Consider the following 126,394-nt stretch of genomic DNA (forward strand, 5'->3'; position numbering starts at 1 on the left):
CGGTGGGTGACGTGACAGTCGCTACATTGAGTACGGTGGGTGACGTGACAGTCGCTACCTTGAGTACGGTGTGTGACGTGACAGTCTCTACCTTGAGTACGGTGTGTGACGTGATAGTCGCTACCTTGTGTACGGTGGTTGACGTGACAGTCTCTACCTTGAGTACGGTGGGTGACGTGACAGTCGCTACATTGAGTACGGTGTGTGACGTGACAGACGCTACCTTGAGTACGGTGTGTGACGTGACAGTCGCTACCTTGAGTACGGTGTGTGACGTGACAGACGCTACCTTGTGTACGGTGGGTGACGTGACAGTCGCTACATTGAGTACGGTGGGTGACGTGACAGTCGCTACCTTGAGTACGGTGTGTGACGTGACAGTCGCTACCATGAGTACGGTGTGTGACGTGACAGTCTCTGCATTGAGTACGGTGGGTGACGTGACAGTCGCTACCTTGAGTACGGTGTGTGACGTGATAGTCGCTACATTGAGTACGGTGTGTGACGTGATAGTCGTTACCTTGAGTACGGTGGGTGACGTGACAGTCGCTACCTTGAGTACGGTGGGTGACGTGACAGTCGGTACCTTTTGTACAGTGGCTTACTTGACAGTCGCTACCTTGAGTACGTCGGGTGACGTGACAGTCGCTACCTTTAGTACGGTGGGTGACGTGACAGTCGCTACCTTGAATACGGTGGGTGACGTGACAGACGCTACATTGAGTACGGTGTGTGACGTGACAGTCGCTACCTTGAGTACGGTGTGCAGTGCTCCAGATAACATGCGTAAAGGCGTAAAAACGAATTAAATTTCTTAAATAACGATTTAGATTTAAAATCTTTGCGTTAAGTTACGCATTGAAAAAATAAAACACGAATTCGAAATTTTCGAACGTGCGTAAAACTCCCAGTAGCAAATTATATACGGTAAACAACATTGTGTACACACCGGTCTTACTGATGTAGTGACGTCACCATCTATGTATAGAATGCGGTAAACAAATCATCCCGGTTCTGACTCGCCTAGGCGCTCAATTAAAACTACAACTTTAAGTCAACGTCACTCAAGCGTTTGTTGTGAGGAAGAGCCACACCTAAGAAAGGTCGAAAGGCCAAACGGCCTCGATTCTGTTCTCCTAGTATTGCAGGCGAGTCATTACTGTGTATTGTACCTTTTTAATTACACTTATCGTAATTTTATACACAAGTACCGGTAATATAATGTATACCGATTCAAAATGTCATTAAATATAGTTTTTGATATGACTAACGGCGACCAAAAGGCCATTATGACCTAAGCCGAAGTGTCAGTGACCGTTTCACATAAAAAAAATCAAAATGGCGCACCAAAGCGGTGTATCGAAGCGTGGAAGGCAAAAACAGCCATTTCTGTGTCAAAAGTCCACGCTGCATGCATTCTTTCAATAAGATTCAAATACCCAAAGCGTGGTTTCGTCAATAATTGATGAACTTAACAGCTCTCGCGAAGCTGTCCGATTATGGGAAAGCAAGAAACGGAGAAGGAAAGCCAGGCTTTTCCAAGACTATAAACCAAAATGTTGAATTGCTGATGTGTCAAAAACAATGAATAAAAAAGTATTTGGTAATATATTGTTAAGAATTAATTTTATAAATAGGGGGTAAAATAAGAATTAATCTTTAAAATAGGGAGGAAATAAGAATTTGACCAAATTTTTATCTGGAGCTCTGGGTGTGTGACGTGACTGTCGCTACCTTTAGTACGGTGGGTGACGTGATAGTCGCTACCTTGAGTACGGTGTGTGACGTGACAGTCGCTACCTTGAGTACGGCGTGTGACGTGACAGACGCTACCTTTAGTACGGTGTGTGACGTGACAGTCGCTACCTTGAGTACGGTGGGTGACGTGACAGTCGCTACATTGAGTACGGTGGGTGACGTGACAGTCGCTACCTTGAGTACGGTGTATGACGTGACTGTCGCTACCTTGAGTACGGTGGGTGACGTGATAGTCGCTACCTTGAGTACGGTGTGTGACGTGACAGTCGCTACCTTGAGTACGGCGTGTGACGTGACAGACGCTACCTTAAGTACGGTGTGTGACGTGACAGTCGCTACCTTGAGTACGGTGGGTGACGTGACAGTCGCTACATTGAATACGGTGGGTGACGTGACAGTCGCTACATTGAGTACGGTGTGTGACGTGACAGACGCTACCTTTAGTACGGTGGGTGACGTGACAGTCGCTACCTTGAGTACGGTGTGTGACGTGACAGACGCTATCTTGAGTACGTTGGGTGACGTGACAGTCGCTACATTGAGTACGATGGGTGACGTGACAGTCGCTACCTTGAGTACGGTGTGTGACGTGACAGTCGCTTCCTTTAGTATGGTGGCTGACTTGACTGTCTCTACCTTGAGTACGGTGGGTGACGTGACAGTCGCTACCTTGAGTACGGTGTGTGACGTGATAGTCGCTACATTGAGTACGGTGTGTGACGTGATAGTCGTGACCTTGAGTTCGGTGGGTGACGTGACAGTCGCTACCTTGAGTACGGTGGGTGACGTGACAGTCGCTACATTGAGTACGGTGGGTGACGTGACAGTCGCTACCTTGAGTACGGTGTGTGACGTGACAGTCTCTACCTTGAGTACGGTGTGTGACGTGATAGTCGCTACCTTGTGTACGGTGGTTGACGTGACAGTCTCTACCTTGAGTACGGTGGGTGACGTGACTGTCGCTACCCTGAGTTCGGTATGTGACGTGATAGTCGCTACCATGAGTACGGTGTGTGACGTGACAGTCGCTACATTGAGTACGGTGGGTGACGTGACAGTCGCTACCTTGAGTACGGTGGTTGACGTGACAGTCGCTACCTTGAGTACGGTGTGTGACGTGCCAGTCGCTACCTTGAGTACGGTGGGTGACGAGACAGTCGCTACCTTGAGTACGGTGGGTGACGAGACAGTCGCTACCTTGAGTACGGTGGGTGACGTGACAGTCGCTACCTTGAGTACGGTTTGTGACGTGACAGTCGCTACCTTGAGTACGGTGGATGACGTGACAGTCGCTACATTGAGTACGGTGGGCGACGAGACAGTCGCTACCTTGAGTACGGTGGGTGACGTAACAGTCGCTGCCTTGAGTACGGTGTGTGACGTGACATACGCTACATTGAGTACGGTGAGTGACGTGACAGTCGCTACCTTAAGTACGGTGTGTGACGTGATAGTCGCTACCTTGAGTACGGTGTGTGACGTGACAGTCGCTACCTTGAGTACGGTGTGTGACGTGACAGTCGCTACCTTGAGTACGGTGGGTGACGAGACAGTCGCTACCTTGAGTACGGTGGGTGACGTGACAGTCGCTACCTTGAGTACGGTGGGTGACGTGACAGTCGCTACCTTGAGTACGGTGGGTGACGAGACAGTCGCTACCTTTAGTACGGTGGGTGACGTAACAGTCGCTACCTTGAGTACCGTGTGTGACGTGACATACGCTACATTGAGTACGGTGTGTGACGTGACAGTCGCTACCTAAAGTACGGTGTGTGACGTGATAGTCGCTACCTTGAGTACGGTGTGTGACGTGACAGTCGATACCTTGAGTACGGTGTGTGACATGACAGTCGCTACCTTGAGTACGGTGGTCGACGTGACAGTCGCTTCCTTGAGTACGGTGTGTGACGTGAAAGTCGCTACTTTGAGTACGGTGGGTGACGTGACAGTCTCTTTCTTGAGTACGGTGTTTGACGTGACAGTCGGTACCTTGAGTACGGTGTGTGACGTGATAGTCGGTACCTTGAGTACGGTGTGCGACGTGACAGTCGCTACCTTGAGTACGGTGTGTGACGTGACAGTCGCTACCTTGAGTATGGTGTGTGACGTGATAGTCGCTACCTTGAGTACGGTGTGTGACGTGACAGTCGCTACCTTGAGTACGGTGTGTGACGTGACAGTCGCTACCTTGAGTACGGTGTGTGACGTGACAGGCGCTACCTTGAGTACGGTGGGTGACGTGACAGTCGCTACCTTGAGTACGGTGTGTGACGTGATAGTCGCTACCTTGAGTACGGTGTGTGACTTGACAGTCGCTACATTGAGTACGGTGGGTGAAGTGACAGTCGCTACCTTGAGTACGGTGTGTGACGTGATAGTCGCTACCTTGAGTACGGTGGGTGACGTGACAGTCGCTACCTTGAGTACGGTGTGTGACGTGACAGTCTCTACCTTGAGTACGGTGTGTGACGTGACAGTCGATACCTTGAGTACGGTGTGTGACGTGACAGTCGCGACCTTGAGTGCGGTGGGTGACGTGATAGTCGCTACATTGAGTACGTTGGGTTACGTGACAGTCGCTACCTTGAGTACGGTGGGTGACGTGACAGTCGCTAACCAAAGTGACTTTTAAACAGTAGTTACGAATATACAAATTAATTTAATCCTAGTGTTTTGGTACTTTAAAAATATATATACTTACAGTGTAAAATTATCAAAGTGTTATATCAATGGTATTAAATAACATGTTTTGGTGGGTGACATAATTATCGCTGACCTACTTTGCATTTATTCCTCAATTATGGTAATTTGAAATTACTTTGACTTTAAATGATCAAAAAGGAAAATAAATCAAATATGCTGCCTAGCCCTTGTGAAATCTAAGTACAGTATGCAACATTGAGAAATCATTGCTGATGCCAGTGAAAATTATAATTGAGAAGGTAGCAACAGTTGGCTGTTATAATTCTTTACATTGTAGGTTCTAGTTGATTGTTTAGTGTTTTAAGGAGGTAATGCCAAGGACATACATACTAGATTAATATATTTATCATTGGTTTATACAAATCTTTGTTTGCTGCACAATTTGTTTATAGTTTCATGTGTTACGCAACTTTCACCTTCGATATATCTTCTCTTCAGGTATACGTTATTATCAAAGTATAGGTCACTTTATGATTTAGATAATTACTTATTAAATTATTAGAGTTATTTAGTTACAAGGACTGTTCTGTTGCTCTTATCCGCAGTTGGTATTCGAACCATATAAATTTTACCAGATTTGTGCAAAATAAGGTGATTTTATCTCAACTATACACAGTCGGCAAATGAATTAGCTACATTTTTAAAAACAGAAGCTTGTGTGGGCTTTTCAAACATTAACTCATGTGAGCTTTTGAACTGACAATATACTGTTCTAAATCATAACAGAATATCAATTAAATGTAATTCTTTGTAAAATTTTCCTAAGCAAGGTAACATGCTATTATACAGCAATGCAGTTTACCTATATATTTTTCAAAAGGTCAGATAGCTTAATTGGAAGAGCAACCCAGGCCAATATCATATGATCAATATCATCAGATGGCTCATGGGTGGATTCGGGTTCGAATCCCGATCTGACCGTCGTAGGTAAGCCTGTGGTTGCAAGGCTGGCAACTGATAGTGTGACAATTTGTTTTGGACGGGGTTTTGGGCTGAAAGTTCTGTTCATCAGGTCACATGAAACCCTTTAATATGGCCCGTTTGTTGTTTAATTGCTGATTAACATAATAATTAAAAGTTAATTTCCTTATTTTTTTATACCAGTGCCTATATTATTACCAGTCTTTACGAACTCCACGTTCTTCTGTTAGGAAGTGCCTATATATATATAATAATAATTTTATTTAAAGTGATATTATGGGCATCCAACAGTATAAAGGTGTCTATCGCAACCGTTGTTTTTTTTTGCTGTTTTCACTTCATATACACTTATATTTGTTAATGCAGCATCAACATAATAAAACAATATCCCGGAAAGAGAAAAATAATCCACTTGAATATCAACCATACTTTCGTTTTGACAACTGACGACAGAAATGATTCGATGTATGATGTGAGTCTAAATGTAGCTTTCTTGCAGTTTCGTTCATACGACACAATAACATAATTTTGTTTTACGGATTATTTCGGCTTAGAGGATTGGGTGAGTCATGTAAAATATCGAAATAATATATATTTTTTTATAAACAATTGGTAGCAAGATGAGTTGTAGATAATTGGTCAGTTACCACATTTTAACTTATTCTTTTGACCTGTTAATTCTTTTCAGCTCAAGTCAACAGTGAAAAATGCCCATAATATCACTTTAAATATCATGTTTATTCAAGTTTTTTTTGTTATTTTTTTTACATAAAACATTAATCGAGCTCGCTTTGAGGCTTTGCCTTATTTCATATTATTGTTGAAAATAAAAAAACATAGGAACATTATAGCTGAATTACGTTTGTCATCTCACAAATTATTTATTGAAACGGGTAGACACCAGAACATTGTTAGAGATCAACGTAAATGTGTTTTATGCAACCTTAAAGGGGCCTTTTCACAGATTTTGGCATTTTTTTAACTTATTCATTAAATGCTTTATATTGATAAATGTAAACATTGGATCGTAAAAGCTCCAGTAAAAAATCAAGAATTAAATTAAAAAAAGGAACAGAACATTGCCCGGAGCAGGTTTCGAACCAGTGACCCCTGGAGTCCTGCCAGAGTCCTGAAGTAAAAACGCTTTAACCTACTGAGCTATTCCGCCGGGTATACATGCTTTACGTATTTTATACCTTATATAAGCAATCTTCGAAGTTTCACAAAATTTAACGACAAAAACAGAACTCTCCAAATTATTCAATCGTTTCGCGTTGCAACGCTTTATAATTTTTAGGTTTCAAAATCGTCAAAAGATGCATATAATTGCTATATTAGAGCATGGTAAATGTTCAGTATTACTGTTTCCTCACAAATATCATAACCAAAACGAAAATGTGCGAATCTGAAACAACTTTTTTCAATTTTGTCAATTTACCAAAGCGTGAAAAGATCCCTTTAATGATATTAAGGATGAATATCACTTTGTTCTTACATGTCCTTACTATGCCGATATTAGAAAAACATTAATTCCAAAGTATTACAGATGTCGCCCAAATATGTTTAAGTTTATCGAATTTCTTAATAGTTCAAAGAAAAATGTGTTAAGAAAATTAGCCATGTTTTGTTTAAAATGCTTTGAAATGCGACAAAATGTCTTATTAGTCCAGTCGATTTGTGCAGATTTTCACCAGAATTGTTCAAGTTGTGATAAAAGCATGAAACATTGCAGAATACTAGCTAAGAGCATACTGATCAATATCAGATATGGACCCACTCTCAAAAATTTGCATAAAGGGGTATGGCGGCCATTTTAAAATGGCGGCCGACAAATTTCCAAAAAATACATTTAAAAATTCATCAACATTTTTTAAGTGTATCAAATGACCTGAAATTTTGTATTTACCATGCAAATGACCTTATCAATGTTATCAAAACACCAAATTATAAAAAAATATTATCAAATTAAAATGCGGCCATCTCGAAATATGAAATTCTAGCCACTTTTGTCAAAATCAATGAAAAATATTATATTAAACTGTCATGAACATTTTAACGATCCATTTGAAACATACACTGCAAACATAATAACAATAGCAAGCGATTGGTATAATTTGAATAGTTTTTTTAAACAAATTTAGGTTAATTAAGAGTTAACTATCCGTAAACAACACAGATCACATGTGCATGATCAAATAAACATTTATTGTCAAGTCCAAAGTACAAGTAAATGTATTCATTCCCTATCACATTGCCCTCCACATTTACATAGAGCTGTGTAGCTCAAAGCTGCTTTAACACACTTGCAACGTCCTCGGCAGCCATTTTCACTTTGCATCCACATCGGATGAGTTCAGCACAAGACTCAGAAGCTTGCTGTTAGGTTGTACAAAAAGGTTCCCACATTCCAACTTTGTTGCGCTTCCAATCCAATGAGATAGGTGGTTGGGGCTCTTGTTGTTAGCTAAGTGACTGTCCCCAGCAAAATCCTGCCTGGTTAGCCGCTCTCTTGATGTGTAGGTGTAACGCGGCAGAGCTTGGTGGGATATTATCGATTGCACGCCCTTTTCGAGTAAACATATCTTTTCTTGCCTCATCTACGGTTATGCACTCACTGCTCCTGCCATACAACAACACAACAAAACGTTCAATTTTTGAAGTACATTCGTTGATTCTATCGATATCTGGCTTATCACTCAATGTTTCGAAATCTTTAGTTACTTCATCAACTACATACCATGTTTCCCATGCAGTATTCTTTCCACGATTGGAAAAGGATTACACTTGGTCACAGCCGCTAAAGGCATGAAAGGAAAGAAGTGCACTGGACTTGGAAGGTCCCAAATTGGCAGCGATTTCAGGAACTGGTATGTATCTTAGATTTTCACCGACTCCAAATGCTATCCACAAGTTAAGTATGTTCAGTTTATGCACAATCGATATTGCAATGACAACAACATCAGTATCTACGGTTCTGATCATTATTTGACGCATACCAGTTTGTACTGCATCCTTTACGTGTAACATGATGCGCTTGTCTGCCTCTTCATGGTTACACGGTGATATTTGACTAGTATCCTTGCATGGGAAATTGCATACAACTTCCATTCTGAGTGTCGAGACCGCATATTGTCATCGGCCGCTTTAAATGTCGATAACTGTTCAGCTTGATAGGTAAATAACTCCGTCTTATTGTCATCAATGCGAAGAAAGGATTCCCCGTTTTCTGGAATGGCTGAATCTGCCTGAACACGTCTTCTTATTCCTTTTCCACGCTTGCCACGAGTTGAAGCTTTCAAACTGTCTTCGCGATATTCATCCCATACAACATCAACTCTGCTACACGTTTTCAATTGGTTGTCAATATAAGGTAGAAAAACGTTTTTGTCCTAATCTTCAAACGTCTTGCAGAATTTTGGCTTCAGCATATTGACAATTACAGCTCCGTCTAAGATCAAAGCTTCTATCTCAGGACATTCAGTTTGTGATGTGATGATCTTCTCTAGAGGCACTCAAAAATCTGACTTTGAACCGAGTCTCAACTGTCCGCATTGTGAAAGAGAAGATGGATACGCTTGATTCTCATGAGGAAAGAATTCGTCAAGATTACCGTCACGAACCTGACAAGAGACATACAACTGAGAAAATAACGAACAATTTTGTTTCAGTGAACTAATTTGCTGTTTATCCTTTGCGACAACCTTGGATTCTTGACGCCTGAATAGATGTAATTTGTTTTGTTTTATTGGATCAGAAAGTGGTTTAGTTCGATTGTTTAATCTGCCCCGTATATATTCCTGGTATTCCTCCCAATCTGTTCAATATTTCGTATTGTATTTGCAACCTTCGGATCAGCGATGTCACGCGTGTCTAGGACTAAAAGATCCTCTCATTCTTCCAAGAATGGATTACCCATTTCCTCAAGAGTATTTGTCATCGCTTGGACTTGTTTAACAAATGAATTCTGTTTACTTTCTACTTGCTCATGGTGTTTTATGCCCGGCTCTTTAGTTTGTTCTTGCTTGATACGTTCTTGTGAAATCTTATACTCATTGACCACACGAGCCATTTTAGGACCACATACCATTCATCGTAGAAGTGTAGATCCATTCTCTGTAAGCCCGATAACTTCACCTTCTCCCTTCACTAATTTGTTGTTTTGCTCATGATCATGGTCGATAGCTACTGCAGAAAATGCGTCGTGAGTTGTTTGTTCAACACAATTACACTTCTTAAATTCTGTCGCTACACTTGGTGCTACGCTGTCCAATGCTATCATATCTCTCACATGAATATGGAGCCAACGAGCGTAATTTGGATGGTCCAAAGCAAAGAACCAGGGTATTAACATGGTTAAATATTCTTTATACAGCTCAAAATTTCTTTTTCGTAGAGACCTGACAAAGATAAGAACTATCAGTTCAAACTTCAATGTAAGTGACCAGAATTTGAACAGTGGACTGTCCATTTCTCTTTTTTCTTTCCACTCCTCAAAACTGAGACTATTGACCCCTATATCATCGACACTGTCTAAGAATTGAGTATAGGCTTTATGCATCAAAATATGTAATGAGCAAGCAGTTATCTGTTGCACATGTCAGGTTCTAGTTACATGTGATGACTTAAGGAATGAGTCTGCTGTACCGGCAGATGCAACATTAGACTGACTTAACGCATTCACCCATCCACTATCCTGTAGCCAATCCCCAATCGTTCTCAAAGCAGCAATCTCTATGTGAAGACCACCAAACATCACTACAATAAGATTCTCTCCGTATCTCCCAAGCCAAAGCCATTGAATGTTTTTGGCAAGGGCATAAAGTGGCTGATCACATGCCATAACAGGAATTTGTCCTGGATTAAGAAAATTGACACACTCTTTGATAATTTTGTGCCGAATCATTGCAGCAGACTTTGCCTCTTCCTGAAACAAGGATAATACGGAACTTATGCCCAAACCTCTGACCTTAACCAAATCACTCTAAGATAAATTTGCATGGAAGGCAGACCATGTCATTGTATCCTTGTCTCTATCATCACCTTTTTTGATCTCATGGCGTACATGATTAAGCCACCTGTAAATTAGCAAGATTAAGCACAATTAAGCATACATATAAGCATAAATATGTTCGGATAGAAAATCTTAAGTTTGATGCTATATCCAGAATTGCATTATCAAAGCAATGGTAGGTGCTGCATAGATATAAAATGTATGTTTGCATTTATGTACGAAATGGCTATTAAGCAAATATGTGAAGTTATATGCGTTAGTGTTATTTTTATACTACATGCTTATATATAAATTATAAGCTCTACTCATAAAATATACCTATACTCTTAGTCTAGTGCATCACTGAAATGGTCTGAATGGATCATCAATCGTCCTTCCAAAGTGGTGCAGCAGCTGGCTCCTTCGGGAGAATGACAGGTGGTACTATTGAGTATCTTTCTGGTGATAGTTTTATATTTCTCTTTTCAGGTTTTCACTGATAAAAATCCCTTCTCTGTCAGTACCTAGGTTATCAACTTATGGTTGTTGAAATAGAGAAATCGCTGTTCCATGCAATGATCCTTTAGCTGTAGTGGAGCTTGGATTGTGGTCAATACTATCAACTGCTCCAGTTGTAAAAATATTGCCACGAAGTTGTGCTGGACACACACCATCATCATTTTGAAATCTGTCACAAATAGAATTTCCCATAGCTGTCGATATATTGGGAGTGTTGTAATTCTCTATGGACGTAGCTTACGTCATTTGGATAGACCAGTATTGCTCTGTTTTAAGTCTCCCAGTTATTTACACAAGCATGTGCTAGCATGACAGAGGTTGCGAAATCAATTGCTAAGCGCGTCGCGTGAATTACTACAGAACATTTTAGTCTTGCATCCAGAATAGATGTGTGCATGTATTGAGTTGAAAAATAATTGACATAGATAATGTGTTAGGATATACATTTAAAGTAATATGTAAGCGTGTGTAATTTTAATGAATAAAATATTACCTACTATTAATAAAAAAATAATTTAAAAAATGCATTTTTTTTTGGCAATTTCGAAACATGTAATTTTCAAAATGGCCGCATTTAAGATGGCCGTCTTATTTTTGCCAATTGAAGAAGTTTATTGATTGGGGATATTATTAGAGATTTGTATACTAAATATTATTGAAATAGATGAAAAAATATAATTGTTATGATTTTTTTAAGATTGTTTGTGAACAAATTATGGCCGCCATTTTAAAATGGCTGCCAAAATCCGCAATTTTGATTTTTTAAGATGGGTCCATATCCAAAATTAATTGTTATAACCTTAACTCCATTTCTGCAAAGTTTCATACTTTTATCATTTTGTGAACAATTTTCACACAAATCGACTGGACTATATATATGTGAAAACATGTTTGATTGTAGTATATTTTATTTACTTGATTGTATTTGTAATTCATTGATGCACTTTGACTATACTGTGTTTACTTGTTTGTCAGTGGTCCATGGCGTTTTGCCGATTTTTTCCAACAAAAAAAAACTTGAAACTTGCTATATATTATATATCTTTCATAAAGCCACTAAGCGTATAATAATGTTATTCGTGTTGCAAGCATTAAACAACGTTTTTACATTATGTGGTCACCCAGTATAAACCTCTTCCACGTGACATTCTCACTTAAACATGTTGTATTTCATTCTTTTTTTAAACGATCTTCCTTCGAGTGATGCATATTTTGTATTTAATTGTAACGCATGCTGTTATTGTATATGTATGTTAACGACGATGAGCTGTATATGCTTAATATAAGTCAAATAAACTATTCTGTTCTGTTCATTATGTTGTTGTTGTTGTTGGTAACTGTTAGATCTTCATTATTTTTTCGCAAATTATTATTTAATCGTCATTATTGAAAATCGCCGCGAATATTGTCGGCTGGTTTTGTTTTTCACGCTGTTTGATTTCTGCAATTAGATTACGTTGAACATTGCTTGATGAAATAATTATGTAATCGCTATCAACTAATTATCCCCGTAATTACAGCTATGTGTCGTCACAATTTACAAATACGTTTCGTTTCACCGATTTATATTCCGAATTCGCAAATTTTGTTAACGAAACGTTTAACCGTCGTCGCTTGTTTTAATCAATTACAAGCGTGAATCGATTTAAAATCAAAACCGGTGCATCCGATGTATTACTTCAAGCGCTGCCGATCAACCTCACTGTTACCCAAACAAAATATATGTACCTGTATACAATATATAATTTGAAAACACCACAATACACGGAGATGGTACTTTTTATCGCAACGATTCTGTCCATATATATAGCTATGACCGGGGACTTTAAATAGGGTGCCGTTTGTCCGGGTATACAAATAAATCGGGTGCCGATTGTCCAGGTCGACACATTTACAGTGTGCCGACTGTCCGCGTATGCAAAAAAACACCGGGTGCCGATTGTCCGGGTGCCGTTTGTCCTACAATCGCAAAAATATTTGAAGCACTCGTTCAAATTTGCACTATTCATCGTAAGAAGACGCCTACATTTCATTGTATTTTTGTAATCAAGGACCCACCAATGGTCATTGTTTTCTCAGATGTTCTCCTTATGCTCCACATTCGATTAGCAAAGTTTGATGCATATATTAATAAACCTAGCTCTGGGAAACTGGGCTCCATGCATGCGCGTATAACGAGGTCCCAGATTAGCCTGTGAAGTCTAAACGGGTTATTTAGGGACGACACTGTTCGCCATAACTGAATTTCCCTGATTAGCATGTGCGGACATCACAGACTTTTCTGTGACGAAGTTTTACGCACATACATTAAAGTCCCGTTTTCTCAGCGCGACCCATTTAAATTAAGATAATTAAGAATTTATAGAATAACGTACCAAAAGCGATGAATAAACTTGTCTCAAACGAGGCTAGTCATTAAATAATGTTATCAAGGACACTGTCCAATATTAATTTATCAGGTTCAATATTGTGAGAGATATCTCATTATTCGAGCTAGTGCCTGTCAATTAGTAAGGTTAAATATAATTATGAGGTTAAGTATAAATATTCGTGTGATCAGGAGATAAAACGAGCGACAACATAATGTTTACCATTTATTCGCGCCAATAAGTTGCTTTATTCTTACACTATGAATTGCATTTTTTTGTATACCGGATAAGCGTTACAATTATTGTATTGTCACGACCCCCCATGGCTCGCCAATGTTTGATGAGACTATCAGTCGATCATCTGTTTTAAGTTGTACTAAGGGATATGTATACAATAGCAGACTATTTTGCAAAAATCTATAGTGGGAATCCTAATTAAAAAATACTTATAATAGCAAATATTTAGAGGATAATACACGGCTGAGTCGGGCCGGGCAGTGAAAACGGCCTGCAGGGAGCATAACGGCCCGAGGGCCGTTTGCGACCTGGGGCCGATTATCACTGCCCGGCCCGGCTCAGCCGTGTATTAACGTCTCTACCTGGGGCCGATTATCACTGCCCGGCCCGGCTCAGTCGTGTATTAACGTCTCTAATATATATCTTACTTTTATACTAAATTATAGATGGGCACAGGTTTTAAGTCATAAAATCATTCTATTTTGGTCGTTCACTAAAATTTATGAAGAACCAGGTATGAAACGTACTATATGCATATTGCTGAAAGATTGTGGAACACTGGACGTGACCTGTTTCACCGAAAACACACATGTCCCCATGCAGTTGCCGACAAAATGCAACTGGATTCGTTAAAAGACAGTAAAAGCAACGTGATTACACAACTAACCGATCTCCTGCTCTGCTAATAACTTTAATATTCAATAAAATTTGACTTTCTCGCTATATGTCACTCGGTGTTTCATGTACACATATACACCATTTTAATTTTGTAACGCGTCATCTGGTTGGTTGTTCTTATTGGCCAATGATATAGCGTTTTAGAACCGAGCATTCAATCGACAAAAATATGACAGCAAAACACAGACATGTAGCGAGAAAGTCGAATTTATTATGATTATTATTTTGATTATGCGTATATACCGATTTTGTGCAATCGTTGTGGATTGTTATTTTCATAACTATTTCAAGCAATTTAAAGTGAAAGTTATGAGTCTGATCTAATTCAAAATTCCTGTGGGTATCTTCCGCAATCGACAATCATGTATCTTTTGTTTCCATCGAATAAACACAGTATATTAAGGTTCATGGGAGGAATAAAATTCATTAAAACTTTGCTTTGGTTTTTGTTCATTCAATGTGGTACAATATGGTCAAAATATATATCATTTTAAAGGTAAAGACGGATAGAATAACATAAACACATTTTTGAAATTCAATTTTTTATTTGCTTTATTCATATTTTTGTTTCAAACCAATACATTTTTACACTAATTTACAAAATCTCAATCTAAAGTTAGGAAGGATATGCACGACCGTAAGTTGAATAAATACAAAGCTATATACATATACAAGGTCAAGTTAGCAACATTTCACAGAAAATTATTGTCGGATAACAACAAATGGGTTATTATTCAACTGCATTTTTTGTATAATTTTCCTAAACAAAGTTCTTAAAATAGCTAAACTGAACTTCTTTTTAAAAATCCAGGTATGGTGGATAATAAGAGTCACCATTCTATTTCAAGGGCTTAATAATTTTGCTATAACCAAATGGAAAATTTCATGTCAAATTAAAAGTAATTGCAGACGACATCTAAATTATAAATAAATATATATAGAAATAGGTTTGGCTGGGTAGAAATCATTGTGATAAAAGGAGATATTGCTCATCAATAACAAGATTTTATGAGTCTTTGCAGACGACTCTAGAAAGCATAGTTTTACATAGAAATACACAGCTAGGTATCATGTTTTTTTTCTCTCTTCCTTCCTGAACAACTACTGTCCTTGTACCGTTTTGAATAATGTGTTCCTTTTGGCAAACCGACTTTTTTTTACATTTGTATATCGATTCCTTCTACCATTTTGAAAGCGTGGCACTCGCTGTGCTCCGTAGAAAAACGTGCATTACAAATCGGTCAAAATCACGAAAAACATACCTGAAAAAACACATCATTTTTTGACAGTTGGGACGCGACTAGAAAAACAACTGTTAACATTAATCAGGAAGAGATCGCGCTTAATAACAGAAATGATCAGACAGAGATATAATCACTTACCCCATTTCAAATATTTTCCAGGTGAAAATTTCCCCCCACACGTCTTTTTTTAGTGTATTTGTATTGTTCTTCTGGAGCCGAAGTGCATCTCACAGAATATCCATCCGACTTCCGTTGTTTTCACTTTCGGTATTAAAAACTCCGTTTAAAAGAATTATTTTTACATTTAGGTTGTTGAAGCGAATTATTATTATATATTATCAATAAAATAGTATACCGTGATGAATCGAACGGAGTTTCGTATCGATCTTTCTGTCAGTCTGTAAGCGTACTATTTTGTGCGCAATAATACAAGTGCATGTGATTCGACAACAATTGTAAACATTGGTGAAATGCATCTTAGAAAGTTATTTTTTGGAGTGTCAATGAGGTCTGATCATGCAGTTTGCACACATCAACGAAAAGAATACAATTCAATGCATTTGTCATCGTCAACCGTTTGGAATGTCAATTAGGCGATGAGTGAGTTTTTAGCATGTTTCTTTCGATTTTATTAATTTAAAAATGGCTGCCCCCATCGTCATGATATGACATGTGTTCGAGTTTTGATATTTCTAGATATGTTAACTTTTTTTACTATTTAAGCGTAACTTGCCCTCATCAATGTCGATATTATTAACTTGTTATATAATTTTCGGCCGAAATACGTTGAATAAAAATCATTCAGATTTTTTAAAATAATGTATATTTTTGTGTTAAAATCGCTTTGTATTTTGATTATGTCGATGGTATGAGACGTTGCTGCATAAAATTGGTAGCAGTTTGAAGGAAAACCATCCTTTTAAGCAAATATATATACACTTTCAATGTGGAACTCTTCGTTTAGTCAAATTTGAGTTCAATGCTAGGGGTCCCACATTTTTCAAAGTGAAGCCTCTACATGAACCTTAACGAAAGAAGTTAATAAGGAACGAACCCCACGATGTTGCTCAAGTATAATTGTATTGACTAATGTACAGTGGTGATATTTTATTTTAAAACGATGTAGATCTATACACAATATAAACAAGATGTGTTTGTGAAACACTATATAACCCCATTTATTTGACCTTGGAGGATGACCTTTACCTTTCACCACTCAAAATGTGCAGCTCCATGAGATACACATGCATGCAAATATTAAGTTGCTATCTTCAATATTGCAAAATTTATGGCTAATTTTAAAGTTTGACGCAAACCAACAAACAGACAGGGCACAAACACTATGCCCTTCAGTATAGACTGGGGGACATAAAAAACAACAAATTCTTTCTAGCACATTTGATTTCGTATGGGTAGAAAAAAAAAATAACTATGAAAACCTGCCACATGTAAAACTATAACTAAATGGCCGCACCTATAATTTAAGGAAGCGTGATTAGCAAGTTATAATATTTCACCATCCCAGTCAAATACATGTAAAGCAGCAAATTATAACATCTTGTTTAGCCATTATAATTTTGCCGAATGCAAGCATTGAAAGCAATGACATATATTATAAATAATAAACTTATAATTATATTTATTATATCTCAAGCAATTACATATATTACAAATAATAAAAATATAATAATATTAATTATATCGCAAGCAATTACATATATTACAAATAAATAAACAATAATTATAGTAAATATATACCAAGCAATTACATATATTACAAATAATTAAACTATAATTATATTAATTTTATCGGAAGCAATGACATGTATTACATATAATTTAACAATACATGTAATAATTTTCATGATATCGCCAGAAATTACATATATTACAAATGATTAATCAATACTCTGTATTGCACCTTCAGAGGGAGGAGCTTATTAAAACTTCATACAAAGGTTAAACAATAATTATTTTAGTTATACCCACAGCAATTACATATAATATATATTTTTCTACAGAAGACGAACAGTACACGTACATGTAAATGTATACAAGTATAAGTCGAATGCCCATATTGGTTATGTGTTCTTTTTTATGTTGTTGCTTTTATAAAAAGACTCATTCGAAACGACAAACAAGAAGTCATGTATAAACGAACTTTTCAACTAAACAAATGTTTCAATAAGAAAGCAGAACATGCTGCCTGCTGACGACGACATTAAATGTGTATACTATCAGGTGGCAACTGTTCGTTCCGTGAACACCCATTCATGTCATTGTCATGTGTCGTGCGGAAAGAAATTTCGAACACCTCAAGGCGCATGCGTTCTGTGTGCGCTTGTAAATACGGAAACACTTTTGCGGCCATCTTTAGAAGTTCCAGACGACATTCCCTGTACCAGAGAACATACACGCAGGTGTCCACAAGTCCGTTAAACAGCATCGCTATGTCCGTGCTCAGGCGTCTGTAAGAGTTATTGGTTAACAAAAATGCTGTTATAAAATACACCGCCGCTGTTAGGATGTAATTTATACAACAAAAGATCAAGGCTGCCGTTGATTTATTTTTCAAAACACTTTCCTTTGAAGTTTCCAATTTCTTTTTCTGTTTGATTAGTATAACCAAGACTGTGACAAAATACGCGATCATAATTACAATACAAACGGAATATGTCATTATGATATAGCTCTTTGTAAACCCAATTAAACAGGTTTTTGTTTCAACTAACAGAAATTCACCAAACCAAAAATATCGTACGTAACACGATGCATTCACAGCAGCCCACGATCCAATGTAAAGAGCCCATACCAGCAGACAGATGCTCACGGTGATTCTGTATGTAATATGCCTCAAATAGAAGTTGGGCCATTGAAACAAGATTAGACGTTCTATACACATGACGACCATTTGTATGAAGGAAAGAAAACTCCATCCCAATCCAAAAAATAAAACAAAAGCGTTAATTTCAGCATCGATGATCAGTTTCCGTATTGCAAACAGGAAGTTCGCCAAGAAGTCAAAGGCGAGAAGAGCCGTTGCTAGGAAACGCGCTGTCTTTGGCGTTCGACGAGTCCGATAAAAGGCAACTACAGAAACACCCGATACCAGTAACGTCAATGCAGCAATCACTATCCAGGTTATCTTTGTTTCTCTAGTCAATTTGTTGTCGGGGTTTTCTATCACAGACAGTTCGTAATCCGTATAATTTTCCATCGTCACCAAGTCTATATTTCACTTAATCACTGTGTATGCTTTGTTTCTGTTGTACATGACTGTTGTAAATGAAACTAAGCCTTAAAAGCTTATCGATGTGCCTCCTTGGTAACCAAAGTAGTCAATGTCTCTAATAAAACACGTAAGGTATAGATTGCGTGTGTCGTCAATAATACATCGGAAACCTTATATATCACGTCTGTTTATGTATTAACACGGAATGCGCGCATATAGCCATGATTCCGCGATAATAATTAGCAGGATGATTTGATTCATTTTTATCATGTAATTTGAGTTAACAAGCGCTGAAATCAACTGTCTTGTCCGTAAACAAGCGCTGAAATCATCTGTCTTGTCCTAAATAGAGACCTCATGTTATAATCGCATGCATATTATAATCATGTTTCTACACTGCTGGTGCAGCAGAATTTTTTGTATATATAATTTCACACTGTTGTCACTATTGCCTTTATACAAATATATAACATATTTTATAGCGCTTTATTTAATGCTTAACTAGTATTGAACTATAAACTTCAACGTGATCTTTATTACCGTATTTTAATGTTATAAAAGGTGAACGTTTCGTAATACCCTTTTACCGGGATTTTTTAATTATGCATTATATATATGCATTACTTGCTTTTGAAATACGATAGTCTATGTATAATTTCTATTACACTATTAACCCATTTATGCCTAGCGTCTAGAAAAAAGGTCTTGGCAAACAGCGTAGACCCAGAAGAGACGCCGCATGATGCGGCGTCTCATCAGGGTCTGCGCTGTTTGCTTTAAGGAATTTCTGTAAGAAATACTCTAAAAATAGAAATAAACATACTAGACATCCCTCATTTCGGAAAAAAATTGATCCAATTTAGAAGGATGGGAGAGTCCACTAGGCATGAATGGGTTAATCACGAATACCATGTGTATCGTGGCCATCAACGCTCGGAGCAATTGTTTTTTGACGTATATATTACGAATCTGACATATATCGACGTATTTTTTTTTGTTATTTGAACGATTCTCTCGGTTAAAAAATTCTGTGAATCTCATCGAAATGGTAATATATCCCCACTTTAATTTAACAAATTAGTTTAATTGTTCCTGTTACTATGTTTAGCACTTAGCAACAGAAACATCGGTTTAAAATTAACCCATTTATGCCAAGTGGACTATCCCATCCTTCTAAATTGGATCAATTTATTTCCAAAATTAGGGATGTCCAGTAAATTTATTTCTATATTTAGAATATTTCTTACAGAAATTCCTTTAAGCAAACAGCGAAGACCCAGCAAACAGCATAATGCGGCGTCTCATCTGGGTCTACGCTGTTTGCCAAGGCCTTTTTTTCTAGACGCTAGGCATACATGGGTAAAACAAAAGCATGTCTCAGATGTACCCGTAATATGATAGACAACTCAACAATTACACTAAAGTATTCGATTTATACGGAAAAAGACCACTTTATCAATGATAGAAAACTTCATACCGTTCAGAAACAAAGACACAATTTTGTTTATAACTGTACCATCGTTTAAAGACTTTTCATACAGCAAAGCAAACGCGTAGGTTTCAAGGAAATCGAAGTAAATTAAAAAAGTAATCTGATCCAATTATAATTTCCTGTCTTATCTGGTATGTGTTTTTTTAAGTTACTGCAGCATTTTCACGAGTAATTAAAATATATGGTTTCCTAGCCATTAACTTATATAAATGAAAATTAAATTTAACAAGTTTTTATGATTCACGGCTATATAAAATGTTCGAATTCCATGCATTTTGAAACAAGCAAGAAAAGGCAATTGATTCCATTAAATACCGGTAGTTAATTATATATAAATGACAACAATTTTTACTTGTTGTTCACTTGTTCTTAAAGTTAAGTTTGTAATAAATGTAATACTTAACATATAGCAAACAAACTTCTAAAATTCTGAATATCCTGAAGATAGATTAGATTTTTCAGTAAATTGATGATGTAGCTAGAAATTGCACTATGTTTAAAAGTGTTACTTCAGTGGATTTCAAGTCAAACGAGGGATCGATTTACATGTACAAATGTATGTCGTCACTGAATACATTTACATTTACTGACGCATACAGATCGTCTGATACGGACATTTCTGGTTTATATGCTTTCGGATTCTCGGTTTATGTTTGTTGTGTGGTTGTTTACATTTAATAATTCTTATAATTTATTTGAAACTATTTAACTTATTTGAAACCATTTGACTTGTACTATTGTATGTGGTCAAAATAGCCATACACCACACAGCTTTGTAATTTTGGCCATTCACAACCTTATTAAGGCTTTTCTTGCAAGGAGTCAATCGGAATGTTAAACTATACAAGATAAGTATTGATGCAAAGCATCAAAGGGCGTCGGGAATTTCAGTGTAAAAGGCACTCAATGAAGTTACATGGAACGATTTTTGTCTACTGTAAATATTAATATATTGGCCGATTATTTTAAACAAAATAGAAAAAGATACTGGTATAACCATTATTTATGATGTTGTGTTATAACCCCCAAATAACCATTATTTATGATGTTGTGTTATAACCCCCAAATAACCATTATCTATGATTTTGTGTTGTAACCTCCAAATATTTCATAGTTCATTTTATTTACATTGGTTTCCTTTTTTACTGGCATCCGTGTGCAGTTTTCACTAATGGAACAGAACTGTGTAGGTTTTAAAAAATCTGCTTCATCTTGTAAGCGTAATTTCATATTTTCTCAACTTCAAGGGGGGACGATTCTGAACTTATTCTTACGTTGCTCATTTACGATAGGGGTTGATTACTCATTGATATGAAAACACTGTAAAAGTTTGAAAAAAAATTGAATGAAAACTGTAAAATGCATAAAGAAGCTGCATTTCACAATACTTGGAAATTCAGTAAAAGATCATTATAGATTTATTGCTCCGATATTCATCATTTTCAATAGGTTCGAGTAATACTGATATAAAACCACTTAACAAGTTTGGAAAGATTCAGACGAAAGTTGTGAAATCTTTTAAACAAGTGGAAATTGTTTATTTTGTCAAATTTAATAGAAAAAAATTCTGGACTTATTGTCCCGATGTTTCTTATTTTCAATGAGGTAAAAATGCTCATTGATATGAAGACACTGTAAGTTTGGAAAGAATCTGATGAAAAATGTTGACATAATCACCTAACCAAGCAGTTTTTCACTTTAATTTTTAAATTCAAAGAGACATAATTCTGGACTTATGGTCCGATATTGCTCATATAGAGAGTTTGGGCTGGGTCCTCATTGATAAAAATAACCTGTGCAAGTTTGGGAACAATCGGATGAAAATTTTGGACTTCAAACAACGATTTCAAATTTCTCAAATTATTTAATATATATGTATATATTCGTATTGGCTATAAGTATGCATTGTGCTATTTTATGCCAGAATAAATATATGTTATTTTATGTTATTCAATAATTCTGGGCAAGGGTTAGGGTTGGAGCTCCTGAAAACCGGTTTGAACACCCAGTGCCTTTGCATTTACTGTTCCAAGTTTGGTTCATGTTTGTTTTCCTCCAACACAACATTTAACTTTTAGTACAAAATTAAATAGCTGGAAGTTGCAGCTAAAGCGTAAGGCTATAAGGTAGGAGTACTGTGAGACTCACTCCGGCTCCACACATAAAGCAGCCTCAGTGGTTCGTGTTTCCTAATCATTTGCAGTTGTCAATCTACGAGTATGAATTGCATTATTTCGGCAATTTAATCAATACAAATAGTTCACAATTTTGCGTTGTTAGGTTTATGTAAACCGTCGGGTAGTTTAACCTGTCCATAAATACGTTGTTTTTGGATAGGTTACATCTCTACATGCATTTGTTTTGTCATTGATACGTTATTGAAATTGCCTCCGCCTTGTTACTGTTATATCGTTCTTGTCTTGCCACTATCTTATACTTGTTTTCACGCCATACGTGTTGTCCTTGTCTGGTAATAACCTCTTTAGTAATCCGTGTCTGGGCACGCCACCTCATGGCCACATTTCTATGCATTGTCCTTGTCTAAGGACATTCTCAATTCAGTACATGTATTACGCTAAACAAAGTAATAATTATTATTGTATTTTATCCATAACCGCCATTACGTTTTTTTTCCCCAAGACTTCATTGACAATACTGTATATTTACAAGGTTAACATTGTCTGCTATACCGTGCATCAGGTTTATAACTGGGACAATCTTGGTATCTTTCAACGATGCATACTTTAAACCACGCTCGGTGAAAACGGGGTTTGGTGCATTCGCGTAAAGCGCCGTAAGCAGACTGCACAGGCTTATCAGGGACGACACTTACATGCATGAAGCCCCGTTTCAAGGGCCCGCATACAATTTAAATATAAAACGACACTACTTGTCACATTTAAAATGTTTATTCATTTTTATATTAAATTTTCTATGTACAAATTTTGGTACACCTATTGGTACAGTTCAGCTCACAATCGCATTATCTATGAACAAATGCGACCCATGAAGATCACAGAGTCAAATAAAGGACACATCAACACTGACCCACGACTGTGTCAAGTACATACAAGATGATTAGGCATTTTAATCATAAAAATAATGATTTTAAGCTTAATCCAACAAAAATTTAAAAAGAAAAAGTGTATGAAAGTTTTAGAGTGCTTTTACAATGAAACCAAATTTTTAATTATTTGAACTGTATATAGAATACAGGAGAACTCTTCAAAAAGAAGTAAAATATTTAATATTGCATTGAGGTAGAAAGCAATTATTAAAACATAAAAATAATGTCACTGAATTTTCAAAAACAATTAAATAATGTCTTAACAGTTTGTTCTGAGAGGAACACAAATGTAGTTTAATTTTAAGTCAGCAATGGTTGATCTAAAAGACAACAGCACAAAAATGTTCAAAATAATGAACACGCCATAGCTCTCAAAGATAAATAGTTAGAAATGTGTCTCAAACAATTTGAAACAGAACACAGCCGTTCATTTACACCAAAGATCAAAGATTTTCAGTGACTATCGCGTGTGGAACTTCTTGCTGGGGTCCTTTGCGTGGTCCAGCAGGAGCTGGCAGGGCTCGAAGGCTACACCGTACCAATCATGGTACTTCTTCATCCTGTCCACCAACTGCTTGGCCCCGTGCAGGTCAATGTAGCGGAAGGGGCCACCCAGGAATGGCGGGAAACCAAGACCAAACACCGCACCGATGTCACCCTCCATCTTAAGGTATAAATGTTATAGCTTTATTGGTAATGAGAAATTTCTATGGAAATTCTGCCCATGCATCTGATTCAAGTAAAGAAGATACCAGATACTCGCTCGCAATAGTATTCACACTTAGTACTGGTATTAAATGACAGCCTTGAAATGACAAAAATAACAATGGTATTTATGACGCAAAATCCAAGAAAGCAACAAATCTTGTTTCATTATCTGAACAGAGAAAATAACAGACCTGGAACAATATTTATATTAACTGTTTAAGTCATAACTGGATTTGAAACATTTTGAACATAAAATACATACAAATACCAATATTAAATATAACAAACTTGTGTTTCACCAGATTATAAGAGAATTGGAGATCTCTCTATACATCAACTTGGCATAATAAAAGTATAAAACTTTGCAATTCTATGTAATATTTTGCAAGAAATCCTCTGTGTGTGTGAGGCACGGAAAGATTGTAGTTGCTTTGGTAGTAAATATTACTTATGAGTTCATCACAGCTCTAACACAGATCGCATCGACAAAAATCTACGTTGAATCTTTATACATAGCACTTCTACATTAAGACTCAGGAATGAAACATGAATGAGATAAATAAAATGACCAATTACTGTTTTTTTATTATTCCCTTGAGCGTTTAAAAAGAGTCACCCCTTAAGAAAATCATACAAATGAAACATATTTTGCCTACAACTGATGTTACTCCATGGTATTATATTTCCTGGTATGAACATTTCCTCAAAAGTCCAAAATTCATGCTAGTATGCTCTTCCAAAATAGGTAAAACATTATCATTGTTAAGCCTCCCACCCATAGAAATATAAACAACCCCCATGTCTCGATTTACATATAAGCTGCTCACTGGAAAAACAGGGCTCAATACATGTGTGTGTGTGAGGTATCATCCCAGATCCTGTAAGGACTGCACAGGCCAATCTGGGATGACACTTTACGCACATGCATTAAGCCTTGTTTTCCCAGAGAGTGGCTCAAATGTTTAACTCACAGGGTTGGCTAGGATGCCCTCTTGCAGACACATCACTGCCTCATTGATAAATCTTGATGCCAGCCGGTATTGAACATCTTCATCTGTGTTGCTGTGAACACAAACCTTAAACTGTGTACAAGCCAAACAATAATCCGTAATACTGCATTTCACAAAAGTCCCATATCTGCTGTATTTAATAAAACAAGAGCACCGCATAACGGGTGCCACGCTCGGCTGCAAAAGCTTGTCAGATTTTTTTTTTTCCAAAGAGGTCACAGTGACCTTGACCTTTGACCCAAAATGGGTGTGGCGTGTAGAACTCATCAAGGTGCATCTACATATGAAGTTTCATAGTTGTAGGTGGAAGCACTTTGATTTTAGAACCAATGTTAAGGTTTTAGCACGACCCCGGCGGACGGGGGATGGCAGACGGCAGACGACGAGCAGGCCATGACAATAGCTCGGGTTTTCTCCGAAAACAGCCTCACTTATAAGGAAAGCAGCTCAGCTGTAAATAAAATTCCATGATATAAACAAATCCTTACTGCCAGACTGTGTTTCAATTAAATAAAAAAATTAATATTCTTTGTCATTAAGTCACAAAAAGGATGTTGAATATTGTATGTCTTTTCGACTTCAACCAAATGGTAAACTGTTTACCCACCCTGGTTTTGGATCTAGTTTGTATCTGTCTAGAATAGCTTTAGCCTCTGTGTTTTCTGGCCTCTTCTTTGACTTGGACTGGTAAAGGTAAACCCCTTTGCCAGACTTGCGACCTAACGAATATTGTTAAAAGAAGTATTTGCAGTAGAATGTAAGATTCTTCATTTTATATGAAAAAACATAATTTTTTGCATTCTTTCGAAGAAAAGATCAAAATGTCATTTGAACAATTTATGGCCCAAAAACTAACAGAGTTTTTTGCAATGACTTTATATTAAAGTAGGCATACAGGTACCTACATTTTATCACACATGTCTACTACTATGATATACTAATTTTGAAAACACTAGTATTTCCTCTATAGTACTGATACAGCCTTCAAAAGTATAAGTGCTGGCGCAAAACCCCTGAAAACATTTAACATTATTAAGCCTCACTGTGGGATAATGCAGGTGCTTAAAGTGTTGTCAAAGATTGTCCTCTGCAGTCTATACAGGCTAATGAGGGACAAAACTTTCCACCTATACTGGATTTTTCATTTATAAGAGACTTCATTAAAACATTAAACTCCATAAAGTAGAAAGTGTTGTCCTTTATTAGCCTGTGCGGACTGCACGGGAGTAGGCCATTCTAGGACAACACTTTACGCACATGCATACAGCCTAGTTTTCCCGCAGCGCGGCTAATATCAAAACTAACCATTTACCACAGTGCAACTGACATACCTAGGAAACCAGCTGTGACCATGTCCCTCAACACGTTGATATTTCCACCACCAAAGCGTTCCCCGAACGCCTTCCCAAGATCCTCTGCAACGTGTGCAGCCACGTCAATACCCACCTCATCAGCAAGCGTTGCAACCCCCACAGGCCAGCCAAAGCCACGGGTCAGAGAGTCCAGCTTGGATGGGGACACACCTTCCTGTGATCAGCGGTAGCAGCGTTGGATAATGCAATAATTTACTTCTGGAACTTGTCTCAGGGTAAAGATTACTTTCAGTTTTAAATTTTAAAGCCATTTTACAGACTCATACAAATTAATCCTCATAAAGGCACCAGGAGTCTTACATTTTCCTTCCAAAGAGGGGAAGGTGGGGGGATAGAGATAAAAAAACAACAACATAATAATTGTGCGTGTCAAAGTCTTTGACAACTTTTTTGTCAAAAACAAACTGTTCACAAAATAGGAGCAGATTCAGTTAAATTAATGCTGCTATTAAACTTGATTAATTTTTTTATTAGAAGAAAAATAAATCCTTCAAGCAACTTGACCATATTCACCATTTTCAAGCAGAATACCCCCCCCCCCCCCGAAAAAAAACACAACAACAACAACCCTTAAAACAGAATATTTCATCCAAAACTCTACGTGATGCTGTTGTACCTGGAGAGCCCTGACCGCCTCTGAGAGGGTGGGGGCCAGGATGCGGGTTGTGTAGAAGCCTGGTCCATCCTTGACAACGATCACAACCTTGCCCTGCTTCAGGCCCACAGACACTGCAGAGGCTGTAACACAGAGGGTAAGGCTGGTACTGGGTACTCACAAATAAGCTGCACTCTGGGAAAACAGGGCTTAATGCATGTGTTGTCCCAGATCAGCCAGTGTAGTCTGCACAGGCTCATAAGGAAAAAGACGGGAGTTTTGTTAAAAAGAGACTTCCTTAAATCATAATATAAAAAAATACAAGACGCAAGTGTTGTCGATTAAGCTGTGCGGACTACACAGGTTAATTAGGTATGACACTATGCATATGCATTAAGATTTTTTAATTATGCATTATATATATGCATTACTTGCTTTTGAAATACGATAGTCTATGTATAATTTCTATTACACTATTAACCCATTTATGCCTAGCGTCTAGAAAAAAGGTCTTGGCAAACAGCGTAGACCCAGAAGAGACGCCGCATGATGCGGCGTCTCATCAGGGTCTGCGCTGTTTGCTTTAAGGAATTTCTGTAAGAAATACTCTAAAAATAGAAATAAACATACTAGACATCCCTCATTTCGGAAAAAAATTGATCCAATTTAGAAGGATGGGAGAGTCCACTAGGCATGAATGGGTTAATCACGAATACCATGTGTATCGTGGCCATCAACGCTCGGAGCAATTGTTTTTTGACGTATATATTACGAATCTGACATATATCGACGTATTTTTTTTTGTTATTTGAACGATTCTCTCGGTTAAAAAATTCTGTGAATCTCATCGAAATGGTAATATATCCCCACTTTAATTTAACAAATTAGTTTAATTGTTCCTGTTACTATGTTTAGCACTTAGCAACAGAAACATCGGTTTAAAATTAACCCATTTATGCCAAGTGGACTATCCCATCCTTCTAAATTGGATCAATTTATTTCCAAAATTAGGGATGTCCAGTAAATTTATTTCTATATTTAGAATATTTCTTACAGAAATTCCTTTAAGCAAACAGCGAAGACCCAGCAAACAGCATAATGCGGCGTCTCATCTGGGTCTACGCTGTTTGCCAAGGCCTTTTTTTCTAGACGCTAGGCATACATGGGTAAAACAAAAGCATGTCTCAGATGTACCCGTAATATGATAGACAACTCAACAATTACACTAAAGTATTCGATTTATACGGAAAAAGACCACTTTATCAATGATAGAAAACTTCATACCGTTCAGAAACAAAGACACAATTTTGTTTATAACTGTACCATCGTTTAAAGACTTTTCATACAGCAAAGCAAACGCGTAGGTTTCAAGGAAATCGAAGTAAATTAAAAAAGTAATCTGATCCAATTATAATTTCCTGTCTTATCTGGTATGTGTTTTTTTAAGTTACTGCAGCATTTTCACGAGTAATTAAAATATATGGTTTCCTAGCCATTAACTTATATAAATGAAAATTAAATTTAACAAGTTTTTATGATTCACGGCTATATAAAATGTTCGAATTCCATGCATTTTGAAACAAGCAAGAAAAGGCAATTGATTCCATTAAATACCGGTAGTTAATTATATATAAATGACAACAATTTTTACTTGTTGTTCACTTGTTCTTAAAGTTAAGTTTGTAATAAATGTAATACTTAACATATAGCAAACAAACTTCTAAAATTCTGAATATCCTGAAGATAGATTAGATTTTTCAGTAAATTGATGATGTAGCTAGAAATTGCACTATGTTTAAAAGTGTTACTTCAGTGGATTTCAAGTCAAACGAGGGATCGATTTACATGTACAAATGTATGTCGTCACTGAATACATTTACATTTACTGACGCATACAGATCGTCTGATACGGACATTTCTGGTTTATATGCTTTCGGATTCTCGGTTTATGTTTGTTGTGTGGTTGTTTACATTTAATAATTCTTATAATTTATTTGAAACTATTTAACTTATTTGAAACCATTTGACTTGTACTATTGTATGTGGTCAAAATAGCCATACACCACACAGCTTTGTAATTTTGGCCATTCACAACCTTATTAAGGCTTTTCTTGCAAGGAGTCAATCGGAATGTTAAACTATACAAGATAAGTATTGATGCAAAGCATCAAAGGGCGTCGGGAATTTCAGTGTAAAAGGCACTCAATGAAGTTACATGGAACGATTTTTGTCTACTGTAAATATTAATATATTGGCCGATTATTTTAAACAAAATAGAAAAAGATACTGGTATAACCATTATTTATGATGTTGTGTTATAACCCCCAAATAACCATTATTTATGATGTTGTGTTATAACCCCCAAATAACCATTATCTATGATTTTGTGTTGTAACCTCCAAATATTTCATAGTTCATTTTATTTACATTGGTTTCCTTTTTTACTGGCATCCGCGTGCAGTTTTCACTAATGGAACAGAACTGTGTAGGTTTTAAAAAATCTGCTTCATCTTGTAAGCGTAATTTCATATTTTCTCAACTTCAAGGGGGGACGATTCTGAACTTATTCTTACGTTGCTCATTTACGATAGGGGTTGATTACTCATTGATATGAAAACACTGTAAAAGTTTGAAAAAAAATTGAATGAAAACTGTAAAATGCATAAAGAAGCTGCATTTCACAATACTTGGAAATTCAGTAAAAGATCATTATAGATTTATTGCTCCGATATTCATCATTTTCAATAGGTTCGAGTAATACTGATATAAAACCACTTAACAAGTTTGGAAAGATTCAGACGAAAGTTGTGAAATCTTTTAAACAAGTGGAAATTGTTTATTTTGTCAAATTTAATAGAAAAAAATTCTGGACTTATTGTCCCGATGTTTCTTATTTTCAATGAGGTAAAAATGCTCATTGATATGAAGACACTGTAAGTTTGGAAAGAATCTGATGAAAAATGTTGACATAATCACCTAACCAAGCAGTTTTTCACTTTAATTTTTAAATTCAAAGAGACATAATTCTGGACTTATGGTCCGATATTGCTCATATAGAGAGTTTGGGCTGGGTCCTCATTGATAAAAATAACCTGTGCAAGTTTGGGAACAATCGGATGAAAATTTTGGACTTCAAACAACGATTTCAAATTTCTCAAATTATTTAATATATATGTATATATTCGTATTGGCTATAAGTATGCATTGTGCTATTTTATGCCAGAATAAATATATGTTATTTTATGTTATTCAATAATTCTGGGCAAGGGTTAGGGTTGGAGCTCCTGAAAACCGGTTTGAACACCCAGTGCCTTTGCATTTACTGTTCCAAGTTTGGTTCATGTTTGTTTTCCTCCAACACAACATTTAACTTTTAGTACAAAATTAAATAGCTGGAAGTTGCAGCTAAAGCGTAAGGCTATAAGGTAGGAGTACTGTGAGACTCACTCCGGCTCCACACATAAAGCAGCCTCAGTGGTTCGTGTTTCCTAATCATTTGCAGTTGTCAATCTACGAGTATGAATTGCATTATTTCGGCAATTTAATCAATACAAATAGTTCACAATTTTGCGTTGTTACGTTTATGTAAACCGTCGGGTAGTTTAACCTGTCCATAAATACGTTGTTTTTGGATAGGTTACATCTCTACATGCATTTGTTTTGTCATTGATACGTTATTGAAATTGCCTCCGCCTTGTTACTGTTATATCGTTCTTGTCTTGCCACTATCTTATACTTGTTTTCACGCCATACGTGTTGTCCTTGTCTGGTAATAACCTCTTTAGTAATCCGTGTCTGGGCACGCCACCTCATGGCCACATTTCTATGCATTGTCCTTGTCTAAGGACATTCTCAATTCAGTACATGTATTACGCTAAACAAAGTAATAATTATTATTGTATTTTATCCATAACCGCCATTACGTTTTTTTTCCCCAAGACTTCATTGACAATACTGTATATTTACAAGGTTAACATTGTCTGCTATACCGTGCATCAGGTTTATAACTGGGACAATCTTGGTATCTTTCAACGATGCATACTTTAAACCACGCTCGGTGAAAACGGGGTTTGGTGCATTCGCGTAAAGCGCCGTAAGCAGACTGCACAGGCTTATCAGGGACGACACTTACATGCATGAAGCCCCGTTTCAAGGGCCCGCATACAATTTAAATATAAAACGACACTACTTGTCACATTTAAAATGTTTATTCATTTTTATATTAAATTTTCTATGTACAAATTTTGGTACACCTATTGGTACAGTTCAGCTCACAATCGCATTATCTATGAACAAATGCGACCCATGAAGATCACAGAGTCAAATAAAGGACACATCAACACTGACCCACGACTGTGTCAAGTACATACAAGATGATTAGGCATTTTAATCATAAAAATAATGATTTTAAGCTTAATCCAACAAAAATTTAAAAAGAAAAAGTGTATGAAAGTTTTAGAGTGCTTTTACAATGAAACCAAATTTTTAATTATTTGAACTGTATATAGAATACAGGAGAACTCTTCAAAAAGAAGTAAAATATTTAATATTGCATTGAGGTAGAAAGCAATTATTAAAACATAAAAATAATGTCACTGAATTTTCAAAAACAATTAAATAATGTCTTAACAGTTTGTTCTGAGAGGAACACAAATGTAGTTTAATTTTAAGTCAGCAATGGTTGATCTAAAAGACAACAGCACAAAAATGTTCAAAATAATGAACACGCCATAGCTCTCAAAGATAAATAGTTAGAAATGTGTCTCAAACAATTTGAAACAGAACACAGCCGTTCATTTACACCAAAGATCAAAGATTTTCAGTGACTATCGCGTGTGGAACTTCTTGCTGGGGTCCTTTGCGTGGTCCAGCAGGAGCTGGCAGGGCTCGAAGGCTACACCGTACCAATCATGGTACTTCTTCATCCTGTCCACCAACTGCTTGGCCCCGTGCAGGTCAATGTAGCGGAAGGGGCCACCCAGGAATGGCGGGAAACCAAGACCAAACACCGCACCGATGTCACCCTCCATCTTAAGGTATAAATGTTATAGCTTTATTGGTAATGAGAAATTTCTATGGAAATTCTGCCCATGCATCTGATTCAAGTAAAGAAGATACCAGATACTCGCTCGCAATAGTATTCACACTTAGTACTGGTATTAAATGACAGCCTTGAAATGACAAAAATAACAATGGTATTTATGACGCAAAATCCAAGAAAGCAACAAATCTTGTTTCATTATCTGAACAGAGAAAATAACAGACCTGGAACAATATTTATATTAACTGTTTAAGTCATAACTGGATTTGAAACATTTTGAACATAAAATACATACAAATACCAATATTAAATATAACAAACTTGTGTTTCACCAGATTATAAGAGAATTGGAGATCTCTCTATACATCAACTTGGCATAATAAAAGTATAAAACTTTGCAATTCTATGTAATATTTTGCAAGAAATCCTCTGTGTGTGTGAGGCACGGAAAGATTGTAGTTGCTTTGGTAGTAAATATTACTTATGAGTTCATCACAGCTCTAACACAGATCGCATCGACAAAAATCTACGTTGAATCTTTATACATAGCACTTCTACATTAAGACTCAGGAATGAAACATGAATGAGATAAATAAAATGACCAATTACTGTTTTTTTATTATTCCCTTGAGCGTTTAAAAAGAGTCACCCCTTAAGAAAATCATACAAATGAAACATATTTTGCCTACAACTGATGTTACTCCATGGTATTATATTTCCTGGTATGAACATTTCCTCAAAAGTCCAAAATTCATGCTAGTATGCTCTTCCAAAATAGGTAAAACATTATCATTGTTAAGCCTCCCACCCATAGAAATATAAACAACCCCCATGTCTCGATTTACATATAAGCTGCTCACTGGAAAAACAGGGCTCAATACATGTGTGTGTGTGAGGTATCATCCCAGATCCTGTAAGGACTGCACAGGCCAATCTGGGATGACACTTTACGCACATGCATTAAGCCTTGTTTTCCCAGAGAGTGGCTCAAATGTTTAACTCACAGGGTTGGCTAGGATGCCCTCTTGCAGACACATCACTGCCTCATTGATAAATCTTGATGCCAGCCGGTATTGAACATCTTCATCTGTGTTGCTGTGAACACAAACCTTAAACTGTGTACAAGCCAAACAATAATCCGTAATACTGCATTTCACAAAAGTCCCATATCTGCTGTATTTAATAAAACAAGAGCACCGCATAACGGGTGCCACGCTCGGCTGCAAAAGCTTGTCAGATTTTTTTTTTTCCAAAGAGGTCACAGTGACCTTGACCTTTGACCCAAAATGGGTGTGGCGTGTAGAACTCATCAAGGTGCATCTACATATGAAGTTTCATAGTTGTAGGTGGAAGCACTTTGATTTTAGAACCAATGTTAAGGTTTTAGCACGACCCCGGCGGACGGGGGATGGCAGACGGCAGACGACGAGCAGGCCATGACAATAGCTCGGGTTTTCTCCGAAAACAGCCTCACTTATAAGGAAAGCAGCTCAGCTGTAAATAAAATTCCATGATATAAACAAATCCTTACTGCCAGACTGTGTTTCAATTAAATAAAAAAATTAATATTCTTTGTCATTAAGTCACAAAAAGGATGTTGAATATTGTATGTCTTTTCGACTTCAACCAAATGGTAAACTGTTTACCCACCCTGGTTTTGGATCTAGTTTGTATCTGTCTAGAATAGCTTTAGCCTCTGTGTTTTCTGGCCTCTTCTTTGACTTGGACTGGTAAAGGTAAACCCCTTTGCCAGACTTGCGACCTAACGAATATTGTTAAAAGAAGTATTTGCAGTAGAATGTAAGATTCTTCATTTTATATGAAAAAACATAATTTTTTGCATTCTTTCGAAGAAAAGATCAAAATGTCATTTGAACAATTTATGGCCCAAAAACTAACAGAGTTTTTTGCAATGACTTTATATTAAAGTAGGCATACAGGTACCTACATTTTATCACACATGTCTACTACTATGATATACTAATTTTGAAAACACTAGTATTTCCTCTATAGTACTGATACAGCCTTCAAAAGTATAAGTGCTGGCGCAAAACCCCTGAAAACATTTAACATTATTAAGCCTCACTGTGGGATAATGCAGGTGCTTAAAGTGTTGTCAAAGATTGTCCTCTGCAGTCTATACAGGCTAATGAGGGACAAAACTTTCCACCTATACTGGATTTTTCATTTATAAGAGACTTCATTAAAACATTAAACTCCATAAAGTAGAAAGTGTTGTCCTTTATTAGCCTGTGCGGACTGCACGGGAGTAGGCCATTCTAGGACAACACTTTACGCACATGCATACAGCCTAGTTTTCCCGCAGCGCGGCTAATATCAAAACTAACCATTTACCACAGTGCAACTGACATACCTAGGAAACCAGCTGTGACCATGTCCCTCAACACGTTGATATTTCCACCACCAAAGCGTTCCCCGAACGCCTTCCCAAGATCCTCTGCAACGTGTGCAGCCACGTCAATACCCACCTCATCAGCAAGCGTTGCAACCCCCACAGGCCAGCCAAAGCCACGGGTCAGAGAGTCCAGCTTGGATGGGGACACACCTTCCTGTGATCAGCGGTAGCAGCGTTGGATAATGCAATAATTTACTTCTGGAACTTGTCTCAGGGTAAAGATTACTTTCAGTTTTAAATTTTAAAGCCATTTTACAGACTCATACAAATTAATCCTCATAAAGGCACCAGGAGTCTTACATTTTCCTTCCAAAGAGGGGAAGGTGGGGGGATAGAGATAAAAAAACAACAACATAATAATTGTGCGTGTCAAAGTCTTTGACAACTTTTTTGTCAAAAACAAACTGTTCACAAAATAGGAGCAGATTCAGTTAAATTAATGCTGCTATTAAACTTGATTAATTTTTTTATTAGAAGAAAAATAAATCCTTCAAGCAACTTGACCATATTCACCATTTTCAAGCAGAATACCCCCCCCCCCCCCCCGAAAAAAAACACAACAACAACAACCCTTAAAACAGAATATTTCATCCAAAACTCTACGTGATGCTGTTGTACCTGGAGAGCCCTGACCGCCTCTGAGAGGGTGGGGGCCAGGATGCGGGTTGTGTAGAAGCCTGGTCCATCCTTGACAACGATCACAACCTTGCCCTGCTTCAGGCCCACAGACACTGCAGAGGCTGTAACACAGAGGGTAAGGCTGGTACTGGGTACTCACAAATAAGCTGCACTCTGGGAAAACAGGGCTTAATGCATGTGTTGTCCCAGATCAGCCAGTGTAGTCTGCACAGGCTCATAAGGAAAAAGACGGGAGTTTTGTTAAAAAGAGACTTCCTTAAATCATAATATAAAAAAATACAAGACGCAAGTGTTGTCGATTAAGCTGTGCGGACTACACAGGTTAATTAGGTATGACACTATGCATATGCATTAAGCCCTATTTTCCCAGAGACAGGCTCTTGCATTATAACAGTTCTTAGGAACTTGATATAGTGTTTTATACAGGAAGGAAAAAGGGCGTGGTGCAAAATTTCAAAAAAGGGCACTTTAGCGCGCGACATCCATAAAAAGGGCACAAATATATCTGTATAGTGACTTAATAACAAGCTTTGTTACACACAAACATTGTATGTATAGTTTTGAGATTTATTGTTGAATAATTAAACCAACAAAATCCAGAATGTATATTTTATTATGTGTTTTATATTTTCATGTAGTAACAAAAAACAAGATTAAACACCATAGGATATATATCTTATACAAACTATAGCTTTTCAAAGAAGTCTTAGAATACTGTTAAATGAGTTACCCTCTTAAACAATTATTTATATTTAAAACGTTACACACATTGCACAAACAAGTCCTTTATGTGCATCTTAAATGGAGATTCACAAACACCAACACTTTCTTGAATAGTCAGAAAGTTCTGCGTAATGACATTGTTTTCATGACCACGTGTTGTATTGTGTACATTTTATTTCGCAAAAAGTGTAACTAGGAACGGTGCCGTACTGTCTTTTGTTCATTGTCAATTAATTCAATACACGTTAATTGGTCTCCGATATAAACTTGTTTTGCTTACAAACAATTTGCATCAATTTCTAATTAACGTTTCGTCGAAAGTGGAATGCCAAAATCGGAAAACGTACGTTGCGACACTCTAAACACGAATGATAAGTGGTACAAGTTCAATATTTTTGTAAAATTCATATCTGTGTTTGCCAATTAACATATTTTGACAAGTTACAAACGGGTCATAATGTTCTTAATTGAACCAATGGTGCAGGCCTACTACTGTTACAACAATTAACAACTTTTGGCCAAACAGGGTCCAAGACGGGGTATCTACTTCTTTGCCGACATTCACACGTTATTGTAATCAAAACATCGTGACAATAAACAAGCACGTGCTCCAATTAAGCGCGGTCTGCCTAACAGTGAACAGCAACTGTGTAAAGAGTGTCGTCTGCTACAATTCATCAACACACATCTACTGTGAGCCTGCGCCAATTGTATTGGATAGGAGGCGGAGCATTATTTTAATGGACAGCTTTAATATGAGCCTGCACCAATTGTATTGGATAGGAGGCGGAGCGTTATTTTAATTGACAGCTTTAATATGTCACGGGTTGCTATTTTCGGCGTATGGCCAATTTTCAGGAAGTACAGTGGACGTCATGGGGTTTTGTAATCGGCGTATGGAAACAATTATCGGGCGTAATATACGGCCGTACGCCGGTTAGTGCAAGCCCTGTAAATTAATTTTTATTAACTTAAAACTGTTTTGCATTAAATTGAAATCAAATCAATATTTTACAGATACAACTGGTGTTTTTTTTTAAATTTAATTACGCGTAAAAATAAATGTTTTGATATAACTGAATTATGCATGAAATGCACAATTTCCACGTGAATAACATCGAGGTTTTCATCAAGTCTCCTAAGTAACTGTGCACGATTGTATCCGGACCGATTAGTGTTACAAAGCCACTGAAATTATCGATTGATATTGACACATGGTTATTCACGCATGACGTATTCACAACCGCGCGAATCTTCGCTGATAATAGTCGGCTTAGAAGCTTGGTTAAGAGGCAATTAAGATGTTATCAATAAGGTCGCGCACGGCGGAAAACAGGGCGGCGGCCTTTGAAAAGGGCAGCGTGGCGCTGATTTGCTTTGAAAGGGGCAGCGAGGCGCTTCAAAAAAGCGGCGTGGCGCCGCGCCACGCTAAAACGGCCTGGATAAAACACTATTGATAGCAATAAGTATACAGTTTAGTTTGATAGGATTTTGTGCTGTTCAAAAAGTTAAATCACAATGGTCAGTTAACCTTCTCACACCATTCCAAGGTGAGCTGGTTTACCAGTATGAGCAATGAGTGTACAATGTCATGCAAAAAACTGATCCTTGGCATTATAGTTAAAGGCCTGTTTACACAAACCCATTCCTTGCCTTGAGGATAAAGAGTAGACATTGAACCAAAAATATAGACTCAACGCTTGCATATATATGGGAACTAAATTTTGCCTTTGTCATAGAAAGTGTTCTAAATGCTGAATTGTGAAGTAAGAGGCTTAGAATTACCTGTCATAGTGAGTTGTATTATAACATAAGAACAGAACAGTTTTAAGAATAATGTTTTTTTAGACTTCATTTCGCTTGTGAATAGGGGCCAAGGGCACTATCAAATTAGCTTGGCAGTCTGATAAGCTAACAGTTATACATCTGGGGACCGTTTAAATAAACATCGTAATACATATTTACGATACATTACATTTTTCGAAGATGCATAATTACTTAATTCCATATCATATGTTTATAAATTTTGAGTATACTTAATTACTTACATTGGCATCTCTAGCGCCGTATATATTTGACGAGTATAGCGAGCTAGTTCGTCTACTTATTAAGATTACAAAATTCTCTCGTAAGTTAACATCGTCGTATAATCGTTTATGAAACGGCCCCCTGGTAACATGTTTCTGGGGAAATTCGCTGAAATTTCCAGAAATGTACCCCAACAGACTTTGTATGTATCACCCCTTCAACACTGACACAGTCATCACAGGAGAGCTAGCGTGAATACCTGCAGTGTCCTGGGAGGTCTTGTCTGTGGTGATGATCTCCAGAAGTTGCATCTTGTCTACCGGGGAGAAGTAGTGCATGCCTATGAACTGAAGTAAGAATTAATAGAATTGTTTAACTCAGAATTGCATAACTGCTTCAGTGAAAACCATGACAAGTAATTTGTTTGTTTTGTTTAATTGTACACTGAAATTGGTTACACACTACTTAAAGGATAGTATTTGAGTACTTAATACTCATCAAGGAAAAACCAAATTTTTATATGTTTTTGTTCATATGGAAAACAAAAGCTTCAAATAACTTATAAATGACAAGTTATTCAGTATATTAACATCCCTGATAAATACTTAATTTCGTGGACATTTACCCTCTATAACAAACCCTATCTGGATCAGACTTATTTTCACAATAAAACTTATGTGTTAAAAGAACTAGACAAACATGTCATTTAAAGTCTCTTATTTATCATCAGGCATGTTTAATTTCCTGCTCAGAAGTAAAGTGACAAGAGCTGTCAGAAGACAGCGCGCTTGACTATTGGGTTGCTTGAAAGTATAACGTAAGCCATCATGAGGAAATTGTTTGTATTCAATAAGGTCAAGGTAATATAGTCATATTCTTAGTGGAAGAGAGGACCATAATTGAAACATATTGATCGCTTATGTTTTAAAGAAGTTGTACTTTATAGAAGATTCTGAGTTCAGGCATATTTTCCACAATCTATTGAACATTTGTGAAGACATAAAACAACATAATAAGATTTTATTTCAAGTTTGATAGCTTGGGTGGGATGGTTGGACGGTCCTTCAAAAAATAAAATAAATATATATATTTATTTTTTTTAACCATGTTTAAAAAAAAAATCTTTTTGGGTGGGGGAGGGGGGTTGCGGATGGAGAGAGGGTATAATGTGGGTGTGTGGTCATTTATTAGATGATCTTTTAATAAAAGCAATATGTCAAGGGACATGGAAAATATTTGAGGTGGTATGCAAACTTTAACATTCCAATGCTAACGCCAGGGTGAGTAGGATAGCTCCACTATATATATTTCATTTAAAACAGTTGAGCTTAAAATAAGAACACATTGGACATTGTTTGGGTGTAGTCCATTGTGGTATGTCAGGTAAGTTTTGTTTTGTCAAAGTATGAATAAAATCTGATCATAAATAAAGAAGTTATGCCAATTTAAGCAAAATGTATTAATTTGACCTTGAGTCAGGGTCATTCAAAGGTCAAGGTCAAATTCAACTTGCCAGGTACATTACCCTCATGATAGTAAGAAAGTATTTGAAGTTTGAAAGCAATAGCCTTGATACTTAAGAAGTAAAGTGGATCTAAACACAAAATTTAACAAAATATTTAAGGTTACTAAAACAAAAAGGGCCAGAATTCCGTCAAAATGCCAACCAGAGTTATGCAACTTGCCCTGTACAGTCCCCTTACGATAGTTAGTAAGTTTTCCAAGACTGAAAGCAATAGCTATGATACTTTAGGAGTAAAATTATCTAAGTATAAAAGGGCCATAATTCTGTCAAAATGCCAGTCAGAGTTACATAACTTTGCCTGCACAGTCCCCTTATGATAGTTAGTGAGTGTTGCAATTATGAAAGCAATAGCATTGATACTTTAAGAATAAAGTGAACCTAAACACAAAACTTAACCAAATTTTCAATTTTCTAAGTATAAGGGAACATAATTCTTACAAAATGCTTGATACAGTTGTCTGCTCTTGTTTATAGATTGGGGTCATGTTGGTAAAGAAGTATGCAAAATATGAAAGCAATAGGTCAAGGGACATAGAAAATATTTGAGGTGGTATGCAAACTTTAACATAGATATATCCATAAAATGCATATTCTAAGTGAAACAAGAATATCAGTGAAACTGATGGATGCTCCCTGATGATGCGCTTTGTCAATCTATGTGTTAATAACCACCTAAAAGAATCTATTATTAGCCTCGGTGACCTTGACCTTGACCCCAGTGACCTCAAACCTCATCAAAAGGTAGAGGTTTATGCAAGTTACCTACATGCCAAATATGTAAGAGATCGGTAAAGTATTGTAGGCCCTATGAGAAACTGTAACAAAAGTGTGACTGAAAAATTTATTATAAGCCTCGTTGACCTTGACCCCAGTGACCTCAAACCTCATCAAAAGGTAGAGGTCCATGCAAGGTAACTACATGCCAAATATGAAAGAGATCGGTAAAGTATTGAAGGTGCTATGAGAAACTGTAACAAAAGTGACGGAAAAATCTATTATTAGCCTTGGTGACCTTGACCCCAGTGACCTCAAACATCATCAAAAGGTAGAGGTCCATGCAAGGTATCTACATGCCAAATATGAAATAGATCGGTAAAGTATTGAAGGTGCTATGAGAAACTGTAACAAAAGTGTGACCGTACAGAAGTGCGGAAGGGCAAACTGGCAACTATCTATTATTAGCCTTGGTGACCTTGACCTCAGTGACCTCAAACCTCATCAAAAGGTAGAGGTCCATGCAAGGTACCTACATGCCAAATATGAAAGAGATCGGTAAAGTATTGAAGGTGCTACGAGAAACTGTCAACAAAGTGTGACGGAAAATTTTATTATTGGCCTGGGTGATCTTGACCTTGACCCCAGTGACCTCTAACCTCATCAAAAAGGTAGAGGTCCATGCAAGGTACCTACATGCCAAATATGAAAGAGATCAGTAAAGTATTGAAGGTGCTCTGAGAAACTGTCAAAAAAGTGACGGAAAAATCTATTATTAGCCTCGGTGACCTTGACCTTGACCCCAGTGACCTTAAACCTCATCAAAAGGTAGAGGTCCATGCAAGATACCTACATGCCAAATATGAAAGAGATCGGTATAGAATTGAAGGTGCTATGAGAAACTGTCAAAAAAGTGTGACGGAAGGAACTTCAAACTGGCAACTATATGCTTCACTGAAAATATTGCAGGGAGCATAAAAAGGGCCATAATTCTTACAAAATGCTTTATACAGTTGTCTGCTCTTGTTTATAGAATTATCCAGCTAGACCTAAACAAGTGTCTTGTCCCAATAAGGAAGTAGTCCAAGTCTGCATTGATTATCTTTGATAGTATTCAAATTACATGTATTGAACTAATTAAAAATACAAAAATTTAACCCGAAATTCTAAGTTACAAAGGGGCATAACTACAAAAATAATGCTGACAGAGTTATGCACCTTCACCTACACAATTGTCTTGTTGCCATAAAGTAATATTCTAAGTTTGAGTTAATTATCTTTGATAGTGTGAAAGTTATTTTTATCCCATTTTCACCGCGACATTGACGGTATAACACGTTGTGGAATATACTTGCTTGTATTCAACACTGTGGAATATACCTGTCGCGTGCACGGACTACTTTTTAAATGACGTCATGCGATATGCGCTAAAATTAGGTCGATATTGTTTGGTTCATTTATCGAATTTTAAGGACACCCATTAGAAGAAAATGTGCATATTTTGCAGAAAAAAAATATATATGACACATTCACCAAAAGAAATGTTGAAATAAAATAACAAATTACACGATTTTTGTTTTGTTATTTTTTTTATTTATATTTACTTTACCACTGAATGATTTTTCATAAGAAACAAAGTCGACAAAACCTAAGCTTTAAAATTATACGACCTTCAACCTTTAAATCTAGTCATATGTTATACTTTTTCGCCATCCGTTTAATGAATCAGTTGATTGATGGCGTCATAAAATGACATACTTATTGCGTCATTTTTCCCATTTTTTTGACGATTTATTATAAACGCGACTTATTTCACATGTTTTCTACATGTACTGTATGTCGACATATCTGAATTGTCAATTGATCACATTTGACTAATTTCGTGTAATGTGCATTGTTTATAACCAAAGCATATAGATCTACTTTTGACATTTAACTTCAATATTAAGAATGTACAACAAGCCATACACATATCGCACAGTTCATGAATAATCTGCTATGTTTGCTTTCCTATTTAATTCACGTTAGGCATAGAGCTGTGTTAAGTATAAGATGGTAAAAATAGCACCACACTGGAATTGGGAACGTCCCATTTTGTACACGGGTATTTTCTACTCATTTATCTGTTGTGTACTGGAATGTTTTCCATTCTTTGTGTATTTATATATTAAATTATTTTTTCGTACAATAAGGGCATTTACCATAGATAAATAAAACATTGTGCAAGTTTAAACATAATTATGTTTGTATGCAGAAATCTGCAAATGCAACCGAGTTTACCAACGGCTATTATTAGAAAAACTGCTCCGGTTCATTTGAACAGCAGTAATGTAGAGTACATGACGTAGCGTGTGACGAAGAAGAAAGTTTATCGCGTTCATAAACTCATTTGAATTTATAAAGTGATAGAATGGCATAAGGGTCTTTATAAAAGTATGCTAAAATAATTATTAAAGACCCTAGATGCAAAATCGTCAATTATTGAGTTAAATGGATAATAGATGGATTTTAAAGGATAATTAAAGGTAAGATACTAGTTCTTACGTGTTTTGATTTTTGTTTGTACTTGTGTCGTTCCCTGTTGTCGGGGAAATGATTTTAACATGGGCGCCATTGATGCATCGGATCACACACGGCATACCCATAACATTATATAAAAAACACGTTCTGCGCGTCCTTAAATTCGTCGTCCGAAGTCGGAAAACGTATTGCCCTGTATATTTTGTCAAATAAAGTGTCAGTCGCTGCAATGGTCTGTTTACTCGTCAAAATTGTCAAGGTCGTCGATAGCTAAAGAAACTTCAGCGTACAGTTTATTTAGTATTGACAGAGCTGTACAAAGTCGCGCCAGTCAAAAATCATAAAAAGCGACATTTAAAGTTATGGTAGCCAGAACTAGGTCGTCGATGGTGTACATGTATGTTGACATCGACAGCATTTTGTCAGGAGCAATCGCCGCCATATTGGATTTTGATCATTTTCTTTCGAAAATAAAATGAATTATAGTAAAGTAAAATCAATCATCTTTTCGCGGTCGTAATGTATTAAAATTCGCATACTGCGTAAAATTGAATGTAGGCATATGATGATATTTTTACTTGTTTTACAGTTTGTGTGTGAATTTTTTAAAGACTATTTTGCGTACCATAACAAATACATGTATATCACTACGCATGGTTACATTTGTTAGATTTTAAGCGCTTTTATGACTGAATTAAAATTATTGTTAAGGTTATTAGATCTATTTATGTTAAATGTCACGTTGAAAAATCAAATGGGATAAATAGAATACTAGGATTAGCGTTGAATACAGAGAAGTTTATGTTGCTCCGCTCGAACACCGAAAGCGCTCGCCAAGGCTCGCGCTTCCGGCGTTCTAAGCCTCGCAACATAAACTTCTCTGTATTCAACGCTAACCTAGTATTCTCTATGACTTTATAACAAGAGATGTGTTTGTCAGAAACACAATGCCCCCTATTACGCCGCTTTGAAGCCATAAATATGACATTTGACCTTGAAGGAGGACCTTGCCCTTTCACCACTCAAAATATGCGGCTCCATGAGATACACATGCATGCCAAATATCAAGTTGCTATCTTCAATATTAAAAAAGTTATGACAAAACTTTAATGAAGGTTAAAGTTTTAGGAAAAATACAATGATATTTGACCTTTGACCTTTAAGGATGACCTTGACCTTGACTTTTCACCACTCAAAATGTGCAGGTCTGTAAGATACACATGCATGCCAAATATGAAGTTGCTATCTTCAATCTTGCAAAAGTTATCAAACTTTAACCAATGTTTAAGTTATGGGACACACACAATGAATGAATGACAGACAGACAGGCCAAAAACAATATACCCCCGATCTTTCGATTGGGGGGCATAAAAAACTTTAACCAATGCAGACGCCCCCCGCGACGCCGGGGCAAGTAGTATAGCTCTCATTTTTCTTCGAAAAGTCAAGCTAAAATGGTTATATGCACCCAGCATAAAGCCAGAACAGCCTGCGAGTAACTCACAGTCTGTTCAGGTTGCATCCTGTTTGCTGCTTATATGTATATTGTGGCTGGAAATGGAACTTTTAAAACTTAAATCTTATAAGAAAAGTCATAAATTCAATATAATTTTCAAAGGGATTACAGATGTGTCCAAGTGCATATCCGAGTGGTAAAGGGTTACACGTACCTTGTCTGGTCTGATGGATGCCTCGGCTATGCTGGTGATTGGAAGAGCAGAAGTGTTCGATGCAAAGATGCAATGCTCTGGGATTTTCTAAAAACCAAAGTCTTACAATGAAAATGAGCCACACTTAGTGAAAATGGGGCTTAATGTATGTGCGTAGTGTCCTCCCAGATTAACCTGTGCCATCCCAAGGTTAATCAAGGAGAAGACTTTCTGCCTAAACCGGATTTGCCCTAAGAAGAGACTTCCCTTAAACAAAACATACCTTAAAAGCAGAAAGTGTCGTCCCCGATTAGCCTGTGGGGACAGCACAAGCTAATGGGGGATGACACTTGACTTTAAGTCCAGTTTTCAAAGACTGTGGCTCAAATGTAAGCATTTTAAGAGAGGATAATTAAAAAAAATACTACATGACGCATGTAAATGCTAAATTGTGCAAAAATACCTTTAACATTTTACGACAGAAGTTGTGTTCAATTTCAAAGCACATCGTGCAGATTTCAATGTTGTTAATATAAATAATTGAACACAGTTGTTTTGTTTACCAAAGTGCACAACATTACTTTCATCATTTACAACTGTTTTATATAATGTTTCAGGAAATATTGAGAGAAATTACCTGTTCCACTTCTCTTACAACTTTGTGTTTTAATTTGAGGTCCTCAAACACAGCCTCAACAATTATATCACATTTACTGAAGTGTTCATAGTTGATGGTTGGCTCCAGATGTGTCAATACCTGGTCTTTCTCAAAGCTGTTCAACAAATAATACATTTAGTGTCTAGTGTGAAACTCTTGAATCTGATATAAATAGAAATGTGTTACAGACACATAAAATGCATTACATATTCAATGGTGGACATAAAACAAACAGGGCCATAATTCAGCCCAAACTAGTCCAGGGTTTTTCCTGCTATTTAAAAAAGGCCGTAAAACGGCACGATCACAAAGAAAAGGACCCGGTGACCTTGACCTTGAACCCAGTGACCTCAAACCTCATCAAAAGGTAGAGGTCCATGCAAGGTACCTGCATGCCAAATATGAAAGAGATCGGTAAAGTATTGAAGGCGCTATGAGAAACTGTAACAAAAGTGTGACGGAAAATCTATTATTATTAGCCTTGGTGACCTTGACCTTGAACCCAGTGACCTCAAACCTCATCAAAAGGTAGAGGTCCATGCAAGGTACCTACATGCCAAATATGAAAGATATCGGTAAAGTATTGAAGGAGCTATGATAAACTGTTAAAAAAGTGTGACGGAAAATCTATTATTATTAGCCTTGGTGACCTTGACCTTGAACCCATTGACCTCAAACCTCATCAAAAGGTAGAGGTCCATGCAAGGTACCTACATGCCAAATATGAAAGAGAGTGGTGAAGTATTGAAGGTGCTATAAGAAACTGTAACAAAAGTGTGACGGAAGTAAGGAAGGAAAGACAAACTGGCAACTATATGCTCCGCCCAAATTTTATCTCGGGGAGCATACAAATTCCAACAAAAAACACTTTTTGCCTTAACTGGATTTTCGCTAAGAAGAGACTTTCTGTGAAAGAATAATACCACAAAAGCGGAAAGTGTCGTCCCTAATTAGCCTGTGCGGACTGCAAAGGCTTATCTGGGACGACACATAACGCAATTGCATTTAACCCCCTTCTCACAGAGCACGGCTAATTTGTGTTTTCATATCAGTGAGACTGGTATGCTTGTCATAGAAATAACGCCCACTTTTAAATCAGTTCAAATCTGTATTATTTCACAGCAATATAGTGTTTTTGATGCTACAGGGTGTCTGTTTTAATATAGGTCTGGACAGTCTTGGATTTGAGAGATAAATATATCAACAATAGAAGGATCTGGGTCTTGCCACAGAGTTGGATCTCATGTCCTGATATAGTCCAAGGATTTTTTTTAATATCATCTAAAATCATAAACATCATAAACACTAGTTTCGAAATCACAAACAAAACTTAACTGTCACACTTGTTTGCTTATTTTTTTAAATTCCTAAACAAGTGATGTCATCAAGAAATTAAAGACTTACAGTGTTCTGCCGTGAATCTTTACTGTTGGGGACAGGGACCCTTTAGGGTTAAAAAAGTGGGGACAAAATGGAAAATCTGGGGACACAGAAGTATATTTGTAGCAGAATTAAATTTTCAGAAACTAATTACCTTTTACTTGCACTTTTAAATTTGCTTGATTTCTGCCAGTCCTGCGCCCGCGGACCCATGTACGGAAATGGGTGGGGACAAATCTTTTATTTTTGCGCCAAAAACACAAGAGCGCATCCACAGCAGAACACTGGACTTATATTGGACGTTAATATAAATATGATTAGTGAGAAATGGTCACTACTATTGTAGAATTTTACCTTGTAATTTTTTTCCGCTGCACCTTTGTGTCAAGTCCTTTGATAATTTGATCTTCACCTCTAGACAAACCCTGCAATAAAAAACAAAACAAAATGTGAAGCTGTACCAAATAAGAGCAAAATCAATTAAAGACACAGAAGGTAATGATAAAATGTTTAATGAAAACCAGTGGGTATTACACTAGTTGAATGAATCTATGTACCTCCACAGTGTTAAAATAAGGGGGCTAGCTTTGAAAGCAACTGAGCCGAGTTCTGGGAGAACTGGGCTTAATGCATGTGCTTAAGTGTCTTCCCAGATTAGCCTGTGTAGTGAAAGTAAGCTTATCAGGGACGACACTTTTCTCTTTTAAGGTACATGTATTGTTCGTTTAAAGGAAGTCTCTTCTTAGAAAAAATCCAGTTAAGGTGGACAAAGTTGTCCCTGATTAGCCTGTGCAGACTGCTCAAGATAATCTGGGATGACACTATTAGCACATGCATTAAAGCCCGTTTCCCAAAATGTGACTCAAATGTTGACTGGAAGCCACTGGGTACTGAACTAGTTAAATAGTTCTTTAAGAAGGCAAGCTATGAAAGAAATGAATATATTATCAGATTACTCATCAGTTGATAAGAATGTCCCGTACCTGTGTTGTGACGTCCTTTAAGATGACATCTATGCCTTTGTCTATGGAGACCTGGGCAATACCAGCCCCCATCAGGCCAGCACCCAGCATACCGAGAGTCCTGAAGAAGCAAAAAAGGAGTCCCGAATGTGCCTAGTGCTAAACTATGCTATATAAAAATTGTATATGGCCCATACTTAGTGTAGTTTAGCACTAACCAATTGAAATAATGTACATATAGAACATTGTGTTTCTTTTGCAATAAATAAATTAAGAGTTTGATAGCTACTAATTTTTTCTTGAAAGACACCAAGTGGTTATATTAAGGAATCTGTGTGAAAAAGCGCCTCATAAGAAAAGCGTTTCTATAAAATCTAGCTTAAATAAACCAGATGAAACATGTTCAAATGCCACCTGATCTTTCAGTTACACACTGCTATGATGGAGACAGTGATCAGTCAATTTCTTGCAAGGAATTTTAGCATAAAAATATATTTAAACAAATCAAATGAGCCTTATGCTAGGAAAACAGGGTTTGATGCATTTGCATTAAGTGTCGCCCATATCTGCCTGTGAAGTCCTTAAGGGCTAATTTGGGACAACAGTTTCCACCTAAACTTGATTTTCACTTACAAAATACTACCTTTACATGAAAAATACAGTAAAAGCAGAAAGTGTTGTCCCTGATTTGCCTGTGTGGACTGTACAGGCTTATCTGGGATGACATTTTAAGCATATGCATTAAACCCCATTTTCTCAGAGCACGGCTAAATTATTTTCCACTCAGACAACAAGATAGTAGACTTGACACATACTTGACCTCTCGTTCTGGCTTGCCAAACTTGTTTTTCTTCAGGGCTGTCTGGCCATTGAACAACCCAACCAGGGCCTTGCTTTCTGGGGTCATGGCTAACTCTCCAAAGGCCTGACAATATACATATACACTAGTGGGAATGCTTTTTTACCATTTCAGTGTTTTTGTTTGCCTAAGTGGAAAGAGTACCGGTACGGCACCAATCAGGAAAAATATGTATGAAAAACCATGACATTGGGAGCATTTGCGTTTTAAGGAATAGTGTCAAAAGGAAAATTGTGTTAAAAATATGTGAACTCGTCATAACTGCAATAAACAGCATCACCTATAATGAACTAAACCTACTCCACAAAAAAAACTATTCACCTTGGCCTCTGCCTCATATCCTGCCCTGGGCCCTTGCTGTGCCCCCGTCTTGGCGACCTCAATGATCCTTAGAGGGGCTGGGTACTTGCCCTTGGTCTGTTTCATAACTGCATCTTTCACTCCCTTCTCCCAGAATATGTTGCCCAGTCTCGAGCTGGCAAACATGTCAATGTACTCTGAAACATAAAAGCAACTTGCAGACCGGTCAGAGCTGGGGTGTTATTCACACATAAGTGAGCCTCACTCGGGGAAAATGGGGTTTTATTCATGCTCATTAAGTGTCATCCTGTAGTGGATTTTCCCAAAGAAAAGACTTCCTTGTAAAAAAAAAATACACAATAAAAGTAAAAAGTGACATGCTGGCTGAACAAGCTAATATAGGACAACACTTTATGATCATGCATTTAACCTCAATTTCCCAGAGCATGGTTCATATCTTCTTATGGTAAATTGAAACTTATGTTTCTGGTACTTTAATGTAAAGATCATTTTACATTTTAATAACAAACGCATTAACACAGCTGTGATGTTTTTTTAAACTTTTTACAACTTAACAACTTCAATTAAGATTGTGCGTCTAATATGGATACTTCAATTAAATATTCAACAGAAAACTGTGAAAACCAAGAACTATTGACACACTTACTGTTGAGTCCTTTCTTGCTTCTAACTGGCTTTTTGATTGTTCCATCTGCTAGTCCCCTGTTGGATAAATAACAAAAAAATAATATATACAGAACATATAATTCAGAGGTTAACACAGAACAACACATTCTGGTAAATGTCCAATTAATACAAATGTGTCTTGATTTATTATATGTTCATAAATTTGGTCTTGTTCGGTGAAAACTGGGCTTAATGCATGTTCATAGTGTTGTACCAGATTAGCCTGGCTAATTGCACTTTCTACCTAAACTGGATTTTTGGCAAAAAGAGACTCGTTTTAAACAAAAAATACAATGAAAGCAGAAAGTGTCGTCCCTGATTAGCCTGTATACACTGCACGAGCTAATCTGGGATGACACTTTGCGGACATGGATTATGCCCAGTTTACCCAGAACTTGCTAAAATCAACGAGTACTCACTTTGCAGTAAGAATGGCTTCCCTCTCAAGTTCTTCCATGGTATTTTCATTTGCACTTTTGATACCAACACCTGAAATACAACAGTACAACAGATCACATGAACACATGTACTAAATACTCAACACGTGTCAAAGTACAAATATATATATAAATCATGGACAGTGAAAACATCAAAAACCACAACTGAATATAAAGAATCGATATCCAACACCGCTCTTAAATATTTCATCCTGAAGAATGTATTGAAAGAAAATAGACATATTCCAATGACAATACAAACTAGAAATGGCGCGGAACAGGCCGAAGCGTATCCCCACGCCGCATGTTTGACCCAGGGTCACCCCAGGGTTGGTAATGGGGCCATGCATAGTTGAGATTGACCGTACATGTATTGTCATAAGAGAAGTTCAGTATCAATTAGAAGTGAATCGGTGTAGAAATGAAGAAGTTATAGTAAAAGGCAATTTTGGGTGGGTGTGGCCTATGTGGGCATGGCACCCCAGGGTTGGTAATGGGGTCATGCATAGTTGAGATTGACCGTATTGTCATAAGAGAAGTTCAGTATTAATTAAAAGTGAATCGGTGTAGAAATGAAGAAATTGTAGTAAAAGGCAATTTTGGGTGGGCGTGGTCTATGTGGGCAGGGCGCCCCAGGGTTGGTATTGGGGCCATGCATAGTTGAGATTGACCGTATTGGCATTAGATATGTTCAGTATCAATTTGAAGTAAATCGGTGTAGAAATGAAGAAGTAAATGTAAAATAACCTAAAAAATGAGTGAAAATCTCAGCCCTCGGTTCTAGTGCTTATAGTGTAGGAGGAGATAGTGGCCAGGACGGACAGACAGACGGACAAACAGACGGCAGAGATAACCACAATATGAAAGCGTGGGGATAAAAAAATCTTAAAACAGAAAAATTTCAAACAAGAAGCCTGCTGAGCAGTAAAAAATTGGAAAAGTCAATTTAGATTCTAGTCTAGAGAGAAAGGAGAAAAGGTATCTAAAAGAGCTATGCTACAGTCTCCATGAAGGTGTCTTCCAAGTGATCAAAAGATTCCATATTTGATACTCACTGCTCTCTCAAGATTTTCTTCACAGGCTGGTTCTGCCCAGGAATGAGACTCATGGAGTCTCAAAAAAGCATTTGGGTTTCGATGGATTAAAGCTTAAATAAATAGGTTGAAGCTATATTCAGTCAACATTATCAATTACATAACACCTTGTAAGGCACTTACCTATGGGTTCCACCACATGGTCCACTAGCCCAATCTTCTTCCCACTCTTGGCATTATAGGCTTTACCCGTCAACATCATCGGCATTGCAGTTTGGAATGGTAGCTTAAGTAAGGTTTGATTAAAACAAGTAAAAAATTAAAAATGCTTTACAAAATATTTTAACATGAAATATTCTTACCAATAGAAAGTGCAAAAGATGAAGGAAAGGTTTAATCCACACAAAATTCATAAAATTTCTAAATCTAGGATACATTTAATGTGATTCTATACCAGTTTGAGAAGTCTCTGTGTGCCCCCGGCCCCTGGCAGCAGTCCCAGCATCACCTCGGGCACTCCCATGGAGGTCTTCTTGCTGTTCACTGCTATACGGTAGTGGCACGCCAGGGCAGTCTATGAACAGAGAGACCCGGCTTCATTAGCAACCTTGTATGTTCAGGATGCAGTATCACGTGACTTTATGGGGTACACAAATGGATGTTAATGGATGTTAACACACCGGTAAGGGGTGCCTTTTGTCAAATAACTTTTAAAAACAATTTTTCGGAAGAATTTCAACTAGTGCATAAAAGCCAATTTTTCATGCAGCTTATTGCAATGTGAAAAACATCAGAATTACTTTATTTAATAAGCCTGCGTGCCAAAAATTTAATATACACAGTTATGCTGCACGCAACGTGAAATTTTGGCACTGATTTTAGACATATTCAATAATGTATTCTTTAATCTTAAATCGGCACAAACTGCAAAAAAATCTTAAGATTTATGCAAACATATTTCAATAACTTGCGATATATGAAAAAATTAAGTTCTTAATTGTGTGTTATCATTCTGTCCAGCCCATGTGTAAACCACTGTGAACCCTGTTGATCCTGCACCCTGTGTTTGGGAATGAAGAAAGCACTGACGCACAAGCAAATCTGAGATTTTCCTTACGAACCAATCATTTTTCTTAATTTGCTGAATTTTGGATACAGACAAAGCCTCTAACCAGATAAAGATTAGTTGCTTCCTACAAAAAATCATCTTAATATAACGATTACCTACACATTAAGGCCATTAAACTGTGGAAGTTTGAGCGAGATCCACCGAGAAGTCAGAGAAGAAAACCCAAGCTTCAGGACCTATGGACTGACCAGTTACTGATAAGTAATCTCTCACATACAAGCATGGTGTTTTGTCATGAACATCATTAAATATTTGGTTCAATAAATTAAATAAGTAATAATTATTGGGAAAAAGCAGCATAATCTTAGAGATAGGTCTGGTTTTCTTCACCAATTATTTGCAAATGGTAGACAATAGGAGCCATGTTCCGGGAAAAGTGGATTAATTCATTTGCGTAAAAAGTCTTCCCAGATTAGCCAGTGACGACTTTTTTACTTTAACCCTTTCAGTGCGGGAACCGAATTTTAAAGGCCTTTGCAAACAGTTTGGATCCAGATGAGACGCCACAGAACGTGGCGTCTCATCAGGATCCAAACTGTTTGCTATTCTGATAGTATTCTTTGAAAAAAATCTAAGAAAATGCTAATTTTAGAAATTCAGCAGACGACATTTAAGCAGACGACAAATTTCCCAGCATGCAAAGGGTTAATGGTATTATACGTTTAAAGGAAGTCTCTTCTAAATGAAAATTCAGTTTAGGCAGAAAGTGTTGTTACTGGTAATGCCTGTGTCAACTGCACAAGCTAATCTGGGACAACACTTTACGCACATGAATTATGTCCCATTTTACTAGAACAAGGTACATGTCTACCTTGGAGAAGAAGAATGTAATCCAGTATTTATACAATACTTTGAGCAGTTATCAACAGTGCCAACCTCGAGTCCCCCTCCAAGACAAGAGCCGTTGATGGCAGCTACTACAGGGATCTTCATGTTCTCCAGGTTGTTGAACATGTCCTGACCATTGCGGGACAATGCTGTGGCCTCTTGTACATTCTTGCAGTCAGAGATCATACTGTAATGTGGCGCAATGATAAAACTGATTTAAAAAATAATAATCTTAAAATAATTTATCATAAAATGAATGTACTTTGCAAGTATGAGGTATGATCAGATAAAAAGAAACACAAACAACAGTGCAAAACTGTCACAAGATACGCCCGTTTGAAGGTTTTGGACACCATGCTTAATGCTTGAAATGCACTAAGTGACCTCATGACCTAGTTTTTGACCCGGCATGACCAATATTTGAACTTGACCTAAATATCGTTTAGACACAACTTCTTACCAAATTTGGTGAAGATCAAATGAAAACTACTTCAATTAGAGAGCGGACACCGTGCTAAATCCTTGAAATGCACTAAGTGACACAGTGACCTAGTTTTTTACCGGGCATGACCCATATTTGAACTTGACCTAGATATTGTTTAGATACAACTTCTGACCAAATTTCCAGAAGATCGGAAGTAAACTATTTCAATTAAAGACACTATGCTAAATGCTTGAAATGCACTAAGTGACCTCGTGACCTAGTTTTTGACCCGGCATGACCCATATTTGATCTTGACTCAGATATAATTTAGACAAATTTTCTGACCAAATTTGGTGAAGATCGGATGAAAACTACTTCAATTAGAGAGCGGACACCATGCTAAATCCTTGAATTGCACTAAGTGACCCTGTGACCTAGCTTTTGACCCGGCATGACCCATATTTTATTTTGACCTAGATATTGTCTAGGTTCAACTTCTGACCAAATTTGGTGAAGATCGGATAAAAACTACTTCAATTAGAGAGCGGACACCATGCTAAATCCTTGAATTGCACTAAGTGACCCTGTGACCTAGCTTTTGACCCGGCATGACCCATATTTTATTTTGACCTAGATATTGTCTAGGTTCAACTTCTGACCAAATTTGGTGAAGATCCGATGAAAACTACTTCAATTAGAGAGCGGACACTGCTGTGGCCACCGCCGCCCGCCCGCCAGGGGGAAACTAAAATACGTCCGGTTTTGAAACGGGCGTATAATAATCATTTTTGGTAACAAACAATTTGAAGCAACTAGTTATTACTTCAAAGATTTACTTGATACCACATGCTTTAAAGCTGGATTGTTTTCAGGAAAATATTTCTAAGCTAACTAATTTCAATATTGTTTCATCACTTTATACATTTTTCCTAAAACTCAGTTTTTATATATCTCATTAATTGAAACATGTTCCTAAAAAGGATCACTTGCACCTTTCTTCAAAAAGAGGACCACAGGCCTTCGGTCACTCTACTGAGACCAGATGGAACTTAACTGTCCTGAGCAGCTTTTGTAATGTTTCCAATAACTATTTAAAAACACAGCTAAGGCATGATCAAAACTAATGCTTTGCACAAAGATAGGACTACAAATGTTCAATTGTTTGAGTGTTCACAACGTTTTCCTATAGCCATATAAGAAACCTGCATCCTGTCCTGTTGAAATGTTTTTCAACAGACTGGAACCATTTTATAACTAAGCTGAGATATCATAAGAACAAATAGTCTAAGACAAGTTCCATGAGGATTTTGCAAAAAATGTGACTTTAAGACTGTTCACAAAGTTTCCCTAGAGTCATATTAGAAAAACTACCCCACCCCCAGCAGCCATTATTTCCACTGGACTGAAAACATTTCTAGCCCCATTCCGAATCTCAACAAGAGCACCGCCTTGCGGGTGCAGACAGCTCATCTATTTTTCTTTTTAAAGGTGAAGGGAACTATCTCAATACTTCAATAAAAAAAAGATGGATGGGTGGGGTGGAGAGGGGTGTATAGTGTGGGGGTGTAGTCATTTATTACATTATCTTCCAAAAATAAGAAATAAAAATGCAAAAACAAAATCAAAACAAGAAATATGTTTATCAGAAACACTATGTCCCCTTCTGCGCCGCTTTGATTTAGTTTTTTTGACCTTTGTTCTTAAAGGATGACCTTGACCTTTTACCATTCAAAATGTGCAGCTCCATGAGATACACATGCATGCCGCATATGAAGTTGCTATCTTCAATATAACAAAAGTTATTGCAAAATGTTTAAAAGTTGGCGCAAACAGACCAACAGACAGGGCAAAAACAATATGTCCCCCACTATAGTGGTGGGGGAAAAAATAATTTATTTTTTTTGTGGGGGGGGGGGGATTCTTGGGTGGGATAGTTGGACGGTCTTTCAAAAATAAAATAATAAAAATAAATATTTTTGTTTTTTAACCATGTTTAAAAAAAATGGGGGGGGGGGGGGGGGAGGTTGGGTGGGATCGGGGAGTATAGTGTGGGGTGTGGTCATTTATAAGATGATCTTTAAAATAAAATGAAAAATAAAAATTGTTTTTTTAGGGGGGTGGGATTGGGGGGGGGGGGAGGGGCGTGGGGGATGGTTTGGGTGGAGTCTATTGTAGTACGTCATGTAAGAGTTGCTTTGTCAAAGTATCAACCAAATCTGATCATAAATAACAAAGTCATGGCAATTTTTGCAAAATTTAATTATTTGACCTTGAGAGTCAAGGTCATTCAAAGGTCAAGGTAAAATTCAACTTGCCAGGTACAGTACCCTCATGATAGTATGAAAGTATTTGAAGTTTGAAAGCAATAGCCTTAATACTTTAGAAGTAAAGTGGATGTAAACACAAAATTTAACCAAATATCCAAAGTCAAAAAAGGGCCATAATTCCGTCAAAATGACAACCAGATTTATGCAACTTGTTCCATACAGTCCCCTTATGATAGTTTGTGAGTGTTCCAAGTCTGAAAGCAATAGCTGTGATACTTTAGGAGTAAAGCGGCCCAAAACACAAAACTTTCAATTTTCTAAGTATAAAGGGGCCATAATTCTGTCAAAATGCCAGTCAGAGTTACATAACTTTGCCTGCACAGTCCCCTTATGATAGTAAGTAAGTGCCGCAAGTATAAAAGCAATAGCTTGATACTTTAAGAAAAAAGTGGACCTAAACACAAAACTTAACGAAATTTTAAATTTTCTAAGTATAAAAAGGGCACATAATTCTGTCAAAATGCACGCCAGAGTTATCTAACTTTGCCTGCCCAGTCCCCTCATGATAGTAAGTAAGTGTACCAAGTTTGGATGCAATAGCTTTGATACTTTATGAGAAAAGTGAACCTAAACACAAAACTTAACCGGACGCCGACGCCAAGGTGATGATAATAGCTCATAATTTTTTTTCAACAAGAGCACCGCCTTGCGGGTGCAGACCGCTCATCTATTTTCTTTTTAAAGGTGAGGGGACTCTCATTTTCAATCACAATCTTCCAAAAAAGCGAAAAAAAATAAAATAATAATAATAATCGGGGTGGGGGTGGGGGGGGGGGGGTGGAAGGGCGATGGGGGGGGGGGATTTTTTGGGTGCGATGGTTGGACGGTATTTCAAACATAACCGTTTAAAAACAAAAAATTGGGGGGGGGGTATAGTGTGAGGGTGTGGTGGTAATTTGTGAGATGATCTTAAAAAAATAAAAAAAAATAAATAAAAAAAAAATTGGGGGGGGGGGTGGGGTGGGGTGGGGGTATAGTGTGAGGGTGTGGTGGTCATTTGGGAGATGATCTTAAAAAACAAAAAAAATAGGGTGGGGGAGGGGGGAGGTGGGGGGGAGGGGGGGGAGGGGGGGGGAGGGCACGGGGGACGTTTTGGGTGGAGTCTATTGTGGTATGTCAGGTAAGAGTAGTTTCATCAAAGTATCAATCAAATCTAATCATAAATAAAGAAGTTATGGCAATTTTAGCAAAATTTAATGATTTGACCTTGAGAGTTAAGGTCATTCAAAGGTCAAGGTAAAATTCAACTTGCCAGGTACAGTAACCTCATGATAGCATGAAAGTATTTGAAGTTTGAAAGCAATAGCCTTGATACTTAAGAAGTAAAGTAGATTGAAACACAAAATTTAACCATATATTAAAAGTTACTAAGTCAAAAAAAGGGCCATAATTCCGTAACAATGACAACCAGAGTTATGCAACTTGTCCATTTACTGTACCCTTATGATAGTTTTTGAGTGTTCCAAGTATGAAAGCAATATCTATAATACTTTAGGGGTAAAATGGACCAAAACATAAATCTTAACCAAATTTTCAATTTTCTAAGTATAAAGGGCCCATAATTCCGTCCAAATGCCAGTCAGAGTTACATAACTTTGCCTGCACGGTCCCCTTATGATAGTTAATAAGTGTTGCAAGTATGAAAGCAATAGCTTTGATACTGTAGGAATAAAGTGGACCTAAACACAAAACTTAATCAAATTTTCAATTTTATAAGTATAAAAAGGGCACATAATTCTGTCAAAATGCCAGTCAGAGTTACATTACTTTGCCTGCACAGTCCCCTTATGAAAGTTAGTAAGTGTTGCAAGTATGAAAGCAATAGCTTTGATGCTTAAGGAATAAAATGGACCTAAACACAAAACTTAACCAAAATTTTCAATTTTCTAAGTATAAAAAGGGCACATAATTCTGTCAAAATGCATGCCAGAGTTATCTAACTTTGCCTGCCCAGTCCCCTCATGATAGTAAGTAAGTGTAACAAGTTTGAATGCAATAGCATTGATACTCACTGAGAAAAGTGGACCTAAACGCAAAACTTAACCAAAATTTTCAATTTTCTAAGTATAAAAAGGGCACATAATTCTGTCAAAATGCACGCCAGAGTTATCTAACTTTGCCTGCCCAGTCCCCTCATGATAGTTAGTAAGTGTACCAAGTTTGAATGCAATAGCATTGATACTTTCTGAGAAAAGTGGACCTAAACGCAAAACTTAACCGGACGCCAACGCCGACGCCAAGGTGATGACAATAGCTCATTTTTTTTTTGAAAAAATAGATGAGCTAAAAAATAGATGAGCTAAAAGTATTTCCCCTCAATTTACTGCCTAAAATTCCCAAATCAAAGCCCACTCCCTCCCCTGCAAAAATATTTTTGTAAATTGTATTTATCAAAATGTTCAGTTCTTCTCCCTATCCAGCACAGAGATATTAACCTCAGCTGTTAAAATGTTACAAAAATATGTATTCTCAATTTGCGGGTTTGTGTATTATGCCAAAACTACAACACAGTTACATAATTTTGGTTGATAGGACCCTATTTTTCCCAATTCAAAGGGCCACCACCCTACTTACAAAATGGTTAAATCAACTACACAGCAATTAGAAAGATTGTGCAGACTCTGCTCATATATTAATTTAAACAAGAGATGTGTTTGTCAGAAACACAATGCCCCTTACTGCCCCCTACTTTGAAGCCATATATTTGACCTTTGACCTTGAAGGATGACCTTGACCTTCCACCACTCAAAATGTGCAGCTCCATGAGATACACATGCATGCCAAATATCAAGTTGCTATCATCATGTTGCAAAGGTTATGACCAAGGTTAAAGTTTTGGGACAGACAGACAGACAGACACATAAAATGACAGACAGACAGACTGACAGGCAAAAAACAATATACACCCGATCTTTCGATCCGGGGGCATAAAAACAAGCCAACTAATACTACATAAGAGAAAAGTATCTTACTTAATGTCAGCACCAGCAATGAAGCAATCTGCTTTCCCAGATATGACGACCATGCCTTTCACATTAGGGTTGTTTGTAATCTCCTTGTACACCTCCTGGAACTCTGCCATAGTGCCGCGGTTCAGTGTGTTCACCTGGTGAAAGTACGAATAGTGAGAACAGGCTTCCAGATGGTTACAGAACCAATAGAGAAAACAAGACTTTTTATGGGAATAAGGTTCATAATGAACAAAAGCAGAACAGGTAAACGTTTTTTAATGTTCACAAATTGAACTTATTTAGTCATACACGATACAGCCATTAACAATAAACTAAAAAGCTACTTTCATGAAAATGTAGGGATTACCATTATACACTGCAACTCCAATATAACGCTCTCTGTTATAACGCTGAATCCAATATAACGCGGGTGGGTCTTGGATCCCGTTTTTTCTCCAACCTTCCATTTCTGATTCAAATCTATGTTATGCAACTTCATGTATTTTCAGACAATTCAAAGATGGCAGCGATCACATCTTGATTGCTTTATTCAACCGTCAGTTGAATTGATTTTAATCGCTTCGAGGTTAAACAACACCGACGGCTAATTTGTGTTAATCTGTTGTGTAATGTCAATATAAGTGTGAAAAACTCGCGTGTCAGTGTTATTACATGTATTCCCTATCAGAGCGGTTCGGTGCGCTAATTACAATAAGTTAAGTGCAAGCGGGATAATTATAAAATTAAAGTTATTCAAAACGATAAAATCATTCTTACTTTGATATGATTGCAGTTTGACTGTATTAAAGGAGCGGCTTTGAAATATACTGCACACAGTATAAAACAAGTTTTTTTGTCATTTCATTATCATTCTAGTATTTAGTCATTTAATCTTTCAGTTCGTGTACGAGAAATTAATTAATAATCCAGACTATTTATATACATGCTAACGCAGTGTAATTGTTAACAGAGATTCACTTTCTTTTTTTCCCGGTATCAGAAAGTTCCCGGAAAGAAAGTTTTTTGCATGACGGTGTATGACGCAATACAAAATTTCTTTGTACATGAATCGTATTGCATTCAATCTAAATTTAAATTCTCTCGTCCAATGAAAGCTCTGCCCCGTAATGCACTGTTCTCTTTACACTTCTGAAAATGGCGTATGCATATAGTTGTGTTTGTGAAATTCATAAATATATTTATCGTCATAAATGTTCATGATTATTATTTTTTAAGTGATGTTGTAACTTGATTGGATTATTGGATAAATGTGCACATAAGAAAAGCAGTATGTATACTTTTATCGATACGATTCGGTTTATATGCATGTATTTGCGGATGACAACACAGCATGGCAATACACAAGACCTATATTATAGGCTATACCATACCTGTTTTTATAGTCCCCTGCAATAAATGAGCTCAAAACTTATAACGCGGATCCGTTAATAACGCTGTTGCGTGGCTTGGACCCCGCCATCCGCGTTATATTGGAGTTACAGTGTAGTGATTTCGGTAATCTGTACAACATACATAATTTATTAGTTAATAAAAACTGGAATATGATTTGTACTTTTCCTTTATATTTGCCTTGAAGTATTAATCCCGAACATGAGCAAATAAATTTACCTTTGCATCCTTTTCATCAAATTTAACAAGTAAATTTACCTTTGCATCCTTTTCATCAAATTTGGCAACAGCAATGCCATCTTTCACTGTGTAGGTGAGGTATTTACCTGTAGGGAGACAGAATGGGACATCTCAATTAAGACCAGAAATGGCGTGGCAAAGGCCGACGCGTATCCCCACGCTGCATGTTTGACCCAAGGGGCGCCCCAGGGTTGGTAATTGGGCCATGCATAGTTGAGATTGACCGTATTGTCTTTAGAGACATTCAGTATCAATTGGAAGTAAATTGGTGTAGAAATGAAGAAGTTAATGTAAAATAACATAAAACAAGAGATGTGTTTGTCAGAAACACAATGCCCCCTACTGCACCACTTTGATTTATTTAAAAAAAAAATCATTTGGCAGGTTCATAAATTACCTCCCTTTAAAGCTTATTACTTCCCTTGATTTGTTTTTTTTACCTTTGACCTTGAAGGATGACCTTGACCTTTCACCACTTAAAATGTGCAGCTCCGTGCATGCCAAATATAAAGTTGCTATCTTCAATATTGCAAAAGTTATGACCAATTTTAAAGTACATACAATAAAATAATGAGTGAAAATCTCTGACCAGTTCCCGCCCCAACCCCCATAACTTTTGACCCAGGGGTTAGATCAAAATTCAAAATAGTGCAGGGTCCCACGTATACTCATAGCTACCATGTGTGTACGTTTCAAGGTTCTAGTGCTTATAGTGTAGGAGAAGATAGTGGCCAGGACGGACGGATGGACAGATGGACAGCAGAGATAACCACAATATCCCTTTGCTTTTCAAAAATCATCATCATCAAAAACATGGTAAATTGTATATCATAATTTCTTTATTTTGGGTGGTTTAACAACAATCATTCAGGAAATTATAATTCTATAAGTTCTTTAACTTCATACATTTGTGCAAAAAATTACATATATTCCAAAAACTTTGTCTTGCACTTTCATTAAGTTTTTGCATCAAATCATTACATGCTACATGAATGAATATATTACCGAAATCCATTCTCGCAGTGGTTGAGAAGAAATTTTTCAGACCATGGTCTCCTGAAACTGTAAACAAATTCAAAATGGGGTGTGAGCTAGTCAGTAAACATGTTTAACTAGTTTGAGTAACAACCCAAATCAAGGTTGGTGTAAGTTAAATAATGTCACATATGTGCATGGTTTTTGTTCTACTAGACAATCTCTGGCTTCCAACTAAACTTTAAACTGGGTATTATTATAACATTGAGTATTAATATTCAGTGATTTCAGCAGTGGCAATTTCTCTTCAGACAGTGAAAACTATTTTGTCTTACCTGCAATATGACATAGCACAGATTAAATGCAAGTTACATGTATTTTAACCTCTAACAAGACTTATATTAAAAACTTAAAAAATACTTTTACAGTTCACATAAAGCACAATAATCATTATGCATTTAAAGTGCATACAAATAATATTAGCATATTAACTGTGCACATCTCCTTAAGATTATTTCAAATATAACAGTTATTCATTTGTTTAAATAATTAAATGGCTGCACTTGAGGAAACTGTTTTCTTCCTCTGAATTCACAATCAGATTTGAAGCCTGACTTTGAGATGCAGAATGCCCTTCGGCCTTGTTTGGTATATGACTATCAGTAAACAATAAAAAGAACAAGAGATAGTATGGATATTCTCCTTGTTGCTTTGTTGAGACAAAGAAATTAAATTAAAACAGATAATAGTGCAATTAAATTGACAAAATGGTCGAAAACTGAATTATTGTTCAGTCCAGTTGATTTAGCTAGCTTGGTAAACTAACAGTCAGCTATTTATAAGTTTTGTTTATAACGACTAACCACTTATCTGGTATGGTGACAACAAAAAAGCTCACAAGAACTGGGAGCAGAAATTGAACCCTGAGGTAATTGTAGTGAGAAGCTGGTAAACCACACTTTTATTCTTAATGTTGAAGCTTTTTATAGCAAAATAACAACAACACTAATTGCTCATTTTTTGCCAAAACGCCACAAATTTTCCCAATCCAAAGGTACCCATTCCCAAAATAAGGAAAACAAGAGCTGTCTCCATAGGATGACATATGCCCCCCGATATGAAACTTTGTGATCTTAAACAAATGCACTGTCACTCGGTAGGTATTTCGCCAACAAAACCAAAAGAGCAGCCAGATTTGTGGTTGCGGAATGAAATTATTCAAAAACAATTGTGTAAATTGTACCTGCAATGACATTATTAAGAATTGTTGTTATCGTTAACCACTCCATCAGATTGCACAATTATTATTTCACATTTTATCAGTCATATTCGATTTTAATGATTTAGGGGCCGTCATCTCATCATTAATTAGATCTAAATACGACAGGTCTGGTTAAATGCGAACGTTAGCAGGAACTGAACGCAAATGCCGATATTTTGCATTAATAATTGAGTCATATATTTTCGCGACGTAAGTAAAAATAAAGAAATACAAATTTTGACACATACAAAAGCTATAAAAACTATGAACATCTTTAAACGCTGTTAATAATGAAAGTCTAACGTTTTACCTCGAGCTAAACTACGATTCACGGTAGAAATTTGGCGAAAAACGCCTACGAATCGACCTGCCATATTCGCCGGTAAACTTTGCAATCTCGTAGTTTCCCGTGTGAAGGTCACAATCTGGGCCAAAACTTTTCGCCGAAAAGATGTTAATATAGTATTGTCATTAAGAAATACATTAGTGAAGGTGTTTTTCTATTTTTCTTTTAGCCGTGTGAGTTAAATTGCTTGTCTTCCAACCGTGTAATACGTCAGAAATTGCTTGGTAATTTTGTGTCACGTGACGACATTCGCTCGCTAAAAGAATCAAGATGGCGTTCCTGTCAAACTTTCCGAAGGCTGCTCTTCAAATTCAGCTTAAATCAGGTAAAGTTCAACTCTATTGTCGTTAAGTGGCAGAAAGTATCATGGCATTTGATACAAAATATAAGAAACCGTTTCAGTTTTTAACACGGATTCGTTGTAACTGCCAAAAAGTTAACGTTATAATTCATGACCTACTGTCACCGTTATAACTTTGGGACATAGTTGGGTTAGAATATATAACGACCGCAATAGATTATTGAATCGCCTGTAATCTCGTACAAACAAACAAGTCTCTCTCAAAATCAAATGTTTAAGAACAGTATAACAATTCCAAAATCTTGCAAAATACACTAGCAAACCAACCAACAATAATATTAATAGGCAGCTGCTGCATGTCACCTTTCATCATAAAACAGCAATTTTACTGCAGTGACTTATCATCTTGCATCATCATGTTAGTTTTTTTACTTAGAGTAAGTAGGTCAACCATTTTCTCACATAAAAAGATCATAAATTTATCTGTAATGTGCAAATTAAAACAACTTCGGATTCCGTGATATGGTGTGCTTGCTGAATAATGATTAGAATCCAAGTTACAAACACGTAAACGGTTCATTAAAATGTGTAAGTTTTTGCAGTGGACAACGCAGAGTATTTTGAAATGTGAAAATATGAGAAAATTATAAATTGACTCTTACTCGAAACTTACTCAACCAATCGAGATACATTGACTAGAAACGTCCTATACAGAGCTCCAGATAAAAATAAGGTCAAATTCTTATTTACTCCCTATTTTAAAAATTAATTCTTATTTTACCCCCTATTAATAAAATTATTTCTTAACAATATATTACCAAATTTTTTTTTATATTAATTGTTTTCGACACACTAACAATTCAACATTTTGGTTTATAGTCTTGGAAAAGCCTGGTTTTCCTTCTCCGTTTCTTGCTAATTGAAAGAACATGCACCATGGACTTTTGACACTGAAATGGCTTTGTTTTGTCTTCCACGCTTCGATACACCGCTTTGGTCGGCCATTATGATTTTTTATGTAAAACGGTCACTGACACTTCGGCTTAGGTCATAATGGCCTTTTGGTCGCCGTTAAAGTCGTATAAAAAACTATATTTAACATTTAATTTTAATAACATTTTGAATAGGTATACAGTATATTACTTGTGTATAAAAATTACGATAAGTGTAATTAAAAAGGTACAATAAACAGCAATGACACGTCTGCAATACTGGGAGAACAGAATCGAGACCGTTTGGCCTTTCGACCGTTCTTAGGTGTGGCTCTTCCTCACAGCAAACGCTTGAGTGACGTTGACTTAAAGTTGTAGTTTTAATTGAGCGCCTAGACGATTCAGAACCGGGATGAAATGTTAACCGTATATAATTTGCTACTGGAAGTTTTACGCACGTTCGAAAATTTTGAATTCGTGTTTTATTTTTTCAATGCGTAACTTTACGCAAGGATTCTAAATCTAAATCGTTATTTAAGAAATTTAATTCGTTTTTACGCCTTTACGCATGTTATCTGGAGCACTGGTCCTATATGGTCATACCATTCTGACCAAAAACCATGAAACCTTTGAAGGACCTGTCATACACATTTTGTGATCGGGTTGGAATCTTGTTAGGCCTTTGGTATTTATGTCAGACAAGCATGTTTATTTCACTTAAAATTCTCCAGTCTACTGTCAGATATTATGTTTGACAATGCCCAAATGTTTGTCAGACCATTTTATTTTGTGCCAGTCATGTCTGACAGTCTAGCCCGTTTTGCTGAGTCTTTAAGAATAAAGCCAATTTAACATGGTTTATATTTTATCCTAAGGCTCCGCCTGTGTTATGCTTTAATTTTCTTTATCTAAAACAAGAGTAAAAAATACAAATCTCTTACCTGAGCTTACCAGGCCAATCACTCCCAATAATGATTAATGACCCAAGTTCTTCATGTGAAGTGAATGATATGGTATTGGATGCTGTTTACATTAAGGTATTAGGGAAACACTCACTTAATTCTTCTTCTTGATAACCAAATCCAGAGGCAAGGATAAAACAGGGTGTCTTCCGTAGAGGCTACACTTGTCCTTACAGCTTTTCCTGCAGGCTCACGCAGTTCTGGAGGATGTGCTCAGCAGTTTGGTTGGCTTCTCCACAGAGATTCTATTGAGACCGCACAAGGTGCAATTTCTTGTACATGTGGTGGTTAAGTCTTTTGTGCCTTGTGCGCAATCGCAAGATGATCCTATTTACTAGTCTGGACAGGTGATGGTAGCTACATACTGTTTTTAGCCTATCTGTCATTGTATGTGTCTGTCTGTCATTTTGTCCCAAAACTTTAACCTTGGTCATAACTTTTGCAATATTGAAGATAGCAACTTGATATTTGGCATGCATGTGTATCTCATGGAGCTGCACATTTTGAGAGGTGAAAGGTCAAGGTCATCCTTCAAGGTCAAAGGTAAAATATATGGCTTCAAAGTGGTGCAGTAGGGGGCATTGTGTTTCTGACAAACACATCTCTTGTTTCTAGACTGACACTGTTCTTTTGTTTTTCTTCTTCCATTTCCATCCTTTCTATTCTTTCTGCCTCATCATTTCCGTGTATTCTGCAAAGAGAAGGGATAGACTGGAGTACAATTCTGAATCAGAGGTTGTTTGTTGGCTGTTGTTGCTTTCAGGACTGTCAAAACATGTGTAAGGAAGACTATCTGGGACTCTTATTATACCTTGCAAGTTTTTTACCCCCAAAATTACAGCCTCTTACAGTCTGTTTCTCAATAAAAAAGGTAACATTTTTATGCCCCCTTTTCGAAGAAAAGGTGGCATATAGTGATCGGACTGTCCGTCTGTCTGTCTTTCCGTCACAATCTGCGTTAAGGTTTCGAAAAATGCTCATAACTTCTATGTCCCTTGAGATATAACCTTCATATTTGATATGCATGTGTATATGGACAAGGCCTTTCCATACGCACACAATTTTTTACCCTGTGACCTTGACCTTGAACTTAGGGTCCGCGTTTAGGTTTCGAAATCTGCGTTTAGGTTTCGAAAAATGCTCATAACTTCTATGTCCCTTGAGATATAACCTTTATATTTGGTATGCATGTGTATATGGACAAGGCCTTTTCATACGCACAAAACTTTGTACTCCTGTGACCTTGACCTTGAACTTAGGGTCCGCGTTTAGGTTTCGAAATTTGCGTTTAGGTTTCGAAAAATGCTCATAACTTCTATGTCCCTTGAGATATAACCTTCATATTTGGTATGCATGTATATATGGACAAGGCCTCTCCATACGCACAATTTTTTTTACCCCTGTGACCTTGACCTTGAACTAAGGGTCCGCGTTTAGGTTTCGAAATCTGCGTTTAGGTTTCGAAAAATGCTCATAACTTCTATGTCCCTTAAGATATAACCTTCCTATTTGGTATGCATGTGTATATGGACAAGGCCTTTCCATACGCACACAAATTTTGACCCCCGTGACCTTGACCTTGAACTTAGGGTCCGCGTTTAAGTTTTGAAATCTGCGTTTAGGTTTCGAAAAATGCTCATAACTTCTATCAAGCGATTATAGGGGGCATAAGCCATCCTATGGTGACAGTTCCAAAACATATGACCAAAATTTCCACCTAAAGTTAGTTTTTTACTACAATGCCAATAATTCTGTTATTAAGGTTTTTTTTACAGCGTTTAGGTTTCGAAAAATGCTCATAACTTCTATCAAGCGATTATAGGGGGCATAAGCCATCCTATGGTGACAGTTCCAAAACATATGACCAAAATTTCCACCTAAAGTTAGTTTTTTACTACAATGCCAATAATTCTGTTATTAAGGTTTTTTTTACAGCGAAAGTATTTCATAGCACTTTATTATATACATTTAAAAATGCAGTTTTTCAGTTAAACAATTTGAATACTGTTATTTATAATCATTATAGTACCGTAAATCCACGAATATAATACGCCCTCGTGTATAATACGCACCCCCGAGTTTGGTCAAAATTTATTGGTAAAAATTGAAAACCCGAGTAAAATACGCACTAAAAAATCAGTGTCCAAAATTGGCCATTTCCGAAAAGAATTGTCAATATATTTTTGTGTTGTGAAAATAGCAAATCAATTTGGTGTCGTCAACTATCTGTTTCACAGTAATACCCCATGCAGTATATTGATCGGGATGTGTTATAGTGCTGTTGTCATGACAGTTGCACAATAAATATCTCTGTCAATTGTTTATATTACATATATTAATTTTCATTTTTCCAAATTTCATGATATATATTTTCCCAATCCAAAAGGCACACTGCCGCACAGGCTGTAAAATATAAACAAAAGGAATCACTAGTTGCTGTTGATATTGTTTGCAGCATGATCCATGGTCTGTAGTTTGTGTAGTGGAGGCCTGTTGATGTTGCCTCTGCTTACCATTGTTCGTCTGGGAACTGCTCCAGCTCTTTTGACTACTTCAGTTGCTGAAAGATCTATGTAGACCCTTATCCATTCTTCATGTGGGTACATTTCTTCTTTGTTCTAGTATGGTCAAATTTAGAGCTTTCTTGCTTGTGTCACTTCTTGTCTTTAGTGGTAAATGTGTATTTACCCAGGTGAGTACTGCAGATAGTAAGTTTGGTTGAGGGACTTTGTATTTGTTGGAAGCTGATCCTGTTGTTTCCTCCGCATCGCTTTGCTTTCTTTGAAAAAGCTAGATATTTTCATGCTTCCTTCTCCAAGTTTGTTGACTATGCTGTGTATTAGGTGGGAACCTGGCATATCATTCTCTTTTCAAATGTGAACCCCTAGTAAGTCTGTTGGTTTTCATATTGGAGCTTGCTGTTGTCCTCGGTCAATTTTCCAGATTGAACTTTGGTTGTGGGATATCTTTTTTTTGGTTAAGCACCTATTTCACATTACTGACTTCTTAATAAAAGAAGTAAATACATTTTTAAAATAAATACTTTTAAGGATTATAAAATAAACAACTAATTTTATAAACATACTGTTTAATACCTAATTGCTATATATATTGTTCATGTTCACTGTTTTTAAGAAGTAATCTAATGCAGAGCTCCAGATAATTTTTTAAGATAAAGAGTATTTCACTCATGACTTTTTTTAGCTGATAAGTAAAATACAAAATCAAAGACTTTTGTGGGAGTACTTAAAATACTCCCGCAGAAGTCTTTAATTTTGTATTTTATAATTTTGTTACACAGAAAACATGTATTCATAATAAAGAACATCTACTCTTGTTTACATAAACATGAATTTTGAAATGACTGATCAAATAATCCGAATTGGGGCACTGTTGGTCCAACTGGTAATTGCACAAAATGCGTAGGCCAATTTTTATGATGATTTTTTTAACTTATCAAAAGTATAATTAATGCGTATTTGAAAATTTTCCATGAGTATTTTACACAAATACACATCTTATCTGGACCTCTGCTAATGTTTTAAATAGTAATCTAAATGTTTGTTCTTTTCAGCTGGAGCTAGATGCTTCAATGCTTCAACCACAACACAGTCTTCAAAATGTAGGTTTCTTGAAAAATTGAATTTGTTGTTACTTAATTGTTTTAGGTTGATTGATTGTTGTAGATAATATGAGCCTCATTCATGGAAAATTGGTCTGGGCGTAATACATGTAGGTAAAGTGTTGTCCCAAATGAGCCTATGCATGCTAATCTTGGACGACATCTTCCCCCTTCATCGGATTTTTGCTGAAAAGAAAGTCCTTTAAAGGGGCCTTTTAACGTTTTGGTAAATTGACAAAATTGAAAAAAAATTATTTCAGATTCGCAAATTTTCGTTGTAGTTATAATATTTGTGAGGAAACAGTAATATTGAACATTTACCATGCTCTAAAATATCCAATATATGCATCTTTTGACAATTTAAAAACCTTAAAATTATAAAGCATTGCAACACGAAACGATTGAATAAGTTGGAGATTTCTGTTGTTGTTGTTACATTTTTAGAAACTATGTGGATTGCTTATATAAAGTATAAAATACATCAAATTTTCCATGAGCACAGATGGCAGAGTGGTCTAAGCCTTAAACTTTTACTCCAGGGATCAGTGGTTTAAGCCCTGTTGAGGGTTACTTTTTAGCCGGATTTTTTTCGAAAAAATCTCGGCTTATAGATTGATGTTGTCGGGCGGGCGGGCGGGCGGGCGGGCGGGCGGGGTGGCGGCGTGCTCGAAAATGTTAAAGTTCTTATTTCATGGTATAACTTTGGTATGCTTGGACCTAGAGTCTTCAAACTTGACATGAAGGTTGGCCAGGATTAACAGATGACCACTGGTCATTTCAAGGTCATTCATTTGAAGGTCAAGGTCACTGTGACCTTCAATATAAAAAATGTTAAAGTTGTTATAACTTTGGTATGCTTGGACCTAGAGTCTTGAAACTTGACATGAAGGTTGGCCATAACTAGTTAGTAACCACTGGTCATTTCAAGGTCATTCATTTGAAGGTCAAGGTCACTGTGACCTTGAATGTAAAAATGTTAAAGTTCTTATTTCATGGTATAACTTTGGTATGCTTGGACCTAGAGTCTTCAAACTTGACATGAAGGTTGGCCAGGATTAACAGATGACCACTGGTCATTTCAAGGTCATTCATTTGAAGGTGAAGGTCACTGTGACCTTGAATGTAAAAATGTTAAAGTTGTTATAACTTTGGTATGCTTGGACCTAGAGTCTTGAAACTTGACATGAAGGTTGGCCATAACTAGTTAGTAACCACTGGTCATTTCAAGGTCATTCATTTGAAGGTCAAGGTCACTGTGACCTTGAATGTAAAAATGTTAAAGTTCTTATTTCATGGTATAACTTTGGTATGCTTGGACCTAGAGTCTTCAAACTTGACATGAAGGTTGGCCAGGATTAACAGATGACCACTGGTCATTTCAAGGTCATTCATTTGAAGGTGAAGGTCACTGTGACCTTGAATGTAAAAATGTTAAAGTTGTTATAACTTTGGTATGCTTGGACCTAGAGTCTTGAAACTTGACATGAAGGTTGGCCAGAACTAGTAAGTAACCACTGGACATTTCAAGGTCATTCATTTCAAGGTCAAGGTCACTGTGACCTTGAATGTAAAAATGTTAAAGTTCTTATTTCATGTTATAACTTTGGTATGCTTGTACCTAAACCTTTGAACAATATTTCAGTAATTTAAGTATTGCATTGACAAAAACACGAAAGGTACTTTCCTGTCATTTAAATCAAAAATCCGGCTTCAATGCGGTCATCTCCGACCGCGGAACTCTTGTTTATGTCTTTGTTTTTGCCCTGTCTGTTGTTGGTTTGTTTGTTGGTTTGCGTAAAACTTAAACATTTGCCATAACTATTGCAATATTGAAGACAGCAACTTGATATTTGGCATGCATGTGTATCTCATGGAGCTGCACATTTTGAGTGGTGAAAGATCAAGGTCAAGATCATCCTTCAAGGTCAAAGATCAAATATATGGGTCAAAATCACTAAACTTTAACATTTGCCATATCTTTTGCAATATTGAACATAGAAACTTCATATTTGACATGCATGTGTATCTCATGGAACTGCACATTTTGAGTGGTGAAACGTCAAGGTCAAGGTCATCCTTCAAGGTCAAAGGTCAAATATATGGGTCAAAATTGCTCATTTACTATACACTATAACTTCGTAATGACTTGTCAAATGAATATGGAGCTGCAGATTTTAATTTGTACAATGTTAAGGTCAAGGTCATCATGAAAGGTCAAAGGTCATTTACAAAGGTAAATTTTCATTGTAAATATGCCAAAACGTCAGTACCACTTTATACAGATACTTAATATTTTACATGATGTGTTACTCATACAGCTGAATTTATTAATCGGTGACATGTCGAGGTCATCCTTCAAGGTCATATACTTAAAAATGCCTATACCTTTTTAACCATTGTACATAGCATGTCGAACATTTGCCATAACTTTTGCAATATTGAACATAGCAACTTCATATTTGGCATGCATGTGTATCTCATGGAGCTGCACATTTTGAGTGGTGAAAGGTCAAGGTCATCCTTCAAGGTCAAGGTCATCCTTCAAGGTATAAGGTCAAATATATGGGTCAAAATCGCTCATTTAATATACACTACATAGCAACTTCATATTTGGCATGCTGGGGGGCATAGTGTTTCTCAAACACATTTTGTTTCTTTCTTTAATTTTATTCTTGTTTTTTACTGGAGCTTTTCAGATCAAATGTTTACATTTATCAATATAAAGCAATTAATGACAAACTTCAATACATGCCAAAATCTTTGAAAAAGTCCCTTTAAAATAAAAAATAGCAGAAAGTGTTGTCCCTGATTATCTTGTGCAACTGTACACACAACTATTATTAAGTCTGTTAATAAGTTTAGCTTGTGCTCACTGTTTTCAAATAGCAATAAAACATGCATTGTTTAGACAAATTACATAATTTATAAAACATGAATGTCACATAATCGTATTATTTGAAATAGTTTGCTGTTACATACATTTTAAATTTAGTTTTTAACTGATTAAAAGAGAGCCTTTAGTCTGTTATCCTTAAATGAAATTGAAAAAATGGGGCTTTAAGAATAACTTAATGGTCCGACATTTAGAACCTGTTGATTGGTTCATTGTGCAACTTGCACAGGCTAATCATGGACTACACTGTCTTCTCTTATTGAATTTTGTTTAAAGAAATTCTCTTCTTAACCCAAATTTAGTTTAGGCGTAAAGTGTAAAATTGTTGTTTTAAGTTAGCCTGTGTTTACTGCGCTGGTTAATTTAGAATGAAACATCACGCACATGCGTTTAGCCCCATTTTCCCAGAATGCACCACTTATAAACACTAATGTAAATTGCAGCCAAGAAGACCCTAGCCAAGCCCAATGTGCGCAATGTGGTGTTGGTGGAAGGGGTCCGTACTCCCTTCCTTATGTCGGGCACAGACTATAAGGACCTCATGCCTCACAATCTGGCAACCAAGACTCTGTCGTAAGTGAATGGACATTGGCATTCTCATATTTATCGTACCTGTTCTTCATGCAGGCTGATGGGAAATGTAATGTACTAGACAATAATTATAATAGGTGGTAATATTGCATATTGATATTGCAATAATAATAATAATAATATTGCAATTATTATAATAGGTGGTAATATTGCATATTGATCTCTTTGTCTGTTTTAGGAAATGATTTTGGAACTTGAATTTTAAGCAAACATGTAGTTAATTTGAAAAATTGTTAACTTGTTCATTCCTTGGCATGCCAGATAATTGGACAAATCAATTTCATCACACCATGGTCAGATTTTTCAAATACTATTTCGAATACTTAGTAGTTTATTACATAAATTGAGCTAGAAAGCAGAAAAGAAAATTTGTTTAAAGAATGCTTTGTTTTTCATCTCCTTAAATGATACCTTCATCATAGTAAGTAAATGTAAGATTTGGGATTTTATGTTTTAAGCGATGTCCTAGTTTCTTGATTATACAAAAATGCTATGAAGTTGACCTGTTCTATTTTCTTTATGAGCCACTTCCTGCCACAATAGGTCTTAAGCCACATGTGTCCAGTGTAGATCTAGACCAGCCTATGCAGTCTGGTCAGCAGCTACCCTGTCTGCTTATTAGAATAGCAAACCTTGCATGAAGTTGTAGCTGACAGTCTAGCTCCTCCTGAACAGACTGCAGGACTTCTCTGGCTGGTCTGGAGCTACCATGGTCGCATATGTCTTAAGTACCATTTCCCACTATGACTATTCTATATTGTTTGGTTGTATTAATGCGTGGGAAAATGTCTATGTAGTGCCTGAAATATCAGTTCATAACTGCATCAATTTTATTTTAAGCAGTGCACAATATTGTTAAATTTTTAGTGTTATGCTTTTTTATGCCCCTGGATCGAAAGATCGGGGGTATATTGTTTTTGGCCTGTCTGTCTGTCATTCATTCATTGTGTGTGTCCCAAAACTTTAACCTTGGTTAAAGTTTGATAACTTTTGCAATATTGAAGATAGAAACTTCATATTTGGCATGCATGTGTATCTCACGGAGCTGCACATTTTGAGTGGTGAAAGGTCAAGGTCTTCTTTCAACGTCAAATGTCAAATATCATTGTCTTTTTCTTTCCTAAAACTTTAACCTTTATTAAAGTTTGGTCATAATGTTTTGAATATTGAAGATAGCAACTTGATATTTGGCATGCATGTGTATCTCATGGAGCTACACATTTTGAGTGGTTAAAAGTCAAGGTCATCCTTCAAGGTCAAAGGTCAAATTTATGGCTTCAAAGCGGTGCAATAGGGGGCATTGTGTTTCTGACAAACACATCTCTTGTCTTTTGAATGAAATATATTAATTTTTTGTGTGCATATGTTGTAGGGGTCTTATCAAAAGGACAGGTGTTGATAAAGGTGGGTAGCTAATAGTTACATCATTATTAAAAAAGGGTTGCAAATACCTATTAATCCTGGCTATTCAAAAGATGAAGGAATTTTGCTTTAATTGTTAAATGCTTAATACTATGAATTTTCACTTTCCAGTTTTAAAGTTTCTTCTAATAAGGATGAATTGTTGACAGTTCTGTTTAATGACCAAATAATGTGATATTGAACCACTACATGTTTAGTTAATCTAATTGTGCCCCCCTCCAGAAGAAGCGTGGCTATATTGCTTTGCACGTTGGTTGGTCAGTCAATAGGCTGGTCAATCTCTATACCTTTTGTTTCCATGTTACATCTAGAAAATTCTTTGATCTTTAAACATGAATATTAGGATGATGGTTACTTGGGAGGAAAGTAAGATGTCAAACAATGTTATGGTCAATAGGTAAAAGGTCTAGATCACAGGGGTTTGTCAGAATACATGTTCACGATGCTTTGCCCTAAGATTAGCATTGGTAAAGTTGTTCATTGAGAAAGGACAGAAGTCTATAGGTCAACAGGTCAAAGGTTAAAGTCACAGTTTCTTGTAACAGGAAATTTATTTTTACACTTCTGTTTGATAAAGTTCAACCAACAATCATGCAAATTTATAAAAAGGTTGCATGCTGGTTACTTGGGTGGAAAGAACGACGTTATGGATTTTTAGGTCAACAGTGACAAGTTCAAGGTCACAAGGGCTTGTATCAGGAAATATGTTCATACATATTTGTATAGTGTTTACTTCTTTTGTTTTTGGGTGGAAAGTAAGACGCATATGTAGATTGAGGTCATCGGGTCAAAGGGCAAGGTCACAGGGAAATTTATCATGATCTTGGTTCCACACATAATCTTGAGACTTAATAGCACCATGTAAATTTGCATGCTGCTTAGTCTTGACAAAGAATAACCTCTTAGGATTTTCAAATCAAGAGATCTAAGGTTAAGGTCACATGGACAACTGTCCAGAAAAGTGGTGCATGCATGTTTTTACAAACGTCTCTTGTTACAGATGTCATTGACTATGTTGTGTATGGAACTGTGATTCAAGAAGTGAAGACAAGTAACATTGCCAGAGAGGTATGTTTTTCAATATAAAACTTAGTCATTCAAATGAATGGCATGAAATTGTTTATCAGTTCTAATAAGAACTGGTGTTTAGATTGTTCTGTAATAAAAGGTTGCATTGGTACGCAGTTATAATTTAAGTTGTTTCTCTTCCTTGTTTTGCTAGCCAATCAGTGCTTATTATAACTGCAGATTTAATTATGCCCCCCTTCCAAGAAGAGGGGGTATATTGTTTTGCACATGTCGGTCGGTCCGTCGGTCTGTCCACCAGTTGGTTTCCGGATGATAACTCAAGAACGCTAAGGCCTAAGATCATGAAATTTCATAGGTACATTGATCATGACTGGCAGATGACCCCTATTGATTTCCAGGTCACTAGTTCAAAGGTCAAGGTCACAGTGACTCAAAATAGTTAAATGGTTTCCAGATGATAACTCAAGAACGCTTACACCTAGGATCATGAAACTTCATAGGTACATTGATCATGACTGGCAGATGACCCCTATTGATTTTAAGGTCACTAGGTCAAAGGTCAAGGGCACAGAGACTCGAAACAGTAAAATTATTTCCAGATGATTACTCAAGAATGCTTACGCCTAGGATCATGAAACTTCATAGGAACATTGATCATGACTGGCAGCTGACCCCTATTGATGTTCAGGTCACTAGGTCAAAGGTCAAGGTCACATTGACTCGAAACAGTAAAATGGTTTCTGGATGATAACTCAAGAATGCTTACGCCTAGGACCATGAAACTTCATAGGAACATTGATCATGACATGCAGATAACCCCTATAGATTTTCAGGTCACTAGGTCAAAGGTCAAGGTCACAGTGACTCAAAATAGTAAAATGGTTTCCTGATGATAACTCAAGAATGCTTACGCCTAGGATCATGAAACTTCATAGGTACATTGATCATGACTGGCTGATGACCCCTAATAATTTTCAGGTCAATAGGTCAAAGGTCAAGGTCACAGTGACTCGAAAGAGTAAAATGGTTTCCTGATGATAACTCAAGCATAATTAGGCCTAGGATCATGAAACTTCATAGGTACATTGATCATGACTGGCAGATAACCCCTATTGATTTTCAGATCACTAGGTCAAAGGTCAAGGTCACAGTGACAACAAACTTATTCACACAATGGCTGCCACTACAACTGACAGCCCATATGGGGGGCATGCATGTTTTACTAACAGCCCTTGTTTCTAATTACAATACTGGTAGTATTAGAAAATTCATAAATACATCTTAATGCTAACTCATCATACCATATGTAGTGATTTGTAACAATTCATGGTGCATGTTTTTCTTACCATATTATCCTCTATTCCTATAACTTCGTGCAGCCCTATAAGATCGTGTACTTTTTATGACGTAAACTTCTAAGCAGCATATGAACGCACGTACCCGGAAACTGTTCACTTTTGTAACGTGAGAATTTCCACAGCCGATAAGACAACAATCATGAGAAAAAAACCAATAAATATGATATAAATTGTCTGTTTTTCTGACCTCGTTCCAAAGAAATAGCCTAAACAATGTTTAAAATCTGCACATTTCCTTCACCAGACGGCTATGTTTGTCAATGTTTTGATCGTAAAATGTTGTAAGAGTAGTTTCCCTTGGAGGCCCGTCTAGAATTTGTATTATGGACTCTGTACTTTGCATTACAATACGATTAAAGTATGCTGTATATGCGGAAAAATTTTCCCCCAAATGTTGACACGAGACCATACGTTAAGATCGTGTCCGGCCTATTGCGATAAAGGTTCTCACTGCGTCAATTTGGGATTTTGTCACAAAACAACTGTCATTAGAAGGGGTGACAGCCTTTTATGCCCCCATTGTGAATAGAATTTTATTTAGCTTTTTTCCATTAGTAAATACACTTTATCGAGACCTCTGAAAAAAGTTATCACCGTTCATCTTTCGTTTTTATGAAGACCAGTTTTGTTTAAACCATTATTTTCATTACAGTTTATTCACGAAATTCATCTAAAACAACAAATATTTAATACAAATAAACACATATTCACAAAAACATATATCGGCTATTATAAACACATCCCAGGGCTTCCCTGTGACGTCATCAAAATCGATGCACAATCTTATAGGATAATTCTGTGTGACGCAGACTACCATATACACGAATGTTTAAAGGTACGTAATTCCATTATTATTATCTGTCAACCAACATACTTCACTCGTTATTTGTTAAACAAAAGATACATCATAAAGTATATATCACGTTTATTTATTGTCTAATGATCTTTCACGAAAGATATGCCATTGAAATTTAAGGTGCACGAACTTATAGGTTTAGAGTCTAAGTGGTGTGTAACTATGGATGGTGAATGTATTTCATACCATATAATAGTGGTGTGAAACCATGGATGGTCCACGTATTCCATACCATATTTAGTTGTGTTTAACTATGGATGGTGCATGTATTCCATACCATAGTAAGCGGTGTGTTACCATGGATTGTGCATGTATTTCATACCATATTTGAAGGTGTGTAACCATGGATGGTGCATGTATTCCATACAATATTTAGTATTATATAACCATGGACCGTGCATGTATTCCAAACCATATTATGTGGTGTTTAACCATGGATGCTGCATGTATTCCATATCATATTTAGTTGTTATTAACCATTAATGTTGCATGTATTCCGTACCATATCTAGTGATGTTTAACCATGGATGGAGCATGTATTCCATACCATATTTAATGGTGTGTAACCATGGATTGTGTATCTATTTCAGGCCATGCTGAGTGCTGGTTTCAAGGATACAACTCCTGCCCATACAGTCACACAGGCGTGTATCTCTTCTAACCAGGCCATCACTACAGGTATCACTCTAATGTTAAACTAGTGTCGTCACAATGATATCAATAGTGTCTTGTTCTGATAAAACTGGGCTTAATGCATGTGCGTAAAGTGTCGTCCCAGATTAGCCTGTGCAGTCCGCTTTAATGGCATTTTTCGTTTAAAGGAAGTCCCTTTTTACCGAAAATCTAGTTTAAGCAGAAAGTGTCGTCCCTGATTAGCCTGTGCGCACTGCACAGACTATTCTGGGACGGCACTTTAAGCACATGCATTAAGCCCAATTTTCTCAGAACAAGACACAATTAGAGCCTTGTTCTGGGATATTAGTGTTGTCCCTGATGAGCGTGTGCAGTCCAATAAATAGTGATACTACGGACATGCATAAAGCCATGTTTTCCCAGGGCGTGGCACACATGTATTGTTTTACCTTCAACATCCAGTGGAGCCTTCCTGATACCTCATTTTCAGTCATTTTTTTTGCTTTATATTTTTACAGCCTGTGGCTTTTGGATTGGGAAAAATAACAGCTCAATAAACCATGGAATTTGGGAAATTGAAACATAAATCTGATGATAAAAAACATTATTGTGCATGTTAAATTGCATTTGTAAGTTTATATGATAAAGTGCTATAGAATTATCATGCTGTATTATAAACTCAATATACCAATTATTGAGTTTCTTCGAAAACGTTTGGCATCTTTTTGGGGAATTTTTGGAAAAAAATGTTAATTTTTGCCATTGGGAAACAGCCTGTAAGAGGCTGTAATTTTGGGCAAGTATAACTCTGACTATCTACACATTTTTTAGCCATATTTTACCCCTGTTTCCAGCTATTGGCCTGATAGCGGCGGGTCAGTGCGAGGCAGTGGTGGCAGGCGGGGTGGAGTTCATGTCAGACGTCCCGATACGGCACAGTCGAAAGATGAGGAAGATCATGCTTGACTCCAGCAAGGCCAAGACCACGGGCAAGAAACTGCAGCTACTGTGGAAGGCCATGTCCCCGGCTGTCTGGACCCCTGAGGTGAGTCGTAGGGTGGGGGAGTATGAGAGGCTTAGATTAATCCTTTATTATGTGAACCATACCCCTGCAAAATAAAATGTTTAGCACTCCACTGCACCTGTGTACTGGCTCCTTGCTGTTGTCTTACTGTGGGACATAGTGTTGCGAATTTGTCATGGATAATTAATTTTTAGCTCGGCTGTTTTCCAAGAAAACCCGAGGTATTGTCATAGCCAGCTCGTCCGCCGTCCGTGTCGTGCTAAACCTTAACATTGGCTCTAAAATCAAACTGCTTCCACCTACAACTTTGAAACTTCATATGTAGCTGCACCTTGATAATTTCTACACGCCACACCCATTAATTGGGTCACTAGGTCAAAGGTCAAGGTCACTGTGACCTCTAATATAAAACTTCTGACATGCTTTCATTTATTCAAAACTGCACCCACAGCATAGTGTTGGCACCCGCTTTGCGGTGCTCTTGTTTATTAATGACACTTGTTAATTTATTAACGAACCACAAAATTCCTGGCTTACGGCCCCCCTCCTTTTCCAAAAAACACATCCATATGAAATGACTGTATTAAATGACTAATTAATATGCAATATATGGTACTAACCATTAGACAGAAATGTATAGCCCTGCATTTTCTTTGTACTAGGGTTTACATATAACCAATTGGATTATGCAACCATTTGCTTTTTTTAATAATAAATATATATAAATGCATGATTGATCAATTCAAGAATTGACAACTGTCTTGAGGGGGGGGGGGGGGGCAATTAACACTACAGAGCTCATTTCACACTATGGTTCTAAGAATTACTGCGGTGTGTTTATAAATTGCGCAATGATGTAAAAAAATAAATAAAAATTCCTGACAAGCAAAAACGAACCAATTAGAGCCCTGTTCTAGGAAAACTGGTCTAAATGCATGTGCGTTAAGTGTTGTATCAGATAAGCCTGTTCAATCTGCACAGGCTAATCAAAGACAATACTTTCCACATCAACTAGATTTAGGATAAGATGAGACTTCCTTTAAATAAAAATGTCATGAAAGCAGAAAGTCTTGTCCCTGATAAGCTGTGAAGACTGCACAGGCCAATATGAGATGACCCTTTAAGCACATGCATTAACCCAAGTTTTCCCATAATATCATTATATCTGATTCCAGTTGCCTGCTGTTGCTGAGTTCTCCACCAGTGAGACAATGGGTCACTCTGCTGATAGACTGTGCACAGCCTTTGGAATTACCCGCCTGGCGCAGGTAGTGTACTGCATGTGTCTGCAAGAGCATTAGAACATGGGGACAAGGCTGAATTTATAACACAAAACTTACTGAAAAAAGATTTAACTGAGAAAAGATAAACATATAAGTACACAAATTTCCATATTGTGTGGTAGAAGATACAACAATCTCTACTTAGTTCATGAAAGCTGTAGATTTGTCATTTCCACATTCTGTTGTTCAGATGTTAAGGACATGCTGCACTTACTATATTGGCAGTGCCCTGTATAGCAGAGGTATATATTATAAACACTAGTGCAAACTACTCAACTTTGGCAGGATTTCTAGCTCTGTTTGTTGACGGCTGGACTGCAAATCTTACTGTTGATTTCATACCCAGTCATAAAACTTGTGTGGGGATTAGGTACAGAATTATATCTGCTGAAGTTATCCCTCAATCTCTGATTCAAGCATGGCACCTCTCAATACTCATTTCTGGTAAACCAGCTTATCCAGGAATTGGTTAACAAAATACCATTCTAGGACTGAAACACTGTTGACTATAGGTTTCTCCATACATTGGTTCCTGTGAGGGAAATGACACCTAATGTGCTTGTTTACTTCTCTGACTTATGTAGATTGAAGTCATGTACTTGAATATCAAACCATAAACCCAACATTTTACCTTTTATACAAACATCAAATTTGAAGAAACTGATGTTGTATGACTTGCTATGTAGACATTTGGCTGTTGAGTATATATTATTAAAATAAGTTAAATAGACTTTTAGAGGAACCAATTTTATGGGTGTTTTCAGGATGAGTTTGCCATGCGGTCCCACAAGTTCGCAGCCGATGCAATCCAGGCTGGACTGCTCACAGACGTGCTGCCATACAAAGTGCCAAGTAGGACCTCAGTTTCTAGAAAAATATGCGTTTTTTTTTGTAGTGTATTGAAGATAGAGCCCAAACTGTCTATCACACAACGAAATGTTATAACATTTTTATCAGTCCCATGCCAAATCCATGGGTCGTCTCTTATTTGCTTATTTCTGTACAGATACTTATATACTTTTCTAGCTGGAGAATTGTGATAAATACAAGAATTTTTATCTTAAATATTTCATTTTCTAGTTGAACTGTTCTTCTTCTACTTAGTGGCTGTTTTAGAATCATAAATGAAAAACTCTATACAACTAAGCAATTTTATAATAGAATGGTCTGCTTTTGATAATTAAATAATCAAGTAAGTAGGTGTTTCCTAAGCCATTCATATGAACCTTCTCTAGGGAAAGGGGGCTTAATGCATGTTTGAAGGTGTCACCCCTGATTGGTCTTCCAGTCCACAAGTTCCATTAAACAAAAAATACCATATAAGCGGAAAGTGTCCTCCGCAATAAGTCTGCAAAGGCTATTTTCTTGGAAGGCTCCTTAACCCTTTGCATGCTGGGAAATTTATCGTCTACTAAAATGTCGTCTGCTGAATTTCTACAATTAACATTTCTTCGATTTTTTTTCAAAAAATACTATCAGAATAGCAAACAGTTTGGATCCAGATGAGACGCCACGTTCTGTGGCGTCTCATCTGGATCCAAACTGTTTGCAAAGGCCTTCAAAATTTGGTTCCCGCACTGAAAGAGTTTAGCATGTGCACTAAGTCCATTTACCCCAGAGAGCGGCTAATATGTGAGTCGCATTCTGAGAAAACTGGGCATAATGCATGTGCATAAAGTGTCGTCCCAGATTAGCCTGTGCAGTCCGCATAGGGTAATCAGGGACGACACTTTCCACCTAAATTAGATTTTTGCTAAAAAGAGACTTTATTTAAACGAAAAATGTCATAAAAGTGGAAAGTGTTGTCCTTGATTAGCCTGTGCAGACTGCACAGGCTAATCTGGGACAACACTTTACGCACATGCATCATGCCCAGTTTTTCAGAACACAACTCATATGTAAACATTCCATGTGGCATAAAAGATTGTGGGCAGCACTGACTGTGTGTGTTACATTGCAGAGGTGGCTGAGTACATAACAAAGGACAATGGAGTCCGGCCTTCCTCTCTTGAACAGATGAGCAAACTGAAGCCAGCCTTCATCAAGCCTTTCGGAACTATCACAGCCGCCAATGCTTCATTCCTAGTAAGTTTACTGCTCTTTTATTAGCCCAGATGTTGTGTTTTACCCTACATGGCGGTGATGTAGTTCAGGCATTTGAGAATAAATGCACTCTTGTCAGCATTTCCAAATTTAATATTTAGCCAGCATTTTGTGTTCATGAATGTTGCACAACAATATCTGTTAATGTAAAATATTAGGTTATTGGGGGTTTAAGCATATATTATACGAAATGCAGCATTTATGAATGTTTATCACACACCTAAACATCATTTTATGTTAAAGCTGATGTGCTTTGAGGTTTAAGCACTTGAACCTGCAACCTTTTTCCTACCCTTTTAAGTACATGTACTGGTAATTTTACCATCTGCATCAAATGTAATGCATGCTATCAAAATTGCCATTTCATCATAATTATAGTTGGCTATGTGATAGCTGTAAAACCTTTAACATGTTTCTCACTACTAATGAATCATTTTAATTGCAGGGAACACATCCCCAAACCTGTGATACCTTTAGATTTGAAATCAAACGAAATGAGAAAAAAATAAAACTTAATGTGGTGTTTTTTTTTAATTTAAAAAGTCCATTAGAATTCAACTCGAGGGTTTTAATGTGACACCTTGCTTGCTATTTTTTGTTTTCAATTTTCAGAACCATATAAAGCTTATAGGTTATGGTATATCCACATTAAAATAATAGGGCTGAATACATTAAGGCAAGACAGTAGATTTTGTATATATTAAAATCATCAAATGTACCAGTCTTTGGTCAGTGAAATGTTCATGTAAATTACAAACAATTACAAAGGTTTGTTGTCTGAAACAATTTCAATCACATTTTACATTAACATTTATTAACAATTTATTTTTGCATTTTATTTTATATTTTTATTTAACTTGCAGGCTGTTCAGGTTTTATGCTTTTTGCTGCTCATCAGTACCTTAGGGTTGTAAATAAAGCCTTTAAAACTTGAATCTTGTACAAAAGGTCTTAAATTTATTTTTATTTTCAAAGGGATTTCAATAGTGTCACAATTTGTTTCTGAGTGGTTAATGGTTAAGATAGGTCATGATTGTGACCCAAGCTGATTGAGTGTTTTGTGACCCGAGCTGATTTAGTGTTTTTTTACCCACGCTGATATAGTGTTTTGTGGCCCCAGCTGATTTAGTGTTTTGTGGCCCAAGCTTATTGAGTGTTTTGTTTTCTCTCCAGACTGATGGTGCCTCTGCCTGTCTGCTGATGTCAGAAGAGAAGGCCCTCTCTCTGGGCCTCAAACCCAAGGCCTACCTCCGAGACTTTGTCTACGTCTCACAGGACCCCAAGGATCAACTGCTGCTGGGGTAGGAAAATGGGAATTGCGTAATGACATCCTAGATTAGCCTGTGCAGTCTGCACAGGCTCATCAGGGTTGACACTTTCCAACCTAGATGGAATATCACTAAGATGAGACTTCCTTTAAAAAAAGATTAATTTGAAAATGTGCGCGGACTGGGACAACTTTTTATGCCTATACACTAAGCCCCATTTTCATAGAACAAGGCTCATATCATAGCCTTTTTTAGCAACTTGTTTTATTCTGACACCAAGTGAACAAAGTTGTGATGGCTATTGGAGCCAAAAGCACCTAGTATATACAGAAGAAATTATATGCCCATGACATCTGAATATGTGAGGTGTAGAGTGTTCAAGCCTAGTATTGCAAACATACTATAGTCAGTTATCTTACTCAACTTTGTGTTTTTCTCTTTTTATACGCCCGTTTTAAAAAAACGGGACGTATTATAGTTTCACCTTGGCGGTGGGCGGGCGGGTTGGCAGGCGTTTGGGCGGGCAGCGTCCACAGCAGTTTCCGCTCTCTAATTCGAATAGATATTATCCGATCTTCACCAAACTTGGTCAGAAGTTGTATCTAGACAATATCTAGGTCAAGTTCGAATATGGGTCATGCCGGGTCAAAAACTAGGTCACAGGGTAACTTAGTGCATTTCAAGCATTTAGCATGGTGTCCGCTCTCTAATTGAAGTAGTTTTCATCCGATCTTCACCAAACTTGGTCAGAAGTTGTATCTGGACAATATCTTGGTCAAGTTCGAATAAGGGTCATGCCGGGTCAAAAACTAGGTCACGGGGTCACTAAGTGCATTCAAGCATTTAGCATGGTGACCGCTCTCTAATAGAAGTAGTTTTCATGGGATAATGGCCATACTTGGTCAGAAGTTGTATCTAGACAATATTTAGGTCAAGTTCGAATATGGGTCATGCCGGGTCAAAAACTAGGTCACAGGGTCACCTAAACCATTTTAAGCATTTAGCATGGTGTCCGCTCTCTAATTGAAGTAGTTTTCATCCGCTCTTCACCAAATTTGGTCAGAAGTTGTGTCTAGACAATATCTACATGTAGGTCAAGTTCAAATATTGGTCATGCCAGGTTAAAAACTAGGTCACGAGGTCACTGAGTGCATTTCAAGCATTTAGCATGGTGTCCGCTCTCTAATTGTAGTAGTTTTCATCAGATCTTCACCAATTTGTGCCAGAAGTTGTGTCTAGATGATATGTAGGTCAAGTTCAAATATGGGTCATGGTAAAGTTATCAAGTTGCCAAAAGCCTTAAAACGGGCGCATCTTGTGACAGTTTGGCACTCTTGTTTTTAATGTGATAAATGAACAAGTTCAATTTGGTTTTCTCATAATTTCATTGAGTTTCAAGGCGTAATCAACTCTGAGTTTGAGTAGGAATATGTGCATATACATATAGCTGAGAATTGAGATTGTGTGCTGACCAACATTCTCAATACTCAACTGAGTGGAAACTCATATCTATCTTTTGAGTTTAGCTAAAAAATTCAGAATGTTCATTATACTGGGCCCAGCTCCCTTCAATCTGTGACAGCTTAAGTTAATATCATTTCCAGACTCATTTCTGAAGACAAATATTCCTTTTTATGCCCCCTTCTTTGAAGAAGAGGGGTATATTGTTTTTGGCCTGTCTGTCATTCTGTCCCAAAACTTCAACCTTGGTTAAAGTTTGATAACTTTTGCAATATTGAAGATAGCAACTTCATATTTGGCATGCATGTGTATCTCATGAAGCTGCACATTTTGAGTGGTGAAAAGTTGTCAAGGTCAAGGTCACCCTTCAAGGTCAAATATCATTGTATTTTTCTTTCCTAAAACTTTACCCTTTGTTAAAATTTGGTCATAACCTTTTGATATTGAAGATAGCAACTTAATATTTGGCATGCATGTGTATCTCATAAAGCTGCACATTTGGAGTGGTGAAAGGTCAAGGTCATCCTTCAAAGTCAAAAGTTAAAAAATACAATCCAAGGGAAGTAATAAGCTTTTAAATAGAGATAATTTCTAAACTTTCCAAATGATATATTGAAATTTTATTTCAAAGCGGTGCTATAGGGGGCATTGTGTTTCTGACAAACACATCTCTTGTTTTTAATGCTCTCAATAACTGTATTTTATTATGCTTTCTGGGTTAAATGTTTAAATGTTTCACTGCTGATACCAGTTATGACCTTTATGAAGCTATGTTTATTTACTTGTTTATCATCAGAGGAAATAACCAAACCACAAATTTAAGGCATACCACACCTGTTAGCTCAGTTGGTACAGTGCTATTCTACAAATCTTAATAAAGTTTGTTTGATCCCTAGTCCGGTCACATAACTTATATGGAGATAGTCATGAAATTCTTACTATTCTTCCCCTACTTCTGATTTGAGTAGGTGTTGTCGGTAACTGTTATAAGTGTGTGCACTTAGAAATGATGATCAAGTCTTCCCAGGAAAAGTGTGAGTTGGTTAAATGACTGTAATTATATGATTAAAATACTGTTAAAAGGGCAAAACATCCAAATAAACAAACACAAATCCAAGGCTTTGTTCTGCCCCAAGCTCCTTTGGAAATATTAGACTTCTATTGTAGTTTTGTCAAAAATTTGTACTCTTATTGTTTATATATTTAACATAAATAGTGATCTATACAGAGATAAACTGTTAAACCTCAATTTTAGTTTAAATGACAAAACTTAAAAATATTTGTAAATAAAAATTATATATGAACAATTATGTAAATAAACATTAATGAATATACCCTGCACCCACATGTATAGAAATTTAGAGTTCTTAGCATGAAACTGATTTGAACATTTTAATGAAAAATGATATAAGGTAGTTAAACCATCAGATCTTAATGTATGAGACTTTCACTAGGAAAATGGATCTTAATGCATGTTTATAAAGTGTGGTCCCATATTATCCCCTAATAAGGGACAACACTCTCTCCCTAGACTGGATTTACGTTTTGAAGAGACTTATTTTACACAAACAATTCCATAAACGTGGTAAGTGGCGTCCTTGATTAGCCTGTGCATACAGAACAGGCTAATCTGGGACAACTCTGTTGCACATTGATTAAGCCCCGTTTTCCAAGAGCGCTGCTTACATTGAGCTTGTTCTCACGTATTAAAGTATCAGTTTGCTGCGTAACACTTGTTGTTTCACTTGTAGACCAGCCTATGCTACCCCCAAGGTGCTGGACAAGGCCGGACTCAGTCTGGCAGACATTGATGTCTTTGAGTACCATGAAGCATTCGCAGTAAGTGTCACAACTCTTGGACTTGGCTTTACATGTGTTGAACTTTGCTTTAACCATTTCAGTGCGGGAACCGAATTTTAAAGGCCTTTGCAAACAGTTTGGATCCAGATGAGACGCCACAGATGTGGCGTCTCATCAGGATCCAAACTGTTTGCTATTCTGATAGTATTCTTTGAAAAAAATCGAAGAAAATCCTAATTTTAGAACTTCAGCAGACGACAATTTAGCAGACGACAAATTTCCCAGCATGCAAAGTGTTAACCCTTTCCTGCCTAGAAACAAGGTCAAATGGCTATATGTAAACAGCATAAAACCAGAACAGCCTTTGAGTAACTCACAGGCTCTTCGGGTTTTACCCTGTGTGCTGCTCACCAGTAATTCAGTATCTAAGGGTTTGAATTGAACCCTTTCAAACTTTCAACTAGTTAGAAAGGTCTACACACTGGTGAAAGTGCTTATCTGAGTGGTGAAGGGTTAAAGGGATTTTGTTTTTGTTCTTGGATGACCATCATGTATTGTTTTTCACTGATTCTGGCCTTTCCTGATACTGGTTTTTATTATATACATGTTTAATGCTTTTAACAAAATACAGGTGGTATCAATCGTTGAAATAAAAAATCCCGTATTACGCTACTCGCTGTTTCCAATTCCGTATTACCATACTAGCCGGACTACCTCGACCCATTTAATGACCTCACATTACACGCACCAAAAATAGAAATATTTTATGTTACGAAATATATTACGTAGTACATCGTGTGACGTCATTTCTGTGACAGAACACAATAGTTTTATCTAAACTCTGTAAGGACATGTCGGACGTGGTGTTTTTTAACAGTAAACAATGTGTTAAAAAACGTATTTTGGAGTGTGTGTTTATCATGCATAAATGTATATTTCGATAGGAATACAATAAAATAGTGTGGTTTAAACTAAGTTTCGATAAAGACATGGAAGATATAAGTGGAAGTGCATATCGTTTAAACATTTTTGTTATAAACATCGGATTAAAGTTGTCAACTTAATTGTTATAAAAATTGGATTAACGATGGCATTAAGGTAAGCTTGTCGGAAACCTGTGTTTTCCCGGTTTGAATGTTATCACGTTAATTTACATAAACTGTATTCAGCCGCGTCTTAAATAAACTATGGCGTACCGTTTTAGTCATTGTTTTGTCAGTTTTGTTAAAGTAAAAAATACATTTGTTAACTGTTTTGGTTAGTTGTTGTATATAATAAAAGGAATATTACGCTAGTCAATTGTTCCAAGAGTTTGTATCACTCTCGTGGCTTGTGCTATTTCGCATCACACTCGAGGCTCCGCCTCTCTTGTGATACGTCATCCCACAAGCCACTCGAGTGATACAAACTCTTGGAATAATTGACTAGCGTGATATTCCGTATGTCAATCTATTTGGCTGCAGAACTTGCTTTTGGGAAATTTCTACTCTTGTTGAAGTAACCAGTATTTATTTAGCGCATTCTGAGAAAATTGAGCTTAATGTCTGCACAGGTTAATCAGAGACGACACTTAACACTTTTATTAAAGTCTCTTTTAAACAAACAACAAGTTTAGGTAGAAGGTGTCATCCCTGATTAGCCCGAGTGTGCCAACTGCACAGGCTTATTTGGGACGACACTTTATGCACCTGCATTTCACTCAGTTTTCCCAGAAAGAGGCTCAATTAAATCAAATGATTGCAGCACTTATGCATTTTTTAAATGTATTGATTCGAATTCTTCATCTGTGTATGTAAACTGTCCATCATAAAGTGTCATAATGGTTTCTTTTATAGGGACAGATCCTTGCAAATTTGACAGCTTTGGAATCAGATGAATTTGCAAAGAAATTCTTGGGAAAATCTGCAAAAGTAAGTAAAAATGTTAAGTGCAATATTAGGTGTTCTTTTGTCATGTTGTTTGTATGTTTAATTTTGTTTGTTTGTCTGCATGGAGTTCTTTTGGTTTTAAACAATATTTGAGGAATACATATATCACAGTGGTCAGTTACCTCTTTCAGTGCTGGAACCGAATTATGAAGGCCTTTGCAAACAGTTTGGATCTAGATGAGACGCCACAGAAAGTGGCGTCTCATCAGGATCCAAATTGTTTGCTATTCTGATAGTATTCTTTGAAAAAAAAATGAAAAAAATGCTAAGTTTAGAAATTCAGCAGACGACATTTAAGCAGACGACAAATTTCCCAGCATGTAAAGGGTTAACCTACTCACACTTTTCCATGGTTAGCTGGCTGACCAATCTTAGGTGCTCATACTTATTCTGTTGAATGACAACTGCCCTACTTTAATCAGAGTAAGGCGAGAATGGCTGTTGAACTATTGTTCAAACTAACCCTCATACAAGTTACCGTATGTAGACTGCTGGAAATTGAACCTGCAAGAGTGGATATGTAGTTCTGTAGCCAGCCCGGCCGAATAAGACTGATTGTTAAACCAACTGATGCGGGCATCCTGTTAAATTAGTTAGAATAAAATTGCAACATGTTTTTTTATTGTATCCAATGCATTTTCGTCTTGGCCAATTTCTGTCAGAAATTATTAGACATTTACTACAAGTCAGTATTGATTGGAATCATAAGAATCTTTTTGCGTATAGTCAGTCTGTCTGACGATTTGTAAGCCAGTCCCTTTGGTTAATTTTTCTTTAAATGTGTCAACACTCTCACTTTCTTATGCATTGATGTGTAAAGAAATAATTTTGCCCAATCATTTACCTATATGAGAATATGTGAAGTGCAGTAACCAGTTGAAAATCGGATGGTCATGAATAATTTAAGTATTACTCAGACATTCCCAAAAGTATTTTAAGTCCACAGGACATCCGGTCCGGTAGTCTTAGATAACTTGCAGGACCGGACTGGGATTCATAGGACCGAAACATCAATGTACAAACATATATATCGTATTTATATATTTGCGAAGTTAAGTGTTATGTCGTTCGGCAACAACTCAGATGCTCCATTAATACTAAGTGTTGGTTGTTTTCCTAAGTCGATAAGTTGTATGGTCACATATTTGTTTTCTTAATTCCAGGGGTGTCAATTGACCCAAATTTGAAATCTGGAAAATTAAGCTAAGGGTCTGGGACCGCAGGACCCCAACGAGTCCCTATGGGGGACACCCCCGTGACCTAGCTTATTATACTTTTTTTGTAGTATTTCTAGTTGAAATTTCTGGTGACTACAATGTGAAATATTATAAACCATACCATCCGTATCACCGCATGTGTATCGTCATTGTATAAAAATGTTATAAAGAACGTCGAAATAAATTAAAATTGACGGATCATACTGTATCCGAATACGACAGTCCGAAAACATGTACATGTTTTGCACATATAATAAAATGTGCTTTATACATATCGTTTGAATGTAGAAACTGTAAACGAGTAACCAGTAACCTAGTAAATATGTAATCAATATATAATTCGGTTAACATATTGCTTTACAATATGCTACTGCAGTGCTTAACATTGCTATAAATTGATCACTTAAAATTTAAAGATGGCGGACATTAGCAGCATTTCGCAGAATCGTAAGATTTTTTGGAAAGTAGCGAAGAGGTTTCGTCAGTTACTGTTCATTCTTTGCCAGCCGCTTACCAATTAGAAATCGATAAATAAAAGACCGGATGAAATTGGTATCAAGCGCAAATTTCCGGAATGCCCAGGAATATTCGTTCTCAAATGATCGCACACTGGAACGAATTTTATAAAATAAATCAACTTTTCTTCTTGAATTATTTCCCGGACATTCGGACCGGCAACATGGCATTTTCAATCGGACCTGTCTTTAAAACGTCGGTCAGGTCCGACGGTCCGACACTTTTGGGAATGTCTGATTACTGTGTAGTATAACTACTAATGACCCTTTTAAGGGTCAAGTAATCACCCATGCTTCTAGGTTAAAGGTCACAGTTTAAAGTTAGAGATTAAATGTTCGTATTTTGCTCCTTGTTATATTATTCAAATACTGGAAAAAGGATATTAATAGTTATCAAAATTTTCATTCCAAGACAATGACAGGGTGTTGCTCACATGTCACATGCTGACAAAGAATAAGGTCAAATGGTTCAATAGTTTCTGCTTGTCTTCCTTCTCTTTGAATCCTCCCCCCTGTTTCTTTGGTATGTGGGTCTTCTTAGTAGTTTAAACCTATTTATTTTAGCTTGATTGCATTGAAAGTACTACTAATTATTTGAAATGCTCTTGAGTCATTTCCTGGGACTAGAACCAGTACTTGTTGTCTATGGGGGAGATCTAAAGAATGCTTTTACAGTGGGATCAAACCCATAACTTCTCGGTCACTAGGTGGACAACATATCAACTTCGCAACAGCAACCTTAAATTAGTCTTACAAGTAAAGCGAGCCTAGTTCTGGGGTGACTGGGCTTAATGTATTTGCCTTAAGTGTTGTCCCTGATTAGCCTGTTCAATCTGAACAGGCTAATCAGGGACAACACTTTGCTCCTCAACTTGATTTTGGTTATGAAGAGACTTTCTTTAACTGAAAAAAAGTGTTTTGTATATTCTAACACACCTTCAAGGGACCTTTTCACAGATTTTGCAATGTATTCAAGTTTGTCATTGAATGCTTTAAATTGATAAATGTAAACATTGGAACTTAATTGTTCCAGTCAAAAACAAGATTAAAAAATACAGAAAAAAACCAAACTTGTCCTCAATATAACCATATCAACAGAACTCTCCAAATTATTAAATCGTTTTGCATTTATAACACTATACAGGGGTGGCGAAATCTCAAAAAACTATACTTGTCCACGGACAACCATTTAGGAAATTTAGATTGTCCGTTGCTGAACTACACTTGTCCGTTTGTGTTTATATAAATTATACATGCATATTTTGATTAATTTAATATAATGTGGAATATATCAAAATGAGTATGATTTGCTTGTTTTGTTTATAGTTGTATTTCAATGGTATATTCAATATAGCAGCATATTATAAACAATATAAACACTTTCTCAAACGTTTAATCTTGCAAAGCTATTGTTATTAAAACATGTGTTGAACATAAGTACATCGTAATCTTAACAAACTAAACTAGTCCAATATGTGGACCTCATAAAACTGAGGCTGTGCACCGCTACTGGTAGCAATTTGATTATCATCAACTGGTAACAATTGAAAATCTGTGAGCCAAGTTTCTTGAAAAGTTTTGGTGCGTTTACTTAGATCATATTTTTTTATCATAATCTTTCTTAGTTTTTTTGGGAGGTGGACTGCTCAAAGCTTCGGGTTTCTGCTCCGTTTTTGAAGATTTAAAAAAACACTAAATGTTCAATTTTTACCATTAAAGTCGTCTTAAATAACTAGGTAGACCGTGTTTTCTTTATCTTAGTTTGATACTTTTCATTTCATCTGATTGTAAAAATAAAGAAACCAGTCTGTACACTGCCTAACAATCGGGCCGAATGTCGAAAATGCGGCATGCTCCCGGTCTCTTATAGAATAAGGGAGATCACTGCGCAGGAGAGTGCCCGTATGTTAGCTTGATTGCTCCGCAAATAGCACTGACTATGTTATCGCGTGTCAACATCCGGTTTTGTAAAACTTAATTACGGCTTTAATACAGGCTTTTTCCGCTCCATTTTGGGAAAACGCCACACTGGAATTTTGGGAATTTCGCGTCGTGAAAACCCTCATTTTGAAAAAAAATTAATCGCAAAATTGGCTCAATTGGGAAAATTTTCGCATGTAAATAGTGTTTTTTTATATTTCAAAGAAGCCGTAAACTGGTAAATAACGACTATTTGGATAACTTATTATTAAAATTTTACAAAATATTATAAACATGTGTGATAAGTTCAGGTTTTTTAATCTGAATTTGGGGAAAAGGCTTGGTCTTTTTTGAGGTGAAAAAAATCGCGCGCGAAGCGCCGGATTTTGTGGAAAATAAGGAAAGTCTTAAATAATCATTAACATATTTTACAGTTTTTAAAACAAATTCAAGGCAACAGATAATTTAATTATGCAATACTTTCAATTTTCTACACCGGATCAGGTCAACTTATATATTTATATATTTTATGGGTAAAAAAAAAAAAAAAAAATTTTTTTTTTTTTTTTTAAATTGGGAATTTTTTTTTTTCAATTGGGAAAAAAACAACCAGATTTGCATTGGGAATGGGGCCGAATTTCGGACCCGTGGCATAGGGCGGAAAAAGCCTGTAATACAATGTATTTTTGTGTATACCTGGACCCGACTTTTAAAAAACTTGTTGTCCACGGACAACTTAATTGAAAACAATCAGTTGCCCAGATAAGCAAATGTACAACTCGGGCAACTCGGACATTTGATTTCGCCACCCGTGCTATAAGTTTCAGGTTTTTAAATCGTCAAAAGATGCCTATAATGGACATTTTCAAGCATTGTTAATGTTGAGAATTACTTCCTCCTTGCAAATATTATAACTACAACGAACAATTGCAAATCTGAAGCAATTTTTTTTTATTTTGTCAATTTACCAAAACGTGAAAAGGTCTCTTTAAGCCCAGGTAACATACCCTAAAACAATGCCTCAATTACCCTCAATGTCGAATTATTATCTGTTAAATATCGCAATGACATGGTCTCTAAATTCAAGTGTTACATGGGATTACGGGGATAATTTGTTGGTGCAGTGTACCAGAATAGCAACAAACAGTCCAATGAGTGGCATGCATTTTGTCGTGTATTATTGTAATTATAGAAGGGGTTTTATTGATGACAGTTTGACACAACTCCAGTTAAGCTCATGACAATCAATAAGAAATAAAGTGATTCTGTCAGTCCATTATGTTTGCTCCAGAAAAAAATGCCATTATCAACAGTCAAGTAAAATATTTTAAGTGAAGAATTAACAGACTATTTTGCTTATATTGCAATTTAATTACTTCCATGTGTATTCTAATTGTAAAAACACATTGTATTATCCCTATAAACATGTTCAGCAAGGTGTTCATATACCTAAAAATAGCAACAATTGATTTTCCACACCAATTGAGCTTTTAAGTTAGATGCAAAATGTATTACAATATAATCAAGGAATTGGACACACTGAAATGTCAAAACTGGTTGCCCTCCCTAAGTATGATGTCACAACTTCTTGAGTATATTTCTGGCATCAGACTTTTTACATTTACTTTTGTTTTGTTGAATTTGAAATTTGTGTGTGAGCAGACCTACGAAAAGCATCGAAAATTGGTGTCCTACGAATAATAATGGTTTCACAGTATTCTACCTGGAATATTAAGAGTTTGCACTTATGTAATCAAGATCAGATATAGAATGATGCTAGCTTTTTTGTAATCGGGATGTAAAACAACATATTTACTGGCTATGTTGGCTGTATTGTTTTTCTGTAGTAGTGGTGTGTACTTTAGGGAAAATCCTTGGAACTAATGGCAGCTCTTTTTGCACCCCCTGCTATAAAGTGGATGGTGTTAAACTGGAATCAACAAGGGCTTCTTTACATGTCAGTGTGCTATGCAAACTTGTTGTACTAAGTACTTTTATACTTTTCAACATAGAAAAAGGACATTGCAAAATGTATGCCTCTTGTTTGACTTTCCATAATATGTTATTACAACTTTCCTTGAATGGTACATAAAAGGAGATGTAGTATAGGGGGAGGTGGTATTCATCTCTGCTGGGTTCAGTTCAGTTTGTAAATGTTTGTGTCAAACAGCATCTGTCAACAAAGGCTGCTATGGGTTTTTAAAAAGTGACCACAGGAACAGAAAGTATTGCTCAAAACTCACTTCTATTGAACAAACATACTATAACTTTTGCCATTGAAAGAGATCACTCTGAGGACAGTAAAATTTCGGTGCTGATTAACTGCAAAGATTATCAACAAATTCTTTCCATACTTATTCCATTTTTTGTTAGATTAAAAGCAATTATTTCCCATGTAACAAAGTGAATTGCATATTTTGTGTTTTCTACGGAAATGATAACCCTGATATGAATTTATGTAGATAACAGTATAAAGTCGTTCAATAGGATCTTTATTTTTGTCATATCTTAGAGTCAACGTGCATATATTCAATTTGGCAATTACAACAGCAGTAAGTGTTTTCATTTATCGGATAAAGAGCACATTAATTTATAAATATATCTCTAAAGAAATGTATTATTTATTTTCCTTTTTCTTCAAAAGATAACTCAGTTGCTCTTAAACAGTAAAATTATGTTTCTATTACAAATATATACAGGATAAATATACTTGAAGATGATCAAAATAGTCTTTTTGTTAAATTTATGAATAACAGAAACATGTTTTAAGACATTTTTTTTTGCACACTTTGATAAAAAAAACACAACATGCTAGTATGCCATGAGAAGAGAACAGGCTCTTTGAACCAGTTGCTTACATGTAATTATTGGTACCTGATATGTTTGGCCTATTTAAAGTTCAATGTATTTTAGTCCTTTAGTGAACTTGATATTCATTTAAGCAGTCCAATGCACTTTATAACTATGAGTCTATATGTTCTTTACTGTGACAATGTGTACTTGAGACAATCAATGCTGATGGCTGTACTTTATGACGTTCTTTGTCTTAAAGTAGATCTGTACTTATACCACAGAGTTAATAGTACACCTGTTGTGCCGTTAAATTGCACTTTAAATGGAATGAATGATAACCTGCTCAGAGCATTGTGAACTTTTACATGCACTTTATAGCTTGGCATGTACTACTACAAGTACTCCAGTTATAGATTTAGGATGAAGTACTAAACCTTCTGTAGTTTAAAAGCACTTTGGTGTATAAAAGTACCAAGGCCAAGTTTGTTTAAGTGCTGAAGAGTTATGCTTCTTTTTTATATCAAAAAGAATATCTTTAAAGCAAGTAGGCAATGTTTGTAAATTTAAACTTAAGCAGTAATATGTGCTTGTCATGGAGCTTTGTTTGAGCTTATGATAAAAATGCGTCCCTTATATTTGCAATGTATGTGTGAACTTCGAGAAAATAAGCATCATGTTATGTTTTATTTTGATCTGTGTTTCATAACTGTTTGTTTTGTGTGAGCTAAAAATGTAACATGTATCCATAGTTTATTTTAATATTTGGAATGTAAAGGTTGATTATTTAACCATTAATTATTTTTTTTTAATATTGTTCTTTGTATTTTTTCCTTTATACATGTATAACCAATCATTGTCTTGTATAGCAAAATTTGTAGAATTGAAAATTTTTAATACAATGTTCTCTAAAACATTTATCACTGGGCATTTACTTTGTTATTAAACTGACAATTTGTTGAATTTCTCAGTGATAATAATTACATTAAAAATATTATTGCGCATGTCCTATGAGAATTACAAGGCCTGTAATATTAAAACAAAAAGCCTGCCAAACACGCTTTGATTTGCAAACGGCATTTTTTTATCTAATACAGTAGCCTTAAGACAATGTTTAAGTGTATGTCACATCATGGACTTAATGTAGCATGCTGTATTGGGAACATTGGCTGTGTCTTGGTTATTTATGGATGATGTCATTTTCTACATGAATTCACAGCAAGTGCAGTAAATCTATATTCGGGTTGAGTTCAAATGTAGAATGGAATATTCCTTGCAAGTATTGGATGTTCTTCAAAATGGAATGTTCCAAAGTTTCTTGATGTCTTGAACGGCTCTTTTTATTCAGCTAACATAAGAAGAAATACATGGTTTGCATTGCGCTTCTTCTGTCAGAGCTTTACCATATAAATTTCACTATCAACATATTGATAGACAATATCTAAACATATGGATTAGTGGCATATCTCGTTTGTGCATACTTTGGGATTTTCATATGAGTGAAACAAATGTAAAGGTCAAGATTGTGCTTATAATAAATAAATGTGTAAATATGTCATAAAGAAAAAAACGGCTGTGCAATTTAAATTCAGTAATACAAAATTAACTGTTTTAAATGAATGTTTATATACCATAACGTTTTTCAGTTGCAACATTTTACATTAATTCAATAAGGATGTATGTACCAATTGTTAGCAACGTCATGGACAGAAATAAAGGCTGGTGTAAAGATTTTTAGCTCATCTATTTTAAAAAAATTATTATGAGCTATCGTCATCACCTTGGCGTCGGGGTCAGGGTCGGCGTCAGCGTCCGGTTAAGTTTTGTGTTTACGTCCACTTTTCTCATAAAGTATCAAAGCTATTGCATTAAAACTTGGTACACTTACTTACTATCATGAGGGGACTGGGCAGGCAAAGTTAGATAACTCTGGTGTGCATTTTGACAGAATTACGGTATGTGCCCTTTTTATACTTAGAAAATTAAAAATTTGGTTAAGTTTTGTGTTTAGGTCCACTTTTCTCATAAAGCATCAAAGCTATTGCATTCAAACTTGGTACACTTACTTACTATCATGAGGGGACTGGGCAGGCAAAGTTAGATAACTCTGGCGTGCATTTTGAAAGAATGATGTGCCCTTTTTATACTTAGAAAATTGAAAAGGTCCACTTTATTCCTAAAGTATCAAAGCTATTGCTTTCATACTTGCGACTCTTACTAACTATCATAAGGGGACTGTGTATGCAAAGTTATGTAACTCTGACTGGCATTTTGACAGAATTATGGCCCCTTTACAATTCAACATTTTCGTTAAGTTTTGTGTTTTAGGCCGCTTTACTCCTAAAGTATCATAGCTATTGCTTTCAAACTTGGAACACTCACAAACTATCATAAGGGGACTGTACGGAACAAGTTGCATAAATCTGGTTGTCATTTTGACAGAATTATGGCCCTTTTTTGACTTAGTAACTTTGAATGTACGGTTAAATTTTGTGTTTACATCCACTTTACTTGTTAAGTATCAAGGCTATTGATTTCAAACTTCAAATACTTTCATACTATCATGAGGGTACTGTACCTGGCAAGTTGAATTTTACCTTGACCTTTGAATGACCTTGACTCTCAAGGTCAAATAATTAAATTTTGCAAAAATTGCCATGACTTTGTTATTTATGATCAGATTTGAATGAAACTTTGACAAAAACAACTCTTACATGACATACAACAATAGACTCCACCCAAACCATCCCCCATGCCCCCCCCCGAATCTCTCCCCCCCCCCCCCCAAAAAAAAACAACATTTTTTTTTCATTTTTTTTAAAAGATCATTTTATAAACAACCACACTATACCCCCCCAACCCCCCCCCCCCCCCAATTTTTTTTGAAACATGTTTAAAAAACAATAATATTTATTTTTATTTTTTATTATTTTATTTTTGAAAGACTGTCCAACTATCCCACCCAAGAATCCCCCCCCCCCAAATTTTTTTTTTATATTTTTACTTTGTTTTTGCATTTTTATTTCTTATTTTTGGAAGATAATGTAATAAGTGACCACACCCCCACACTATACACTCCTCTCCACCCCGCCCATCCATCTTTTTTGATTGAAGTATTGAGATAGTTCCCTTCACCTTTAAAAAGAAAAATAGATGAGCGGTCTGCACCCGCAAGGCAGTGCTCTTGTTTTGGATGGTTACCAAACTTTTATTAGTCCCCTACCGGTTTCGCCGCAGGGGACTTATGGTTTGCGCTCGGTGTGTCCGTCAGTCCGTCAGTTTGTCACACTTTTCTGGATCCTGCGATAACTTTAAAAGTTCTTAATATTTTTTCATGAAACTTGGAACATTGATAGATGGCAATATGGACATTATGCTAGTCAATTCATTTTGTTCCTAAGTCTTAAATTCTGGTTGCTATGGCAACAAATAGACTAGAAAAACTGCTGTAAATGGTGGTTTTCTGGATCCTGCGATAACTTTAAAAGTTCTTAATTTTTTTTCATGCAACTTGGAACATGGATAGATGGCAATATGGACATTATGCACGTCATTTCATTTTGTTCCTACGTCAAAAAATCTGGTTGCTATGGCAACAAATAGACTAGAAATACTGCTGAAAATGGTGGTTTTCTGGATCCTGCAATAACTTTAAAAGTTCTTAATATTTTTTCATGAGACTTGGAACATGGATAGATGGCAATATGGACATTATTCACGTTATTTCATTTTGTTCCTACATCAAAAATTCTGGTTGCTATGGCAACAAATAGACTAGAAATACTGCTGAAAATGGTGGTTTTCTGGATCCTGCGATAACTTTGAAAGTTCTTAATATATTTTCATGAAACTTGGAACATGGATAGATGGCAATATGAACATTATGCACGTCATTTCATTTTGTTCCTACGTTAAAAATTCTGGTTGGTATTGCAACAAATAAAAAAAATAGTCTGACAATGGTGGAATTTCTAACAATGGTGGAGCCGGTAGGTTCTGTTCAGGTTTTATGCTGTTTGCTGCTCATCAGTAACTAAGGGTTGGAAATGAAGCCTTTAAACTTGAATTTTGTAAGAAAGGCATTTAATTAATTGTAACTTTCTAAAGGACTACAAATGCGTAAAAATACGTATCTAAGTAGAAAAGCGATAAAACTGTATGTCTAAGAAAACAGATATTTGACAACCATCCACAAAGATCTTCGCATAAACATCCCGTCAAGAGAATGGCTTTGATTGCATGGAGAGTTATGAGCCCTTTGAAAATTCTTTTATTACACAAATATTCTTCATCTTGGTGAAGGTAAAAACTAATATATATTTGAGTCGCGTTCTGAGAAAACTGGGCATAATGCATGTGCGTAAAGTGTCATCCCAGATTAGCCTGAGCAGTCCTCTTTCATGGTATTTTTCGTTTAAATGAAGTCTCTTCTTAGCAAAAATCCAATTTAGGCGGAAAGTGTCGTCCCTGATTAGCCTGTGCGGACTGCACAGGCTAATATGGGACGACACTTTACACACATGCATTATGCCCCATTTTCTCAGAATGCGACTCATATATATTTAATTTTTAGGTTGGAGCGCCAAAAATGGACAAGTTTAATCTATGGGGAGGATCTCTATCGTTGGGTCATCCGTTCGGAGCCACAGGTGTACGTCTGGTTACCACTGCAGCCAACAGGCTGATCAAAGAGAATGGGCAGTATGCGCTGGTAGCAGCCTGCGCGGCAGGTGGCATTGTAAGTAGAGAACATAGAAACGTTTAATAATTTTTTGCAGATTGCCTGCTCCAGAAGATTGTTTTTAGAGTTGCAATTATTCTTTCAATATATCTACATGTAGTAACTAGTATCCTAATGAAATTGTTGGCACAACCCAGGCCATTTGATTTTACTTACTTTATGTAGTTAAAAGAGTACTTATTATATGTCTTAGCTTTAGAATGGCAATGTGAGTTAAATTTAAATATTTTACAAAATGACACTTCCAATCAAATCAAGCCATGCTTGAATTTTCGCTACTCTTTATTGAATGGCAAGGATTTATTCTGAGGGAGATTTCAAATGTCAAGATTTATTATGTGTGGTTTTTAAGGCAAAAATACATTTTTGGGTGGAGGCGGGTTCTTTTAATAGTTCATTCACATTCCTTTTATCAACCAGTTATTTACATGATAACAAATACTTCTGACTTGTAATATTCAGTCATTATCCTGTTTATACTGATAGTGCCAATGATCACTGTAATTTGAGCCAAGTCATGTCAAAATGGGTCTCATGCCATGTAGCTCCAAACCAGCGTGCGCATAAGCGCAGTCTGGTCAGGAGCTACGCTGTCCATTTATGATACCACTGAACCCTGTGTGACTTACCCGGTAACTCTTTCAGTGCTGGAACCGAATTTTGAAGGCCTTTGTAAACAGTTTGGATCCAGATGAGACGCCACAGAACGTGGCGTCTCATCAGGATCCAAACTGTTTGCTATTCTGATAGTATTCTTTGGAAAAAAAAATCGAAGAAAATGCTTATTTTAGAAATTCAGCAGACGACATTTTAGCAGACGACAAATTTCCCAGCATGCAAAGGGTTAAAAGCTATCAGAGTAGCTCCTGACCAAGCTTCATGAATGTCCTGTCTGCTCTGGCAGCATATGCCTTTAGACCCATTTTCGCATAAGACTGCTGACTTATTGTATGAATTGTTGATTCCATGCTTTCACTGTGTAATGCGTTTTCTGTGTTGATTTCAGGGTCATGGCATGATAGTGGAACGTTACCCATCATCAAAGTGACCTGCAGGACCGCCCATGGCAATGCAATGACTGTGATGTTCATGTACAATGCTAATGTAGTGGGACAGAACAACATGAGAATATGTGTGATATGTTAAAGTTACAAATCATTCTTGTATTGAAAACAGAAATAAGTTATTTATGAATTGTTAAGAACAAATGGCAAGTTAAATTTGTTGACAGTATGATTGAAATTCTAACAGTTTTTTTTAATAGTAGTGGTTCATAAAAAAAATTCTCAGATTTAATAACAATCAGTCAGTATTTTTTTATATTTTATTGTTCTTTGGTCATTGCAAACATGATTTGTTCATTAGCCTCATTCATGTTTTAATTACATGGATTATTCAGTGGTTTGCACATTTCCATTTGCACGATTTTCATATGTACATGAACTGATACTTGAGAATGAAATTACATTATTACAATGCTTGTGCAGGGATACTAACTGCAATATAGAGTAAATAAGGATGGTACACAATTTATTTTTTATTGATCTGTGAAGTACTTAGTGTTATTTGCACAGTTTTTATAAGTTTCTGGTGATAGGAAATACTAAGTGCATAAAAACATCCCGTTAAAAAACTGGATGCTGGTTTGAATTGTATATTAACTATCAAATGAAAGACAGACATTTACCACTACTCATTATGCCACATATGGAACATAATCCCAATACCTCTGTTTGTATTTGTATGAGTATCCTTAATTGTTTATTATATTAAATATTAGATTATTAATATACCAGATGATGTATTTGGCAAATAACTGCAAGGTTCAGGAAAGCATTTCTATTTGAGAATTTTGTGTCATCAATATGTGAAAAATGATGTTTGTGGCGGTGGTTTGTACATTATAACTTATTTGTTCTATATATATAATATGAACATTTATAATGCTCTATGTTCATTGTGTTTTCCCAAACTTTTTTCATATTCATTTAAGTTGTAAATATGTGTATTGGACAATGAAATGCACAATAAAAACATGACCAATATTTAATTTTTCTTTTTTGTTTTTGCCTTTGTGATTTCATGTATTTGATATTGAGCACAGTACTTGTCCATCTCAATGTACTTGTACACATTTTTCTAGACTTGACACCTTTCAAACATTAACAGCCTAACTTTGACCTTGACCTTAAGCTGGTTGATCGTAAATAAAATTTGGCTGCATTAAACTTGCAGAGATGGAGAACAGGCTAACATATAAGAAATATTACAGGCAGTGATAAGTAATTTTGTATGAGTTATTCCCAGTTTTGTACACCCTGGAATATACACATGTTAAAATGCACCAAATGAATATCGAGTATTTTAGCTTGGAATATATGCAATGAATAGTTATAATTATGTTGGTTATGTGTGCATACCAAATATTGCAGGAAAACTACTTAAGACTTTGTGTTTACCATGTTAGAAATATTACACATGATAGAAAGGTTACCATCGTTTTTGTTATGAGGTGCATCATGTTAAGTGTATAAATCATTTACTAATGGCTTGGCAAATGCCACCGACATTTTCAAAGATTTACATTAATTATGAGCATCAAGACTGGTAACCTGGGTCCGATATCACCAACCTATTGTAAGACTTACAAATAATGAATATATATATAAAATATCTGTAGTATTGAAATATGCTATTAGAAAAGGCAAATGCAAGTTTTTATTCAAACTAAAGCAATTCTTTGATATTGTAATTTAAAGAATATTCTAAGTCTTAGGTCTAAGAATTGTTTGGTGAATGCCAAGGTTGCAACTCATTTAAGACCTTCGTATTTTTATGTCCCCCACAATATTCTGTCTGTTGGTTTGTTTGTTGGTTTGCGTCAAACTTTAACATTAGCCATAACTTTTGCAATATTGAAGATAGCAACTTCATATTTGGCATGCATGTGTATCTCATGGAGCTGCACATTTTTAGTGGTGAAAGGTCAAAGTCATCCTTCAAGTCAAATATATGGGCCAAAATCACCCATTTAATGTACACTTTTGCAATATTGAAGATAGCAACTTGATATTTGGCATGCATGTGTATCTCATGGAGCTGCACATTTTGAGCAGTGAAACGTCAAGGTCATCCTTCAAGGTCAAATATATGGGGACAGTGTTTCACAAACACATCCCTTGTTTTTAAAATTAAAATACAAGAACGTTGATTTGTTAAGGAAAAACTTAGTGCTGACACAACACCCCAAGTAGAAGTCCAAATGTGTCCAAATGTGTCCTGGAGGCCTTACTGCCTGAAATATCTGGTATAAATTCAAGACTGGACCTTTTTCTTTCTATCACCTATTCACTGCAAACAAAGAAAACACTTCTAAGATAGGCTTTTATTGAAACAATACAGCATTAATCATTGACACATAATTACAGCTGGTTTAAATAGGCATTCAAAACAGCAAAACAAGGCCACACAAATATAGAAATAGCTAAAACAATACACAATGGTTATTCTCTGAAAATGTTAAATAGTTTTCATACTTTACCAACAAAACAAATAATAACAATAATTTACATCATTCAACATTTTATTAATAAATTTGTATCAAAATAATTTTTAACCTTATTTTAGTTAAAAAAGGTTTTTATTTATATGCACACAATTTTACCATTGGTAACTTACACAAATAATGAATACTAGTTAACAATTCACTTGTATAAACAAATGTAGAGATCACATTATATTGAAATAAAACGAAATATAGGAACTCGTTTAAATATTACATGTTAAGAAATCAAAATATACTTAGTTACAATACATAATTATTGTCTGTATTCATTTAATCATATGTAAAACAAGGGCTGTTTGTAAAACATGCATGCCCCCCCTTTGGGCTGTCAGTTGTAGTGGCAGCCATTGTGTGAATACGTTTTTTGTCACTGTGACCTTGACCTTTGACCTAATGTAAGTTATCATCCAGAATCCATTGTACTATTTCGAGTCACTGTGACCTTGACCTTTGACCTAGTGACCTGAAAATCAATAGGGGTCATCTGCCAGTCATGATAAAGGGGGGAGTGAGAGGGGGGTATAATGTGGGGTGTGGTAATTTATAAGATGTTTAAAAAAAAATGGGGGTGGGGGGTTAAAGGGGGTAATAATGTGGGGTGTGGAAATTTATTAGATGTTTAAATTTTTTAATTTTTTTTTTGGGGGGGGGGGGTGGGGGGGGGGTGGGGTAGGGGGGGGGGGGGTGAGAGGGGGGTATAATGTGGGGTGTGGTAATTTATAAGATGTTTAAAAAAAAAATTCAGGGGGTGTGGGGGGGGGTTGGGGGGTGGGGGGTGAGAGGGGTAATAATGTGGGGTGGGGTAATTATTAGATGTTTGAAAAACAAAATTTTTGGGTGGTGGGTGGGGGGGGGTAGGGGGGTGGGGGGGGGGGTGAGAGGGGGTAATAATGTGGGGTGGGGTAATTTATTAGATGTTAAAAAAAAAAATTGGGGGGGGGGGTTGGGAGGGTAGGGGGGAGTGAGAGGGGGTATAATGTGGGGGTGTGGTAATTTATTAGATGTTTAAACAAAAAATTGTTTTTTTTGGGGGGGGATGGGGAGGGTGGGGAGAGTAGGGGGGGGTGGGGCGGTAGGGGGTAGGGGTGGGTGGGGGTGAGAGGGGGGTATAATGTGGGGTGTGGTAATTTATACGATGTTTAAAAAAAAAAATAGGGGGGTGGGGGGTAGGGGGGTGAGAGGGGGTAATAATGTGGGGTGGGGTAATTTATTAGATGTTTAAAAAAAAATATTTTTTTTTTGGGGGGGGGGGGGTGGGGGGAGTAGGGGGGGGGAGGTAGGGGGGGGGGTGAGAGGGGGGGTATAATGTGGGGTTGAAAAAAAAATTTTTTTTGGTGGGGGGGTTGGGGGGGGTAGGGGGGTGAGAGGGGGGTAATAATGTGGGGTGGGGTAATTTATTAGATGTTTAAAAAAATAAAAAAAATTTGGGAGGGGGGGGGGGTAGGGGGGGTGGGGATGAGAGGGGTATTAATGTGGGGTGGGGTATTTTATTAGATGTTTTTAAAAAAAAATTGGGGGGGGGTTGGGGGGGGTAAGGGGAGTGAGAGGGGGGTATAATGTGGGGTGTGGTTATTAATTAGATGTTTAAAAAAGGGGGGTGGGGGGGTAGGGGGGAGTGAGAGGGGGGTATAATGTGGGGTGGGGTTATTTATTAGATGTTTAAAAAAAATGGGGGGGGGGTAGGGGGGTGGGGGTGAGAGGGGGGTTTAATGTGGGGTGTGGTAATTTATTAGATGATGTTTAAAAAAAAAATTGGGGGGGGGGGGATATCCTCTATTCATTAAACATGAAATTTTAACTTATTGCATTTGTTTCCCCTGTTTAAGAAAGATATATTAGTGTATTACCTCCCCTGTCCTGCTTATATTTATATTAATCAACAAAATTAAACATTAACACACTATTTAATATACAAAATATACAAAACAAATCATATTCTGATAATATTTTTACTGATCCACTTTATTTTACTCAAAGGATGATGTTTCATTGGACTGATAATTATAGATTTAGGATTACAGACCAGTTGCTTCAGTTATATTGTTCAGAGTTCGCCCTGTTGGCCGCGTATGCATTCTTGAGTTATCATCCAAAAACCATTTTACTATTTCGGGTCACCGTGACCTTGACCTTTGAATCAATAGGGGTCATCTGCGAGTCATGATCAATGTACCTATGAAGTTTCATGATCCTAGGCCCAAGCGTTCTTGAGTTATCATCTGACAACCACCTGGTGGACGGACCGACAGACCGACCGACAGACCGACATGAGCAAGGCAATATACCCCCTCTTCTTCGAAGGGGGGCATAATAAAAACATTTTATTAATATAACATTAACCAATACAACAATATGAAACTGTAATTGTCATAAAAACAACAAAGAAATTCATGTCAGCAAATAAATAGAAGTTGAAAACAATATCATGTTTTTACAGCATTGAATACAACACATGTATATGAGCAGAAAATACTATGAAGCACCCATGTGACAACATCAATGCTTGAAATGGAGGTTATAATACAAAAATACTGGAAATGATCAAAAGAAAATCTGGGCAAGATTGACAGAAAGTTGACACAAGTGTAAAACATTAAGGACACTAAAAGAGATGAAAGTGACTTTTACCCTAAAACCATCCATACCAGAGTTGAATAAAAGGATATAAAATAGATGGAAACAATACAAAAATTACAATACCAAATGTCCAAGTAGTATTTAGAATTTCATAAAAGACATGCATTGTGTAACAAAGATAAAGACAAATAACTAAATTACACTTGATGTTAAGCCTTGCTTAAGATGCTTCATACATATTGGTCCAATCACTTCAACATATTGTTTTTTTACAACATTTAGGAAAAGGGTCACTAACAACTGTTTTTTACAACATTTATGAAAAGGGTCACTAACAACTGTTTTTTACAACATTTATGAAAAGGGTCACTAACAACTGTTTTTTACAACATTTATGAAAAGGGTCACTATAAAAACTTTATTGTTGTCAAGTAGAAGTTCCCCTGTGCTAGTTGTAGACTCTTGCACGAACAAATTAAACCAACACAATTGATATTGAACAATTTAGTAAAAGATCTGATTTTCATGGGCAGTTAAGTAGAAGTTCCCCTGTGCTAGTTTTAGACTCTTGCACGAACAAATTAAACCAAAACAATTGATATTGAACAATTTAGTAAAAGATCTGATTTTCATGGGCAGTTAAAAGTAGAAGTTCCCCTGTGCTAGTTTTAGACTCTAGCACGAACAAATTAAACCAAAACAATTGATATTGAACAATTTAGTAAAAGATCTGATTTTCATGGGCAGTTAACATTGACAGATGCCTTGGTGTTCTATTTAACAATGAATCCCTGTCTCAAAGAAATACTCAGCAATAAAACAATATTCTAAACATAACATTTTAATGTAAAGGTCTGCACACAGGAAACCTTTCACAGATATGGGGCTCATAACAGATTTTGTGGAGCTTTCTTTCAAATAAAGTTGGCATTAAATATATCATTGGTGAGAAACAGATACGTTTTACTTGTACATCTTATAGTGGAAAATTGATTAACCAGTTATTGACGTAGATTTTTTTAAAACTTCCTATTGGCCACTTAAACTCAATGAGTCATTGTTCGCTCAGGTACTTCTTAAAAGTATCCAAGGTATTCTTAAGTACCTCAAGTACAAACCCGCTGTACGGAAAACATCCCCCTAAAATACCCTGGAGTACTAACCTGTACCCCACCATAATTATTTCGGCTGTTTTTTTTATATTATGTATATTTATTTCAACATTCCGTAAAACGGCCTCTCTATTATCAAAATTCATACAAAAAAGCATTTGAGGCAGGTTTATTTCAAAGAGAATTTTGCTTTGTAATGGTAACAAAACCAGAAGTCGTAATTTGGACCCCGCCATTTTCAACTTCTGTTTATCGGTTGTCAAGCCTTACTGTCATTTTCCCAACAATATATTGTAATGGGTAAATAAGTGGAGTGTGAAAGACTCTAGGCTTACATCGGATCTATTGCTGCTTTTGACAAAGGACGCGATATGGCCAAAGGAGTGGTTTAGATGACTGCTGCTAAATACTTTCTTGACAAGTTCAGAATGGTGTAAGGTTATATCTTAACAGTATACCGGTATTTGATACGAGCATGTACAATACCAGAGGGTGTGTGGGATTGACCTGCTCAGTATTCCCCAAAATAGTTTGATTTTCTTTTGTACAGGAAATAATATCTTCTCTGAAGGTTGGTCAACTCCACCCTCCCCCTGTCCCTGCAATAATTAAATGGCGGCACAGAAAAGGAATGTGATGAAAACTACAGAGGTATTTTTAGTCCCATAAAGAATTGATATTCTCCTTCACAATTGCCTCAATGGAGCAATGTGCTGGCAATTAAAATTGCTGATTTGATTGAAGACTCTATGTAACCTCATATTTTAACTAATTATTTTTTTATATTATTCATCTATTCAAAATTATTTAATAGACAGACAAAATGTTTAATGAAATGCTTATTTATAACATTCCTATGCAATTTAATCTGGACTAAAGCCTTAGCTAAACAGAATATTTCAAAATACCTTTTTTTCCATGATAGTTTAAAGTTATTGTCAAAAAGAATGTGTTCATTCCAGATGAAGGAACAACTCCAAGATGTCAATGTGCAGGGTCAAAAGCCAGAATACTGGCTCTCCAAGTTGTCCGGCTCTATTGGTTGTTGTCGGCCAGGCACTGCTTAATAGTAAAGTATTTGGAACTGCATGTCAGCCTAACAAACGACAGTTGGAGAACTACATATACCAGCAACAAAAGAAGGTGTACAAGGCTGTTAATTATTGGTGCACTAACCTTGACTCAGACAATTATGTTGACTTGTTTAAGAATGTTAAGAAACTAATGTAACTTTTCTTGACCAGTATCTTTCCATGTTTGTTTGGCAACATGAGAACAATTGTTTATATTCTGGTTTGCAAAAAGATCAACATCTGTCTACAAATACATGGCACTCTTAGATAGTTGCTGTTATTCTGATCATTATTTGAGGTTGATAGCAGCAGAAAGACATTATAAACAGAAATTAACAGTAGATGGACATGTTATCAAAAACCCATACACAACTGACAAAATCACTAGAACACATGCAGGTGTCAGAACAAACGCTAGAATCTTCAGTTAATCATTATTTTTATGAAGCCTTCGGCTTTCGCATGTATAATCTAGCATATTGTCCTGGCAATTATGAAGTGACAATCACGCTTTAAAGATTTGATAAATATATTTAAACCCGGTTTATCCGATTAAAAAACAATTGAAATCTAACTCATGCACAGCCGTTATCAACTTTCTGATGTGAACCTCGTACCAAATCATATTTTGTTCTGGGGTCAACTAGGACAGTATGATATGAAAAGTTGAAACTATCTCGAAAATACACTTAGAGTGAATTTTTTTGTCGAGAGCTTACCTAGGACGCTGTCCGGGTTTATAAGTTGTTAATTTCGGGTTATGGATGTTTCGGTAAATGACCAGTTCGGTAAATTGATTTATAGAGTAAAAGTCGTGGATGTTTCGGTAAATTGATTTTATATAGGAGGTATACCTACAACGAGGTGTTAATGACACCTATTATCGGCTTACAATAACATTAGGGGCATTTATTTGCAAACTGTGGATTAATTTTGATGTACATTAATTGAGTTGTTTGGTACTAATTAAATTATCTGTTTAAATGTACGATGTTTGCAAAGTGTTATTATTAATTATCCAGGCTTGCAACCTATTAAATTTCTAATCGATGGAGGTAAATTATATATTAAGGTCATGATCGTTTTGTATTTTATATATGTTTTTAAACATTTAGTTGATAAATACCTTAATTAAAGCAGTTAAAAAAATATAATAATGTGGCTCTTACAAGAGGTGGCCTCCACGTGGCAAGAGCTGGGCAACATATTCATTATGTTGGCAAACTACCTCATGTTTATGTAATGGTTAATTTTCGGTGGTTTAAAATAATAAGATCAAATATGTTTGTTTCGTATGTAAATAAATTTCTCGCTTTTTTTTTCCTACAAACAGTTCTGCACATAAGGTATTATTCTTAAAATAATCTAGATATTTATGTTTAGATCGTGAACATGCTTTAACACTGGTGGCCGAGTTTTTACATACACGACCAGTAACTTTCAAACTGTGAAATAAACAAACGTTTTCCTTCTTTAATCATGTTTACCAAAAAATACTGGTGGTGACATCAAAGGATGTTTATTTGTGGTAAAAATAACATTATTATGTAATTAGGTAATTATAAAAAAATTTAATGTAGTAATGTTTGTTAATAATATAAATTAAACTAAATAATATTTACGTTCTTATTTTTCAGGTTTTCAGGAGTCTACGTCGCAGACTGGGGGATCTCTCTGTAGAGTGGATTATGTTAGACTTTGAAGCTGGTAAGTCATAAAAAGGTTATGAAAACGACTAAATTGATTTGAGTAATTTACTTTTGTAGCAATAACATAAATAATACATGTTTGATTACTATTAATTTCTATGTATTTTCTATTTTCAGCAACTTGGCAGGCGATAAGAGAGGTTTTTCCTGATGCCGTGATACGGGGATGCGTCTTCCACTTTACACAGCGGATATACAGGAAGATCACCACAGAGGGACTGAGTACCGCGTATCAGCAACATGGTGACAAGTTCGAGTTCTTCAGGAAAATTATGTCCCTTCCTTATCTACCAGTTGAACAGATTGAACCGGCATTCAACAGGCTGATGGAGGTAGCTGAAGGAGTCGGGGGTCCCGTACTGCGGGTATGCGAGTACATTTCCCGTACATGGATCCACGGCAGTGTATGGCGACCCCTCAATTGGTGCGTGTTTAGAGAGGAGGTGCGAACGAACAACGACTTGGAAGGTAACTATAATACAATTAGCATTATTAATTTATAAGTATGAAACAATTCACATTGTATATTTTTCGTATATTAATCTTATACTTTCATATCATACTATAACGGTAATAAGCATTTGTTTCATAATAATGTTATAAAAAACTGATAAAAAAATGACATAATCTTGTTATTAAGTACAAACATGTTTTTATTATAATTACAGGATGGCATAGACGCATCAACGCACGAGCGTGTTCAGCCAACCTCGGGCTTTACAAGTTGGCCAACCTTCTCAGAGAGGAATCTGAGACTGTTGATCTTCATATACGGCTGGTGAGCCAGCACCTTCTCACGAAGATCAGGCGGAAGAAGTATGTTACGATACACGGCAGACTGCATCAAGCATGGGATGACTACGAAGAAGAGAAGCTGACAACAACTGAACTTCTGAGGATCATCAGCCACATCAATGCCCTCGGACCATCCACAGCGGTCCACCACATGCTCGACGACGACGAGGCTTGAAAGATGAACGACTGATATGGTTGAAATGTAACATTAAATTGAACAGTGTCGTACATGTATCTAATTTGTATTAGAAAATCTGAATGATAAAAATGTGTGATAAAAATGTAAAAATATTGTAGTGCGTCAAAAATGTATCTAATTAATATGTGCTTACTCCCTCATTTTTTTTAAATGACATGAAATATTCAAATATATATATATAGTATCCAAGGTTTAGTTGTTGCTTATTTATATTACACAGTGTATTCATTCGGCTGGCGTTGTGTTATATGTCAAATTTATCAGTTTTCAAGTATGTGTATCTCTTCGCTTAACTCAACGTTCAATGACACGCGCACTTAACATAATTATAAAACATAACGCGTATCATTATATTACTTTTTATTAATTACGTACACGTTTTAAATTTTATATATTGTTTTTTTGTGTGTTTTTCGCAACCCGAAAGAAATAATAAAACATATAAATAAATATAAAATTCAACATGAAACCTTTATTCTTTAATCATAAAAAACTTTTTAAAATAGCATTAAACGTAATTGCAGAGCTTACATTTATTCCGCCATAAATCATTATTTCTTATTTTTACTATTATGTTATAATTTTGTTAATTAAATAAAAGCACCAATTTAAAAACCAAACAACAGTATTGCGTTATTTAAATCGTAAAATTAACTAAATTCTTTACCTTAGGCATGGCATTAATTACTCAACTCAAAAGTAATCCACAGTTTGCAAATAAATGCCCCCAATGTTATTGTAAGCCGATAATAGGTGTCATTAACACCTCGTTGTAGGTATACCTCCTATATAAAATCAATTTACCGAAACATCCACGACTTTTACTCTATAAATCAATTTACCGAACTGGTCATTTACCGAAACATCCAGCACCCTTAATTTCTTTTGGCACAAATTAAGCACCGTAAATTTTACGGAATATGAGCTCTAAAAAGGAGGACGATGTCCCACTCAGAGTTTTTGGGTTTTGAAAACGATATTGTCGACTCACCATATGTGGCGAAAATAATTTAAGTTGGAACAATTTCGCCAATCAAAAAGTCTAAAGGAAAAAGCCCAGTGAAGGGCAGGAAAACAGTCAAATCCACTGTTGTGCCAAAAAATCTAATGCAAATAATGCCAATATTTAAAGAGTGAACATAGAAAATCTCAGTTCAAATGAGATAAGATTGCTAAGAGAAAAACTGTGTTTACAAGAGGAATATGATGACAATAGGTCACATTTAAACTTACAAAATCTCAATTCAAATGAGATAAGATTACTAAGAGAAAAATTTGGGTGTACAAAGAGACATATGATGACAAAGATTATGACTATTTTACACCTTCTTGTTCAAGATCAAATAAGGAAAATCGTCCAAATTTGTGTATTGATCTTGATAATGATTCCCATGATCATGACCGTAGAAACATGGCCATGACATACCATATGAGCTTTTTTGAAGTGATTCAGGAGGACTGGGCCCCTCCAAAGTCTTAAAATATTGGAAAAGGAAAACCAGTTGCTCCTTCATTGGCTAAACTGATAAATCAAGCATGTACAACAGCTTGTGATACAGATTCCATAGTTTTTAAGTATAAAATTCCTGAAAATGTAGATATGTGTGGACCTCCTAGGCCCCTACAATAAATTCAGAAATGTGGAAATTTCTAGACAAGTGCACACATTCTAATGACAAAGCTGTTCAAGATATTCACACCAGAGCTCCAGATAAGAGGCGTATCTGCATATTTACGCATTGAAAAAATAAAAAAACGCATTAAAAACCGTCCCAGTACGTAACTAAACGCAATACAGATCTTCGTACGTATTTTAAATTTTAAATCGATTAAAAAGCGTTACCGGTTTAACCAATACTCCAGTTAAGTTTTTAGTGTAAGTTAGGCTGCACACCACACTTTTTAGCCACCAATGCGAATTGGCCCCGGGTCAAATTTCTCAAGAAAGAGAACATTGCTCAAGTAAGCACCATTTTGAGTGTCTAAATAATAATGAATGTCAGGTTTGAGTTGTGGTGATTTTTCTTGGATGTTTGTAAGTTACCAAAACATTGGTATTGTAACTATAGCTGCATACAGGCAATCTCCATGCAGAGTTGTCGTTCCTTGCTCTCACATACAGCTATGCTGGTTCCCGTCAAATCACTGCGCGGAGGTTGGCATACAGGAAGTAGAATTAATGCAATTCGAAAGCAGGTGTAATGCTGTCTCCGGTCAGTATTTCTGTTGGAAATTAGAAAGGGCATACGGACATTGCACTATTACAAAAAATCTAATCTTTTGACCCCCAATTTTCTCCATTGCTGTTTAGTACTTGGTAAGTAACCAATGTAAAAACATGGTTTCCAGGCACCTTGCTTCTGCAGGAAAGTGGCAGTTTGTTGTTGCAACTGGCTTAAAAGGCTCTGAAACACACACAGAATTCTGATGTTTTGATTTGAAATAATCAATACTAAAACATTTTGCCCAAACTCATTTGATTTGAATGTTACTGATTTTTAAGAAGGCACAGCCTCAACCATTCTGGAAATGTGCTTGGTTTATTTTTAGATTTGCGAGGTGGCCAGTTTTCAGACATTGGTTTGCTCCTGCTTGTGTACGAGATTGGCCGAGACTAAAAAAACTGTAGTGTGCCACCTTAACCTTTGAATTAAAAGTAAGTCAATCAAAAAAGCTTGTAATAAAAATTGCGGCCCGTCATGTTTGTGGATAAAAAAAGGGGCGTTTTGAGCGACCAGCGGCTCCAGCGGGAATATTTTAAAAGAAAGTATTTTCATATCGTCATTTTAAATTCATTCTGTTTGCATTTAATAATATAAATTAAAAAAATATTTCTAGATTAAAAACGCATTTGACTTTGTCAGTTTTCTATGGGAATGGAAAATACCCCTAAATATTCCTAAATACCCTTTATGGCTGAAACAAAGGAGTAAAATACGCTTTAACAATAATATCAGGGTGTGAAATACCCTTAAGACTAAATCCTTATCTGGAGCTCTGATTCAGACATTGTTAGCATCAGCTATGATGCCCATTGTAGATTTAGCCAAAACTGTGGGAAATGATGCAGGTAATACAAAAGAAACTAAAGTTTTAGTGTCTGATGCCTTAACTTTGATTGGACAAGTTCAATTTAATTTGTCTGTGCAAAGGCTTTACTCAATAAGACTGAACATTAATCGGAAATATTTCAGATTGTGTAATTATTCAATGCCAATCACAAAAAGTTTATTCGGTGATGATTTGGCCAAAGACGTAAAGGCCTGTGATTCAATGTCTTTCATAGGCAAAAGCAGTATGGCCTGGAAGAGGGCGACCAATGTGGAGAGGTCAAGGTCGTTATGTTCCTTACCCGCAACTAACTCAAAGATTTGGACCACAAATGGCAACAAGGCCCTTTCGAGGCAGGCCCTGTGTTCGAAGAGCGTCCAGAGGGAGCTTTGAAGTCACTAATGACAAATAAATAATTAATAGGTAAGGTGAAGCATTTTGTACCTTGTTGGAAACAATTAACCAATGACCAATGGTTGTTAAATGCAATACACCTTACCGCAAAAGCCAAACCGAGCAGCTTGACAACAAGAAGACCAAGAGTAACACGCTGTACGAACTCCTAAAGGATGACATACCAAGCTCTTGCTTTGTTCAACTTATGGAGGAAAAGAGGTACAACCCGCGCCGCTGAACTTTCCACCTTCTGTCGTAGAAGTTGCTGACAAATAAAAGGGATGTGATAGAGACTCAATTGAAGATAAACTGTTGAGAGGCATTCAGGTCAGTGCTGAGAAATGTACTGACTTGAAGAATGCAACAGTGAACCAGGCATCAAATACTACTTGAGTGGATCAGAGGAAAGGAAGAATAACAGCAAGCTGGTTTCACTGTAGAGTCAGTCGTGTAAAGACACTAAGGGAGAAGGATAATTCTGCTGATCCATCTGCCCTAGGTGAAATGCTTTTGGGGAGAACAAAAAACTTCAAATTGTCAGCCATGAAACACGGCATTTCATTGGAACCAGAGGCAAAACGTGCATATGCCGAGGAAATGAAAGCATCATATAAGAAGTTCAAGCAAACAGATTCTGGCCTTAGTGTGTTCAGGATAAACCCTTTCTGGCAGCAAGAGCTGACCTTGAGACCATGTGAGACTGTTGTGGTAAAGGCCTCTGTGAAATTAAGTGCCCTGAATCTATCAAAGACCAGATACCTAGTGTAGATAATGTTCCATATTTAGAACTGAAAAACGGTGAGGTGATACTAAGTAAGAAACATCCATACGGGTACTGCTGTCAAATTCAGGGGCAAATGAAAATCCTAAACAGACCATTTTGTGACTTATTTATATATAGTTGCCATGGAAATTTGACTGTCTGTGTTCCATTTGATGAGCAGTTTTGGAATGAGGCTGAAACCAGTCTAACTTGGTTCTGGATGAACCATGTTTTGCCAGCACTACTCACTGATGAAAATCAGCCACCTCAACAGGATAAAAGAGAAACACCAGTGAAGAAATCAGTGTGTAACCAGTCAACAAACTGTATTGAGAAACCAAATGTCTGCAGAGCATTGATGCCAATGGCGACAGTATCAAATATCCAGACATGTAAGCCTCCTAGTAAGCGACAGCGAAAATCTTACAGAAACAACCCGTATATTTATGTGGTGTGTGTGGCTTCGATGTTGTTGAAGTCCCACTCATCAAAGCTGAACAGCTGCAGTCTGTAAATTGTGACCGGTGTGATGTTTGGATACACTATTGGTGTGCAGGTGTAACAGACAAAACTCTTGAAAATGTTCAAAGTGCAAATAAACATTCTGTTACAAAAGGTGTAATAGATAAACTTCTGGAAAACATTGATGATGGGTCAGTGCTATATGTATGTAAACACTCTGTTGAGTAAACAGCTATGATATGTGATACGATACTATAATATAATGTGTAAATGACTAGATTGATTCCATAATAATGTCTAAAGCAGGGGATTAAGAATGCCAACAGTACTAGTTTGTAATCGAATACATTATTTCAGTTTTATATAAGAATACACCCCACTATAAAGTTCAAGCAATTGAATTAGCTCATGGTAAGAAACTCTTACTATTTTCTGTGATTTCCTGCAACTAGAGTTGTACAACACTGAACATAAGACCAAAGAACCCCCGAAAAAGCGGGCCAAAAAAAACACCATGGAAAGGTGTGTATTTGATCTCATTTCTCGAAAATTGAGCCGTATAACGGACTGCTTACAAATTGTAAGTTTATTTCATGTAAACCACGTATTGACGTATTGTAGCCTTATGCTTGTACCAATTTTTTTTTCTCTTTCCCTTTAAAAGTTATCATTGTTAATATAAATATAAAGTTCTTGCGAAAAAAAACCTAATATGCAACACGATCTCGGAATGAGCATGCAATATTTTTATTTTGAGATACATTTTTGTGTCGCCTTCTACAAAGTCGATGCAATATATAGGGATCACTTCTCCGTCGTCTGTCTGTCCGTCCCTCCGTCCGTCACAAATCGTTTCCGGAGCATAACAAAAAGTATTGAAGATATGAACTTGAAACTTTATACAGTGATACAACTCAATGAGAGGAAGTGCAATGACAAGGAACCATAACTCTGGGTGGTTCCATATTTTTTATAGGTCACAGTGACCTTGACCTTTGACCTAGTGACCCAAATATGGGTGTGGCGTGTAGACCTCATCAAGGTGCAGCTACATATGAAGTTTCAAAGTTGTAGGTGGAAGCACTTTGATTTTAGAGCCAATGTTCAAAACCTTGACAAAATGTTAAGGTTTTAGCACGACGCGGACGGCGGACACGACGAGCTGGCTATGACAATACCTCAGGTTTTCTCCGAAAACAGCCGAGCTAAAAACAACAGAAAGAAGTTGCAAAAGAAGTTACAACAATGTATGTCAAGCTTGGTTAAAAGCAGACAGCTCAACCCCAAAAGTCATGAAATCAGTTTGAATGCAGAGAGCATTAAAAAAACTTGATTTCAACCTGCATGAAAGAAATTTCATCTGAACATGTGTTTGAGCATTTTATCCATCTTGGTGTAATTTCAATTTCAAAACACGTTAGTCAGTCTATGAAAATATGTACTGTGGAATTTGCTGGAGTAAAATTCAAGCTTGGAAATATTAATTCTGGCAACAAATACATTCAAGTGGTCGAATAAATACTGAGAAAGTATCTCAAACATGCAGGAAACGTCTAGAAAATGGTGATATTTGAAGAGAAATACTCCTTCACACCAGATGATCTGAAGGCCAGTACAAGGCAACAGCGTCACAAATCTTCAAAACAAAGAGACGTAGACCACTTGAAACCTACTGCCACGTTTCTGAATGAAAATACATTCAATAAAGAAGTTGTTACCAAATCAGAAGCTGGAAAACGCATGATCAGTACATATCTGGCAGAGAATTGTACTTCTCTACTTCTTGATAGAGACATTCAAGTTGTCATAGACAGTGAGCTGTACAAGAGTAAGCAATGCTCTTGCATACCTCATCCATGCAGTAGCTCCAGTGGTCAGTGTGACTGCAGAGAATATTGTGATCCAATATGTGTCCAGTTCAGTAGCCACCATGGCTGTAAGACAGACCCACTGTGTGGTAATCGAGAAGAAGTGGTGAAGCAATGTAAAGGAGAAGCAGAAATATGTTCAAACACAATTTTTACATTGTGTTGCAAAAGCCTTATGTTAAGAGTGACATTTACAACATAACAGCTTTGTTGGAGCTATTTGAGGAATTCTTCAAAGACAACATGATTGGTTGTAAAATTGCCATAGCTCTGTGCATTGGTGGGAATGATTTCATTCCAAAGTGTTATCAATTGTCTCATGATACTGTTTTGAAACATATGCTTGACAATCCTCACTTACGAATGAACTTAATTTCTTTCGAAAATGGAAAGGTGCAGCTCAACTCTGAACTCTGCATTGAGTTTTACAAAACATTATCTGTCCAAAGAGGCTTTGACACTTGAAATTATCCTTTAAGGAAGTTAGAGCACAGACAACTGGGAAGTCACCTGATGAGAGCAAAGGTTCTTGTAGGACTTGTGACCCAAGAAAATGGTTGCCTTCTAGGTCTTCAATAGAAAGATTGGGAAGTCTAATACAGCTTCAAATTGACAATTTGTGTACAGCTGGAGTTCATGATGCACATTTGCCCGACTTTTTGGGTAGTAATTGCTTACAAAAGAACTCCGGTGGTGAAATTGAATACAACTTTGGCCCAGAATCAAGCTTTAGTTGTGACATCGACCTCCCAGAAGTGCAGTTGAAGTTAAATAAGAAAAGAAGGCTATAAAACACTCCACAAAGTGGTGCTAGAAGAAAACGGCCTGTTACATCTACTCCTGACCCCATAGAGACTCAACTGATATTGAAATGATATTTCAATAGTCTTGTTCCCTTTTATCAGATAACATAATGCATGGCGATATTATGTCATGCATTTTTCTCACATGACAGTTCACGTGTAATTGCTAGATGGACACACCGATGATGATTTAGCAACTGTAAATAGAGATGTATTGCATTCTATTGATAGAATATTGTAAGTGTTGCTCCATGCTACAGCGTTCTAGATAAGCTGCGTATCAGTGTAATATACGCATTACCATATAATTGCGCTTATAAGATGCCCTCGCTTATAAGACGCACCCAGACTTCGGACTTTATAATGGGTGGATTTAAGACTGACCCGCGTGTAAGACGCGGTCAAATTTTGCCGTTTTCATCGGCCGAAAAAACGGTAGAATGTTAAAGAAAATCATCAATTAGTAACACATTGACAATTTTTCAAACTCGCGCTGCATACAATTAGTAATTCATGCAAGTCTGAAAAATTAAACAATCAAACAACAAAGTAAATAATATTTGTTTATTTTATGATATATTAGTGGGTTTTAATTTATTTTGAAGTATTATTCATGCAATAAAAATAATTATCAAATTAACAAAATTTCTTACAATTGTGTATTTAATCATTAGCCCTAACAATTGCAAACAATTGCAAACATATTACGTTCGTAATATCAATGCACAAGCAAAATTGATCGTATCAGTCATCTTAATTGTATTGTTTGACAGGTATTAAACTAATAGGCAGATATTTTGAAAGCGTTTAGTTTTATTACCTAGATTATGCAAATTTTACGCCCATTGTCTATCAACAATAGGTAACGCCTACTTTCATAAAATTAGCCAATCGCGTGATAGAGTGATAGACTCCGAAGCGCAGATCGAAATCACGTGTCAAGTAGAAAGCCATATGCGGATAATTGCATGCGGTCGCTCTTTGCTCCCGTTGTTGTTGGCCCCTAATAAATAAGGTGTCATCGGCATTAGGGGGTCGCCGTGGTGTAATGGATATGGTGTCCGCCTAGCGACCGGGAGGTTACGGGTTCGATCCCCACCGTGGGAGCGTTCTTTAGATCTCCCCCAAAGATACCAAGTACTGGTTCTAGGCCCAAGAAACGGACTCGAGAGCATTTATATAAGCCTTAGGCTTTCGATGCAAGCGAGCTAAAATAAATAGGTTTAAACTATTAGGGGGTGGTCTGAATAAACTTGTTTATTTAACAATTGACAGTTGCAAACTGGTAACTTATTTCAGAGGATACCCTAATTGCCAATTATGTCTTAATTGACAATTAACGACATCAAACAAAGACGATCAGGTGATACAAACTTGTCAAGTAGCACTTGTAATCGGCAGCGTGTTTATTAAACAATTGACAGTTTCAAACTGAGAATTGATTTTGCTGTTGTTTTAAGCATGTTGGCATCGTGTCGCCGCTTACACACTTAAACTATAATGGCCAATTTATATGACATTTAACGCTGTCGCGCGCAGACAATCAGGTGATATAAACTTTTCAAGAATAATCACAGACAAAATAACGTCTTACGCCCCCAAAATAACAAAATTCAAATTAAAAATAAAAGACAACAAAATCAATAACGATACATTTTATTACAAGTAAATCGGTAACTGAACATAGTGTTTCGATACACGGGCCAATACAGACTTTAGAGAAAATGCAAATGGCTGCCACGATGATTCAAAACAACTGACAAGTGTCCAACTTGGCTAGCATACGCTCAATTTATCATTTCCGTGCGTACATTTAAGCAAACCAATCTGGACTTACGCAAATGATGTAAATTCTCTGCGTACAACGTAAACAAAAAATATTAACAGCTGATTGTCTTTCGCCAAAATATGAGACTGGTTATCGTTAATTTTTGCACTGGATTGTAGAAATAGTTAGCCAGTCGGTATGTATACTCTGTATCATCTAGACGCATGGTTAATTTAGTATTGATTTTTTTAACACAGTCAAGCGCTTATGTGTTTATTTACATGAAGAGGTCGGCATGGCTTCTTCGAAGCCAAAACAAATTACTTCTCAAAGTAAAATTGATTCTTTTTACACGGCAAAAGTTGTATCGATTAAAAACATTGTACTGCCATAACTGGATGATTTAATTTCCTCTGTTTTCAAATCAAAAAGGACACACTTAGACGCTTATAAAACAACTGTTGAAAGTTGGCAAACAAAGTTTTTCGTGGTTCACAGTGATGGACAATAAGGACGAAGTTCGTCTTATATGTAAAATCTGCCAACAATACAAGGCTGATAATGTTTGGGCTACTGACGGAGCAATCAACATTCAAGGACAGTTAAAAAACAAAAAACACTTCGAGAAACCTACTACATTGTACTTATAATGAAGGAATTCACATAGTAAATGGTTTATTGTGTTTAACATGATAAAAGTAGTGTGTCTATATTCTTGTTTTCCTTTTAGAAAATTACCCTTCAAGCAAGGCAAAATTTGACCATTTACCCCCATGCTTTGAAAAGTGGGGGTATTTACCCCCATGGGTCAAAAATTATCTATAACGCTGTGCTATCCATAATTGTGGAAAAATGTTTGAGTTTCAGAAAAATATTTGTGGCTTTTTAGATACTTATAAAATGTTAAAGGAAGTATTACCAAATATAAAATCATATAAGCAGGAAAATATAGTTAAAGACGTCATTGGTGAATCATACATGGCACATGGCGCTCTACAGGATGTTTTACCTTTACAAAAGTTAGTGAACTCTGTTGCTCTTGACCAGAATATTGTAAACAAATATTCATTCAGCTATGACCAAGCAGTATTAGCATACAATGTGTCACGAAATGTTGCTTCCAACATCAAATCTTTGCAAACAATGATTAAGAAAAAAAGTAATAAGTCAAAGTGTTTCAAGGAAAGTTGCAGGAAGTGGATTGCAACTTAAACATTTGAGTACTGTGTCAAAAAGAAACGGACTGAGTGGTTTGAGGAGCCTCCTGCCAGAGGTTACAAACAGACAAATTAGAGTTACAAAATCAGAGAAAATAATATGTGCAATATCGAGTTATTTGTTGTCAGACATCTAACCAATTGTAATTTTCATCTTGTACATAGATTAGCTATGAAATTTAATAGCCGTTACATAAATTGTTTTGCTTCTCAATGACAAGCATAGTTGGGATTATTATGTCAGTTGTATTTCTCATGTTTCACCTAAGTTGTAAGATATTTTTGGCAATTTTGGCAATGCATTTAACCACAGATGGTTAAACAGTGTGAAACATAATTGCGCCACTAATTGTAATGTATGTTTTTTTTTAAAGTACTAATCTGATAAAAAGTATTTGCGTAGTTGAAATTTTGATAGTCGTTGTGTACATTAGTAGTTGTTGTGTACATGTGTATCCTTATAATGCATGGACAACAACACATTTTTGTTACTGAATGGCAAACATTGCTTTGCTTAATGTGTGTTATTTGTATCACATATTTAACATGTTTTTATGTCCAAATAACAGTGAAATAATCATTATCTTGAATTTCATAAATTACAATTTGGCAATTAGTTATCTGGTTGTTTGAGCAAACAATGAAAAATTCAACTTCAGATTGCCCCCCAAAAGACAAATGTATTTATCACGTGTCCAGCTTTTCACATCCTAAAGGAAGCCTTATTATAAATGTAAACAATATAAACAAGAGCTGTCAGAGGACAGCGCGCTCGACTATTCGAGTGCTTGACAGTATAACGTACGCCATCATGGGGAAATTGTTCATATTGAATAATTTATTAGACAATGTTTCAAAAATAAAAAAAGGAAAAAAAAACAAAATTTTTTTTTTTTTGGGGGGGGGGGGTAGGGGGGGGTGAGAGGGGGGTATAATGTGGGGTGTGGTAATTTATTAGATGTTGTTTAAAAAAAAATTGTGGGTGGGGGGGGGGGTAGGGGTGGTGGCGGGGAGTGAGTGGTGGGTATAATGTGGGGTGGGGTAATTTATTAGATGTTTAAAAAAAAAAATTGGGGGGGGGTGGGTTGGTAGAGGGGTGAGAGGGGGGGTATAATGTGGGGTGGGGTAATTTATTAGATGATGTTTAAAAAAACATTTTTTTTTGGGGGGGGGGGGGTGAGGTTGGCGGGGGAAAGGGTTCTGGTAGGGGCGTGGGGTATTGTTTGGGTGGAATCCATTGTGGTATTCAGCTAAGTGTTGTTTTGTCAAAGTAATAATAAAATGTGATCATAAATAAAGAAGTTATGACAATTTAAGCAAAATGTTCAATTATCTAAGTGTAAAAGGGGCCATAATTATGTCAAAATGCTTGATACAGTGGTCTGCTCTTGTTTATAGGTTGGGGTCATGCTGGTAAACAAGTATGCAACATATAAAAGCAATATGTCAAAGGATATATGAAATATTTGGGGTAGTACGAAAACTTTAACATAGATTTATCAATAATATGCATATTCTAAGTATAAAAGGGGCAATAATTATGACAAAATGCTTGATAGAGTTGTCTGGTCTCGTTTATAGGTTGGGGTGATGTTGGTTAACAAGTATGCAAAATATAAAAGCAATATGTCAAGGGACAATGAAAATAAATGGGGTAGTACGAAAACTTTAACATTTGCTGCATATTCTAAGTGGAAAAGCATAATTATGACAAAATGCTTGATAGAGAAGTCTGCACTTGTTTATAGGTTGGGGTCATGTTGGTAAACAAATATGCAAAATATTAAAGCAATATGTGAAGGGAGAAAGAAAATATTTGGGGTAGTACGAAAACTTTAACATTCGCACGCAGACGCTAACGCCGACGTGAGTAGGATAGCTCCGTTATATATATTTCATATATAATAGTCACGCTAAAAATGAACAATACCTTTTTTCATTGACATTCTTTTGCAGTATATGTAACAAGCAAATTTGTTGAATTGATATCCCCCGCCAAACTAGAGCTTTGTCACAGATGTAAGCATTTTTTCAAGATTCAAAGGGCCATAACTCCGTTATTAACAGATGGTGTACACTGCCATTTAGCATGCATCATCATCTTATCCATTTTATACTCATACCAAGTTTCGATGAAATCGGCCAAAGCACTTCCAAGATACGGCTACGGACACAAAAATGCCGGACGGACTGACGGACGGACAACGCCAAAACAATATCCCTCCGCCTTTGGCGGGGGATTACAATGCCTTTCACTAAACAATAGTGTATCACAACACAAAGCAGTACTTTTTGAAATATTTAATATATATTTATTGATGTCTGGTTTTCTTTTAAAGCCGCCCAACTTGATATTTCTCACAACAATTTGGTTATCTCAACTGACCAGAATTTATCAGTATTCGTCAGATACATTCTAAAGCTTAACTCTTCAATACTGATTTTCGCAAAAATTGTGCCAAAAAATGCCAAAAGCATAAAAAATACGAAACCTAATCATGTATATAACGGAATCCTTAAGACTATTATTAACCTGTGACGTATGCACGCTTTGGGTCACGTGAGCGCCAATTTCACTTGATTTCCACTTCTGCGCATTTCAAAACAAAGAAGAACTACTAAATAACACAAGCAATTTTCAAAAGAACTTTGTCTAAGGATAGCCCTAGCAAAGTGATTATAAAACATGTTTTTGTCTTAATGGATAAATGAGGTGTATTGAATATCATGTTCGTAAAAAGTCAGAATGCACTTGCTGATTGGATAAAAACGATTTATCAGATCAGAGTGAATTCAATAAGGCTGATTTGTGGATTGAAAACAAAAGGAATTTTTATCAAGCTTGATGCAAGTTTATTGAAATTTGTCGAGTAATATGCACAGATATTGACAAAAAATCACGCTGCAGAAATAATTACGCTGCTATGTCCTGTCTGTTTGCTTGTCCCATTGTAAACGGGTAATGACATGATAATTCATCGTTCATACAAATGGCGTTGTAAACAATGATGCAATGTTCACGTGGTTATACATGTGACCCGCGTGTGTTTAAATTTAGATTATTTTTGTGCATGCACAGAAATTGAAAAGCCCTATCTTTGTACTGAATTTGGGCATTTCTGGACTGATTTTGACCAAATTTTTTGCACATCTGACATAAATACAAACACATTTTGACTCATAATCACTTTTTTGCGAAAGATAACAAAAATAGGAAAATATTCCAACATCAACTCGGATGGCTTTAAAACACATCGCAAAGTTCTAAAATAATAATTTAAATTTTTTACATGTTCAATTGACAACCCACAACATGGGTAACAGGTGGGTGGGGTAATTAAAGTTGTTTATTTGAACATCAAAATTGTTTTTTCATATGTTACATCTGAAATATTTTCATAAGTATGTGTATTGTAAATATTTCTATGTGTATCACATTTGAGTTGATAATTTGATTTTTTATGGAGCAGTTATTATATAGATTTGTTTTAATTACTATTACAATGTTAGTCATTATATTTTTGAAATTAAGTGCATATTAAAATGTCTGTAGCAATATTCTAGTTGAAAAATGCATGATTTATCATTCTTAGCGTTTGACAAGGTTGTTTTGCAATACCTGCTGATAAAGAATATCTATACAGTTGAAAACAAATCTTGTGGTCAACTTTGTATTATTAGCTTAACAAGAAACTGTTAATTATAACATTGCTCAATTTCTTACAGCTTTCGAACTGGAATTGCACTGGTTTCAGTTAAACATGGGTTTTACTAAAAGTGTGACATTCCTTATACAGTGGGTGCTATTGATGGAACGCTAATTCCAATCATCGCCCCAGGAACAAATGAAGCAATTTATGTTAGCAGTAAAGGCTTTCATGCTTTACATGTCCAGGCAGTTGTGGACCTCAATGCCAGGTACATTAAAACATAAATATTATGTATTTTAGCCTTGCTCTGTGAAAAGGAAGTTATATGCATGTGTGTAAAGTGTCGTTCCAGATTAGCATGTGCAGCCTTTTTATCTGTGGTCAGAGCAACACCCTATAGCCTATAGGGTAGTTTTCACTTTAGTCCAGCCTGATTTTCCAAAGGACTAAAGCTGCCAGGACCTGATCCAGTTGTTGAAGGGACACTACAACCCTATACCTTTGATAATTACCAAAAGGTTTAAATTCAACAAGCAAAAAATAAAAAAAGGGTGAGAAGGTAGGAGAGCATGTGGTAGAACTCAAGTGTCTTGCTACCAATTGCAATTTCGGAACATTTCTGAATGAAGCCTTGAGGCACAGATTTGTCTGTGGCCTATCATCAGAATCCATGCGAAGGAAATTAATGGCAGAGGACTCTCTAACATTTGAAGCAGCGTTAAAAATTGCACAGGCGATGGAAATGGCCAAGATGTGTACTGTTTCTTTTAATGCACAAGGAAAAGCCCCATATATGCAGAAAACAACAACTTCAGCAAGCCCCATACAAGAATATAAACAACAATTGTAAACTGGAATGGCTTTGTAAGCCCTATATATGCACACAACAAGAACAACTGCAATCTGGTTTACAAACAAATGTTGCTCTTTTTAAGACATGAAAGTCCAACTTAAGCCCTAGCCGTCTGATATTTGTTTTTGCACTTTTTGTTTAATTAAACGTTAAATCAGACAAATACATTATTTTTCAACTGTAACAAATTGAATTTATAAACGCTAAAACAGTTGAGAGAAAGAAATGCCATTCTCCGTGACTTAAACAGAAATCTAGACAAAAATGGTAGATCTCTTTAAACAACAGGGCCTGAAAGGCCCAAAGTTGCTCACCTGAGATAACAAGACATTATTGGGACAAATCTTCTGACCAAGTTTCATAAAGATTGGAAAATAAATGTGGCCTCTAGAGTGTTAACAAGGTTTTACTATAGCCATATAAGGAAAAATGCCCCGCCCCTGGCTGCCATGTTTTTCGACCAACCAGCATCATTTTTGAACTTGTCAAGATATTATCAGGATGAATCTTCTGACCAAGTTTCATGAAGATCGAACAGTAAATGTGGCCTCTAGAGTGTTAACAAGATTTTACTATAGCCATATACGGAAAAATGCCCCGCCTCTTGGAAGCCATGTTTTTCAAGCAAACATAATTATTTTCCAACTCATCCCAGATATCATTAAGACCAATCTTCTGACCAAATTTCATGAAGATTGGACAATGAATGTGGCCTTGAGAGTGTTAACAAGGTTTTACTATAGCCATATACAGCCCTATAAGGAAAAATGCCCTGCCCCCTGATGGCCTTGTTTTTAAAGAAACCAAAACAATTTTCGAACTCATCCAAGATATTATTGGGACAAATCTTCTGACCAAGTTTCATGAAGATCGGAAAATAAATGTGGCCTCTAGAGTGTTAATAAGGTTTTACTATAGCCATATAAGGAAAAATGCCCCCCCTCCTGGCGGCCATGTTTTTCAACCAACCGGCATCATTTTCGAACTCGTCCAAGATATTATTGGGATGAATCTTCTGACCAAGTTTCATGAAGATCAGACAATAAATGTGGCCTCTAGAGTGTTCATAAGATTTTACTATAGCCATATAAGGAAAAATGCCCCGCCCCCTGGCGGCCATGTTTTTCAACCAACCGGCATCATTTTCGAACTCGTCCAAGATATCATTGGGATGAATCTTCTGACCAAGTTTCATGAAGATCAGACAATAAATGTGGCCTCTAGAGTGTTAACAAGATTTTACTATAGCTATACATGTATATAGCCATATAAGGAAAAATGCCCCGCCCCTTGGCAGCCATGTTTTTCAAGCAAACGTAACCATTTTCGAACTCATCCAAGATATTATTGACACCAATCTTCTTACCAAATTTCATGAAGATCGAACAATAAATGTGGCCTCTAGAGAGTTCAACAAGGCAAATGTTCACACCTCACAACGCACAAAAGGCGATCACAAAAGCTCACCATGAGCATGTTGTGCTCATGTGAGCTAAAAATGAAATATTTAAATGTTCAAATTAAA

At 36.4% G+C, this 126,394-nt stretch overlaps 3 protein-coding genes across 9 annotated transcripts; 2 read left to right on the forward strand and 1 right to left on the reverse strand.

Moving 5' to 3' along the window:
- Positions 1–23,033: 23,033 nt before the first annotated feature.
- LOC127861852 (trifunctional enzyme subunit alpha, mitochondrial-like) lies at positions 23,034–62,466 on the reverse strand. 7 transcript variants are annotated; one of them, XM_052400562.1, is made up of 21 exons: positions 62,324–62,466; positions 60,783–60,839; positions 59,757–59,863; positions 58,149–58,282; positions 52,474–52,612; positions 50,923–51,042; positions 50,652–50,754; positions 49,417–49,486; positions 48,978–49,033; positions 48,332–48,507; positions 47,967–48,076; positions 47,173–47,272; positions 46,544–46,614; positions 44,789–44,924; positions 44,173–44,259; positions 38,003–38,090; positions 26,918–27,039; positions 26,260–26,455; positions 25,536–25,647; positions 24,890–24,980; positions 23,034–23,874 (listed from the first exon to the last, which is right to left on the reverse strand). In XM_052400562.1, the coding sequence occupies exons 1-21, from the start codon at positions 62,385–62,387 to the stop codon at positions 23,671–23,673; spliced, it is 2,343 nt and encodes a 780-aa protein (XP_052256522.1). In that variant the 5' UTR covers positions 62,388–62,466; the 3' UTR covers positions 23,034–23,670. The 7 variants fall into 7 exon arrangements, with proteins under 7 accessions (XP_052256522.1, XP_052256519.1, XP_052256518.1 ...); XM_052400559.1 differs by lacking the exon at positions 26,918–27,039 and adding an exon at positions 34,972–35,093; XM_052400558.1 differs by lacking the exons at positions 26,260–26,455; positions 26,918–27,039 and adding exons at positions 34,312–34,507; positions 34,972–35,093.
- Positions 62,467–62,586: 120 nt separating this feature from the next.
- LOC127861856 (trifunctional enzyme subunit beta, mitochondrial-like) lies at positions 62,587–101,053 on the forward strand. Its single transcript, XM_052400572.1, has 15 exons — positions 62,587–62,684; positions 68,129–68,176; positions 71,513–71,642; positions 73,033–73,064; positions 74,083–74,150; positions 76,916–77,003; positions 77,813–78,003; positions 79,158–79,250; positions 80,030–80,117; positions 81,226–81,350; positions 82,542–82,669; positions 85,849–85,936; positions 87,733–87,807; positions 98,841–99,005; positions 100,015–101,053. The coding sequence occupies exons 1-15, from the start codon at positions 62,630–62,632 to the stop codon at positions 100,054–100,056; spliced, it is 1,416 nt and encodes a 471-aa protein (XP_052256532.1). The 5' UTR covers positions 62,587–62,629; the 3' UTR covers positions 100,057–101,053.
- A 7,449-nt stretch (positions 101,054–108,502) lies between these two features.
- Positions 108,503–110,228, forward strand: LOC127861858 (uncharacterized). Its single transcript, XM_052400575.1, has 3 exons — positions 108,503–109,042; positions 109,162–109,512; positions 109,713–110,228. Exons 1-3 carry the CDS (start codon positions 109,024–109,026, stop codon positions 110,012–110,014), a joined length of 672 nt encoding a protein of 223 aa, XP_052256535.1. The 5' UTR covers positions 108,503–109,023; the 3' UTR covers positions 110,015–110,228.
- The last annotated feature ends 16,166 nt before the right edge of the window (positions 110,229–126,394 follow it).

Source organism: Dreissena polymorpha, chromosome 16 (assembly GCF_020536995.1).
Source record: "Dreissena polymorpha isolate Duluth1 chromosome 16, UMN_Dpol_1.0, whole genome shotgun sequence".
Classification (NCBI taxonomy): Eukaryota; Metazoa; Mollusca; class Bivalvia; order Myida; family Dreissenidae; genus Dreissena; species Dreissena polymorpha.

Excerpts from the sequence above, each read along its gene's own strand:
- LOC127861852 (XM_052400562.1), bottom strand. The coding sequence starts at position 62,387 with ATGGCAGGTCGATTCGTAGGCGTTTTTCGCCAAATTTCTACCGTGAAT. Across the intron at positions 49,034-49,416 it reads GAAGCCATTCTTACTGCAAA|GGGACTAGCAGATGGAACAA; the intron begins GTGAGTACTCGT and ends TTTATCCAACAG. Across the intron at positions 25,648-26,259 it reads GGTCACAGCTGGTTTCCTAG|GTCGCAAGTCTGGCAAAGGG; the intron begins GTATGTCAGTTG and ends AATATTCGTTAG.
- LOC127861856 (XM_052400572.1), top strand. The coding sequence starts at position 62,630 with ATGGCGTTCCTGTCAAACTTTCCGAAGGCTGCTCTTCAAATTCAGCTT. Across the intron at positions 71,643-73,032 it reads CTGGCAACCAAGACTCTGTC|GGGTCTTATCAAAAGGACAG; the intron begins GTAAGTGAATGG and ends CATATGTTGTAG. Across the intron at positions 73,065-74,082 it reads AAGGACAGGTGTTGATAAAG|ATGTCATTGACTATGTTGTG; the intron begins GTGGGTAGCTAA and ends CTCTTGTTACAG.
- LOC127861858 (XM_052400575.1), top strand. Across the intron at positions 109,513-109,712 it reads AACGAACAACGACTTGGAAG|GATGGCATAGACGCATCAAC; the intron begins GTAACTATAATA and ends TTATAATTACAG.